The sequence below is a fragment of the Platalea leucorodia genome, assembly GCF_965183815.1.
Source record: "Platalea leucorodia genome assembly, chromosome: 1".
In the NCBI taxonomy this organism is placed as follows: domain Eukaryota; kingdom Metazoa; phylum Chordata; class Aves; order Pelecaniformes; family Threskiornithidae; genus Platalea; species Platalea leucorodia.
The window spans coordinates 41056862-41201040 of record NC_138823.1 but is presented as its reverse complement, the minus strand read 5'-3'; the positions used below and the strand labels follow the sequence as shown (position 1 = coordinate 41201040).

The 144179-nt window shown below is 39.5% G+C and overlaps 1 protein-coding gene across 3 annotated transcripts; it reads right to left on the bottom strand.

Moving 5' to 3' along the window:
• Nucleotides 1-67002: 67002 nt before the first annotated feature.
• On the bottom strand, nt 67003-134206 carry CA8 (carbonic anhydrase 8). Of its 3 annotated transcripts, none has more exons than XM_082330329.1 (9): nt 134031-134206; nt 133442-133633; nt 129414-129538; nt 109840-109935; nt 107340-107402; nt 105917-105965; nt 103182-103294; nt 96588-96760; nt 67003-67100 (listed from the first exon to the last, which is right to left on the bottom strand). In XM_082330329.1, the coding sequence occupies exons 1-8, from the start codon at nt 134107-134109 to the stop codon at nt 96626-96628; spliced, it is 852 nt and encodes a 283-aa protein (XP_082186455.1). In that variant the 5' UTR covers nt 134110-134206; the 3' UTR covers nt 67003-67100; nt 96588-96625. The 3 variants fall into 3 exon arrangements, with proteins under 3 accessions (XP_082186455.1, XP_082186454.1, XP_082186456.1); XM_082330328.1 differs by lacking the exon at nt 67003-67100 and adding an exon at nt 84810-85387; XM_082330330.1 differs by lacking the exons at nt 67003-67100; nt 109840-109935 and adding an exon at nt 84810-85387.
• Nucleotides 134207-144179: the final 9973 nt, after the last annotated feature.

Genomic DNA, 144179 nt, shown 5'->3' with positions numbered 1-144179 from the left:
TATACCATGCAACAACTGTTTAAATAAAGTCTTTTAATAAAGACCACTCAAATAACATTGCTGGAAATTGAGTATCACTGGGGCTTACTTGTTGTTCAGTGGAAATACTGCATTTTCCTTTGTTCCTAAATTTTCACTTGTAAAGTTTCTAGAATTGCTTGAAAATGCAATTAGATAGTAAAAGTGTGGCTATTGAAACATGATAAATAGTTATACTTAAGATGATGGTATATCTGTCAATATTCAGAAACTGGAATACTCACTGAGCTTGATAGTCTTAGATCACTGACTCAGCTTCCCTGTAGCAGATAAAGATAAACTGTAAGAGGAAAAAGAAGCAGCATATTTTCTTCCTTGTTTCTGGCAGTTATTTCTGTTGAATAGGTGACTTCATCTTTCCCTTACTCTGTTTGTAATTCTAGGACAATTGCCAATGACACATTTTCACAACTATTCAAAGGCATCATTCAAGACTTGTTTACACAAAAACTGCCAGAGAAAATATTCACCTGAAATACAGTTCCCCTTTCTCTGTGGTCAGTGGTACTCATCAGAAGTGCTAGGATTTTTTTTTCTGTAGCAATTAATAGGAAATTGCCACCATCCATCATTTTTTATACAACTGATATTCATATCCACTAGGGAAATATATGAAAGACAAATACCCGAATTGCTTAAGGTTGATCTCAAGGTCAGTCGAAATGATCCACAGGAAACATTTACAGGCAGCTGAAATTGCTTATAATTTGTCAGTAATCTTTTGGAGCAGTCTATTGTAGATAAGTTGTGTCTTGATAATTTGGAGTGGCCAACATGAGTTTTGATTCAAAGAGACAGGCTTTGAGTAGGTTAAATGAAAGAGAACGCGTTTATGTAATCTTAAGCCTTCCAAGGCAGGGAGATCAGTGGTAGACATCTCCCAGTGGTGCTCTCTTACGCTGTGTGGGTTGATGCACTAGTTTGATTTAATACCAGATTACAGAGCCATAACCTTGTACTTCTTTTTTGTTTACTGAAAAAAAAGCACAGTGATTTGAAAATATGTCATTTGTGTGTGTTTATAGAAGACCTGTCAATAGAGCATATTTGAAACAAATGTGTCTCAGAACCATAGCAAATCTCTAAATTAGATGTTCAACTGTTTTTAATATACATTTTGAAAATGTCACTATTTTCCCCATATGAGATGATGACCCGCCACTGTAGAAGTTTTGCATACAAGAAACAAGACACTAAGTATCACTGTAGCAGGAAAACATATTGAAAATTCAGGAACATAAACTCCTGGTAGAAAAATAAATATGTAATTTTTGTTGGGCTCCAGAGAGGAGCGATTTATGGATCAAATCACCAAGGGAGTCAAAAGAACAGTCAGAGCAAGTATTAATGTAGTGGAGCAGTCATCCAGTGTTAAGATTAAGGGAAGAGAACTAGAGGGCATTTTCATTTTTTTAATGTTAACATTTGTCAGCTATAAAGAAGGATAATATCAGATACAGTCAAAAAGATTCTATGATTTTGGACACTACACCCTCAGCACTTGGAATTAACCTTTCAAAATTCAGTCCTTTGGGGATTTTTTTTTTCTTCCACGTTTTCTTTCACCTTTATCTTTAAATGAAAACACTGTGCCTAAATACTGGAGTACTGGGTGCTTCCAAACAGCTGAAGATGGGTACATAGGGGCAGTTATAAATTAATTACTTTTTTTTAAAGTCAGGAGAAATCTCTGAAAAATGCCAGAATTCATTCAAATTCTTCTGCATAAGAAAGGCTGCATATGTTGAAGGAAATTCATCCCTGTGCAATTTTCCTGTAGTTGCTTTACAGTCTGCATCTGAGTGAATTCAGTCTGAAGAAGATGAAAAGAATGTGCTAAATTGCCCCACTTTCACAATACTTTAATTATTTTTTTATCTTGCTTATAATTTTTAAAACATCACAACCTCCTAGAAAAAACCTATATAGTTCAATTCTGAAAAAAAAGTCTATTCCTCTCCTTGCCCTGGTAGCTGTTCTCTGCACCTCTTCTAGCTTTTACCACCTTTTCTAGAAAATGGAAAATCAAAATTATATGATAGATCTGTTGCCACCAGTGCCTTGAACAGCATCACTGACAGATGTTTTTTTCTACTGGAAATACCTCCAGTACTACATGTTACAAATGCATCTGTTCTATTTATTTGATTTGTTGGTTTATGTTACATGATTTTGGCAACTGAGAAACATACTATGGTAAAGTAATTCATCCAGTCCTTCCCTCAGCCATTTCCACATGCTGACTCCCAGATGTTAGTGCTTGAAGTCTGTAAGTCCACAAACTTCCACTTCATATTACTGAGTTTTATCCCATTGCTATTATTCACATACTGGGGATCCTCTGATTCTTTCTAATACCTCTTACCGTTGCCAGCAGATTTCGTCAGCCACCTCCTATTCTTTGTGCCAAAGTCATTAGTGAAATTTTATATAACATTGCTCCCAGCACTGACCTGGTGGGGCTTCCACTACCGAGTTCCCTCTGGCCAATGTTTTCTTTTCACGAGCAGACTGTGGGCATCCTTCCTGTAGCTAGCTCCTTAGCCATCTTATGATCTTTCCACTCTGCCTGCTCCAATGTAACTAATAATTGTCCATATTGTACCACATCAAATACTTTACTGCATTGATACCACTGAGATCCTTCTGTTGGAAATATCTGCTGTTTAGAAAAGGGAAAGATGCCAGTTTAGTCTGACAAAATATATCCTTGGTAAATTTGTATTTCATTATAAACTCATCTCTACTTATTACCACATTCTTAAATGAGTCTCTTCTTCAAAATGTTATTTCCACAGCTGGAAGAAAGTAAATGCTGAGCTGAGAAACACGTGGTGAGCCAGGTCATTTTCCTTTCACTTTTAAGTACAGAATGTGTTTTATATTTTCCAATCATAGAAAGCATGATCTACACAGAAGGATAAAGAATCTAATAAAAAAAAAGTTGGTTGTGGTTTTTTTGTTTTTTTTTTACTTTTGAAATTAAGTTTGTAAAGGCTGGGTTGATTATTGTCTTACAAGTATAAGTGAAATTTCATCTCGGTGGAAGGCAGTAACTTTAATAGCTACTTACACACTCGAATGAGAAAGTAGGTAGTACTTAAACGATATGTAGGCCTTCCCCCACTACTAATGGTATGATTACATTTTTTTTGCTACTGAAATATTAGAAATTTGGCATGAAGATTAACACATCTTCCATAAATCTCGTTACTCAAAGTATGGAGGCATCATTTTTTTTCTTGTATTTCTACTGATTTCTTTTTTAATTTCCTTATTATTTAGATGTTAAATTTCACTTTATGATTATGTTTATTCTCCATTAGTATTAAATATTTCTTGATCAATTCTTTCAAAGCATGGTACCTTGTCTCAACCCAGTAACAACAAAGTTCACTTTCCCACTAAGAGCTACAACAAAGCCTACATATTACTTATCTACTACTTGTTAGGGGCTACCAAATCTGGCAGCCCAACAAATGTGAGGCTGCCACAGCTCCATGCCCCCAGGTCTAATGAGCAGCGAGGCTGCGCATGTGTTCCCAGTAGGCACAGGCACACATATCACACGTATACACCACATGCATCCATATATACATGACCAGCCACACAGATCAACACCAACAGGGGCACAGAGTACTCACATGAACACATCACCAGCGGCCTCATCCTGCATCCCTCTCCGGCTGAGTGGGATGGAGGTCCACTAGTGGCAAATATGTGTGTGTGTGTGTATGCATACATATATGTACACACGTATATATATCTCGCTACCAATCATGCCCTGACCTACAAATGCTCACCTCCCCCAGTCTCTGGCACTACGGACACACGTTCCCTCCAACCCATGGTCTGACTCCGTTTGCTGGCCCTCACACCCCTATACACACACACATGCACACACACACACACACACAAACACAGAGAGAGTAGGGAGTCACTCACCCAGGAAAATAACTTAGAAATAGAGTTTAATGACAGGGCAGACAGCGCTAATCAAGCACAGGGCACGACCAGGCAAGCGTACTGACCAGGAACCTGCTCACACCCAGCCAGGCCCTTTTTATCTCCTTACGCCTCTAGTTTCCCATGCTTGTTTCTCCCCAGACCACCTAGATCCCTCCCTTTTCCTGCCTTTAGTTCCTCTCCTAAACAACCCATAGTATGGCTTGTGCAATCCCAAAGTGCTCTTCCCCTGCATCTCCTAGTGAGTCTCATACCCCTAGGCTGTGACCCCCTCAGTCAGTAAGGTGCTCCAGAGAGCCACTCCCCTTGACTCACGATGTTGAGTGCCGTCCCTGGCCCATGGAGTGACCACTCTCCATGATAGCCCTGGTAAGTGTTGCCCCCTAACAGAGTTGAATTTTCACCTGAGCTTGTGTAGCAATATTAATCTTTGCCCTTGCAGGCAAAGTGGAAGGAATAAAAGAGCACCCTTTCAAAGGCTGTGGTCGTTTTAGGAGTAGGCAAATATTTTGCCTTACCTCTTCACATTCAGAGCATGACTGTAGCCATAAGGGACTGATCCCCAAGCCTATAAAAGATCAGGCCAAACTGGAAATGTCAATCAGAAACCAGTCTGAGGATTCCCTCCATTCCAGGCATGAAGAGCCCCGATAACCTGTTTTGACAACCTGTGCCCTTGCTTGCTGTGTCCCCCTTCAGTAGTCTACCTTTGCCAGCCTACCCCATGTCTTCTCTTTTAGAAGACATGTTATTTCCATTATGAAGATCAGCAAAAGCAGATCTCACTTGCTGGCTTAAAGAAGTAGTGCCCTCTGAATTGACCAACCCTGTAGCAGCATCTTAGTAGTAGTCCAATATCTAGGACAAAGCCTTGTGAGCTAAATTTACATATTAACTTGCAGAATTTCCAGCTGACTTCTGTGCCTGTTCCTGTGATAAGTTTGCATGGAGTTACATGCAATTGGTCCCACACACTTTTGCAGAGAATGAGTCAAATTATTACTTATGGCAGGGCCAGGGCTGAGTAAAAGGATGAACAATGGGTGAAGAGATCAGGAGGGAGTGAGAAGGATTCAAAAGACTTTGAAAAAGCTCAGGAAATCTGACAAGAAGAGAAAGATATCAGCCATTTTTTTAACCTACTTTTACATTTTATTTCAATCCATTTTAACTAGGAATTCTATTTCTTGGCAGAACAATTGGACAAAAGTAGGTCTTGTGTAAGTCTCCAGTGGTGTTATAGTGAGTTATCGCACATCTGATTCTAACTTGGATAAAATTCAGTAAAGTACTAAATAAATCAATGGTTTCTACTTCTTCCTAATAATATTGTCATGGAATCATTTTATAGTTATGATAAGGTTTCAGCAGTGCCTATCAATGATCAAATGGCAATTTCCCTGCGTAATGCAGCCAGCCATCAATGTTTAGTCTGATCCATGGCAATATATAAAAGGAGCAAGAATACCTTAGCAAATCTCACCTTGTAAGGTTTTACCATCTGCATGAAGTATCTTTAAGACTTAGTTTCTGCTTTCAAAACAGGAAAACAAGGAAAAGAAAAGTGGAGATTTGACCCAATAATTTTCTGATGAGATTTCCAGGGATGAGATTTCCAAGGTGAGAGAGAGGGTACTTCTGACATTTACCTTTAGCAAGCATCTGAACTTAGATTGTGCATGAGCATCTCTTTCCACCACTGCTGCCTTTGCCAAATAGTCAAAATCACACAGGAACTCCTGGGTAATTCTGAAGCCAGAAGCTACCACCTCAGTAGTGAGACAGAAGAGGATAAGGGATGTCTCCTGAAGATATTTCACGTTTTCACCTTGACTGTCAGCTCTAATGTGAACGCTATGCAACTGCAAGCACATGATGAGAGAGCATTCACATAATATAGCTCAAAATTCATAATTAATATCCACAATGACCTTTAGCATTTATCTAAGAACGATCACTTGTAATGCCAAATAATCCAATAATTTTGGTAGATCAGACAGCTCCTGAAAAATTCTTAAACACAACTATGAAACATTTTCAAATAAAGTAAAAACCATAAAAGCCATGACATATGAAAACATCAGGACCATGTAAAGTTTACAAAAAATTAAAATAACTTAAAATTAAAATGTAAGTATTCCTATACTTATTTTTGTCCATTTATAAGAAGCTCTTCAATTAAATGCAACTATTATAAAATTGTTCATGAGCTACAGAAAAATAATAACAGTTTCCTAAAACCCCATAACTGCTTAATATCAGCAAAATGAAAGTTGCATCTGTAGAGCAAGACTACATTCTTAATGGAGTGCTGGTAGAGATAAGGAATTAAATTATTAAATTGAGTTCACTGTTTGCCCTTGGATGAAAAGCCTAAAATAACAGGAAGATTTTCAGATTGTACTGAGAAAAAAAAAGAATTCAAATCAGTTTCATCAGCTGACACTTACGCTTGTATTATTTGCTCTTATCAAATATTGTCTTCTTTCCTGGCCTTCTTGGTGTGACTTCTGTTTGCTGTAGGTCTGAGACATCTCTTCAGATCCCCAAACCTCTTTTCACCAGTAAAAAATTAAGATCACTTTGTAAATAAACTAAACATAGATCAACCCACTGCGTTTTAGACATAAATCCCAAGTTGTGCCTTGTGTTCCTGAAGGACCCCATAAAAGGATTACTGAAGACATGCCATAGATTTCAAGGAGAAGGTAGAGATACACAGAATTATTCAAAAAAGAAAGAAAATACACTGCCTACAGTGTGAGTTTGGGTATTTATATGTAGTGCAGTGATGTCCAGGTCCAAAGCTTTGACCTTTGCAAAGCTGAAACTATTGAAAACAAAATATTCAGGAAGATGCATTGAAGATATTCTGGACCGTGAAGGCCATGGTTGGTTCCTGTGGACCTTCACAGTGCTGCCTTCCTGGCCCGATTTCACCCTGTTAAACCTTGTCCTATCATAATCATATCAGCAGCTCTGCATCCCAGTTTGAAGATAGAATTACAAGACAACACTTTTATAATCCAGTAAGCAAAATTATTCAGTGAGATATACTTGACTTACATCTAGACCACCTTTATGCTTGCATTTCTAACCCATTCAACTGAAACTGTCTTTGCTCAAGAATACTCTTTTTTTAAACTTCCACGTCAAAATTTTTCATAGCAATATGGTAACCAGCCACAGCTATCCATTCCTGAAGCACCTAAAGGGAAATCATATTTTCCTGGCGATCAGTCCTTAAGATTTGGATCTGTCTCTGACTTCGGTGTTATTGTACTTGTGCACATTTTTACATATTTTGCTAGATTTGGTCCTTGGTATGTAACCTCAGGCAAGTATCTCAGCATCTCTATGAATCAGGATTTTGATGTAAAATGAGATTAAGAGTGATTTTTCATCTCTCAAGAGGCTTGCAAGAATTGTCACTCCACACATAAAAAAGCTAAGTAGTATTAATATCAGTTAAAATGGTTAAAATGAAACACTGACACAAGAGAAAATGAAGGTAAAACTTCTCTTCTGTACTTATCTAATGCTGTTTTGTTGAATATAGAATATATTATTGGAATTAAAGTACATAACATCAGAAAGTTGAGAAAGAGACTGCACCATGAATTAAGATTATAAATTTTCCAGTGATATTTTTAGATATTTTTAGATATTTTTGTTGTGACCACAACATACTTATGATACCTAGTTAAGCCACACCTCACATTTCTCTGCTGCTGTCACAAAACTAAAAATTATTATAAATGCTTCAGTTCCAGTTCAGATGAGGTTAAAAAGAACAGAATTAGGTAAAGAAGCCTTTGTTTTGGGGAACAAAAAATAGAAGGCATACCATGTCAATGAAAATGTCCTGGTACTCTATTTGGCTGTGCAAATGACAATCCTATCCATTTAATCTCTTCCCACTCACTGTTGTCAATTACTTTGCATATATCAATCTTGACAAAACACGGTACACCTTAACATTTTATTTCTTAAGTGGTATCTGTATTTTGAGTTTTAATTGTTGCTGCACTAGCTAACATTTCTTCATATATTTGAGTTAAGACATTAATATTTCAAATCATGACACAACAGGACTCTGTTTCTGTCTTTTATAATTGGTATAGTGTTATTTCCAAACAGCGCCTTTTATATGAAACACTGTTTCATACAAACTGACAACCTGATCACTGTGATGCTGCAATATTAACTTATGTTTTGGCAGGATGACATTTCTTATAACATCCATACATTGTATTTATTTTTATTTTATTCCTAATCCAAGAAAAGTGCAGTGCTGCTCTCTTACCAGAGGAACAAATAAGGCATTTTATTGGAAGCATTCTTCCTAAAGATGCTATTTAAGAAACAATACACTGAAATTGCTCATTACCCCAAAGCATAAACGTTGGTATTAGGAAGATAATTTATAAAATGGCTAGATTTTGCCGTTTAGTAAAAATACTTATTACAATAATTAGTATAATAACATTATTTAAATGTAAACAAAGTAAAATTTACTGCTATCATTATAGACAACACTGATTTCTTTAGCTAAAGCTCACTAGAGGTAAGGTGATCACGCTGCTCAATATTGATGCTATTTTCTTTGCTGCAGTTGAATAGGTTTCTTAGCTGGTACTTGTACCAGATTTTCCTATGCTGTTAATTCTGACAATCATATCTGGAGGTCTGATTGCTCTTGATTGTAGATACATTAAAAACTCCACAGCGTGACTATCGCAGTCTACCTTGCTGAAATCAATGCAGATCATCTCCTTGTGTCCTTTTGTGGAGTACCCTCTGAGTATTAATAAAGGACTGTAAAGTAAGGCAAAAATCCCATAGATTTTAGCTTTCAAGAGAAATTGCCTTTGCCTTAAATGAAGAGTTTATTATAAAATTTTCACATGGACCTTACACATAGCTACATAGGATATTGATTTTATGTTGTCTTGAGAGTCTTAGTAGCAATCACAAAATTAGCTTGACCAAGATAAATGTGTCTCCATAGTAATTTTGTAGGCTAACAGGCTAAAATCCTGACAGCACTCAACTTCCATTAGTGCCACCCAAACCAGGACAATCTTGGATATCAGGCTACTTCATAGGATGAATAGATGGGACTACATAAGAAAAAGCAGTCTCTGCCCTTTCAGCTTACAGTTTGGGTAACAGCATTCACAATTAATCATGAAGCTGTCTTTAACTACCTGGGATGGCTGAATAAATTGAGCTATACTTCCCAGCTCTTAACACCAAACCCTTACCAACTGTGGCTCAGTAAATGAGAAAAATCTTCACTTTACTCTGATGCTCTGACCATTCACTGGTAGAGAACAGGTTTGAATTACTAAGATGAACTCTGAGACTCTCTTAATATTTGCTATTAGTTATTTTGTAAACCTTGCACGATTCCACCATCATTATTTTCCATTGTTTTTAAACAAGTAGAGAAATAATTTGCTGAGATGGTATTTAACTTCAAAAAATCTGTCCGAAAAATGACCAATGCTTAGTTCCTCCAAGCAGTCTGTGGCTTCTCTGTATCTGCTGAGACAGAAAGCAAGGTCCCCTTGTGTTGCGGCTTGCTTCCAGCCACCTACAACTGCAAATTCCCTAAAAAGAGATGCAAACACTCTAGTCCTACTGAGTGTTACGCTCTCTAATAGCAGATGCTGACAAAAGAGGCTCCACTTAAACACTGCAGTGGATTACACCACCCATCTCTTCATGAACAACTGTTGAAAAATATGCCTTAGACCCTAATAATTGTTCACTAAGCTGTCAGCTAACTCCTCCTGTGTAGCTATGAATTTTGTCTCTCTGCAGAAGAATTGAGAAGGGAAAAAAGGAGGCAATGTTAAAGGTAACAACAACAGGAAAAAGTGAAGCTGTATTATTGCTTAGCAAATAATTCACTATGAATTATTTACCTAACCTGCTTAACCTCAAATTCTGTTTGTGCAGTATCTGTAAGCAAACAAATGGGTTTTTTCTCAATCAACTACATTTGTGGCTCAAAATTGACTAACCACATTTTTGGCTACATTTTGTTTAACTGTAGATCAAACACAGGAAGTCTTCTGCAATTATTCTCTGTTTAATAACCTCTATTTGGTCAATGTTAGCTAGTCATCACTTATTAAATAAATCACATGTCATTGTCTGTTTCCCTATTACACACAACCATATTTGGTGCAAATATTTGCATGTGGAAATTTCAAATTTGTTTTTTAATTACATTTGTGTCAGTGTTTTCTCATTAGCAGGAGAGCTAATGGAAAATCAATGCAGAAGAGGTTCAAGCATGTCTGGAGCAAATCCTATTTAAAATGTGAAGGAGAACTTGTGAAGGAAAACTTGTGAAGCAAAGCTAGCAGTCTACTTCCACCTTCTATATTAGCCTGGCTGAATTTTTAAAAAATATAAGAGCAAAACAGTCAGCAAGAACCTGTAATATGATGCACAATATATTTTAGACAAACAGCAGCAAATTCCAGTCCATACTATGTTCATGAGCGTTAATGGAGAAAGCAAAAATAATGAACTTCATCCATCCATGGAGGGACACCAAGGAAGTTAAGAAATCTGAGCATGATGGGAAACACTCATGGGAGAGGACTCCTTACCTAAAGAACATCATACAAACAGACTCCATTTACACTACAAGAACTCAGCCTTAGGAAACTTTTTCTGGTTTGGAGCGCAAAGTGTTGTATGTATTTCAAACCTGTGAAACTAGTATGCTAACAGAATCGGACTATAGGCTGGAAGCCATGGCTGGAGACAGTAAGAGAGAAAGTTCTTCCACCAGTGGCAAGCAGAAACCAGGAAGATCTTAAAAGAAATTAAAAGGCATGTGAAATCAAGGCACAACATGGCAACAATGGAAAAGTTTATAAGACAGACAGATGACAAAATGCCACAAGGCCTTGTAAAGGTAAGCACTGACAGGCAGATGAGCTAGTGAGGTACCACGTGCACGAATGCAGCCAGATGGGCTTGAACAAGGAGACAGCCAAAACCAGGAGAATGTGGTGGCCCTGTATTGCTTTCTAATTCTGGTTGCTCTGGAAGAGGAAGATATCCAATTTCGCACACAACACATACACTCAAAATTATTGTCATCCTGTTAGGGGACTTGTCTACTGCATAGTGTACGTTATTTATTAGGAATAATTTGTTTCTCTTCAGTAATTATTAAAAACCCAATTTTTGCCACCAGAGGCTATACATTTGTCATATTTATATTTATTCACGCTTTACAGGGAAAATGTAATATCTTACGTAGCATTTTAGTCTTTATTGGCAATGGTTATCACACAACTATTGACATTTCCCAGGATCTAAAAAGGACAAGTCAAATCAAAGATTTTACCTGTGTCATCCTTAAAAAAAAAAAAAAAAAAAAAAAAAACAAACAGGAAAAACACCCCACCACACTTAAAATATATCATAGGTGAATTTCTGTGAAATACTGAAAACAAAATGTGTGTAAGTCTGTCTTACAGAGAATTACAGTCTGTCTTACAGAGAATTTTCCTAGAAATCAAACTGTTGGCATGAATATGCCTGTGTGAAAAGGAGCAACTTGCCTTGTTTTTTGCAATATTGCACACAGATCTGAGCCATCCTACTTGAAAGGTTTGCAAAATTTATTACCTAAAGATACTCAAAGGGTTGGAGATGCTTGAGGTGCTGAATCCCAGTGTAAGAAAAGACTTTTATGGAAAAATCATTCTGGGTGACATGGAGTGACCTCATCTCACACAGACACTGCATTTTCCATTCTGCTGAGAACTGATCATCAAGCTAAGCTAGCGGAAATAGTCAAAATATTAGCAGAGCTGAATATCATACCAGTCCTGCTGATGCCTTCCACAGGTCAGCTCAAAGCAGAGGTGAGTCATGCAACCACAAGCATTTATTCTAAAGGTTCAGCCAAGCCACAGATGATTTTCCATGGATGATTCTATGAAATACCTTTTTTTATTTCCTTAGAACTTCATTACACTTGACACATTCTAGCTGATTGTCTTGCACAGAACATAAATTGACCTTTCTACAACACAAGAAGAAAACTCAAGGAAAAGAAAAGCATGTGGAAACGTGGTGTAATTCACCCAACAAAGCATCTGGAGTAGCTGAAAGTTGTATATTGTGCCAAAGAACAGGTATAACATAGACAAGGCGGATGCTGTCATCAATTCCTTTCACTGAAGTGCTGCTGCCTCCATTTTTTGTGCTCCTTCATCTCTTCCACACAGGGTTTATACAATGATTACTCAGCATTACAACTCAACCTGTCTGATGGTTAGCAGGAATATGCATACTGTGTGAGTGCTGTGAAGCTTAGATTTACAGAGCTTGGTGAGTCAGCTGGCCCTCAGCTGGAGTCGCTGTTGGTTTAACATTATTTAGATGTATGCTTAGCAGCTTCTCCTAATGTTTCTCATAATGTATGTTTTAGCAGTTTCTCATCTGTTTCTCATAATGTGAACTAATGTGTCTGACTAAACTAATAAGGGAATGTGGAGGATGCCGAACACAATCTGCCAGCCCCCGCACTCCTCCCACACGTCACCATCCCTTCATTCAGCTTCCTTTTAAGTGGGGAAAGAAAAAGAGTTATGAGAATATTAAAAAAACAATTAAGGAAATAATCAAAGAAATGAAAACATTAGAACAAATGAGTGTGGTCCTTGCATATGTCTGATACCTGGTTATACATTTACTTAGACTCACCATCTTACGAAATTGCTACATTTAGTGACATCCATCCACTACATCTTCCATTTACAATTTGTCTTCTCTGTCTTATATGCTGAAATCAAATGTCTGTGCTCTATAGGGAGCACAGCTGGCACCAGGAGACTCTGCATGGCTATAAAGATTTCTTCAAACAGCTCTAATCACACAAGTGGTCTGCAGATTGCAAATCCTTTGGTTCATGTAGTTTCTCCCCTGTCTGCCTGTCAAACACCATGCTCATCTACTTTCCCACATCAGTAAGCTACAACATGGAAAGAAAAGGCTAAACACTGGATTACAATACCTTCCTTTTGATTCCATATTTTCTACTCAGATGTGTATCAATGGTGGAGAATTGGAAATAGCACTTCATTTTTTTCTTGAAGAGATATAGTCTGAGAACAATTTTTACAACACTGTGCTTAAGCATTCTGGTTTCAGTTGCTTGTGTTGCCTGTTTTTTCAACTTGTCAGGTGGTCAAATGGTATGTGTTGGGGGGTTGTTCAGTTGTGCAATTTTACTCAGTCAGATACCTCTTTCACTGGCTGACCAACAGCAGGAGACTGCCAAACCAACAGATGGGCTGAGCAAGATTGCTCAAGTCCAAATGTGGTTGAACATGGTGAGTTTGAAACAACCTCGTGCTTTGTAGCGTTCACAATCTGCTTCAGACTGAAAAAAAAAATCAGAAAGTCAAAATGAGAGAAAAGGAAAAATGACACAGAAGTAATTGGGAATGGGATAAAATAAAATTTGGGTGCTGTAGACAGGAAAAGAGCAAAGAAAGGAAAGAAGAAAACTTCTACCAGGAATAAACATAATGATACCTGCACTCAGATCAGCTAAGCCTTTTGGTGGGTCACCCATACCTAATATATAATAGAAACATCCTTTTAGCTAAATAAATAAAAAAAAATTGTCAATGTTTTCCTTTTAGAAATTGAATCACCCCTGGGTTATGATTAAAAGAGAAAAAAAATTAGTGAACACAGAAACCTGCCTCAAGCAGCAGCATGAGCTGCTGACAAAACTGGTCGTTTACACAGAGCTCTTCCAGAAGTGATACCATGAGTCTATAGAAAGGTTTCCAGTGGCTTCAGAGGACTTTGGATCAAGACCTTCCAAAATTTCCAAAAAGACCAAGTGCCTTTCTTACACAAACTCTGTCAAATGGTCAAGTGTACACACGCTTAACCCTGCTTGCCATATGACCACAAACAGCTCATTTACATGGATTAAGACTCATTTAATGTCACAAGGCAGTGTGGGAGAGATTTGTCCAGAGGTTGCTGCTGTAGCCACAGGACGATCAACACCAACATACTGAGTACTTGCTCAGTGCCCCATGGTCTGGGCCAGCGATGACGTGAATGCAGTGACATGATGTCTGTACCCAGGCTAGTTTAGAGTTACCTCAGCCCTGGTCAAAAGCTCCAGTCATCTCCCTGGTCAAGGCAAAGCCTCAGAGGACCTGGCAACCAGGGGTATGACCATTGTGAAAGATGATTAAGGATGGAGTTTCCTGACTCTCAGACTGCTGCTCTAAACACCAGAACAGTCTTCCCTGAGTGGATGAGGGTTTTAGGACTTTCTATAGTCACATTTGCTGTTCACAGTTGGGTAAATAAAAGAATATGAAGTTTTCTTACATTTATTAGTAAACATAAAATACGTATCAAAGGTTTTTTATGAGTATTTCTTGGTCTCTACATTGTTTTCTGGCAGCTGTGAGTTTTATTACTCTGGATCTCTTGATTAATTTTGGTCAGATTTGCAGGACATATGGTTTGTTTCCTGATGGATTCATAGTAGCTGTTTGGATAGTTAAAATTAGTCACTCATGCAGTGTTCTGAAATATTTCCTTTGTTCTAAACAGAAAAAAAGTGTAAAAATACAGTGCAAGAGGTTGTGTTTGCAGTAATTTCAGCTGGAAACAGAAGTACCTTAAATCTCATCAGAAAGCATGCTTTTGTATTATTTCCAGCTCAGTTTTGCAGACTTGAGGATTGGATAAGCTTTGGATAAGCTTATCTGAATCAAGCCAGAACTGAACTTTTTGAAGACTGCCCATCACTAATTCAGGACAGATTTGTTTTTCAATGACCACAACTTCAAGCAATGCTAACAGCTGTTTGCCCAGGCAAAGGCAGTAATATAAACTAGTATTGACTTTTATTTTTTCCACCTGTCAGAGGAGGTGCCAGGGATATGGTTGTAAGCATCTTGTAGTAGTGTGATTATAGTGCAGTAGAGTCTTACAGTGTTACCTCTATTCCTCTGGCCTTTTGTACGTCTTGTATAGAAATCTCCACAGAAGTCTTGAGGACGGTTTGGTAAGGAAGAACCCTAACTCTGGTATCTACCTAAACTTGTGCAAAAATGCCTGAACTGTGGTGTAATATGTGATTTGTCAAGTTTAAAACCCAGTGCAAACCAATGTTCCCTCTCTAAAGAAAAGTGTTAACACTCAAGATGGTATGGAAGCTAAGGTGCCCACCAACTGGAATGTCAGTCACAATCACCACTGCTGTCATCATTATCTATTGCAAATAGATTTGAATTTCTTGAAGTTGAAAGGTGATGTGTAAAATTAAATTCTGTTCAATTTCTGTATCATCAGTATTATTGTTAAGAAGAATTTTTGAAATGACCTGCTGGGGAAATGGCATATATTTACTGTAGATAAAATATGATGCAGGGTTAGAATCTGGCAATACAAATACAAAGATGAGCCTCATCTGTTGAAGCAATTAAGTCCTAAATATCTACAAAGACTGACGGCCTTAATAGCATTGTGAACACAAACTATAAAAACTAGATCAAAATTACAGAAGTGGTAGGAAAAACAGTTTTTCTCTTCCTGTCTTGGTTCACCCCTACCGTTAGCAGCAAAGTTGCCCTAATTTCTGGAGCACAAGAAATACACAGCCAATGATGTCTGGTGGCAAAGGTGAGGAGTACATCTTTGAATCAGCATGCTATAGCCTTCATTGTATCATACAAGAATTTGTACCTCTGTTCCTGCAGAGGTGTCCTTACTTCAGTGTTTGTGGGGCAAAGCTTGAGCTCACAAAGATTATTGGGTCTGTGAGACAGGAAAAGTACAGGGAAGAGAATCAATGCATTCATTCTTTGGAATGTGTGTGCTGAAAAACATGTATTACATACAGCCAACAACCAAATTCTTGTTGGGAAAGATAAGAAACGGCACTAGGATTTGCCTTTTTTTTTTTTTTTTTTTACTTTTAAAGAGTTTGCTTTTTTGTTGCAAAAGCACTGAAAATGTTCCCTTGGGAAAAGTAAGAATGACTTACTTTATATAACATAGATTTTATAGCTAAGTAATCACCTGATGTTACTCTATAGTGGCAGTAATATACTGTGGGCCCACAAAGTATTATAATGTTGTGGCAATACCAAAACAAATTTCTACCTTATTAAAGGAAACATTTTGACTTTTCAAAACAAAAATTCTATTTTCAGAATGACTTTCTACTGAGACGTTTTAAATTTCCACAGTCCATCACAGTTTGAATTAAAACCAAGCCCTGAAACGATGATCTTCTGGTGGAAGGAAATTCTTTTTTTCTGTGAAACGGAAAATCCTTAATCACCACAAGCCATCAAGCAGCTTCTGTTGCTCTGCTTAGCTTATTTTAGTTCAACAGCTCAAAAAACCATCTGCAGTCCCACTTCTCTCTTACACCAAAGAGTGGGCTGTGAAAGATCACCATAATGATGAATTTCCTGACCCGATACTTATCCTGCCTCTGTCACTGACCCCCACATGATACCCCAGCACTTCACCTTGCACTTAAAAGGGCCCTAGTCCTACAGCAAGAAGTCTGTCAAGGACTGTAATAAGTGACAATTTGGTGCATATTTTGTATTAGCTACCCTTGTAGTCAAATAGACCTTGTGTGTGCAATTATGTTTGCAGTCTTGCATAATACGGTTTTCCTTGTAATTGTCAGGTTATTAGCACAGTGTTTTAATTTTGCTTTCTCCAAATTATTTGCCTGTTTCTTAATTGGAAGTCATTAGCATATGTAAATACTCCATTTCCATGGCATTTTGCAGCATGAGCTCATTGTGTTGAATTAATTTGTTAGCTAAATAAGCCTAAATGTTAAAAGAAAATCAGTGTGTACATAGAGTGTATGAACATATATCTAAATATACAGGAAAATTGTATACAATATATTTTGTGCATTGTTTAAAATGAGTTAAATGAAGCCTGTCTACCTTTAATAGTTTCTAAATATATTTACTTTATTACGTAATTGATTACAGGAATCCTGTTCACACATACAAAGAATAATATTTCAATTGCTTGCTTTTCAACAGAATTAAATTACTTTCATATCATAACATAAATTATTATTTGGCAGCTGAAGAAGACACTTAAGAAGTCAACATTTACCAAAGGTTAACAGAGTTACCACAGATGCCTCCCATTCAGAATTGAGTGGAAAGCCACTGTAAAAATGTTCATATTTAATGGAAATTGGACTCTCTAAAGGAAACTAGAACACCAGAATGCAACACTGAACTGATCTGCAGAATAGGCATGAAAATATTAGCTGAGATGCTTGAGAAATTCATTGGTTGATCTTTGCATAAAGAAGTGCTCTAAGATCTGCAGTTGAAGAGTGTTCTGTAAATGCAAAGGATTAAGACTGTTACCAGCAAAGTATGGCTCCCGGACATCTGCGTATACAAATACTCCAGCAGATCAACGGGAACGTGATAGCATTCTTACCTAAGTAAAACAGTTTTCTATGAGATTCAACAAAAAGAAAAGAAAAGAAAATTCACTCTGTTACTATTTAACAATTTGCCTTTGTCAAAAATACTGCTTTCTGAGGGGGCTTTCCTCTAATCCTACCCTCAGAGATTGCTTAGTTGTTAACAATATCAGTGATCTAGAGGTAGTTCCTCTGTAATTTGTATACTCTGATGAAAGTTAACTGCTCTTGGTTGAGGTTTTCATTCATCTAAATTTGTTTATCTAGAATAAAAACTAACCATATAGTATTTTTTTCTTGTAAAACAGTGGTAATATGATTGTATTTACAGCTCAGCCAGCACTCCACATATGTTTTAAGGAGAGCAAGACAAGCTATTGTGTCCTGCCACACATATCTCTAACGTGCTGAGGAATGTTACCCACTGGTTTAATATGTGAATTTTTTTTCATTATATGCTTGCTGTAGGAAGTATTCCTATGCCATAACTGTTTAAAGAGCAATGGTATTTAAAAGGTCTAGCTCATAAAACTTCTGCATATATTTTGCATTAACCTTTAAAGATTTCCCCCTACCCACCTCAGTTATTCATCCTTGCTGTATTTGCCATGCAGCCCAGCTGTTTGTCAGATCTAGTCAGACAAAAGCATTGCACAATCCTCCTAATAGATTCTAAGGAAAATAAAGCAATTCAAAAGGGAAAGAAAAAAATCTTTTTGGATGATTTCCTAACAAAACTATCCAGCATCAGGATGGTGCTGGTATGTGCCAGAAAATTCACAGCAATTGTTTTGTAATAAATAGCATAGGAACTTTGCCATACCGTGATATTTCAAGGTACCAGAACCATCTACTCCCTATTTGCCAAATTTCCAGCAGTAAGGCATGGACAAAAATATTTATTTATTTATTTATTTATAGACAGGTAAATAGCACATTGTTCTATTAATTCTTGAGAAAGGGAATGAATAATTTCCACAGGTTTTTTTTATTTGTTTTTTTTTTGTTAATTCACCAGGTTACTTTTTAGTCTTTATGCTTATTAACTTATGCATTTCCCTCTCTTACATTCCTCCATTACAACTGTCTTAATTTAGAGAAGATCAAGTTTTCAAAACATCTTCAAAGCTTTTTATTCTTGGCCTTCTCTCCTCTGTAGTGTCCCTTTCTAACCTAACCAGTAACAATACCTGACTACCAGTTCTGTAGTCCTCTGCTGATGAATTACGGCTTTATTTCTCTATGCCAAATCATGTCTCTAGTCATTTACTTGAACCTCTTTGGCTATCTCTCCAACCTAAATATCCCAACATTTTCTGAAACAGACCATATTAAAATGAAATTCGTTTCCTTGCTTCACCAAAACCTAGCCTTCCCTTTCCCTTTTCTCCTATTTTGAATACGTTTATGAGCTTTGCTGCTCATCCGGCTTCATAGCTTTATGCTTGATACTTCTTTCATGCTTAGTTTCAAGCCTCGCTTCCTCTTCTATCCAGTATCTCAAAAATGTCTCTTCCTCTCTCTTTGCCTTGATGTAGAGTTGGAGTCTTTGTCCAGAATTTGCATTAATCAGGATAAGAAACCACTGATCTCTTTTTCTCTTGCTTGTACTCTACGTTCTGCATAAGACAGGTTTTTCTTACCTTTCTTAAGGTATGGAAAGGCTTCTTAAGTCATCCTTACCACAGGACAGCTTCTCCCACTTCCCTCTACCAGATGTCTGAGCCCTGCAAGTCTGAGATGTCTGAGCCTCTGTCTCATCAACTTTTCTGCTTTTCATTTGCCCAGTGAAACCCACTCCATCACTCTTTCACATCATTGATTTCTTGCTCTTTCATTTTCACCATGTCCTGATAACATTCATTCTTGCACAGGTTGAGTAGCCTCACTTCTCTATTTTCACACCTGTTTTAAAAGAGTTCCGGAGTAGGGACACATGCATTCTTATCTCAACTTTCAGGATGGGCCTGATTTGCGCTTTTCAATTTATATGGAAAGTTTTTGGAAAGAGTTGACATCCTGTATGTTTTTAAAAACATTTAAGACATTACTATTACTTGACAAGCAATTAATTATTATTTATCTTTCATTTTGGAAGCATAAGTAGCATAATATAGTTTAAACTGATGGGTATAGTATTGCATATGTAGTAGTAATATTTTAAAATTAGAAGACAAATAAGGCTCTTCATTATCATCTAGATAAGCCACAAAGCAGTAATCGCACTATGACATAGCTGTTCAATAGGAAAGAAAAAGGTTAATTTTTAGTTGTTATCAATATCAGCTTTCACTTAAACAATGCACTTCAAAATCTATAGAACTACCTTCATTTCCAAGGGGAGCTTTCTTTTTATTCCTGGATATAGTTGCATTTTGAAGATGATTTTTCTTGCATCTGCTAGCCGTCTTTCTTTTGATCATTGCAAAAGTGTGACCTTGATCAAAATGTGGAGATTGGGCAATTGTTCCAGGAATGTGTAGTTTGAACAGTTAATGTTATATTCGTCTCTGTAAAAAATCCCAAATCTTTCACACAAGTGAGGTTGCATAAGCCAAGAAATACATATCCCACTACTTTCACTTTTATGATTTTGGAAACCATTAAATAGCAAAAAAAAGAAAAAAGAACATTTGAAATGCAGCCAAGTAGTCAAGAAAAGAGAACTCTGTGTCTTTAAGCTGGGGAGAAAAATAAAACCCAATCATTCCAAATGTATTGCTTTAGTCATCTGGTTTCATTCTATTAATGACCTTTAACATCTGCAAAAATATTGTGAGAAGCTAATTTTGTTTGTACTGAGGTGGTGCAGAACAGTTTCTGGCTGTCAGTCTAGGATGTGCTATAAAATAAAATTGTCTTTCTGGGAGTCTGACAAAAACCTACTGTACAGATTCAGTTTATTTACAACAGCATGAAATGAAAAGAAAACAGAATTTTACAACACGCCAGCATTCAAAAAATGAATAATACTTACACATTTATACATATTTTAGTAATAAGTTTTCAAGATAGCCACTGAGATTAAGGGATATATTTTGTATTTTGTGGTATTCCACAAAAATTTTAACCAGGGCAAAATATTTCTCTGCAAATGTTCTTCTCTAGCATTGTAATAACCCATTACCCTGATTTTAAACAGAGCCCTCCTTAAAAACCAGAGAGTTAGTTCAGGCACAATAGGCCTTTAATTAAACAGAAAGCCTTGCACAGAAAAAATGTCTGCCTCCTGTCTTTGTATCACGGTCATAAAAAAAGTGCAGCCTGGTAGAAGGGGAGTGGTGCGAAGCTGTTTCAGCAGACGGAGAGCATTTACCTCCTCTACCTCCTTCCAGTCCAGACAAGACTCAGGGAGGAGGCAGAGGAGGGGTTGAAGAAAAATCGAAAATATCTTCACATTGCACTCTACCCAAAGAGGACAAATTGCAACAGGTACCACTGCAGACAGAGGGCTGTAACTTCGTTGGTGCCTACCCCCCCATAACCAAGCTGCACTACCCAGTTCATGGTTCTGCTTTGTCCCTCTATGCAGTGAGGATTGGAGGCTCCCAAGCAGGCTCGGCTCCTGGCCCCATGGCGTCGGCTGAAAAAGAGGTGTGAACAATTTGTTGCATGCAGAAAACTACATTTTAGCTGGCCTGGAAGTGAAATGCAAACTCACCGCAGAGGGAAACTCCTTCTGTCCTTGGAAAAAAGATAAAACTTGGGCTGGTGACTTCAAGGTGAAAAGCATTGTATCCCATTAGCAGTGTCCAGATCTACCCCATATCAAGCGTTTTATCTGAGCTAATACGATAAAAACACTATTTCTATTTGTCAGGGGAATGAAGTTCATTAAGAAAGACACTTAGATGACTACAGAAATCTTTTTTCTTACAGTTTAAAGATGACCATAAAGTAACGTCTTGATCCATTATTTTCTGTAGTGATGACTACAGTCTGAGGACACCGATGAACAATATATATCCTCTTTGTCTCTAGACCGACTAGGTTCTATTCATAGTTCCTCAAATTATCCAGAAGTAAATAATAAATTTCCTTCTGGATTCAGAGATTGACCAGAATATTAAATATTAATAAAGGCAAACAGGCATAGTAAATTGCATTGCTTGGTAAATTGTGATGACTTGGAGTGTGGTACAATCAATCAGAAACAGCACTATGCAAGGTCTCTGTTTATCAGCTGAATTATATTCATCATCTGAATTCCATGCAAAACATGAAGGAAAGAACAAGTTATGTGTTTCTCAGTGCATAATTTGGGTACACATGCCTAGGACTGTGGAGGTGCTTCCTCTACACATGACTTTGGTGAAACTTATACTGGAATCCTGAGTAGAGCTGTGTTGTCCATAAGTTTTAAAGAACACTGAAAAACTTGGTAGGGAAGCAGAAAATAACTACAAAAATTGTTTGATGCCTAGAGAAATTGTCTTGTAGTCAATGTTTTAAAAAGTCTGATTTAAAAAAAATAGTAATAATGTTGCAGTGGCCTAATTGTGGTATGTTATGTGTTTTCTGGAGAAAGAAACAGTGAGCATAAACTTCTTAATACAGAGAGAAAGGATTAGCAAGAACTAATGGCTAAAGTTTCCTGACAAAGAAATTCATATTGGAAGTTTTGTCAAAATGTGCTATATATAGATGCCTGGAACAAGAGAAATGGTAGCTTCTCCATTTTTTATGTCATCTACTCATTATCACAGAACTCTGAGAACACTATTTTTGAACTATTCCTGTAAATAACTTCACTGAAAACATTCATATAGGGATTATGTCTTTAAGACTATATTCTGCAGCTTCATATGGTCTGTATATGATATTATTCTTTGCGAGGGAAAGAAGTATGGTGTCTTGTTTACTTTGGAAAGCATAAAGGGCAGCTTCTATGCAATACTAATTGAGGCATCTTATTTTTGACCTTCCTAGATCAAAATGTCACTACTCTTTGGTGTAGCAAAATACTTTGACATATTAACACTTTGAATAAAAATGGAAGATAAGCCCCTCCTCTACCAATTAGAGAAGCAGATGCTTTCAACATCTTTGTGTTAGCCTGGCATCATTTTTTTAGGATATTGAAAATAGTGGCTCATCTAATTAGTACACAGAGCTGATTATGTAAATCACATGCATCCAATCTTTGTTCAAAACAAGTTGTGTGGACACATATAATCAACAACTTCAAGGAAAATCATGCTGATCCAAAAGGATAGATGGCTAGCACATAGGATCTAACACATACTTTTGCTATCCAAGACAACAAAAGCATAAAACACTGTGTTACATAAAAATGTTTACAAAAATCATCAGAAGTTAAAAGACGGAAACATGGAGTTAAACAAAGAAAACAGAAATATTGCTGATGCAGTCCAAGGACTGTACTGAAATAATATACAGTAAACAAAAGAGCCTAAGATTGGAAATTTATGGACCAAAATTGTTATATCAGAAATTAAGCATAATTACTGGGCAAAATAAAGAGAGAGTAGCATATTCTATTCATTGCCTTTTTGGGGAGACCTTGATTTGTCAGTAATGCCTAGGGAACAGATGAATTAAGAAGTGAAGTCTAGCATCCTTCTCATACATGCTAAACTCCACTATAACATCTTCAGTCCTCCATCATAGTTTTACACAGTAAGTCTGTCCATACTGAGCTACAGAGAACAATTCAGAGAGCATCAACACCTCTCTTGGTATCTTTGGTCCTGAAGAACCTCTACAACTTGGAACTGGGTACTCAGTTTTTTCTTTTGGCTACTGTTTAGCATAAGTCTGACTTAGCCAGCTGTTACATGTTATGGTAATAATGAGGTCTTTAAATAGCCTCAGACATGGTAATAATGAGGTCTTTAAATAGCCTCTGTTGGTACAGATTTTGTCAGGTATAAGAGCAGTTAGCAAGGATCTATGTTATTGCAATTATATTTTCAGGAGGTAAGTTTGAAAAGTTAAACTGTGAACCAGAAGCAGAGGTTTTCTTTACATTATTAGTTATTCTTTTCTACACATTTTGCATTTGTTGTTCTCACTGTGCCTTCAGGACTCTGACATCAATAAAGTAGACAAACCTTGAATGTATTTCTTTTTTCCATAAACCATCTGAAATCCTGTCAATCAAAGGATTTTCCTTCAAAAATTCTCTGCTGTTGAATGGAATGAGAATAAGGAATGCTATTAAAATAAAAGACTAAATTACTGTGCTGTATTACAAATGCTTTGTCTCTTGTTTCTTCTTTCATAGAATATTTAACTTTCCCTAAAATACTTGTAATGGTAATTGTATGTCATGGGACTAAACAGGTCAAGTTCTCTGTACTTAAAATTTGAACATTATTTGATTTAGTGTTGGTCCTATTAACATCTTTGAAGCCTATTTATTCCATTAAAATCAGTACAACAAAACATTGTAAATACAATACAGAAATCTCATCTGTTTTCTGTATGTTTGAAATCTTGGTCTTTGCTCTTTCCATCTTGTTTTAGCACGGTAGATGTTCTTCTGTTTATTCAACTTTTATGGCTGCCAAAATTAACATTTTTTTTCAGAAATTATTTTCCAGTTGGAAAGCATGCTTTTTATTTTATAGTGTTCTAGTCCAATATTGTTTCTTGAATTGCATTATGTTATCTGAGCAATTAGGAAGAAACTGTTCTATAGTTTCTGCCAGTTTGCCAAATATGTACTTGCTTTGCACATTTTCTCAGTGGTTATCTCCAGTAGTTTCCTTTTTGAAGATTCCTTCACAGACTTCTTGATAGAGTTCCCAGGACTTCAAAAAACATGTTAATGAGTCAGTGTGTAGGCTGAGGAAGACAGTGCAGCTATCATGCAGCTTCATGTAACCTTGCTGGTGGTTTTGGCAGCTCAGATCCATCCAGTTTCAGACAATCATACTGAAACACTATATGATGGGAGAGAACTGGCTACAAAAGATAACCCAGAGACAGAGGTTGGTGGGGTTGTCTTTTTAGTCATTTCCTTTGCTTTGGAAGCAACACACCTACAGTAGCCTGTTTAATGCATAGATGCTGGTTGCATGCCTATCAAAAAGCAAAGCTGGTGATTGCATTGAACATTCTCACTTCTGTAAGTGCTAAATGAAGATCTTTCTTTACATAAATTATGCATCACCTGCTTCACTAATATTAGATATTAAGACAAATGTGAACATACAAAATAGGATGAGGGAAGGCATTCTAAATTAAAACAAAAAACCAGATGGGATCAAATATCACATCATTTGAATGCTCAAGGAAGAAAATCTTTTGAAAATACAGTTTTTCTGTCCTCAAAATAGTGATCTAAACCCATGTTCATATTCATTAATGTAACTTCATTGGCTTAGCCAATTATTCATTGCATCTTGAGTATTTTGTATACTAGTGTTGAATGTGATCACGTTTTTAATAAAGGGGTGGGCTGAATGATGAGGCAGAAATCCAAACTTCTATTCCTTTGGGACCTGTCATCTCATCTTTCTAGGTATATCTCCAGAGAGGCAGCATGAAACGTATAAACATCTATTATCAATCAAAAATGCTTGCCATATGGCCCATAATGTTCCTGTCCTTAACACTGTCACTTAGTATCAAGCCAGATTTGTGGCTGCTCTGTAGCTCTGTAGGCAGAGATGTTTCTCCCCTTGTACCAGTCATCACTCATTGCTTCTGGGAAGACCCCACAGCGGCAGCAGTCATGGAGCTGCTGGCTGCTAGCCTGGCTCAGAGTGTAATCCCTGAATAGGGCTTCCCTCCCTCTTGGGTCTTGGTTGTGGAGAACTTGCCCATCCCTCTCACTCTATTTGAGGACCCACTGTCACCATGAACCATCCCTGCACTCATCTATTGTATGGGAGACACACACAACATAAAGAGGAAATCCTCCAGAATATCCAGAGGATCTTCTGCCCCAGCTTTCATTTCACTTGCATTGTGGAAACAGAGAGAATTTCTCCCTTGCTCTCAGTAAAAATGGGGGATAGCTCAAGGGACTGACCAGGAAAAGCAGACCAATTTTTGAAAAATAAATAAATAAGAAAGCTTACTAACTTGTTGTGTGAAAAGGAAAGCATAAGATTTTTCAGAGGGTTGAAAAATGCAAAAGAAAAACATGTATTAGGGTTAAATAAACTCACTTGAGATCTGTGCTGGCACTTCACCTCCCTTGTTTAGAGACACCTTTTTATTAAAGCTGCAGTTTGTAGCATAGGTAAAGCCATAGCACCTGGTATATGTGGAGTATGGTAGGTCCTTACCAACCTTTAATGGGGATTAAAAGGAGAATTAGTCATCATTTGTGTATATACTTTTTTATTAGTCCAGGAATTACAGTTTTATACGTGGCCCTGGAAAAAAAAACCACACTTTTTTTTTTCTCCTTTTGTTGTATAATTGACTCCATTAGTGGGGTTTATACCCTCCTCAGCATCACTGGGAGTGAGCCCCTGACAGAGACAGAATACAGGACGGAGAGTACTTGTAAACCTATCTGGTCAGGCTTTGCAAATGCTCACTGGAGCAACTCTCTCACCCACCCATGGCTAAACCAGTTGCCAGCTTTAAGAAAAGGAGGCAATTTTCCCACAGATTCAGATGGAAGTGACCATGGGGTTATCTTTGCTTTCCTCTATAGGGGGTGCTCCTAGGATCCTTGGGGAAATTTTACTAAAGAAAACTGTCCTTGTGGGTGCATGTAGCCCTTATTCTCTTCTGCTTTTTTCCTGAGGCACAGTAATAGTAATAACAGCTTTAGGTTTTAAGTTGCAGTCTTAAAGTTGTCTTAGGGTGGTTGAAAAATCATTTGTAACTGTTCCTATGGATCCTTTTCGACTATGTATTTACTGCTCATTCATATGATAAAGAATCCACATCCAACATCTCCCACAGTTTCTCTAAAACTAACAGATCAAACAATCCTGATTTCCTGAGAAAGCACAAACGTACAATCAGTGTGGTATGACCTTCTGGGGGGGGAAAAAGTATCACTTTGATGTGCAGATATGCAGTCCATATCGGTAGTAACATTTTAGATATATTAATGGTTTTATAAGGAAAGCCTTTGCTTTCTGGTCTGGTACAGAAACTATTTCAGGAAGATCCAGTAAGAGTTGGAGAGTTCATTCTTTTTCTTTCTGGGCAGCCACCCAATTATTCAGGCCAAAAGAAAAGAACTTGCTACACTTACAGACAAACGTCTCTGGGAAACCTGATGTTTAGATATCAGTTGCAAAGGGTTTTCCACCTTCCTCCAGAGCAGCTTATATGGAGGGGAGACATTCAAGATAAGTGGAAAATGAAATGGACCAACTCCACAATGCGAATGATTTTTATACTAAAAAGTAAGAGTTAAGTGAAAAAAAACACTATTAAATCTGCCACAAAACTTGCATTTTATGCCCTTTATAAACTGCCAAAGGGGAGAGGTGGGAAAGAGATGAAAATTTTCTTCAACCGTCTGAAAACAGCTGAGCCTGCCCACACAACCTCTACAGCCCTTCATAACCTTTCACAGATAAGCTCTTTCTTCCAGTCCCACCTCCACCCTGTAGAGAATATCACTATAAATCCACTTAGCTCAGTACAAGCCTCATACACTTTCAGCTACAATCCCTTTAAAACTCCAGAGAAGAACATGGAGAGATTTCATTTGTAGCTATGTGATCTCATGTGACTTGTGATCTTTCATAGGAATAGGATGCTAGAGGTAGTGGACCATGAGGCAGGATGATAATTTTGAAAATGTGGCCATCGTTACATTGCCCAAATAACCCACTGTCATAATTTATTTATTATTGGAAAAGAACTAGAAACTTACAAGGGCAAATTTATAATAAATGTTGAGATTTATCAAAGAATTAATTGATTTCCTTCACTGTTAAATTATCCGAAAGGCATGAAAAAAATAGCTGGGGCCTGTAATTAGTCAGAGCATCTGTCATGGCAGCTGGAGCGGCACACAAAATGGATGAGTGAAAGCATCCTCCTGCTGAATGGTATTGGGAAAGGAAAAACTAATGGGTTTTAACTAAAGGGACATGTGAAGAGCAGGACAGGATGGGCAGGAAGATTGTTCATGTCCTATTGATAATTTATGCCATAGGAAGGATTCGTATGTAGATTCGTTTAAATCTATATCTACTTTGCCTATCAGTATGATTCCTAAAGGTCCAATCCAAGATGCGTATAAATCAATAGAAGAACTGCCACAGACTTCATAGATATGAGGGCCATAATGCAATTCATAGCAACATTCATATGATAAAAAGGAGACACTTGGGTACACTGGTAATTGCTGATACTTAGCTCAAAAAGAAAAGTAGAGGCTGAGCTGAGCAATACTTTGGTCACTGATCCTAAGGATCAAACTCTTGTGAGGTTAGTCACTGCTGTTTCCCAGGACCTGAGCTCTCTTCTATTTGAATAGAGTGTAACATTACGATAATCTTTTTATAAAGCCTCTTCCCAGTCTTCCTACCCATATTTTATTAAAGAAAGTTTCTTCTTCTATCTTTACCACACCGAAAGAAAAAAAAATGTCACTTACTGTAATTTTCACTTTATCATGTGTGCATTGTTTCCTACAGGCAACTGAGTGTTCAACATTATAACATTAATAGTTTCTGACTTTTTAATTGTCTATGATACTAATTTTAAATGTAATGCTTTGATGATGAGTGTTTATTATATACAAAGTCACGCTGCTTCATTAGGGAGAGGAAAGAAAGAGCCATCTTATAAAAATCTAGTCTTTAACACACTTTCATAGAAACTTTGTTCAATTCCCAGTAGCAAACCAGTGAACAGAGATATTTGAGGGATGTATATTGGACATTTCCTGCTTCTCTGTGTTCTTCAAAGGTAAAGACACCTTTCCTGTCATCAGCATGATGAGCATAGCTCTGAGTGACAGAAATGTAGTGGATTTTAAAGCCAGGAATATTGGTGCCTATGGACTTGAGGCAGCTCCTCAAGGTTTCTGAGGATCTAAGTTTAGACTTACTGGTAGTTAGGTGTCTAAGCACCTTGATGGATTTAGCCCTTAATCATGGAGATGACGTTTGCCTGGCACAATGCAGTGTCACACAAGGATATTCAAATGAACTCCAAGGAGGATTAGGAACCAGAAGCAGAATAGCACCCTTAACGTGGCACTCCTGCATCTCTTCCAGGTATGAGTCTACGCACAGTAGTGTTAGTCTAGTAACTCTAGTAAGCTGTCCAAAGACATCCTAGATCTAGAGCAGATTCAGCCTTGAAGATGTGAAATTTGGGGCATACGGAAAAGGTACAAGCGGTTCAGAATCAATTTTCGGTGAATCAGAATCAATTCTGCACCACTGTAGGCAGGTGCATCCCCAGGGGAAGGATGTGGGAGATGCCCTTTTGTAATATGAAGAAACATTTTTGTGTCCCTGTAGTTTTATTGTTTTAAATGGCAGCTGTTTTTTTGGTGGGTTGCAGTTAGAAAAAAGCCGGGCACAGGTACTGAAATAATCATAAAGGTGTTTACGTGCCTTCAAAATCCAACTGCACACTGATTATGGAATACAGTACATGTAAATACGTGGCCCTAATTTATTAATATCTTGTGCCTGTAAAGTGGAAGCTGCTTCCATGTCCAGTAGGGTTCCCTGGGTGCCCTGTAGCAGGACATGGGCTCAGACTCTGAAGCAGATACTGATTCTTCGCAGCACCGCCTTTCTTGCACTATCTTGCTTTTCTCAAAGGTTGTTATGTCTTGGTTTGGTTGATGTTCTTCTATAATATATGTCAGAGTAAGGCCAATGGTGTTTTTGCAAATGATTAAATTAGTGGATTTCTCCCTTTATTTCAGGAATATATGTTTCCCCAGCTCTAGTTCCATTGTCCAGTATGAAATTTGTATGATCTTTTCAACCACAGAATTTTTCCACGTAAGTACTAGATGAAGGAGGACATCCTGTAAATTTTAGTTATAATACAGTTCTTTCCTATGTTCTCTAATTTTTCATATTCTGAAAATAGTCTGATAGTCTGGTGCTAAAGAAATTAATAACTTGCACTTTTATTATGCTGCCTCTGAGGCTATCTCAGAATCAATATCAAATCAACACATACAACTTAATACTAGAAACAAAATACTGCTTTTCTATGAGTTTGGAAACTCATCAGTGAAAAAAAGGATAAGCAAGTTTGCTCCTAAATTAGGTGTTACAAATATGCAAAACATACTGATTAACTAGTTAATCTAGTTTATGCACTTCAAAACCCGTGGTGAAACTGTTACATAGAAAAGAAGCAAGTAATTTGCTGTTGAAGACCTATGTCAGGACATGGAATAAATCCCAGCTGACCCAGCTGCTAGTTCTGTAGGTTAAATTAGGAGACATTTCCCTCAGATGTGCAGTGAGCACGAATAGACTTGGGTATTTTGATGTTCAGGGCTATAGTTTAACCTGGATTTGAGTTTCCAGCAAATGTAACAGGCCAAGAGATTTCACATTCAGCACTCCATTTGACCTATCTTTGATGGCAGCCAAAAGTTATGGTTGTAAAAGGACCCGCATGATAGAAATTCACAGTGCTATTCAAATTTCCCATGGACGAATATCTTCTTCACAGTTATGACAGGTGGTGTCGGTAGTCTTGACAGATGCATCAAAGATTTAATGATATGGAAGTTACACCATTGTGGTGTTCTGATGCGCTGCCTAATGAGAAATCTCTGTTGGAGCTTGAAACTAAGTGAGTCTTTAACAGGCAAAGCAACAAACAGAGAGCTTGAAAGGCAGAGTGAAAGAAACGTGTCTGCTCTCCGTTTTTACTAATAAAAGCTCTGACTCACTAGCAAAACTGTTCTAATAAAGCACTGCACAGGAGTGTCACATCTACACAGAAACCCCTGAAAACTGGATCTTCTTACAGTTAATCTCTTCTCTGGAGTGGTGGCATGATAAATTTTGGGTAGTCCTTGCATATTTTGTGCTGTGGACAAGCTCACTCCAGCCGTTTTCAAATGCCGGTTTGGATCATCCTAATGAAACTGCTTTGTTAGAAATTGCATAATGATGTGACCATGAAAATGAAGCCTTCTTACATATATGAAAGTGGAAAACCAAAACTTGAGGCTTCCCAAAATGTTAGTTCTTTTTAAAATCATTTCTATTTGTCTTTATAAGCAATTTAGAAGCAAATATTTAATTTACTAGTTTTCAAAAACACTTAATGTTTTACTGTTTTCTTGAAAAACTAATGGCAGCGCAGTATTAAACAAGTAAATTGTATCGATTAATGATCAAGCTGGTAACAATCTGAGTGTACAATCTTGAGTTTCTGTTTTGATTTTGTTTGGTTTATAAGTATTCTGTTTTGGAATAAAACCAGAAAAAGTGGTTCCCAGAAAAGAAGCCGAAGCACTCTATCCCATAAACAGAGAAAGATGAACTAATGACTTAAAATCTTTGATCTCTGTTCATTTCACAAATTAACTCTTAAACTTAGGAGGCACAAATTTATGTCTGACCACATTTACCTAAATGATTTCTCTGGAACGTACACATATCATCAGGCGAAAGTATAAGGACAAAATCCAAATAGCCCAGGCTTTGTAAATACAATGGCAAAGAGTTTTGTTTCAGATTTTTTTCCTTATTTTTATGTCTTCTTTGTATCTATAAAACACTATTACTTACAGTCCTCTGGCTAGTCCAATGGAGCTTATAGCATATGATAACCTTTGCATGGATTTTTTAATATTTATATATATACATATATTCATTACTCTCTGAGAAATCTCATGTACTGTAAGTTCTAAAGGAGACTAAAGAATTAGCTGCAGAACCTGTTAAGTTTATGTAGAAGACTACTGATATGGGTCTGTATCCAGTAAAGAGTGCCTCAGCTCAAAATTACGATCTTAAAAGCCTCAGTAAGCTACTACCTGATACCAGAGGTGCCTAATCTTTCTCTTTCATTTAAATTCCCCCAGGAACTGTGCCATCAGACCTGTCTTATGCTGAATAGCTCTGCATCTAGCATACTCTTGTTTTAGAAACTGGGGATTTCTAGAAGACTCCTGAAAGTCTTTACCCAGGAGGTATTTTCAGAGAAGCCCAAAACATCATTTCCTGATCAGTTACACTTTCAGTGCTTTCCATAGCACATGACCCACCTAACTTTTAGCCTGTCTTTCAGCATTGTTTAGCATGACTTAGGTCTGAATTCTCCCCTTGGAGCACACTCTAAGTACATAAATGTCTACCCCACCGGTCCGCTCAGGACGAAATTGTGCCCTCATTCCATGGCCCAATATCCCAATAGATATCCCAATTATGGAAAGACACTTGTTTCAGTGTGTAGGTGCATGCTGCAAGACATGGAAGACAGCATTTCCTCTGAGACAGACCCTTACAGGACAAGCCCTGCTCAAATTACAGCAAATTTGTAAGGTAACATGCTACAGATTCATCTTACTCAAGAACAGGGTTCCCCAGCAATTAGAGGTCCAGAGCATTCAGACACCATGAATGATACTCTGGCTAAAAACACTGCCATAATGCACCCAAAGCCATGCCATAGTGCTGCTTAAGTTAAAATGGGCCTACATATGAAAAAAGTCTTGGGTTATTGAGAATGGCCTTCCTTGTCACTTGTTCTTGCACAGTATAAACTCTTAAGTACTTGTTTTTCCTGATAGCTGCAACTGTGAGGAATCGTTCTGCTGATATGTAGGATTATTAGTGCTGCTGTTAGCTTATTGAAATTAAACTGCTGTTAATATGAAAGGCTTAAATATGAAACCAGTACAGGGTGACCTAAAACTAGAATAACTTCATTGTCTGGCCAAAATGATATTCCCATAAGGCCTGTCATATGTTGGCTATGGGCATGAAGAAGATAGAAAGGATTTAATATCTAGGAATTGTAGTACTAATGCTATAAAAGACAGTAGCACTGCTTTAAGAAGAGAGAGAAGATAGTTAATTTATCAAGACCCCATCTCTTCCACTGAAGGGAACAGCACCCAAGAAGAACCCAAAGGCTGACTAGCCAAAATATAAAATTACAGATCTCTGAGATGAGTACAGCAGAGGTGGACTTGCCAATATTAAACTAATGTGTCACAGGTCTGTAAGCACTTCGCTACTTTCCAAATGATGATTTACCACCTAGTTCAATAATGGAATGGATGGCTGGCAAATGGGCTGTGCTCAGTTGTGCTCACTGTCTACCAGGAACTTGGTCATAATCTCAAATGGCATTATAGCTCTGATGGTTATGCCTGCTGCCCTACCTTGCCTTTAGCATCAACAAGACCAAGTCATATACCCAGGTCACCTTATGCTATCTGACTTTAAAAAAAAAAAAAAGTCAAAAACAGATCCAAAAACAAAGGCTGATCCTAAACCAAAAAGTGACAAAGAAAAGCTAAGAGGAAAACCAGATGAAAAATCTAACATACCTTTGGAAAAGTCTTACTTAATAATGTTAGAGTATTTTAAAAATAAAGATTTTAGAGCTTTTAAATTTTGAGGAAAGATAATAAAAACATTTAGTCATTGGCAAGAGCAAAAGCTGCAAAGAACATTTCACCTCTGCTAGTTTAGAGTGACCACAATTTTAGGCTAGGGTTAGCGTAAAAATAAATAGGTTAAAGTTTAGAAATTATAGGCACAGAGGTTGATTGACAAATCAAGTTCATATGCCAGGCATCTTTGTACTAAAGCTGCTTCATACTAAGAATTAGATGTTGAAAAGAAGGGCTCTGCACCGAAGACGTATTTGCCTACCATATCTTCAGGTGTACTGGGACTTCTTTGCAATTTTGTATCTGAGGCCTGGGTAAGAGTTATTCCTAGCAGTTTAATGTAAAATTAATTTGTTTTCTGTTTCTGTTCTAAATTATGTTTATTTTTCTGATAATTTTACTTGAATTTGGCTTTGCTGTTCACTTCAACAACAATAAAAATACAAGCTTTCCCCTCTCTCCCACAAACATTGTCTTATAGTCTTTTTCCCACAGGCCCACCTGTGTCTTGACCCCAAGTTCCACCTTTGTCCAGGAAACATTGCAAATCTTTATGCTGGCTGGAGTTAACAGAATGTTTTCAACACGATGACTCAACAGAAACTGCCTTATTCATACATATTTTATGCTCTGCATAGGAGGATAACACAACAAAACAGCTCAGCTTCTATAAAAAGAGTTTGAGGACCTAATTTTCCTGTTTGTTAGTCCAGTTTTATGCCAATAGAATTTCAGTAGTGTACAACACAAATAACACCATGGTGAATCAGTCTCTGAGATTATACCCCCTGTGTGCAGATACATTAACTAGGAGCTCTTCTATTTTCAAATCTTTTCATAATCAGGATGCCTAAGACTGTAAGACACAAGATTTGTAATATTTCCAACAGCTTACACACACACACACACACACACAAATAGAGAGAAAAAAAGCTATAAAGCACCCATAGCACTGAAGCCTTAACCTTTTGAATATGTGATGTTTTTCTTTGTGGTTATGTTTTCCACAGGGATTTAAACCATATAAAAGAAGTAAGCAGCCAGTAAAAACAGAGAACTAGATCTTCAGTTAATGGGAATTATCTCTAAGAGGCAAAGCAGATATTTTTCCTCCTTTTTTAACTGAAGAACAGCTTAAGTTTTTAGGGAAGAAAATAATAGACTATCTTTCACCCCGATCCTGACAGTGATGGGGCAGAAGAGGGTAGATAACATGCATAGCTTTGTAAGAAGAAGTAACGTTCCCCTTTCTTTCAAGGTATAAATTCCACTCTTTCATTTACAAATATTTTATAGTAAAAATACTGATCATTGTGCAAGCATTAGGAGTATTAAATGTACACTATGATAATAAATCAATTAGTAAGGAAGGCACCTCTGCCTGCAGGAAGGCACTGATAGGAATCAGTGGCTGGCTCCTACCTATACCTTTCAGCTGGCACAGATATGGTAAGAGCTAGCCTAAATGTTAAAGATTTGTCTCTTGCTTCTGTTTTCCTTCATTCAATTTGCTTATTTTCTTTATTGCATGGAAGTTAATGTGTATAGAAGTGGGAAATTTTTTTTGTTTAATTTGAAATATTTTCACTTTTTGAGTGTCTGTCAGGCACAAGTGACTTACAAGAGCAAAGGCTGAGTAACAGTGAACTAGAGAAGACTAAGAAGCTAAAGGGAATGAGGTTTAGTTCTCTTTTGAAATGCATAAGGAGTGCTGAAATTCTGTTATCTCATTCTTGTGAGAGATTGCAATAGTCACCAGAAATGGTACATATATGGTAGAGCAATCAAGTGAAGCCAAAAAGTGACAACCTTCTTCCCTGGATTGAATCAAGGATAACAACTAGAAATTATAACAAGTTTTTGATGCCAGTTGTGGAATTTCCAGACATCACCTGGAAAGAAAACCTGACACAGAAAAGCAGGCAGGAGGACAGAAGGAAGGCAAGCATAGCCTAAGCTCTTGTTAAACTGAATTGGCTTGTAGAGGTTTGCAGTCTATCCATCAGCCAAACACTCAATCGTGCATCTGAATAAGGCAAAATTCTGTAGCCAAACATTTCACTGAAATGCCAAAACCAGCACTTAGCTGAAATGTATATGCAGAGGTTTTTGTTTTTCTAGTTGCATTCCAGAGTTGCAGTCCAGCTGTTCTTAAGTATACTGGGTGTATTGCCACAGAGAAGTGGTTATAAGGTAATATTTTTGAGGCAATCAGAAGAATGCTACCTCTATGAATTTTCAAATATGAAATGTAAGATACAGCAATTTTTAGCTGGCCTGAAAATGACAAGAAATGGAAATACTTTCATCAATCAGGCTTAAATGCATGTAAAAATTATTTATGATATGCTTACCAACAGATAAATTATCCTGTGGTGAAACACAGAATTTGTTTAATAGGTAAACCTTGCTTTAGTATGAAGTGGAAATATATTTTGGACTGCATCTGGTCCTTGAATGGATTCAATCATGGGAAAAAAAAAAAAAAAAAACACTTTTGGAAAAGCAATCAATTATCTGTTCCATGACAGAAAAAAATATTGTCACAATATTTAACATGATCTTGCATTAAGAAGCCTTTAATTGTACCAAAGTGAAATAATTGCCCTTAAACACAGGAGTTGTCACTGTCTAAGCAATTCTGCCATAACTTGTAAAAACACATGCATTTGGGAAACACAGGGTCAAAAAACACTCTCTGCCTGAATTCTCATTACAGCCAATTGCTCCCCCTTACTGCTATTAGCCTTTCATAATGTAAAACATTTCTTCATTTCCAACAGATAATACTTTCAGTCAAAAGGTAATTTTTGAAGTCTATTACTTGCATTCTTAGTGAAGAGTACAATGTAGCATTTTGTTCTAATATGCCATTGAAATTGTTTGAGTAGACACACCATGGAATCAAATACAAAATGTCAAAATGGTTTCCATTAACTATGCACATTTGCACTGCTTCAGTTAATGGGCATGCTTTTGTTCTTCTCCTTCATCTTTGCATCTATAAGATGAAATGATTCAGTTAATGTAACTGAAAAGTACATTGAAAAGGTAGAGCAAATTACAAAAGCATCAAACCACAATTCCACCCACGTACTTTATTTTATAATGAAGTTTAATAATGACTAAAATTGTCTTCAGATTTAAACATCAGTCATTTCTGCAATTGTGGTTAATGTGAAAAATCTCACCCACAGTAATGTTTTAGGAAAACATGGTAGAAATTGTACATTATATTTTATATTGAGGTGTCATAATGAAATCTTAACTAGATATCATTGAAATATATAGTATGTTAAAAGTAATTTGCCACTATGGGCAGGACTGAAACAGGGACTATGTCCCCATCAGCATGATAACAGGTGAGGGAAGTTCTTCTTATATTATAAAACCGCTATTGTGCTTCACCACCATTATGGTGAGAGAGTCTCCGATACTAGGTATCATCTAAAATACTGTTATAATGCCTAAATTACTTGTTTTGTAGTGATAGTGTCATAAAATAGAGAGTGTTTTATGAGAGCGAACATCAATGAGAATATTATTTTCTCAGAAGGACACAAAATGGATTCATCTTCATTTGGAACACAGAATTCTCTTACAGCAATAAGATATTTTTGAATGATTGTCTTTCCTACCCTTGCCTTGTGGGGCTGAGATATGCCACCAAACCCTTAGACCTTGAGCGGGCCATGTTTAGGAGCAGGATACCTAAGGGAGGTCACTGGGCTTCCTCTTGCACCCAGGCAAGTGTTTCAGCAGCACCAACTGGCTTTGTGATTATATAGGTTCCTGCTGTAAAGAGCAAAACAGGAGAGGAGAAATATTCTCACACAGCTCTGTGCCTGGTTCAAAGAGGGCTAAACATTGTCCTTCCCTGGCTGAATGAATTTTTAGACGTTGAAATTTAATTTGGGTCAAAGTTGGATTAACTGCCATGGAAACTGTATTTAAGCCACTCTTAAAAGAAAAAAAAAAAAAAAAAAGAAAAAAAGAAACCCTATGTTCTGCATATTCAGGTTCTCTTAGTGCCTGAATGAATGAGCTCTCCTGATAATTAAATTTAAAGCCAGCCCTGCGCGGCACCTCTCTCTAAGGGCCTGTGTGGTGAGGAGAGGCAGCCCAGGCACAGGGCTGGGAGGGAGAGATGGCTGCCGATGCTGCCCCTGCCCCGGCAGCTGCCTGCCCCTGCTTCCTCGCCCCTTCCTCACCCACTGACAAGTTAAAGCCTACATTTGTTAGGTTTTTGGTTTTCTCCTCGACATTAAATTTTCTGGCAGTGGTCACCAGATGGCAGTATTATATCATCAACCCCTTTCCCCACGGACCCCTTAAATCACAGAGCAAAAAAAAAAATGGGTTCAAGTGGCCCATGGCTGGTGCCACTGAGCAATGGTTGAGGCTGCCCCTGTGGCTTGCTAGCACTGGGCTCAGAAAGAGCATCCTGGCATGTCCTTCTGTCCTCCTAAGGCAAAAAAAATCTTAAAAGAGATGCCGTATGGCCTAGCCTGCAATTCCTAAAGTCAGGACTTTCCGCTGAAAATGCTTCCTACACACGGTGAAGGCTATTTCTTTGGGGAATGAAAAAAAAAAAAAGCTGTGTGTTTGTGGTGTTATATAAATTCAGATACAGTTAGTCTGACAGCTGAGCTAGAGAAGAGTCAGGTTTTTTCCAAGACTGATCAATTGCCGCTTCCACTAAATCTGATGGGCAATGTGCTGCTAAATATCAGAAAGAGACTAAATAATTTATTCTAGCTTGATTTATTTACAGTATATATTACTTCTGCAGAACATAACTTTTTATAGACCCCTGTACACCTGAATTGTGGATGACCTAAGGAACCAAACACTTGATTATCTTGCCAGCTGTCTGCTCAGACTCAGTCCCAATGCTCTTCAAGTCCAAGTTTCTTATAATGGACTTTTTTCTTTTCCAGTAGTCTGTATGGTTAACTTCCTCAATAAATTAAAATGTACATAGTTTAGATGTCCATAAACACTGGGTGAGTCACACACGCTTTCTGGGATGATGCAGTATCCTCTGGGGCCACGTTGCAGCACAAAATATGTGCTCTCCACTGTTAGACACGTGGCCACAACCTGCAGTTAGTCTGTAAACCCTCCTTTTCTGCCTCTGCTTCAGTGAAGTTGCAAAAGTCCGTAAGCAGAAATAACACCAAAGTTCTTTCTATATGTGACAAATACACATCAGATTTAAGGTCCTCTGTTCATTCACTTGAATGTCAGTTTTAATGGAAATGTCTAAGACTGCAAAAGCAAAGTAAAAAGACAAGCAGTCCGATGGCCTGCAATCCTCCTTATGTGATTACTGCAACGCTATCCCTATGCAGATATAAGATGATCATCTGCTGCCAGCGATACTGGACCATAGCATGGTATCACCAATACTGACATTAATGCTTCTTTTTTGTAGGTCTGTGTCTTCTTCAGACAATGATCAAAAAATGACAAGACCATCATTCCCAACACATCAGGCATCATATGCTTCCTAAACCTGGTGGACATAAGCTGCAAAGATGGATAGGCATTACCTAAATTATCTGCAATACTTTGGCACATGAATCCTGTTCTCACAGGTAATCCATTAAAATATCATTTTTCCCTCTGCACAGAGGAATGTGACATGGCAGAAAGCACCGTGCTCTTTAATTATCTGGATTAATTCTCCAAGCTATGGACTAGTTCTGTTAAGTCACACCCACAAGGTTTTATGTGTGCCCACAGGCACAGCAAATAAGACACTGCTAGTTACTCAGTTTTCACTGTATCCTGGAAAAATTCCTTGCCACTGAAGTCTATGGGTCACAGCTATTGCACTCAGGTCATTGGTTTTGTATACTGCTACAATAACTAAAGATACTCTATTCAGGGCTTAGCACCACATGAGGAAAACTGGCCTGGGTTGCTATCAGCTCCTCCTGCTCCCCCCATAGAGTTTGCCTCAGTTAGAAAGGTGTTATTCCATAAAATAAGGGGAAACAATTTGTTTTTCTAAGAAGTTCAAAGGTCAGGAGGGAAAATTCAAATGCAAAACCTCTTATTGCCAGCTCATCACTAGATGCAAACTACTGCTAGGTACTGGTGAGAGAAGAAATAATGAATGAAAGTAACCCTGTTTGGGGGATTGGTACATCAGGTGCCAGTTACTGAACTACAGGACAGACCAAGATTCAGTTATGCCATACCCTCTACACAAAAAATTGGGTCATCATTTTCCACAGATATGTTTTGAGCAAAGTCTAATCTATCAGATATTACTAATAAAAGACTCTGACATTTGCCCTTATCTAACTCAGTATCACAACATAGCTGATATCATCACATTAGAAGTAGGGTAGCATTGATTGCCATTAATGCCCCTGGGTCATACCATTTATTATTTACTTATTGAGCAGATCTATACAGAACAAGAAACTTGTCTTTGTCCCAAAGAGCTTGGTATATGTTCCACGGGAAAAGCAAGTAGTAGATCTAGATGTTATTAAAACCTGTTCCCTGCTACAACATGAAACAATTAAGAAGAGCTGGATTCAGACTAAAGGTACTGCTGGCTTACTCCTTTAACACAGCGACACTCAGGAGCCTTTGCAGGGTTTTTCCTGGTATACTTACTAGAGCTTTACCTTCTTGTCTTCAAAGTAGAATAAGAAAGACACAGAAAAAGAGAGACAAGTGTGGTGGGGTTTCCCTCTTGGATGCTGACCAACAACTGAAGCTGAGAGGGAGTTGTACCAGTGCACTCTCCCATTGGAACCGGCTGATTTGTTTTAATGGATGAATGACAGTTCTGCTAGATAGTGTAAGAGATGAGTGTTTTAAGAGGGCCATGAGCAGAGAAAAGGTAATATTTTCATGCATAAGGCTGAGAAGGAACTCCTTTATTAGTGGTCAGCAAGAAAAAAAAGTGCACAAAAGGGAGAATAGAAATGCATAGATAGAGCTTTATGTGAAGATGGAGACAGAGAAGCAGAGAAACTGGAGGCACAGGGACACAGCAGTGCAGCACTGGAAAAGAGCGCTACACTTTCTGCAATGAATGGGAGCCAGTGGGAAGACTTGAAGAGGAGAGTGGCTTCGTGATGGAGGATGGATGCATCAGAAAAAAATTCCCTTCTTTCCTTTTGTTACATCTATTCAGTTAAGTAAGAGTTTTGTGCCTTTAGTTGTGCTATAAGATAGTCTGTGGAACCTCTGTCACACCATATGCTTACAGAAGATCCACAGAGGTTTTTTATGGTTTTGGAAGCTATTTGCCAACACAAATTTTTGCAGTGGTTTGTAAAGGCAGCTCAGCATAAGGAGCAAGGATCCTTCTGTATCTAAGGGCAGTACGTTGCAAAGGTGAGTAGGAAGCTCTCATCTAACACACCACACATGCAGGCACAATCCTCCTTTAGGAGCCCAGACAGATTTTACACTCGTGCGTGCTTCTTAGCCTTCAAAGATTGGGCATAGAAATCAGTTACAGTGCAGAAAGGGATCTATTTTAAACATATGTCAATCAATCCCATTTGCTGTTTGGAGTCTGTACATGGATTTTCGTGTTATTTCTTGGCTGTTAAAGTTGGTGCCAGTGTGAAGGCATTTGTTTTTCTAACACAATCTTCTATATGCGTGAAAGAGGACTTCAAAAGTGGAACAAAGCTCCTGTTGTCGGAACAAAATCATAACTTTGCTGAGGACGTAGCTGAGGATGACAGACATCAGTTGCTAAAAGGTACCACTGTTACTCCCCTATATTAAATAAAAATCAAATTTGGAGAATTACCATCCTATTAAGCTATTTTTAAATGGAAATTAGATGACATCTGCAAAGGTAGGTGGTTTTTTTTCTGGGTTTTTCCCTGACACTTTCACTGAAAATGAAGCACGCAAAAAAAAACCAATACAACAACCTCCCCCCTCCCCCCCCCCAAAAAAAAACAACCAAAAAAAACCCCCACCACACAGTGTGCAAAGTGACTCTTCATTTTTGCTTAGATGGTTAGGTGACATACCCAAGACCTGCTGACATCCAACACACTAAGCAAACATTTTTCTTCTGGGTTGTGGTGCTGGTGATTGTCAAAATAATATTTGAATAGTGAAAAATGTGACAGGATGTGTAATGTGCCAAATGAACGTTAAAGAAAGATTAATAAGCCTGGAAATAGCACTCCAGTCTTTTTTAATGCAACCTAATTACATTGCCATAATAACCCATATGACATTTAGAAGAACTGTAAATCTAGGGGATGCTGATACTTTTTTTTTCTCCTTTTTAGCTTTTCCTGAACTCTTTAAAACATGAATGTTATTCTCTACAATTTGCCTTTGCTTCTCATGTCTCTGGAGCAATCCTCCTATCAGACTAGTTTTCCTCATGATTGGCAAGTAAAGGTTTTTTCTCAAGTTACTTTAAAGTGCCACTAATGATATATTAGAGAAAGATTCTTCCCAAGTAAGAAATACGACTGGAGAGCATAAGAGATGTCATTGTCAAATGGCTACAGCTACATTCACATCCACTCCTCAGCAGACTTGGTAGGTGTTTAATGAAGAATATCTACTAAGAGTACCCCTACATCAACTTCTAGAGACCACGAAAAAAAATATAGAGCATCTGACTCAGAGTTTGCAAGCCTGGCTGGTTAAAGACAAGATCTTTTGATAATTTTTTTTTGTCTGTAAATGAGAATTTAAGTAGTTGTTATGTCCCTTGCTGTACTACTATTAGCCATCCAATGCATGAATCTGGCTGAACATAATCATAAAGTAGAGACAAAGCCTTGAACGGGTGAGGGGAAGGGGCAAAAAACAAATTACACCAATGTAGTGCAGTCAAACAGAAACACAAATGGGCATCTTTCTTACAATACAGATTTTGTGAAATGGTGGAAATACTCCTATCATTTATGATTTCCTGAAGAATGGACACCTATTTATAAATGAATGGCTCTGTAATAACTCGGTGACACCTTCATAAATCTCACCAATGTAGAGCAGTGTGTGACACATCTGATGAGAAATGTGTTTACTCCTTTCGGATTAAAAATAGAAAAACACAATAGAACAAGTTCATTGGCAGGTTCAGGTGGCCACTTAGTATATAATAGAATCAGGAAATGAAAGTGCCCTGTGGCACACCACTAGCACCCCTTTTTAGAAGACATCAGCAAGCGTGTTACTGTGGCTTGGTTTTTTTTTTTTTTTTTCTTTTTCAGCATTTAAATACCAGCAACTGTACCTCTTTACAATCAACTAAATATTTATTCAATTCTTCTGCTTGTTATTTCTTCATTAACAGGGTTTTCCCTGCTGCGCAGCAGAATATGTGAGTAACTTTGCAAATGTCAGAAGCACTCAATTTGGATCAACTGGAGGAAGTGATAACAAGACTCATAATCAAGTGGAAGTACAATAGTGGCACATTTCAAGCTGCGAAATAATAGATCGATTCAGAAGACTCCTTCTCATGGGATAATACCCCCATTTGTTCTTATTTTGAGATTTGCTTTTATTCACCATCTCAATTGAACAATGTATTTTTCTTTTAGCATACTCTTTGGAGGCAGTAATTTAAATTATATTAGACCACTAATTGTTGTTTTATAAAAGAAATGTTATATTTTTAATAAAGACAAGCTCAAGCTAATATAAGGAGGGTTTAAAAAACTTTGGATTAAGTTCTGAGGGTCTCACACTTTTTACATGTCTGTGTTCTAGTGGCAGGGAGTTTTAACAGCGTAGTGAAAAGTATTGAGAGCCCTCTTTGACAAGAGCACTGCTGAAAACTATTCTGGCAGCAAGGAAGGATCACACAACCAAGCTAAACAGGGCTTTTATGAAAACTGGGCTTTTAAATTTGAAATGACACAATTTTTACTGTACACTACAATATATAAAAGCGTTGCAACTGCATAATTTAGTAAGAAAATCTAGAATATTTTCCTTTTGTCTGCTGAATCTCTGGATTTCTAGTCTGTGGCAACAATAAAATGTCATTAGATTAATTTCATTGATACTGTTTACAGTTCTCTCTAGATCCTCTTGCAGTGCAATGACAGGTTAATATTAAAGTCTGGTTCCATTATTTTTCAAAGAGATTAACTGTAGAATATTGTCTCAAAATTACAACTCAGAGGTCTTTCTCCATTTCCTGTTTGCTAATCAGTTTGTGGCTTCTGAGTCATTCTTTCATTTCCAAACTGAAATGAATTAGATGTCTTCTATTGTTCTTTCTCAATGGGAAAAAAAATGTATATCAAATTTATTAAACATGATGGTCTTTATCCAGTAAGCCATTTTGCAGAACTCTCTAGGTTTCAGCATGATTATTCATGTGATTAGAGGCTACAAGATTGGGTCTCTCTTTGGCTGATGTATATTTTTATTCTCTTTGACCAAGGAGATGCTTTAACATAATTTCCAGTTAAAAACCTTTCTTATGGGATAAATCAGCCCTCTCAGCTTTAGATACCTACTGTATCCCACACAGTTGACCGGATTCCCTCAGATCTGATGAAGGGAAGGGAACAGGCTTCTTCGGGCAGCAGTTTGGCACAGCAAGGTCAGATTCAGATTCAGAGTCACACTTTAAGAGGAAGATTTTCCTTTCTCCCAGTTTGGTAGCTGATTTAGGTACCTGAGTGATGGGAAGAAACCTCCCTTCATTTCAATATATCACTAGATATTGAATCCTCAGCTAATGTAAATTGACATTGTTTTCTTGAAGGCATTGATGCTATGCTGATTTAAACCAGGGAAGAGCTGGCCTTACAAAGTTTCACTGTGCACCTACACCTCCATGTGGCTGAGCTTTCCAACCTTCATTTTCTTTTTAGAGTAATGGATATTCATGAATGTCCTGTCATATGGGGTTCTTGAGTTGAAGGAAAATTGGTTTATTTGTCTGGAATTGGGCCATGTAGGACAAAATAACTGTCTATAGACAGCTCAACAGACAAGTCTTAGACATAAAGCTATATCTAAATCTCTTCCCTTGTGCCACCCTGGAACAGGTACATTCCCAAACCACACAGGGAGAGGAGCTGGACCTTTTAACACACTCCTGTCTCAGTTGCCTGGTCCCCGAGATCATTCTTTCAGAGTCAGGGATCCACATCCTAATCTGCACTGAGCTTCCCTTGGCTCTTTCCATGCCAGGGAAATCACTGAGACCAATGATTTAGTAGGATTTGAAAAGGATCGTGCATTTATACTGGCAGTAAGTGTGCTTTAAATTCAGTTAAACAGGATTTGTTTTAAGTTAGAGAGGGATATAAACCTTACTGCTTCTGAGATCAGCAAATTTGTAGCTGCTGGAGCTAGAAAGAACTGTTTTCCTCTGGACAGGGACACTGTGCTCCTGCCATGTGGGGAGCCTGTGCCTTCCTGCTAGTGTTGGTATCTGCTGAAGACAATACCGGCAGCTCGGTGAAGGGACTTGGTTCAAATTTTACCTCAAAATAGGACAGCTATATGGCAAAGAGCATATCACATCAGATTTTGGCAGTAATCAGTGTGACTCAGAAGAGCCAAGAATCCTGGGACCAAACATCAGTGCCCATCCTGCACAGCTGAAGTGCTTCACCATACAAAAATTTCAAGGAAAATTGCACATATCGGTTCCTGACCTGAAAGTAGTTCCTTCTGATTGCTTCCCTGAGTCTACCTACAGATTATTCTGTTAACATTAACCTGGATGTATGATCTGCAGCATGGCTAAGGGATGAAGGTAATATTTCATGCTCTGAACATTTATCTTCCAGATGCTTGTGATACAAAATAGCTAGCAACCACATAAAAGGTGGCTAGAGAAAGAAAGGATAAATTGCAGTTATTAATTTAAGAAAAAAAAACCTAAACACAATACATAAAAATTCATGTTCACTGCTCCTCCATCAAGTTCATTAACAGTCTCCTACAGGGATAAGCCAATTTCCTCCAGGACTGTCATCTGAAGGACAGAAGAATAAGGATTTTTTTTTTCTATGCTGCCTGAGAAAATTTTGAAGTGTTAAGATCTCCAGTTCCTTCAGATCAACATGACATGAAAGCAGTAAAAGCAGCAGATGACCATGCTTCTCAGTGCATCTTGGTGCTGAAGAATGTTTTTTTAATCTTTCTGTCCTAATCTCCTCTTCTTGAAACTTTGGGCCAGAGTCTTCTAGGATGTCACAGAAGAAAGCCAATTTCTTGTGGAGAATGGTGAATTATAAGCAGATTTTGTGGTTTCTGCTCTGGGCTATTGTGATTGTTTTAGTACCTGTTATTTTTTAAAAAATTACAAATAATATTATTCAGACTCTACCTGTTGAAACAGAGTATGTGCTTTTGCTGCCCAAGAGACTGGAAGTATAGTCTACAAATATTAAAAATCCCCAGACAACATTATTCTCACCACTTTGGTATAATAGAAAGTAAATTATTTTTAAGATAAGTGGCCTGGATGTAGAGCCTTGCTTTTATCATTTTTCCTGTATGGTGTGATGGCATGGTCACACTCTACTAAATATAGACCTTATATGAAGGGGAAAACCAATCTTTGTGTTTTCACTGATCTGCAATAGCCCATCCACCATCGAACTCTCTATTTCCTTTGAATGTGATGATTTTATTATGCAGAAATCTAGCACTACTCTGGACTGGCTAAACCATAAAAAGTGAATGTTTCTAAAATTGCTTTAGAATACATTTATTTTCAATTTCTATAAAAATGTTACAGTAAAAGTGTGGGGTGGATATATATATAAAATTTCTAACAATCAATGCTGATATAAACCTCATGGTTTATATTACAGACACACAAATCATACGTTCAAAAAAACAGGCTTTCAAAGCAAGCCCTCAGTAGTTAGGAAATGTCAGAATTAAGGCTGCCATCGTAAGGTTGTGTGCACATTTTTCTATTATTGTCTTTAATTATACAATTACAAAATAGTTTCTCACTCACTACCTGCCTCATTCAGCATGCAAAATGGTGTTAAGAACAACCTGACCAATATTCTACTTTTTCCTTATTGTTCAGTCTGCAACCTCAGGCCATATTTGTTGCTAAAATGTAGGCTTAGAGATGGAAAAATGAATTTTTCTTTTTTGTGACACTCATCACTTCCACAGCTGAGTGACAAATAAATATTAATTAATTGATTTTCACAACATCTTTATGAGCTGAAGAGTGGCATGAATATTATTTTATAGCCAGAGTGCCTGAACACATATGTGAAAACAAATATTTCCACTGATTAGCAGGCAGAATTTGAGACACAGGAAGATCAGACCCCTCAAAGCACTTAACGTCATGTAGCAGTTTACATAATTCTATTGACTTTAGCTGAAGTTGTGAGTTCCTAGTACTTTTCTAAATCAGATTCCCTGGTACTGCAGTAACAATTAGTGATGAGCTATGAAAACTCCAATTTGATGTGATCCTCTTCTCTTTAAGAAAAGGATTTGAGCCCACAAACAGGGAGCAGGGTATGGAAACTGTGCTGGTGTCTAACAACCATACGTTGGCTGCAATTACACTGCTGATGCTATGCAGTTCAAAGGCAGGAGGAGGTTTGTAGATAGCTGCCTGCATGAAGCATGAACACACAAGCCAAGGAACTGTAGGAAAGTGTTCTCCAGGCTGTATTCAAGGGACTTTGGCCTTATTTGTTTCAGTATTTTCTTGAGGTTCCTATTGTAGGTCACCAAACAACTGCAACCGGCGAAAATAAGTTCTGCCAGGGCTGCCCTTTTACACAGCATTGCTCCGCTCCCAAACTCTTTCTGGACTTGTACTGAGAATTGGAGGGAACTGCAGGAGATGAAAAGGGCAAAACAGCATGTAATAGATGTCACAATACTTATTCAAAAAGGAATTTTTAATTAAAGTTGCACAGCGAACCTTAATTTTCCAGTTTCTTCATTTCTGAATGTTGAATGTAAATGATGAATGTAAATGTTGCCAGACGAGGTGACACCAAAGGTGAGCCTAGCCCCATGTCTCCATTGGGGAGTGTGTGTAGAGAGTGAGCCAACCTCCATCAATAGCTGACTTACTTCTTATTCTAGAGGTTACAGCTCGTCATGTGTATTAGCCAACAGTGGATCTAGCCTGCATGAATTTCTCTGATCCCCTTCTAAACTAATTTTAAAAAGTATACCTTTTGTGCATGAAAAGTATACCTTTCGTGTCTTTCAAAGTCTGCTTTGACAATTTCATTTGGTGGCGTTACCTGTAGTATGAGAAGAGTTGTTTGCTATTGATCTTCTCTATTCTACAAATCTCTCTCATATTCTTTGTCACCTTTTGTTCCAAATTCAGATTATTTTTTTATTTGCTCTGTAGCTATATGAAAGACAATGCACATCTCTGTTTATTTTTGTTGTCTTTGTCTGGATCCTTGGTAATTCTATTATACTTTTTTCTTTTGCTGTGGCATGCCCAGTACCACAAGCTCCTTTTCTTAAATTTAGAATAATGAAATCTTGAAATATTAATAGATCATTAATATACACTGAGACATGATTATGCATTCTGTTAGGCTCCTAATTATTTTCCTAATTATTCTTCAAATTCTAGTTACATTTATAGACACTGCTGAACTCTGAGCTGTTGTTCTGAAGAATAGTTTGCGGCGACTTCAAGATGTCTTTCCTGAATGATGGTAACTAAAGTGAAGGCCACCATACATTAAAAGATGTAGGCTATTTCTTTTCCTAAGCTTTATATTCCACTTTATAACATTTAATTTCATCTACCTTTTTATAATCTACTTATAAGTTTGAGTTCCTTGACAATTCTCACAATCAGCTTTAGATTATCCCAAATAATTCTGTATCATTTTCAGATTTTGCCTCCTTATCATTCAAGTGGTATCCATTTATGAATATATTGAATGACACATTTTTTATATATAGAATATGTTTGAGCTCCCTTCTTTCTGAAAACCAACTACCGACTCCTACCATCTGTTTCTTATGTTTTATCTAATTCTTAATCCACCATGGGACATTTTCTTTTATCCCATGACAGCTTAGTGTCTTTCAGTGATTTTCCAATGAGCCGTTCTCAAACGTTTTTTGAAAATGCCTGTATATTACATCACCTGAAGCATACAGTCAGTGGCTCCTCTAAAGATGTCTAACTGATATGTGAGTCATGACTTCTCTACGCAAAGGCTATGTTGGCTTTTCCCTAGTATATCAGATTTTGCTATTTTATTACTCAGTTTGTTCTTAGAGAATGGAATCTTCCTACAAATTTGCTCTTATATAATTTATCAGTTTGTAATTGTCTGAGTTAATCTAGAAAATCTTATAAAATATTGGTGTCATGTTTGCCACTTTCCATTCTTCAGGTAACACAATTTGTTTAAATGACAGATTATTATTCACAGTTAATAGTTCAGCAGTCGCTTATTTCAGGTGCTTAAGAATTCCTGAGCGAAACAATCCTGTGGGCTTATACTCTGGAAAAGAATAGTTCTGGGGTAGGAATCTCTCTGACCTCTTCTGGAATAAATGTTGACACAAAGAATTAATTTTGAGACTTTTTTTTCTCCAATACCATCACCTTAGTGAATGCTCCTTTTACAGCTTGATCGACTATTGGATCCACATATTTTCTTGAAGTCTTTTTGTTCCCATTTTCGGAGAAAAAAATGTTTTAATTTTGTTATCTTATTGGATTTCCTCCTGTGTGTGACCTCTTGGGTTTTTTTAAAAGAAGAAACTGGAGGAAATTTTGTCCTGTGGCAACAAATGACAGAGCTGGAGAACTTTGGAGGTTTTAGCAGAGAGCAGATAGCAGCAGTGTAGTTCTTGCAGGTCAGCTATGGAGCCCTGAGATAACAGTTTGCCATTGTATTGTCATTTTTACTAGCAGCAGAACAATAGCGAGACTCAGGAAACTTGTGTTCACCCAGCAGTGTGCATATTGGGCAAAGAATATTCTTCCCATTCCTCCCTTCTTTGGCCTCTTCTTTGACCTTGACCTTTGATCCTTATGTCAGCTCATTTGACCTGTTTCGGTTGGCTTTTTCCAAGAATTGCAACCTGAAGTCAACATTCAAGATGTAAAATATCAGCCCATACAAGCTGGCAAATTTAGAAGTCACTGAAAACAGATCTTTATAATGGAACGCATGAAACTGGCATAGTAAGGGACAATACTACTAGTTCTGCCTAAAATTGCTACTGTTAAAGAAACCCATTTCTAATTACACACTTTCAGGAGCATTAATGGGGGGGACCACAGGATGTCAATGGTGCTATGAGATTATAGCTTCCAAATTGTAACTGATTCTAAATACAAATTATTTCATCCAAGCAAAAAACATGTCAAAATTCAACATCTTTGCACTATCACTCCACAAGCATTTTCCAAAAAAGGCTCATTTAACTTCCTTTCTACCACTCCCTCTTTCTCCCTCTCGCTGAGCTTTACAGGAGCTTCACACTGGAAATCACTCCCCAACTACTTATTCATATGAATTCTATGCTGTGTGCTATGAACGCTTGCCAGGGATCTTGGGGAAAGGATTGGTGCTTTCAGAGTCCTAACTTTCAGGGAGGTCCTCTGCAAAACCGTGAAACTAATCTGAACCTTACACTTAGTTCAAGTTTCATTCTCTGACCTTGCACTGCAGATCCTATGAATAGAACATTGTCCTCTCTGTGCAGTCTCAATAACTGGACATTTTCTGGGTCTGTGGATTTGTACAATGAGATATCTACTCCAATCTGTGTGCATAATGCTCCAATGCCTGCCAGGAATGGCTACAATATTGACGCCTTTCAATGTAGATCACATCATTCACAGAGCAGAGTTCAATAAAATGATACTGTAGTTAACAAGTTTTATAACACAAAGTTACTTTAAAACATGGAACTAATCAGAAGGAAGCCTGTTTATGCATGTCACAGTTACATTGAATTGTCAATAAATAAACAAAGATTTGCTTCACCTATTGTCATGTATATCAAGTAAGTCATTAATCTAAACTAATGAAGCTTAAGATATATGACAGGCTGTTTTTATGGAGCTCTTTCTTAATGATATGTTTGCTTTTCAGTACAACACCAAGAGAGCCCATTATCTAGAAAGCAGCACATTATAGCCAAAAGGCCTTGAATCTGCTGCTTCTCTCTTTGTTCCTGGCTCACAATAAGTAGCACTTACACTTACATTTTCATAGAGCTCTCCTGGATGAATAGCATTACTCAGAAATGAATAAAAAAAATCCAGATAAGAATTGCAACAGGAAAATAATGTGTCCATTGCTTGATCTCTAGCTAGTTGGTTATTTTGTTAGATAGCTAGTTAGTTAGTTTTGATCTGGCCTGGAAGACAAAAACGAAGTCTGGATTCAAACAGTTTCATATGCATGTTGCTTTTAAATTTATGAGAGTATCGATTTGCAAAGCTTTAAGTGATTGCTTGCTGTTGACATGAACCTACCTTTGTTATGAGGCAGCACAGAATAAACCCATTAAAAGTGTTTCAGAGAAAGCAAACAAATTCTTATGCTTTCCTGCAAATTTCCAAGAGTAAGATTACTGGCTTTTCTCCATGTTTGATATTACAGAACAGAAAAATGAAATGGCAATCTGTTTTTCATTTCCTTCTGAAAATGGTCAGAATTAATACAGGAAGACCAACTATTAACAGATCAGCTTCATTTCCTATTGTACCAGTGCTCAGACATAAGCATCTAGTGCCATTTTAGATGCCCCAGGGTATGAGACACATAGCCAGGACAAGCAGCTGTGACACCGCTGTGAAGAGAGACCTGTACTTGCACAGCACCTGGAGACCAGATGACATCTAGAGCATCTTAGATGGCATTAGACACCCTTGTTTTGGCTCCTGAATCAGGCACAAGATGCTTTCCACATTCCTGTTTTTGAGTAAAGGTGTTTCCAGAGGTAGATGCTAAATCTTGATGGGAAGGGAACAAAATCTCCCTTCAAAATCTTCATATTTCTCTTGGTAGTCTGTATCAGAAATTAATTACTTCACTGTTAAAAATGATTGCCTTTTTTCTAATTTCACTTTAACTCTTTTAACTCTTAGCCATTATATTTTGCAGTGCTTTGCCAGAGTAAGGACCCTGATTGTCTTTCTGTTCCCCTGACAGTACTGAAACGTTTGAGTGTTTAGTGCTCACATCACTCTGGGACCACTGAATGTCATTTCATACAAAAGAAAATCTTGTCAAGTGTTGGAGAAGATGCTCTTTTCACATAAAATATAAGTTTGTATTGACGTTACAACTTCCATTGAGCCAGGCTGCACAAAGGTGGTGTGACCATTTGGGGAATACGTATGTGTAAGTATATATATCCCATTTTTATGTTGTGAGTTCTTTTCTAGTTGTAACCTTTCATTCTGGCTTTGAGTCTTCATTTTATAGCAAGAACATGACACCTTCTGGAGTCACCGTTCCTGGTGAGCTCTGAAGTGACTATGCCCAGCTGATCGTTGTTGACTTTGAAGAGGTCTGTATTCAGATGATAACAGAAAACTGAAGTATGAAATACTTTAGTGGGATTTCATCAAAACATTAAAAAAAAAAAAAAAAAAAAAGCCAAACAAAAGTACAATGCAAAACTCTCAAATGCAAACTTTCCAAGTCAGTGGAAACCAATAAACTGCCACATGCAAGCTGATCAGGCTAAAAAGACTGAGAGCTGAAATGGCCAATATAACTCAGATCAAAACCAAGACTTCTGTGGGTGACAAAACTCTGCATTAATGACTGAGTTCAGGAGTTTGATGGCTTTCTATGTGTGTAACTTTCCTCTTCTTGTTCTACTGCGTATTTTGTGTGTGTGCACATCCATATAAGAAGTTACTTAGCTGAGCTTAGTTCCTTGCTTTGTTGACACAATCAAGGTCACCAGAAAAATTGGTTCCCCCAGCCAAGTGAATGGGGAAGGTAAAGGCAGGAGAGAGGCTAAGCAGTTAGTCTAATAGCTAGGGCAATTCTTGCAATATCTAGACAGCTGGATTATGGTCTTCTAAAAATGCCTCCAAATAGTATCAGGCACGGCATTAACATCTGAGAGATCCAGAATTTAAGAGTCATTACACAGACCTAGGAGACTTAGATGATCATGGACTCAGGGTTTTGAATATGTCCTTAGAGACTCTTTGCACTATGGAGGCCAGGAGGAAACAGACTAAAGGAAACAAGAAGAGGGAAAAATTAAGTGAAAAAATTAAAATAAGGTGTTTGACTCCTAGCTGTCAAAAGAAGAATACCTAATGATCTCGTGTGGTTTTGGAACTTCCAGGAGGGTACAACCAATAAGAAATTAGTTGTTCAGAGCCTGTTTCTTTTATGTCTATAAAATCATATGTCTTGAACAGTTGCTGATATTACCAAACTATTCCACTGACATCAGTGGCATTTTGATTTAAGGTGTCAAAACAAGGTGTTTCAGAAAGTCAAAACCTGGAAGGAAATATCTTGCATATTACCTGAAGCAAAGTTTCAAACAGACATGCACAAATTTTTTCCATCAGAACAATTTTCTGAAGGAACATGCAGTTTTTGTAAATTAATATGTTCCATAGGGATATTTCAATTAGATTTTATGTCTTTCAATTCCATTGAGAATTGTTTCAGATTGCTTTGCCCAGATTGAAATATTTCATTGAACTGAGGAACTTCAAATATTTAATTTGAAAAACTTCTTAAAATTGGCCAGATTTCTTTGCAACATTGGAACCCTCTTGTTCCTAAGGACTGGCCTCCGCAGAACTATTTTTTCCATAAGACAGTATGACAAAGCTGACAAAGATGGGCAATATCTCAGTGACATAATGTTGAGTGCATCACGCTAAATCTAGTACCTCTACAAAACTTGAGACGTTCTGGTCAGCTTGAAATTTTGACCATCCATGACTTTTACGGACTTAGGCCACTGTCTGACAAAGACTAAAGTATGCAGTTAACATCAAGTGTGGATGCATCCCATTACATTCGGTTGCATATGCATTACACAGGTGCAGCTGAATGGATATGTATGTTTGGATGTTAAGGCTTTAGCGCCTTGAGTAATAGCACTCTTTTAGCAACCTCTTTCAGTCTAATGTAAATATGATGGCAATCAAACACTGAGAATATCGTAGATTTTCAGGCCTGAAGCAAAAATTCAAAAGAAGCTATTCTATACACTGGAAATATGTTATTATAGGAATTAGATGATATCCAAGGATCATTGTTCAGTACTTATTTTTCAAGAAATATCACTTTCCAGATGCTAAGCCTGCACAGGCATTTACCATTGTTAGGAAACCTTTCGTTACAAAACCTCCCTGCCCTTCAAACTATTGTCTAAAATACCTCATATTTTTCTTTTCCTGTTTTGGACCATAGAGAATTCTTTGCACTGGATCCTTAGCTTCTATGAACAGAAATAAAACATTATTTCAAGTGTCTCACTAAGTAGAGAATCTAGTCTTCAGAACTGCTGTAGGACTAATTCAAAGTAACGGAGATTTTCATTTAGTATAAGCCATCTGAACACACCACCCTAGCATAAAATGGTTCTGTGAATCACTATAGCCAATCTGTCTGAGGTTTGTTCTCATTCGTAAATACTTTGTCACTGATGTAATGCATGCCGTTGTCAAATTCCCTTATGTATAAAGTATAAATATTGGCAGTTGTTCAGTATGAATGGATACGTGATAGATATTAAAGAAAGAAAGCTCTGGAGAGAAAGTGGTTTTTTTTCAAAGCTCTGCTATAACTTTGCAATAAGAGGGGTATTTTTTACTTTTTTCCTTTATTTTCTGGGATTAAAAAAGAATCTGTTCTGTTTACTGCATAGCCATTTACATGATGGCTTTGGATTTTCAAGAAGACGAAAAGTCTGTTTCCATTAGCACTAAAACCAAAGAGAGGCTTTCACCCTAGAAATGTCAGGCACCATTACTTTCTGTAGAGTCTGAAAGCACTGCATCTGTTGATGTCAGAAATGGGCAATATGTCTATCCATAGAAGAGCAATGAGGCCTGTGAAAAGAATTTGTGAAAAGCCAGGCAAAATTGTTTTCATAGACGGCAAGTATCAGCACTGGTAAGAAAATACCAAATTTCCCTTCCTTACAGAAGAAATACATGACTAAAAGAAGGCACTTGAGCCGAGTTATTTATTTTGGGGGAAAGAAAAGTAAATGCTTTGTATGACTGAGGCAATGTGATTTCCAAAGTTTGTAACACACTTCAGAAGCAATAGATGAACACAATATTGGCATGTGATATTCCACTTTAAGCAGCACTTCAAATAACTAGTGTTGACTTGAGCTAAATTTTTTGTTGATGATGTATACTCCAAAATGCATTTTTTCAGAAAGATATTATGCTTAAGAGATAGATGTTAAACTTAAATGTATATGAGAAAGTACCAAATGAATAAAATACCAGAATTGTTAGCATGTGAAATTAACCATACAAATTTTTTACCATTTAAACAATTCTCATTCATATAACAGACTTGCCTTAACTTGGGTAGAGGTATTAATGTATCTAAGGCTTTGCAAAAGTATTCTACATGCATTTTCAACTTGTATTCAACCACAAATCTATGCATGCATCCTTTTGTTCTCTTTCATCTGGACTGGACACTCAGAAGTAGCTGTTATGTACTTCACTTTTTCACTGAGAGCATATTCTTCTCAATAGTCAGATGCCTTACATGCATGAGTTTTTATAGATTCTGTGTCTGAAAATAGGCCAATGTAGAATAATCAGGTCAAAGATTATGTGGTCCAGCAACATAGATCCTCAGATCTGCCTTGATATTTAAACATGTTTTAAAACATAGTCTGTACCAACATAATAGCATTTTCATGTATTTGGGTTTGTGCTGGTTTTGGCTGGGATAGAGTTAATTTTCTTCACAATAGCTAGTATGGGCCTGTATTTTGGATTTGTGCTGAAAACAGCCTTGATAATACAGGGATGTTTTCCTTGTTGCTGAGCAGCGCTTACACAGAGTCAAGGCCTTTTCTGCTTCTCACCCCACCCCACCAGTGAGTAGGCTGGGCGTGCACAAGAAGCTGGGAGGGGACACAGCCAGGACAGCTGACCCCAACAGACCAAAGGGCTATTCCATACCATATGATGTCATGCTCAGCATAGAAAGCTGAGGTAAGAATAAGGAAGGGGGGGACGTTTGGAGTGATGGCCTTTGTCTTCCCAAGTGGCCATTACATGTGATGGAGCCCTGCTTTCCTGGAGATGGCTGAACACCTGCCTGCCGATGGGAAGTAGTGAATGAATTCCTTCTTTACTTTGCTGGTGTGCATGGCTTTTGCTTTACCTATTAAACTGTCTTATCTCAACCCACGAGTTTTCTCACTTTTACTTTTCTGATTCTCTCCCCCATCCCACCAGGGGTGAGTGAGCGAGTGGTTGTGTGCTGCTTAGTTGCTGGCTAGGGTTAAACCATGACAGGGTTAAAAACATTAAAAACCCACAGATGTACATGGAAAGGCTGATATTTTTCACAGCTATTAATTATTATTATAAATTTATTTTATGCAGCAAACTAAACTGGCAGTGATTTTAGGTATATACCCATATCTGTTGCAAGTACATCTGATGACTGTAATTGCCACCGTGGCCATGAGTCATATCAAAAAGGGATTTTTTTCAAAGCTGTGAAATTCATTCTCTTCAACTGAATTATAGATACTTCATTTTAAATATAGGCTTTGCTTGGAAAATTCTTGTAACACAGCTCTGACCACCCACTCAATAGTTTTTATTAGTTTTGAGCTTAAAATAAATATAGTAAAATGAAATTCAGAAATTAGTAAAATGAAAGGGTAATGCTGAAAGACAAGACGCCCCTGAGAGTTCAAATAAAGACCTAACTTAATCATTTTTTGCAGTCATTAAAGATAGTATGATATGGGACACAAGACCACAGCCCTGGTAATCAGATTGTTGAGACGAAGAGCTAAAATACCATTATCAAGTGTGCAAAGGACTTTCTGGATTGTGCCAGGAACATTCCTCGATTGTCCTATAAGCTCTTAGCATTTCTCTTTATAGTCTATTGGGGAGAGAGTATCAGATTATGTAGATATTGGACCCACTGCCTGTATAGTAAAAGTTGCATTTACTTCAAAAGGCCTGAATTTCACTCACTGTGTCTAAAACCACTAGTAAAAGCTATTCAGGACCTTGGGTAAATATTGCTTAAAATTATGGAACCTCTCAGTAGGGTCATTTAAAAAAAACATGTCACGAATTCACAAGTGCACTGTGTTGAAAGTATTATGGTAATTGAACTGTCATCATAGTGTTGTCAGTGTGCATCTGTGTCTAATTGAAAATACATTTCATTGCAGTTTTAGCCATAAACAGCATGTGAAAAGCCATTCTTGGAGGACTGGGGGATGGGTTCTGCAGCTTTTGGTACTTTTTTTGGTGTGGGTGTGAGCTGTAACCAGGAACACCGGAAACGAGAAATCAGAAGAATTAAATGAGTAAAATTAGCCATATACTTCTGAATTTCAAGAAACTTTGGGTTTAGCTGAATCTTAAATTGATTTTCCTGTCACCAATACTAGCATTGATCTGAGCAGGAGAAATTTATTAACAATTTTCCATTGTAGATCATTTTAAAAGAGTTATGTACTTTAGGCCTGAATACCACATGCAATAATTCATAGCAGAGCAATCCATATGCTACACATCTCTGTTAATCTGTCAAGTGAAAATGCTAAACCAGGAGCAGATGAGAAGAATAGATTTATTGTGACAACATATTTTGGATTCCTTCTTTGCTTTTCTCACCTAAAAACTTCTGCATGCTAGATATTATTCTTAAGTAAATACTTATTCGTGACTTTATGTCCTTTCCTGGCAAGAATTTGTCTGCTCTCACCAAACTCTCAGCAGAGATTGCCCAAATCACCACTTCAATATTCATTACAGGTCATCCTATAAGTAATGCAATATTTATTGCTAGCTCTAAAGAAACAGAAATTAATTGAGTAGGTGGTAAATATAAACATAAGTCTGCAGGGGAATAGATCGGAAAGTATGGTGCATATTGCCTTAAACTCTTGTTACAAATTAAAGTTACAGAAAGCTGAGATACTAGCATAAGAAAATTTTGGCTCACTCAGACAGCCAAAAATTGCTTAACTTTTAAATCTGAATAAAATCATAAGTATTGATGGTTTTGCATCAGTGACTCTATCTGGTAGAAGTCAGAAGGGCACACATGCAAGTGAGTCTCAGCCTTCTAACTTGAGGACCTAACCAGAGCATGGGTTGTTGGCAGTCCATGTGCCCTTTTCTCCATCTTTGCTGACTTAGCTGAATTTAGGACACAGGTTCACACACTCCTCCATGAGCCTGCAAACAGCCCTGGTTTCCCCAGATTAAGCACAAACCATGTGAATGTCAAACCCCTATTCATGATCACAAGACATAGGCACTGTAGTCAAAAATCCTATATTAGGGAGAACCTTTCTGGTTGTAATATGGAAAAAAAAACCCCAAACCATTATTATTTTAACATCAGGCAGCTTCCTGTTGTCATGTAAAGCTAATCTTGTTATAGCTGATGTGAAACAAAAAAGTCCTCCTTGCAGCAGTTAGCCAAGAAGTCTTCTCTTGCCTATCAGAAACCTGTGGAATCCCGCGCTTCATTCTCTCATGTTACCAATGTTTGGCTTATTCATTTCCGTTAAATAAAAGAGTTTTGCTTATTATTTTCAGCTTAGTCTCTGGTTAAGGAGATAGGCATCCTAACTGAAGAGACGGACAGGGTCTTCAATGCCACTCTTTCTCAATTGCATGTAACCGAGCAATGAAATGCACAAGGCACATGTTGACCATTTTGAATTATCACTCAGCATTCTCTAAGCCACCCAATTATCATGTACTAATATGCCTTATTAAGACTAATTGCAGTTGCTGCGATGACTTTTAGACATACCTTCACTCTTCCATCCATCCAGAGAGTGAAATTATACTTCCGCGATTACCACTTAGTTCCTTATCAGTCAGTCATGACTGTGGGCTTTATTAATGCAAAATAATTCTCTCATCCTCTTGTCTCCTGACATCACTTTCCCCTCCGGTTTAATGGTGTAAAGCAGTGAAGAAGTAGTATAGACATAGCGTGTGTCTGATAATCATGGTAGCTACCAGGCAGCCAGATCATCAGACCTTTCACAGAAGGAAATAGAATTACTGATAGAATTACTGATATGAGGAGGCTGATATCAGATGAAGATGCTTTGTCTAGGAGAATCAAAATGAGCTTTTACAGGTTAAGAAGAAAGATAGCTGACTAAAATATACACTAGAGAGCATCCATAAGCCTGCTGAGGAATATAAATAAACAACAAACAAATAATGAAACCAGATGTCAAGATTTATACATAAATTGTTAGCAGCTCTATGAAGCCTACATATGTGGTATTGGAATATTGCTGTATTTCCACCCCACCATCTATTTCCTTGACATTTTTTTCAGATAGACAAAACCCTTTTTCTAACTCTTGGCAAGGAAGGCATACTTAAATGTTTGCTGTAACTAGACAGAGATATTTCTGGATAAAAATAAGACAACAGAATACTAAATTCCATATTTAAGCACTCAGAAATTAGAAAATTCTGAAATGAAGGCTACTACTTCAGTAGTGGTCCTAAATCCATTAATTACAATTAACCACTTAAGTACAAAATATTCAATTTAAAAACATTGGGTTTAATGTGCATGATGTACACACACGTTATAAGTAAAATATCTGTTCTGCTATCCAACCAAATTTTAAGATTCCGAAAGAGTTTGGTATAGAGAACAACTATATTTTTATAAATGTTACAACTTTGATATTTTCATGGATATTTCAGAATCAAGGTCCTTTAGTAAGCATGTTATATCTTGCACTACTTTATTCATCCTCCATTTTTATGACATGCAGCTTTAAGTACTATAATGGTATAAAGTACGTGGTGCAAAATGGTGCAAAATTATTTTAGTGTGGCCAAGATTTTTACTTAACATAAAAAATGTAATATGGTCTACCAGGCAGGTTTTTCTCTATAAGTTCTTTGGAAACCTATTACTGAAGAGACTAACAAATGATCTAATAGTTGCTAAAGTTTCTTAAGAAAAGCTTGGTGTCTCCATACCTGTGCAGAAAAGAGTATAAACAACTGCAGAGTTAATACAGGTAAATGGCATGCATGCTTAAGCTTTGCTTATGGTAAAGACTCAGAATTTAGTAATATAGCGTATTCTAAAAAGTCAGAGCTATCCTTGTTTCAACTCTCTACAGCATTTGTTACAAAGAAGTAATGGTGTAGTTGTTCTGGATTAGGGATTCATGAAGGGACAGCTGCTCTAGTATCTCAGCTACAGCATACATACTCACTCCAACCGGGCTGCAAAGCAGTAGCAGAACGTCACTGAGTAGCTCAGGACGAAGCATTTCTGGAAGAGCCTATAGCTAAACAAGGACAGTACCACTGACTGGTGATTACTGTTTATGCAGAAAGCTAAACCAATGCCTGTGTTAAACTGCACAGAGAATGGAAAGTGGAAGATTTCAATCTAATCTAACTCAATGCAGAAAGAATGCTGAAAACATGAGTGGGTGAAACTAAAAATTAAAGAGAAAATTAAAAGAACATAATGCTAATTGATATTTAACTTCTGAATTCAACGTACAGCAGCTGTAAAAAAGGTGACAAGTTGTCATCTTGTACTGAAAGTACTAGGTATTGTATGTGGCAAGATTTTGGTAGCAGGGGGACTGCAGGGGTGGCTTCTGTCAGAAGACACCAGGAGCTACCCCCACGTTAGACAGAGTCAGTACCAGCCAGCTCCAAGATGGACCCACCACTGCTCAAAGCTGAGCCCATCAGAGATGCTGGTGGTGCCTCTGATAACATATAACCTCTGATATGCCTCTGATATGCCACTGATACAAGTGATGTTCTCCAGGGCTCAGTGTTGGGGCCGGTCCTGTTCAACATCTTCATTGATGATCTGGGTGAGGGGATCGAGTGCATCCTCAGTAAGTTTGCAGATGACACCAAGTTGGATGGAAGTGTCGATCTACTGGAGGATAGGAAGGCCCTGCAGAGGGACCTGGACAGGCTGGATCATTGGGCCAGGGCCAACAGCATGAGGTTCAACAAAGCTAAGTGCCAGGTCCTGCACTTGGGTCACAACCACCCCATGCAATGCTACAGGCTGGGGGAGGAGTGGCTGGAGAGCTGCCTGGCAGAAAAGGACCTGGGGGTATTGGTTGACAGCCGCCTGAACATGAGCCAGCAGTGTGCTCAGGTGGCCAAGAGGGCCAATGGCATCCTGGCCTGTATCAGGAATAGTGTGGCCAGCAGGAGCAGGGAGGTGATAGTGCCCCTGTACTCAGCACTGGTGAGGCCGCACCTCGAGTACTGTGTTCAGTTTTGGGCCCCTCACTACAAGAAGGACATGGAGGTGCTGGAGCGTGTCCAGAGGAGGGCAAGGAAGCTGGTGAAGGGTCTAGAGCACAAGTCTTACAAGGACCGGCTGAGGGAGCTGGGGTTGTTTAGTCAGGAGAAGAGGAGGCTGAGGGGAGACCTTATTGCTCTCTACAACCACCTGAAACGAGGTTGTAGCGAGGTGGGGGTTGGTCTCTTCTGCCAAGTAACGAGTGATAGGACGAGAGGAAACGGCCTCAAGCTGCACCAGGGGAAGTTTAGGTTGGATATTAGGAAAAACTTCTTCACCGAAAGGGTGGTCAAGCATTGGAAGAGGCTGCCCAGGGAAGTGGTTGAGTCTCCATCCCTGGAGGTATTTAAGGAACGGATAGATGTGGTGCTTGAGGACATGGTTTAGTGGTGGACTTGGCAGTGTTAGGTTAACGGTTGGACTCGATGATCTTAAGGGTCCTTTCCAACCTTGATGCTTCTATGATTCTATGATTCTATAATATATTTAAGAAAGGGTAAAAAGCACTGTATGGCAGCTGTGAGACAGGAGTGAGAATATGTGATTGAAACAACTCTGCAGACACCAAGGTTAGTGAAGAAGGAGAGGAAGGAGGTACTCAAGGTATCAGAGCAGACATTCCTGTGCAGCCCTTGGTGAAGACCATGGTGACGCAAGTTGTCCCCCTGCAGCCCATGGAGGACCACAGACCATGGTGACCCCCACGGAGAACCCCACACTAAGGCATGTGGATGTGCCCTAAAGGAAGATGCAGCCCATGGAGAGCCCATGCCAAAGCAGGCTCCTGGCAGAAACTGTGGCCTGTGAAAAGGAGCCCACACAGGAGCAGGTTTTCTGGCAGGACCTGTTACTCTGTGGGGGACCCACGCTGGAACAGTCCATTCCTGAAAGACTGTACCCTGTGGAAAGGACTGATGCTGGAGCAGTTCTTGAATGACAGCAGCCCATGAGATGGACCCACATTGGAGCAGTTGGTGAAGAACTGTATCCCATTGGTGAAGGACTGTATCCCATGGGAGGGACCCCACACTGGAACAGGGAAAGAGCGTGAAGAGGAAGGAGCAGCAGAGAAGACGAGTTATGAACCGACTGCAGCCCCCATTCTCCATCCTCCTGTGCTGCTCAGGGGGGGAAGAGGTAGAAGAGTTGGGAATGAAGTTGAGCCTGGGAGGATGGTGGGGGAAGAAGGGGGGCACAGGGAGAAGGTAGATTTAGTTTTGGTTTTATTTCTCACTATCCTACTCTGTTATTAATTGGCAATAAATCAAATTCTTTCCCCAAGTCAAGTATGTTTTGCCCAAGACAGTAAATGGGGAGTGATCTCCCTGTCCTTATCTCAGCCCATGGGCTTTTTCATTGTATTTTCTCCCCCTGTCCTGCTGAGGAGGAGGAAGTGATTGAGCAGCTTGGTTGGTACCTGGCAGCCAGCCAAGGTCAACCCACAAGTATATGCAAAATATTAATTAGCTCTCACTCTGAGAAGCCATTTTTGTGATACTCTAGAGAAATATGGATATGAATTGAGAGTAAGGGGATTCTAAAAAAACTAGCTCAGCTTCTATGCATGAGTAGAATGACAGGAGTCTTCAGAGGAAAACATGAGGTGGCATTAGTGAAGTACGTATCCCACTAAATGTTACTATGAAATACAACTTGATGAGCCGCTTGTGATTGCTCAATAAACCAAATAGGAGACTACTATTTAAGTGAAAAGGGAACACATAAGAAGAATGTATAAACTTATTGTATAAACTTATAGGTCTGATGAATAAACAAATAATCTGTTGTGACACCAATTAGGTGCTGTTAATGTACTTAAGACAAAATTGGAAATATATTTTGGAATCCATTCACTTAAAGGGTGTTATTAATTAGTTTGTGCTTAGGAATGGTTTGCTTTAATTTGTTGGGAAGAAATTTTAATCAAACATTTTTATTTACTTTTTGCGAGAAACTTTTCTGCCAACAAAAAAAAACCAAGAAAACCCAGAAGTCCCTCTTTATTTTCTTTTTCACACTAGCTGTCACATATGTAGGAAGGTAATAAATAGGTAAAGAACTGGTCAGGTTATACACCTAAGCACAAATAGGCAACTCTGAAAGGATGACACATTGTCTAGAAATGATCTTGGTGGAAGTAACAAATCTGAAATCTTCTGTAAAGGTTCTGCAAATGACACAAATAAGCTTCAGTAAGTAAAAAAACTACCTCCTACATTCAGATTGGATCTGTTCTTCCTTCTGAGGAGGTCAATAAATATCTACTGCTTTCAGAGCCCAAGGGAAACTATTTCCTCTAATGAAGAAGCAGAACTCTCCTCTCACACATGTGTACAAGCAGGCATCCATATGTTTCAGTAAGCCAAAGTTATGAGAAGTCTTGGTTATTTGTCATCTCACAGAAGTCACTCGGTCCCCCAGCACCCAAGGTCCACAGATACCAAATGCAGACAATGATGCTCGTCCTCGCATCTCACTACTATGAGGGCAGATGCATAAGTAACCATGAGGCTTTTAGTTCTTGCAGTGAATCAGGCCAAAGGTACCAGGCTGTTATTCCCAGTTCCTGCTTTTTGGCTTTTTTTCTCACTTGACAGATAGCAAAATACCAAACCCAGCCTGCACAGCAACGCTAAAGGTGTGTTAGGTGCCCGGGGCTCATCTCCTGCAGGGAACACCTGCAGGTGCTCTGTCTGCCAAGGGTAACAAGCAGTGCCATCAGCTCCACATGCCCCATCACTGTATGGAAACACGTGCCAGCTCCTCAGAGAGCCACAAACCCAGGGATCAGTAGATTGCTGCCCAAAATGAAAGGGCAACAGATTGTCACTAAAAGGAAAACAGGTCAACAGATCTAACTAACCCTGATAATCTTCCTTCTAATTTGGTGAGTTTCACTAACAGATTTCCTTTACCTTTTTTTCCGGATGATATCACACACAAAGAACCCATTTATGTTTGTACACTCAAGCTAATGAGATCACCTAAAAAGATCACCTCCAGTCCCAGCTTGGAGGAATCAGCTGAGGAGATCTGCGTCGGCTCACAGGGTCTCGGGCTACAGCAGGAGACAAATGATAGCAGGGTAAGTAAACACCCCTTAGGAAAGGTTTAGGTATAGCTGATCCTGCTGAGGAGGTGGGCAGATGAAGTCTGGAGGTTATTTTTAGCCGTGTTTTCTAAGATTTTGGGAAATATAGTGATAACATCCATTTCTCGCTAACAATGGATATTTGGGCTGTAGAAAGGCAGTGAACAGCCTGAAAGTGAAGATATTATCACTAGTGAATGATATGCCTACTGAAAATCCAATCTGTAGACAGCCTGTAACTCTAACTTTTCTTAGTGAACATTTTTATTTAATTTTAGCTATATTTTATTTTTAAAACTCAATTCACTCACAGTTAAGTAGCTCACATTCTAGGTTTGTACATAGTTCGTCTGGTAAATGCGGGAGAGATGCTGGCAGCAAGCACCCACCTTCAATGTTTTGATTAGTTCTGCTTGGCTTCTATCATCAGTTGACTGAATGTACGATTGTGCACATTAAACAGAGTAATGTCTTTATGGTGACTTGGCAATTATTTAACCATTACATTGCACCCCAAACTCCATCTTTCCCATATAAATAAAACAAATCCATCATTATCCATCCAAAGTAAGACGGAATTATTATCAGACACATATAATTCATAGAAAGACATAATATCGCACTTTTAATATGCTTCAAGTTGAACTTGCAAATGCACATCCTGCTGTGGAAAGAACTCCACACAGACATTTTATGCTGGTTTTCAGGAGGTATTACTGTTCAGAAGTACTTAAAGTCTGTTGGATCTGTAGATATTCTAAGTCTCTAAGTCAGGCCCCACTTACTGTTATATCAGTAAAGGAAAGGAGAGGATGAATTCTCTAACTTTCCCTGCAAAGCTTGCAGAGCTATTCAGTTATTTGTAAAATGTTGGGGTTTTTTTCAAGTGGTGGATAGACTAGTTCCTCAAGATCGCAGGGTGGAGGGAGACAGGCCATGACTTGTGGTATGTCACAGCAATCAGAACATGACTTTTAGTGTTCCTCAGTGCTGAAATAATGCAAAAAAAAAAAAAAAAAAAAAAAAAAAGTGGGTAGAATGTAATATTTTTATGACATGTACCAATCCACAGCAGGAAGGGATGGAGTTGGACTACATGACCTTTAAAGGTCCCTTCCAACCCAAACCAGTTTGTGATTCTTTGATTTCTGAAGTATCTTCCTAATTTTTCTGAACTCCTTTGCAGATAAACCCTCAGCTTGAGCCTTGTAGGTGTGCTGGTTCTAGGACACCAGGAACACAGGGATAGTGACACTGTGTCACTGAGGCACCTGGTTTGTACCTGAGCTGCACTGCTTGTCTCTGAGCTCTCTGATCACTAAAGGAAGAGAGGGAGGAAGCCTTTCCAAAACCAGGAGATTAATTTGGTGTCTAGGGAGACTGACATCTTAAAGTTGATGAATAAGTAAGGTAGTTTGTTTGGTCCTGTATCTGTCTTACTTTCTTTCATGTTTGCTTGCATTCTCAGGCCATAATTAAAGCATTGGTTGAAATAACTTGGGGTTTCATAGAGTGCTGGTCCAAATGGAGAAACTATTTCCCATGAGCTATGTTGACTGTTCATTCAAAAGGACTGAGTGTTGAAAGGACTATTCATTCTCTACATCAGGTTAAACTTATCTGGTCCATCTTTCATCTGCCTGAGTTTATTAGGATTTCATAATAACTGAAAAAAGAGTTTATTAAATTAATTTTATTAGAATTGGCAACAAAAGTGTTTAAAACTTTCTTACCCTTCCTTTTGAACCATTCTGTCAAAATAAAAAAGATCAGTACTACAAAAATGTGCCCATAATGTTTTAATAATCTGTTAAAAGACAGTGTTCTTCAAAAAATCTTTGAAGCAGCTATAGCACCTACTGCTACCCAATTACTTTGTGTAGGTGGGCTCCTAGGCTGTGCACAGGCTTGTTGAAGACAAGCAGACGGTGCCTGTGCTTTGCAATTCTCCTTGTGTGTATTTGCCTGCAGGACTGGGACTGTGTCTCATGTCTTTGAGAAATGCAACTGTTCTAAGGTATATATCCAGTTTACCACTGTTGCTTTAAAACTTCAGAATCTGGCAGCAATATGAAAAAAATATTTCACTCTTTGTCAGTGTTTGTTTCAATGCTTTTTTGGAGATGTGGCAGCAATTTGCAATCAGACAGCTCAGTGCAGTTGGAAATATTTAATTTCCAGAAAGTGGAAGTTCTGGGCTCCTGTGGAGTCCTAAAGCCTGAAGTTAATATATCGGCCCCAACCTTGCTTTAATTTAAGTCATTGGCAAAATTCCCATTGACTTCAAGTGAAGCAGGACTGGCCCAGTTTCAAAGAAGGAGTATTATTATGTTTAACATTTGAAATCCACAAACATAAGGAGCAGACAACATTATCGTGATTGAGCATTTTATTTTCAAATGCATTTGACAGTATATTCAAACAAAGAAATGTGGCTTATCTTTTAAACTTTCAACTTGCTGGGTTGAGCAAAATGGGAGCTGCTTTCAATTAAATAATGCAATGAAAAGTATCGGGACAGAATTGCATTTGGCAGAAGAAAATACTGTATTTATCTCATTGTAATCCAGTCACTGGTTTATGGCTGCAGAGTCCTCAAGCAAATATCATAAATCCACATGATGTACTTGCGTGTTCTAGCATATTTTGCATTCAAGTCTGAGAGTTAGCTGAAAGATGTGTTAAAACTCATGTAACCAGGCAGCTTCCTGTCAGCCACTCATCTGAGAAGCCTCAGAAGTGTTAGTGATTACAGCGAGGTTTTGGATGAAGCTACGCACCAGAAATTGGCTCCAGATATGTCCACTACAGAGGAGAAGACCACATGAAGTACAACTGAAATTTCCCACAAGCAGCTAACCAAAAACACTTTGGAGGTTTCTGACATTACAAGTGTGAGAGAAATTCAGTTTTAGGGGCATGTAGGTAAACCCCAGACCTAAAAGTGTTGCCAGGATGAAAGGCTGCTCTAACCAACTCTGTCTGGCACCGTTTACCTGAGTGATGGAGTTTCTTAGGCATTGTCTTACCTATTGTAGCCTGTGGGGTGTTGCCTACTCTTCAGCTGCGCAAGTGACAACACCTCATTGTGGACACTGTGCTAATGAAAGGGCAAAAGAGACATGTGCCAGATGCTCCTGAGGACAGTGAATTGGATCCTATTTTGGGTGTAGATACAGTTCAGCAGGAGAGAGGAGGGGGATGCAGGCTTCCCCAGCCCTGCTTGAAGACTCCTCTGGAGGTTGTGCTGCTTTGAGGCTCAGGTGGGTGTGGGACTGCGGGCTGGGTCCATGGTGGCAGCAAACAGCAATGACTTCATCGCAAGGAATGGCTGGACTAGACCAGATGTGCCTGGCTCTCCTGTGTCTTCATAAACAGGGATGTCAGCAGCAGTCTCTTCACCTCTGGTGTCTGCTTACCCAGTGTTTCTGGCTGTAATGGACTTGCTTGGGGTACAGCTGGTCACAGAGTCCAGAGGATACCTTCCCTGCTATGCCAGAGTGTTGGGATCTGTGCATGAATGAGAATGGATATGGTCAGGCTCTAACAACAGAAAAATACTAATATTTGAACTGTGCTCTTCATCTGTGCCTTAGATGTTGATTGAGTTTTTCTTGCTCAGTTGTGTATACATATGTATAAGACTCCTATAGTGTGTTTGAGTTCCTTTTGTATTATTCAAATAAAGGAAACAGAGAAGATTCAAAGACAGTCAAGAGTAGGGATGTTATATCCTAACTTCTCAGAGCTAAGGGATTTCCAAGAACGTACAATGAGAATCTTCCGATGACAGCTTGTGAACTGCGTGGGCCAAAGTGTGAGCAGGGACTTGTGCTCCAAATTCCCTCTCTATCTGCTCTTGCAGAGACAGAGGGTGAAGAGTGACTTCCCACTTTCAGAGGAAGTGATCAAGGCACATGATGTGTTACAGGTCTGACAGGAGCTCTGTCAGTCATGGACAGATACTTAACACTGCCCATGAGAGACAAGAGTATGAAAAATTACCCGGAAAAAGTAACAAAAATGTTCATTTTATAACTGGCTGCTCAATAAACAAATTTCTTGCAACATTCAAGCTTCCTACCACTTGCATGCTGAGTTCAAATTGACAGGATTAAGTGGCTAGTGATAGTACCAATAACCAAAAAAGTGTTTGATTGGTTAAAAAATGAACCTTAGTACACTCCCAGCTGAAAGAACCTGATTGTATTTGCAATATGGAAGATGAATCTGTTCATCCACTGCTTCCTACTACAGCAATTGCAGATGTTGTGAGCACTGTAACTGAAGGAAAATTATTCTGCTAATTTTTATACTGACAAGCCCATTCAAATAAACGATAACTGCAATTTACCATATATCCAGAATAACTCTTCTCTGCAGACTTTGGCATAGACCAGTAAGTCTTTCCTTAATCCATCTGATTTCATGTTTGTTTATCATAATACAGAGAGGACATGTACTGAGTAAACAGGTTGGTTTAGAAAGTTAATAACTCCTCAGTTATTAGATGAGACTTTGTGCCTAAACAAACACAGAGACATAAATGAGTTAACTAGTCATAGTCAGTTCTAGGAAGGAATCACAACCGCATAACTCAGTTTATCCATGGAAGATAAAACTCCTGTAAAAAGTCATTTTTATTTCATGGTGCAATGACAAATAATTTATTTTAAAATATATTTTTAAAGGCTTGATTCTATTCCACTGAATGGGGTGGTTTGCCACTGAACCAGACACTGAATCATCGGAGTCAGACCATTAATGAAGTCTGAAAACAATTAATGCAGAAAGTGTATTCCTGAATATTTTGCTATATTATACACTTTCAGAATGTACCTTTTGAAGTATATCTGTGACTTCCTAGAAATATCCAGTGTCTGTAATAAGGGGAAAAAATGCTGGGAGGAAATTGATTAGTTTTTTCAGTTAAAAATGTATACTTTCTTGTTGATACAGGATGTAACCACTAACAAATCTTTGACATTTTCCTTTGAGAAGATTACAGATCTTTCTCTAAAACACCAATTTTAAATGCTGTCTTGTTATCTACAGTTGATGCTCTTACCATTCCTTTTTATAGCAACCATTTTGCAAATGGCTTTTGAGTCAGTGCCTCAGTCTAGTAGCCATTGTCTCTTTGAACACTCTTTATTCTGCCCAATGCCTAAATTGCTGACTATCCCAGATCTAGAAGATGAATTACTGCAATGAAAAATATTCAACCATCAAAATGGCTGCTGTCTTTGCAAGAAACTGCATTAAAGACTAGAAGTGGCCTAGCTTAGATATTCCCAGTACTAGCAATGTATTAAAGAAATCAGAAATGCATTTACCATTTAACATGTTAAAGATTCAAGAGCTGTTGGGATAAATGCGTCAGAAAATACAGCACTTAACTTCCTTGCCTCTCTCTATGTATTCTCTTTTTCATGAACTGTTGTTTACACTGAAATTTCCTGTCTCTGTACAGAAGTTATGCCACCTCTGCTGGTAAATCTGGCTATTAATCTGTTTATGATGTGTTGATCCAGCAAAAATGTGCTTGGTACATCCTCTGGTGGCAACACTTGGAAACATCAGTTGTGTGTGCAAAGAACTGACTCTCCAGTTTCTGTCTTCGTGTATTAGAGCCGCCTTTTCCCTGCTTAGGCAGAGGAGACCTGGTGGGCAAAAGCATCCAGAAGGAGCCATTGGGGAGCAGAAGACCACCTCCATCCCAGGCTGGGCTGCCCTGGGATGGGCTGCCAGCCACAGGGTTGTCCAACGCACAAGTTCAGAGGGCTGATGGCATGATCACACCACAGCTCTCCATTTGCACCCCTCCATGCCATCTTGCCACCTCAAACTATTAACATTTTATGGAACAGATGCAAAGTTGTGTAAGTCTTGGTTGTGGTTCATTTTCCCCAGCGTGCCCTGCACGCCTGAGGAAATCGCAACAGCCCTTTGTGAAGTGCTGGCACTCAGGGCAGGCACAGGTGGCAAAACCCCACACCAGGGAGGGAGGTAATATAGATGAGAACATACTCCCGGCTCTCTGTATCTAATGCAAATGGGACTAATTAAGGGTTATTGAAGCAGTTTTCCACTAGGATGGATGAGCCTGACTGAGCAGATGGTGGCTGCCTGGACATTGAGAAGCAGCACCATGAGGTCCTCTCACCTCTCCCTGCTTCTTCTTCCCAGGCAGCCCAGGCACTGCTCCTCCTCACCACTGGAAGCCAGCAAGCAGGACGGTGTCACTTATGGACTAATAATGTGCACAAGGAACGAAGAAAGAAATATGAAATAGGTGTGAAATTATATTAATTTAAAATTGGCTAGCACGTGATCATTTGAGGAGCATGAGTAAATAGCTCCTTTTCTGATCAAGAGGTTTTCTGTTTTACCCAAAACATAGTTATTTGCTTTTCTTCTTTTCTACCCATTTAACTTCAGGAGATGGGCAACATACATACAAAATGTTTTACTGTACTACTTTTCACTCTAGCAGTGAAGGGGGATTAGTTACTACTTAATCAGCTGCTTTCTTCCCAAGACACATTGACAAGGCCCATGAAATTAAGCCATGCAGATTTCTCAGTCTCAGAGAGCGGATCGTGCTGAGGGTGAATTTCTGTCCTCAGGGGTAAGCCCCGGGAGGGAGGCAGAGACAACCAGAAAGAGGGGCATCAGGAACCACCGGATGGTGGTGCCAGGTGGGATCAGTAGCATGTGGTCATCACTTGCACCGCAGTCTTCAGGTGGGATGGTGGCTTCTCTGTACCACAGAGATTACAGACTAAACAAAATGAAGAAAAGTGCCCAGTGCAGAAAATAATGGAGTTGGGCACCAGGCTTTCTTCAGAGGAGAGGACTGTTGGCAGATGAGAACACAGCCTTGAGGTGGGTAATGGTGTGTTAGGAACAGGACAAATTTCTGGGTCTCTGCCTGAGGGTGCTGCCAGGCCTGTCCCCGTTCCCAGGGCAGTGCCTGATGCTGGGACAGGGGCTGCCCCAGTGCCCCTGGCTGCTCCACTGAGGTGGTGGGACAGGACGGGATGCCAGGCCCTGCCCTGCCACACCGGGGAGCCTCCTGGTCCTCCCCAGTCCTCATGGTGCCCTGCTGCACTACCATGTCCATACTCTGAAGGACCCAAGAGGGATGGGGCCAAGGTAGGGGGACACAGTCACTGAAGCTGCGTGTGGTTAGCCCAGAGGAAAAGCTTTCTAAGGAGACAGGGAAGGCTCACATGGGAAGCTCTCTAAAGCAGGTTAGACAAATACCCATCAGCTACCCTTGCCTCAGTGCTGGGATAGAACTAGACAGTGCGGCTCAACATCCTTGTGTTTTCACAGCAGCAACAACAGGCTCGTATACAGCAAGGGGAGACCTCCTCTCAGAGCAAATGCTCCTGTCCAAGCCTGCTTGAAGGTGCCCCTTTGAACTTCACCCAAGTAGGGTCCATGGGAGGGAGAGCGAATCATTATTTTGGCTATCCCTTTACAGCCTTCCTTCAGTGATTCAGGAAGGATCAAGCACTTTCATGAAGTCCTTCCAGCAGTGAAACTTCAGACCTTCAAAAGGCCCATCAGGGCCACTGTGGTGGCTCTGCCCTTCTCTCCCAAAGCAGAGGTGATCTGACTGCAGGTACCATTGAGCCCATCCACTTCCATCCACACCAGCAATCCCTTTTTCAAGAGACTGACTACATGGCTGGGCAGAACCAAAGCCATTTTGTAGTAACTTGCTGTGAGCAATCAATAAGTAGTGCCTGCAACCCTAAGATTTAATTATTTATTTGAGTATTTAGGTATTTGAACAAATATTTATTCAAACTGCATTATTAGAATGGCAACCTATTAGACACTCTGGGTTCTAGTGAATGTCTTACTACAGCTCTTGCAAAAAGAAGACTCATGCAAGTCTATAACAAACCTGATAAGCAGACAATAAATAGCTTCCAGGCCATCTACTACTGCTTAGAGATAATTTGCCTGAGGTACTATGTAAAAGACAGGTCCTGAATAGAGCTTTGAAGAAGTGAAGCATTTGGACCATCCTTACTGATTCTCCAGTACCTGGAAAACAGGATATAAAGAGATATTTCTTGTTTAAAAACACATATCCCGGAGATCTGTGAGTCAGAAAAAGAGAACAGACCCATTCGTCCTACAGCCAGAGCTGAGGTATACAAATGAGCAGGGATAACTTTTATGTCATGAAGTTCAGAGTTCGGCGTCAGTTCTGGCTTTCCCCTGGCAGAGCTAAAGGAGCTATTCCTTAGGTTGCTCTTTTATGCAGTCTCTGGGGCTGGTGGTGCTCTCTTAGACTGCGTCTCCATCTTGTGTCTGGCTGAGGCATGAGCCCTGGATGTGCCAAGCCTGCTAACCCTTTTCAAGAGTGGTCTGCCTCCAATGGCCAAATGCAGATCTCAGCTGGCAAGCAGCAGGCAATGGAGTTACCCATTGTGGCAACCATCAGCCACAGCTGTCTCTGAGCCATGGCTGGTGCCTTACCCTAAGCTACAGGCACTGGGCCAGATGTGGGAGGCAGCACTGGCAGCCTCCATCTCCCAGCGAGGCTGATGATGGCAGCCACACCACTCGGCTTGTAGCATGGAAAAGGCAGAGGAGTGCTCTCACAGACGGGTTGAGCACGGGCAGCTGCTGATGCCTGCCTCTTCCTGATAAGACCACTGCTTGCCTAAGCTCCTCTTTCTATTCTGCTGGTGGCTATTTGGCTGCCAGCATCAGGGGAGAGGAGGGCTGCTGAGCTGAGCCAAGCAGCACACGCACTCTCTGCCCCATGTCTGCTGGCAGAAGGGAACAGGCAGTACTGTCTCCTGGCAAGGTCCAAATGAACGACTTCGCCTCCTCAGTTCATAGGAGAGTGCCTGCACTCCTGTCTCCTAGAAAGCAGTTTCCCAGAAGGGAAAGAGCAGCAGAGCCCTCTCCTACCATGCTCCAGGGGTGAGTTGCAAGTAGCAACTGAAAGGCAGCTGGGAGCAATGTCCTAGGGCAAGTGTGTCTCACCAGCCTCTCCCTATAGCACAGTATGGATCAATGTGTTGGGCTAAATATCCTCTGAAAGGAGGGGGCTCAGGGAGTGCCAAGACTCAGGTTAAGGATGGCTGTTTCTAAGCTAGGAGGTTTGCCAAGGTGCAGAATGAGAGAGGAGTGACTTGAGATACAAATCCCAGACACACTCTGCCTAAATGATGTGTTGACTGTATTGGCCAAACAACATTGTATTACTGGATGTTTCACGTATTTTCTATCATGTGGCCTTGATATTAAAGAATGACAGGAGGTTATTGAACACAATGTGGATTAATGAAGGAAATTCTTCTGTCTGGGTCATTCAGGGATCAGGTGAAATTACCCAAAGGATTCTTTCTGGTCTTAATATCAGGAAGTTTATTACTTTGCTGACATTGGTGTTACTGAGACTGTAGTTAGACAAGATGGTAAACCTGTTTTAAGATGCTTATTACAAGATCAAAAACCCTGTGGCCATATGACACAAAACACTAAAACAACTTCAGTCTGTCAGTTCAAATTTGTTCCAAATATTTTGAATTCTTAGTACAACTTCAATCTGTCTTGACAGATCAGTTTTTAGCTCATCCTGCCCACTCTAATTTTATGCCGAATACACATCATCTGTTTACCCATAGTTGGGATAAAGCCTGGCATATATCCATACCCTGTACTCTGGCTAATTCATCAGAAATATGCCCATGCCTCATTCAGATCAGATTTGTACCACGGGATGATCCAGGAGCACACAGATCTTACGCTGTGGAAGCACAGCCCGCGTGCGCCTTGTTGACAGAAATGGTATGTGACAGAAACAGTCTAGGAAGAAAGTAGAAAATATAAAAGCTGGAGGAAAGTTGATGAGCAAAGAAGGATGAGATCTGACTTAAAAAGAAAAAAAGAAAAAAAAAAGCACATGAAACAAAAGATGTGAAAACCATGCACAAGACCGCATGTAATTTAAATACAGTTACACACAGTACCAAATGTAAAGCACTGAGAATACAGATTGAAGGTAATTCAAGACTAGGCAGAAGGTCAATGCAAGCTTCTCGACTTGATGAAGGAAACATTGGGTGAAAATCTGTGGTCTATTTTATGAAGACCAGGCCAAATAGAGTGAACCTTTCCGCTTTAATGTTGGTTGATCATAAGTAATTGCAAGTCACTTTAGTGAAGCAGGCTGGATTGCACATAGGAACTTGAATATCTTTTTACTACAGCTCTGAATGTAAGGCTGTAGAGCTGGGAACAAACAGGAAGAATGGACCAATAAAATGGGAGGACTCTATCTGGAGGAGATGAAGAAAATCTCATTAAAATCTAATGAAAGACAATTTAAGAGACTAAGAAGATAAAAAATACCACATGATCTCATTAAATTAGTAATTGAAAAACTCTCGAGAACAGATTTAGGCTTGACAGATTTCTAACTCCTTTCCTTCCTCTAGCCAAATGTCCTCCTCTTACAGGTGCAACTGCTTTGTTTTGGGCAACAACAGCTCTACCCCTGCATGTAGACATCCATCACAGCTAAAATGCCAGCTGGAATTCATTGCTGGGAAGGAGAGCATGTAATCATTTTTTTCTCTCCTTCTCCTGGTTGCTAGGGAAAGAGACAGGCATAAGGAAAGTGAGGGGAACAGGGGTATCTCATCACCTGGTCTCTTGTTGCTTAATGAGCTTGCCAAAATTGAAGATATTTGGGTTCTTCCTTCTTAGAAATTGGTGGGAAAGCAGCATTATTAAAAAACTGTAAAAGCGATCTCATCTATATGTGGCTAGATGTCTTTCTATATGAAAAGATTACCAAAGTAATACCAGATTGCTCTTTCTAACTGGCTAATCAGCAAGAAGAGGTGTGTATTTGAGATCACAAAGTCTCTCCTGTTTAGACACAGTAATGTAACCACAGATTATCACTCTCTTCATTTACAGGACAAGTACCAGATACTTTCTCAAAGAGCATTCCTTTTTTTTCTCTCTCTCTTTGAGAAACAAAACCAATTACTTAACAAAACAAAGGTAGAATGCAGGTTGGTCTAGAAAGGAGCTGGAAGCTAAATGAAAAGAGAAATTTAGCTGATATAACAAAAGTCCTACAGAGTATGACTAAAACTGGTTAAAATTTGAAATCTCAATAATTTAGGGTATTCTGACATAATTAAAATTTCATTCTCATTCAGAAAAATACTAGAAATGTCAAAAAGGGCACTTTCTTTCCTTGCGGTTGAAACAAAGACCCATCTTCCAAGAGCTTCACTGTCTCCTTACTTTTGAGATCCCAATATTATGCACATTATGGGTTCTTCTCTCAGGACAAATCATCCACCCAAAATAATTTCAGGGTCTTTGTGAATTAGAAAAAAGGTGTTACTGTGCAGAAATGCAATGAACAACACAGTTCAGCACTCACATAAATGGTCATGGATTCCACTCTAATTCAAAAAGAAGTGGCAATGGCAACCTACTGGTCCACTTCTTAAAAATGGGAAAAAATGTCCTTGTAACTCTGTCCTTCAGCTTCACAAATTTGACGCTCACTGTTGTGGACAGTGAAAGAAAGTTTCTGCAGCTCATAACTGCAAGACACCAATCATATCTTCCTTCTCTGCACTTAGCAAACGAAAAGGGTGTGAAATGAGCTTGTTAGCCTTTTAGAGATTAAAAACAAAGTTAATTGTGATGGAACACTAACCACAATTATGGTAATCAACTCTAAAATGAGAATGAATCCTTAGTATTAGATTCAATTTTTGTTAATGAGAAACTGGATTTAAGAACTGTTACTTGATTAACTAACCAAGAGATGTAAAGAAGCAGGGAAAGCCTGAACATAATACACCACTCAAATCCTTTTGGGAAAGGGTAAATACTATAATATCAAGTAGCACACAAAAAGCAGCTGTGCTCTGCAGCCACCCACTATTAAATGCATTTGGGGAAGAACCCACACCAGCAAGGGAAGGCGTCTGATCAGGAGAAGCAAGATGAGGTTGTATCTTGGAGCAAGCAAACAAACGCAACATGATACAGGTGTCAAGAGGCCTTGGAGGGAGGAGGCAGAGTACAAATTTAAGGGTTACAGGACACAGTAAACAGTCCATTAATCTGCCTCTATAGTGATGCTCATTTGAGGTACTGCAGGTACTGCCTCTGCATAAAGCAGTTATTTTCACAAATCTTCACAAACTTCACTTGTTCCCAGACTGTGAACACAGATAACAAGGACCTTTGAAGCTGGGTGTCTGCACTCAATCAATACTCACTTTCCAGGTGGTGCCAAAGGCCTTGAAAGCAGAGGATTTTTTTTCCCCCATCCTGTTGTTGGCATTTCAGCACAGCGAGCACCTAGGAAGGGCTGTCCACCATTGTGCCTTGGGGAAATCCTATCAGAAAAGTGTTTATGCCAAGCAGGTATGTAAACATCTGCCCATGCAGTGCACACTTAGGCTGGGCTGCCCTATTGTTCAGGAAAGATATGCGCATTGCTTTAATGTAATAAATTATTACCTTATTTTATTATTACGAAGGAAGGCCTTGGGGACTATACCTGGGCTCAGAGTCTCACAGCTCTCAGCTTTGTATTTCCCAACAGCACCAATTGCATTAAAATCAAACAGATGAGCTCCATTTTACAAGTAAGAAGCAGCGAAAACTAGTGGGACTCCTGAAGAGCTGGAGGCAAACCAGCACCAGGACCCATGGTGCTCCTCAAAGCCACTGGTGGCCCTGCTGCCGCAAGCCCCAACGCCACAAAGATCTCTGATACAACTGCAGTGAAGCCAGGAGAGCGGTGCCCTGAGCCACGGGTGCACCGAGCACCCACTGGGGCCGGAGGACTGACTTCGTCGCCACTCTTACTCCCTGTGACATAGCTATCGCAGCCTGACTTCCCACTGTCTTTGTTGCGGGTTCCTGCTGCTTCGTGGTGCCACATGACCTGCTTAATTGGAATTCATGACGACTTATGTAGTGGAAATTTGGATTTGACTTCCAGCATTTATTTGTGAATTTTATCTGAGTAGATGTGATCTTGACAGATGGCTTAATCTATAGTTTTCTTTCCATTTTTAATAGAAACCAGCCTCAATTTTCATACATGTACTTTTTCTTGCGGAGTATGTCTTTGCCCACAGATCCCTCCTTGAACAAGGCGCATAGGTCAGAAAAAACAGATGCCAAATTATGATGCAGAGAGAGACATACACAGATACGAATTTTCTTTGCCTTTTATGCTGGGGAACAAACCCTGCCTGAAGCTCTATAGTATGCAGACATCTAGTGGCTGGATAATAAAGTGCAATTAAACATCTTTACAGGACACCTGTAAAAATTTTGCACAGTCACATCACCATCTGAAGGCCACATACCTGGAGTCCTGTTGAAAACAGATTCTTTGGCTTTGCAAGTCCCTTTTTCATTCATTACAGCCCTAATCATGGGTCTTTTGAGATGCTCTGGCCTCGTGTGTTTCTAGGATTTACTGGGGGGGGCAAAACAGAAAACGCCAAGAAATCAGGAAGGTTCAAAATGCTACAGCACATCTGCTAAATCACAGCCTATAATTTCACACTGAGACTCATGCACTTGATAATCATTACCGGCTTCCCTGCCAAGAGCACACAGCTCTCAGGGTTTTTTGTGTTTGTTCTTGATTTGTCTCTTGAGCAAACATCTCCTTATCTATGTGAAATACTACATGTTTCTAAGCCATGAATAAATCTTTCTGCTACCTTTGGCTTGCACTTTTTTCTTCTTGCTCAGCCACACATATGATTACATAACTAAAGAGACCAAGTTTTTTCCTAATTATGATTCAAGATAATAAATTAATTCCCAGCTGACCTACAGTGCTTCTAAAAAAATCTGGTCTTTTCACAACATGAGGTTAAACACACATTTTCCAGAATCGCTTTATACCTGCTGCTTAAAATACTGCTGAGGTAGGGTATCATATACAGTTGTATGTGTTTCACTGACTTATCATAGCTTTCATCTGTTTCATGCTCACCACTGTCAGATGTTTACATGGGAGGCACTTCAGAAAGCAGTGTTTGTAGTGTATATTTGTATTAAAGCCTAAGGGATGTATGGAGTTTATGTCTATGTAAGATCAAGATGGTTTTGTCTTCATCTCAGACACAAACATCACCTTAAATAATAAGCATGAGTTGCATATGCACTTGAAGCTCCAGCCTTCTCCAGTGCTTCACTTTTAAAAAGAAAGAATGGAGTTTGTATTACGACCTTATTTCTTTATTATCTTCTAGGGGTGGGAGGATAGCCCAACACAGAGAATGCAGTGAACAGTCAGGGTTTGCAGTAAGGGTTGATGTGTGCTGCCCTAGGAGGAGCCGCCAGTTCCCTGGCACTGGTGAGAGAGCAGCAGACTCGGGAACAAGGCTTGCTAGACATGGTTTCTAATCACTGATTTGGGAGATGACTGTGAGTTAGCTGGTTTTACCCAGTCCAGAATGGATCACTTCTAACACAATCAAGTTGAGATGGAAATAGAGAAGGAATATTTCCAACCACATCCCTGCTAGAGAAAAAGACACTTAAGGAAGTTTGTTTATGCTGGTTTTGCTTCATGCTATCTTTATGCTTTCTTTTTTCTTTGTTATTCAAGGATTTAATAGATCATTGTGTACTTTATAGGGCAAGTTATTTTCAAGTTTATCTAATATTCTCAGGCCCCATCTTCAGTTGTTTGCCTGATAACTGGAGAGGAGAAGGGTCTCTTTGGATCAACGTGAGGTCAGGCTCTGGGGAAGACCAAGCAGAAATGAAGAGCTGCTACTGCCTCTGTATACAGCGTGGTAAGAACACCGGTGACAAGGATATGAAGATACTGGACAGAAGGGTCACAAAAAAATGACCCAGCAATGAAAAACAAACCTTGCAACAGAAGTCATCATCTCAGCAATTTTATCAGGGAGAAGACTGAAGAGGTGACCTGACTACTGAGACAATGCTGGGTTTTTAACTTTGCAGATAAGGTCATAACAAGTTCTCCTGGACAAGGACCACATGTGCTGCAGGGCAATATGAAGAGTCTCTCTCTAAAATGGCTGACTGTCGAGTCTTTTTCTTATTCCTGGCATCATATGGATAGTCAGTCTATGATCAGAGAGAAATACCCCTCAGGTGATACAGGGGAGAAGACATTTGCAAAGTGAGTGTAAAGATAAGTTCATTAATACACCTGAAGCATTCAAACAAATACTGTAAGAGAAAAAGCCCCATGAGAAAATGGATGATTATGTCTTCAGAGGAAGTCTTGAACAGCGTTCAGGATAAAGGACAAGAAACTGGACAATGAATAATGGGGAAAAGAGAAGGGAATAGGACTTTAACACATGTTCACTAGGCAAAGGGAAAAATATCCAATCATACAAATACCAACAGTATATATACAGTGCTGGTGAACTGGTGCTAGGCACACAGTCTTCATACTGGAATTTCTTAGCTTTAATTAGAAGTTCTAAAATTCACTTTAAATTGCCCTTGTTTTAAAAATAATTTTTCTATGTATAGCATTCTAAAGATGTGAATAGACACACAGATGTGTGCTTACAATGACAGTTACAGTTTCATAAATAAATGTGCACATAAACACTTCCAAACACGTCCTGCGTGGTCCAGCCTCAGGAGATGTAGTGGGTGGTTCTCCAGCTGCCTGACATTTCAGCAGGCAGCACTGGTATATAAAGGAAGAACACACCTCAAAGTTTGACTCCATGGCTGATGATGCCACCCTGAAACCCACCCAAGGAGGAAAAGGCAGGCCAAAATTTGTCCTCTTTCCAGAGCCCTCAACCCTCAGAGCGGGTTTTCTTCTTTTCCTCTGCAGCCATCATTCACCATGGGGTTCCCCCATTTCTACAGGGAAGGAAGCTTCTCTTCATTCTCACTGGAGCTGATGTGACAACCATGAAAGGATTAATTTGCACAAGGCCACTACTGCACCAGTGCTGTGCCTACCAGTCAAACTCAATGAAGGCGAGTCTGAGAGTAAAGCAGCTGCACCCTGGCAGGTTCTGGAGAACACTGATGTGTATGGCTTCTTGTGAAGCTGCCTGTGCATGGATCTCCCCCTCCTCGTTGCTTCTGCAGTCTCAGCAAAATTCAGCTGAAATTTCTCAGTATTTTTTTTACTTTATGTTGCCCTGTTGTTAAGCACTTTTAACTCTTCAGCAACTGTAGCCTTTGATTACCCTCTGGGATTCAGGAACACCAATGAATCAGCCTTTAGGATACAGACAGGGATGCTGGCCAGGGACCACCCTTACTTCCTCTTAGACTCAGTGTCCAAGTTCACGCCTGTTTCTATACACAGCTACCATACAATGCTTGCCACTGTCATGTCTGGGATCAGGCCTATCCTTTAACCCACATCAATTTATGCCTGGTCACCTCACAGGTGTATTTTGGGAACAGACTTAGTATTCATTATTGCTCCACCCATGCCTTGATTTTCAAGCAAAGGAAATGTGGGAGCCAGGGCAGAAGGCAGCCGTGGGGAAGCATGTTGCTGTTTAAGAGGCTCCTCTGATCTGAACAGGCAGGAGCCCAGGATCACAGCCCAGGGTGCAAAGCGCATCGCACCATAGTCTGAAGTCAAGCTAAGAGCTTAAAGCCTCAAAGTTTTCCTGGGAGCTCCAGAAAACTACAGCGGAACCCAAAGAACACGTCACCTGCAGAGGGAAGGTCATCGACAGCAGACATCCTGCCCCAACTTGCCTGCCTTCTCCCAAGAGCTGGATTTCTTCTCATTCCCAATACCTTCCTAAAGTTTACCAGAGTGCTGCAGAGCCAGATTTTGCCTCATGAGGCACATAGCTGCTTTTGAGTATTATGTTATTAATTTCTTGATCAACAAGTGTGTAACTGCTCAACACCTCTTGGAAATTTACAATTCACATTTCTAATAAACCTTTAAAATTATGTGGAGCATCACACACATTAATACTTACCTTTAAAAATACTTCTAGTGCAGATAGATAGCAACCTGATTCAGAGGAATTTTAGCAGCTGTAGGCTAGAAGAGGAAATTATTAATTTAGGGCCTTACACTACCCTCAGAACACCTTCATCAGTTTTTATGATTTCTTAAAAATGTTAATACAAAGGCAGGCATGTGAAACTAATTGGAGAGTAGCAGAGCCTCGCCACACTCAATAAAACCTCTCATGGATGCAGCAGAACTGAAGTAATACAGAGAGAGCCCTTCCTGCAAATTCCTCCCTGCGGATTCCTCCCGAAACCAGAAAGACTGATTTAACTTTTCCCAACACACCACGAATGTGGGTTGACCAGTCTGTAATTAGAATGGGTGTGTTTTGTGAATGAATTTGTTGTTATAATTAGATCTGGTTCTAAAGACAAAATACAGTTATAAGTATTTTTACCAGTGGGGTGTTTTTCTCTTTCAAAGCCAAGCCCGGAAAAAAAAAGTCTGACAAATGTTCAGACAAATTTTCTAACCTCAATTCCTCAGTAGTCGTATTTATACGACCAGAAGTTCACTGCACAAGGCAATGCAGGAAAGAACAGCAAACACAGGAAGGGAGCACAGGAAAGGGAAATAATGGACTTCAGGTTTTTGGTGGAGACATTACATCATTTGCTTTGCAATGTATCTGTATTTCACAACCAGAATAATATCAGCCAGCTCCAAGATAAGGAACACGTTTATTTAGAGAATAAATCTGGTTCAGATTTCATCATAATGTCAATATTTGCCGTATTAATACTACAGTTCCTCTTAGTTAATACTCAGTAGTTAATAATATGCTGTGCGCAAAGGGAAAAGATCTTCCCAATGAGCTGTGCATACGACCTGGGAATTGCCAGGTTCGGAACATGGTTCACTCCGCTTTTGGGGAGTTCCTTCATTGCTGGGTGCAAGGAGATAGGAATAGGTCTTCAACTGCCAGAAACCAGTTGACTTCCACCTTGAAGGGCTTTGTTTTGGGTTTTTTTTTTCAAGATTTTAGTACCAAGGCTGACAACTAGGACAAATTATCAGGCTCCTGTCAAAAACTGTGGACAGTCCAGCCTAGCCATTGGAGGCCATTGCAGCAGACTTTATACAGAGACTCCTCCCCGCCCTACGGCAAGATGTGGAGCGGTGGGAGGCCAGGCTCTGGTGCCCAGTGTGTTGGGCTTGGGCTCTGGCTGCAGCTGCTTGGGGAATCATTGCTGGAGGTAGAGGGGCAGCAGCCAGTGAAGCTGCCACGTGGACATTATGGAAGTGCTGGGGACATGGCAGATGGAATGCATGGCTTTGGCCAGCACTGAAATCTTGAGCCCCTTGACTAGATAATGGGGTTATACTTCATTAAATTTTGGCAGGAGGTGGAGAGGGATTTCCTTAAACATAACCCTAAGAAATACAAGTTTCTATAGGGCCAAGGAGCAATTTGCCAATTGCTACTCTGCTAAGCCCAAAATAAACAGATGACTTCATGGTGGGCTGCTTGCTGTACATTTTCTACACATTCATTGCAATGCATGCTGTCAAGGGCAGCTGTGTGTCTCCCGAAAGGAAGCACATGTTTCTGCAGTACCCACAGTTATGAACACGTAAGTAGTCAGCAGTATCTACTCCCCTGACCCAGCTCACGTGTGGTGTGTGGGTTTGTCCTATTGTTTCTGCTGTCCCTAATACACACATAACTAGCTAGAACTTAAACTGGCCACCACCATTAAAGATAACAAAAAATGTTTTTACAAATATATCAGCGACAAAAGGAGGGCCAGGGAGAATCTCCCTCCTTTGTTGGATGCGAAGGGAAACATTGCCACGAAGGATGAGAAGGCTGATGTACTTAATGCCTTCTTTGCCTCAGTCTTTAATAGTCAGACTGGTCATCCTAGGGGTTTTCAGGCCCCTGAGCTGGGAAATGGAGATAGGATGCAGAATGAAGCCCCAGTTGTCGAAGAGGTGGCAGTCACCGACTTGCTCCTCCACCTGGAGGCTCACAAGTCCATGGGGCCAGGTGGGATCCACCCAAGGATACTGAGGGAGCTGGCAGAGAAGCTTGCCAAGCCACTCTCCATCATTTATCAGCAGTCCTGGTCAACCAGGGAGGTCCCAGATGACTGGAAGGTAGCAAACATGATGCCCCTCTACAAGAAGAGTCAGAAGGAGGATCCGGGGAACTACAGGCCTGTCAGCCTGACCTCGGTGCCGGGAAAGGTCATGGAGCAGATCATCTTGAGTGCCATTACGCAGCATGTGCGGGACAACTCGGGGATCAGGCCCAGCCAGCATGGGTTTATGAAAGGGAGATCCTGCTTCACTAACCTGGTCTCCTTCTATGACAAGGTGACCCGCTCAGTGGATGAGGGGAAGGCTGTGGATGTTGTCTACTTGGACTTTAGTAAGGCCTTTGACACAGTCTCCCACCGCATTCTCCTGGAGAAGCTGGCTGCTCATGGCTTGGATAAGTTAAAAACTGGCTGGATGGCCGAGCCCAGAGAGTGGTGGTGAACGGAGTCAAATCCAGTTGGCGGCCGGTCACGAGTGGTGTTCCCCAGGGCTCAGTGTTGGGGCCAGTCCTGTTCAACATCTTCATTGATGATCTGGGTGAGGGGATCGAGTGCATCCTCAGTAAGTTTGCAGATGACACCAAGTTGGATGGAAGTGTCGATCTGCTGGAGGATAGGAAGGCCCTGCAGAGGGACCTGGACAGGCTGGATCATTGGGCCGGGGCCAACTGCATGAGATTCAACAAGGCTCAGTGCCGGGTCCTGCACTTGGGTCACAACAACCCCATGCAATGCTACAGGCTTGGGGAGGAGTGGCTGAGACCTGCCCAGCGAAAAGGACCTGGGGGTGTTGGTTGACAGCCGCCTGAACATGAGCCAGCAGTGTGCTCAGGTGGCCAAGAGGGCCAATGGCATCCTGGCCTGTATCAGGAATAGTGTGGCCAGCAGGAGCAGGGAGGTGATAGTGCCCCTGTCCTCGGCACTGGTGAGGCCTCACCTCGAGTACTGTGTTCAGTTTTGGGCCCCTCACTACAAGAAGGACACTGAGGTGCTGGAGTGTGTCCAGAGGAGGGCAACAAAGTTGGTGAAGGGTCTAGAGCACAAGTCTTACGAGGAGCAGCTGAGGGAACTGGGGCTGTTTAGTCTGGAGAAGAGGAGGCTGAGGGGAGACCTTACTGCTCTCTACAACCACCTGAAACGAGGTTGTAGCGAGGTGGGGGTCAGTCTCTTCTGCCAAGTAACGAGTGATAGGACGAGAGGAAACGGCCTCAAGCTGCACCAGGGGAAGTTTAGGTTGGATATTAGGAAAAACTTATTCACTGAAAGGGCAGTCAGGGAACAGGCTGCCCAGGTTGAGTCCCCATCCCTGGAGGTATTTAAAAGATGGGTAGACGTGGTGCTTGAGGACATGGTTTAGTGGTGGACTTGGCAGTGTTAGGTTAACGGTTGGACTCGATGATCTTAAGGGTCTTTTCCAACCTTAATGATTCTATGATTCTATGACAAATGACTCAGAGTATTCATAACTCATTATTCAGCAGCAGCTCTCCCCATAGCCCTTGAAGAGATGAAGCACGCCTTCTGACACTGCATTTACCATCGCCTGGTGATGACTTTTTGTGATTGATGACTCACTGATCTGCTCCAGGGGAGTAACCTCCCCTTTGTGAACCGTCAGTTTGTATCTCCATTGTGCCCTTGCCTGGAGCCTGCCATCTGCGCCTGGGGCATTCTTCCACTCACATAGGTCTCTGCATAAACGGGCCCTCCTCATGCTAGTAAAGTGGACCTCACTGATAGCTACGATGATCAAAGCTACTGCCCACCACGTTATTGACTCTGTCTTTCAGATGTTTTGAAGGAATAAGACGCTATGACTAGCTGGCTTAGACTACTGTTCCCTTATCTGTTCTGTCAGACGTGTCATGTGTGGCCCAGCGTGGCAATCCCCATGCTGTGCAGTGAGCTCAGGACACGCAGAGCAGACCCCCAGACCACCATCCTCAGCAATGTACAGAAACAAACAGAACTGTCATAATTCACAGGAGAACAAAGGCCGATCATTTTCTGCCTGAATTGAACATTTCTTTGCAAATTTCCATGACTGACCAAATAGAAAACAATCCAGACGATTCTGTTTATTGTTACATCGGTTAATTTTCCTTATTTCAAAATTGTCCTTTATTTCAGTAAGGTTCCTAGTAATGCAAAAGTCATTCAGCTTTATTCAGATTAACCATGGTAAGGTTTAGCAGAGAAGCATTCCTTTCTGCCCCAAAATTAATTCTGAATCTGTATAATACTCTCTGTGAACAATGTTTTTCTTAGCTTTATAGAATGCACCTCCCCTCTACACAAAAGATGATTACTGACAGCACAAGAGATGATACAGAATAAAATTAAATCTAACATTCAAAACAATAATGAGTATTTCTACATATTAACATTCATACCAAGCTTAAAATTAGTACTATTTGGATCACAGACCACTATTGAATGCTATGGCAAAGGAATTATCTAAGCAATGGTAATTACCATTTAAAAATAGTTAACAGTGCGAACTGGAAGATTTAATGTGTTTTCTTCTTTTAATGTACAGCCCCATTCCCAGAATTTCACTGGACCATGCGGACAGACCAACTGTCAAAGCTGTCTATCAAGGCTGAATTAGATGAAGACAAACAATATGGGCTTTGTGGTTCAACTGAAGCAGCAGCTTCAAAAGTTTCCATTTCTCATCCGAGGGCACTGTGGGAGCATTGTCTTCCCCCTCTCTGAAAAGAGAATGGAACAATTATATTACTGAAATTCCTCCGCAGTGGGTCTGAAAGACTGTTTATGTCCAGCCAGGGAGACAGGGAAAACTAAAAGCAGGGATTTCATGACAGCAGGTGGGGGCAGTTTCAGGGTATATACTTCAGTGACATAATGGTCCTGATTCTTCTCTTTTAGGGCAAAGGCAGAGCTGGAAGATTTACTAGCAGTGGAGGAAATGGCAATAAAAATGCAACGTTAAATGCAGTGGTAAAATTATTAACTTGAAACAAAGCTTTACAATTGGCTTTCTGAATCAATCAGGTAATTGATTCTAATGTGAAGAGCATGGCGGTAAACTAGAAAGGAAAATACACTAGTCACAGAGAGTTTTTTACCATTTACCATTTTAGGGGGCCTATCAAGTGAAGTGCTGCGTACACAGCTCTCATGGGAGTCAGGTGGGCTCAGGAGATAGAAAGCAATCACGCAATTTCTCCCTCCTAATAGCAGTAATATTCATTAGCAGCAGAGATAAATCAATACTTGGTTTCATGGAAACACATGCTCATGTGCTTCAGCATAACTGTAGGAAATCAGCTGCCCAGGTTGCCCCAGTGCTCTCAGGTCCGAAGTGGGAGGTATGACAGTGCCAAATCATTTAATCCTGTTGTACTAATAATCTCATTTTTTCCTGAGATTGTTTTAGTGCCTACTTTAGCTCAGTACGTACACACAAAAAATCTGTAAGTGCTTGGGTGCAAATGGGTCACCTGGGGCTACAATTGCTTGCAGGGTCAACACATCTCGAGAGAGTTCCCAGTCTTTCTTAAAAAGGGCGTGTAGAGGCTGTCAGGCACCAGCAGTGCAGTTAAGAAGTCAGTGTCTACCCACGAGACAATCTGTGCCATGATTTCCATGTGCTCCCTGGTTATCATCCAATACCCCCAAAAGTCATGGTGTCTGGCAGCAGGACTATTTGCTGGTCAACTTGAAGAACTTTCTACCAGCTGCCTTCTAAGGGAGGCCGTAAGCTTTTCAGAGAGCAGTCGGTTTTAGTCACAGAGCAGCTGGTTTCAGGCACAGTTACACTTTATGTAATAACACAGAGGATTCCCCGTTCTTCCTGGGGTTTGGTATAAAGGTGTAACATAAAAAAACCACGTAATAATAACACGTTGTTCTCTGTATTTGGAAAAACTCTTGGCATGTTTTTCAGTGGGCTGTGGATATAAGGATGCAGGGACCAACCCCCTCCCTGAAGTGAACAGAAAGGTTCCTCTTACATGGACAGAAGATACTGGATCAGGGAATTAGACTGAAAAATCTGAGCAAGTAAACTCAAAAGAAACCCAAAACTTTGTGTTCTTAAGGTTCCATGTAGGCAAATTAAGGCTGTGACACAGTGACACTTTCTCAATCTCAATTAGTGCTAAACTAATTAACAAAACTGTTTTATACACTGCAGTGAGTAGTATCTCTCTTCTTTCTTGGATAATCCCTAGTGTGATGTAAGGGTGATTGAGTATCTAATTACTCCTTAATTGAATGCACATTTTGTACATTTTTCACTAGTTCAAGCTTAATGCTTTTGGTCCAAAAATCAAAGTCAGTGAAATTAAGTTGAACTGGGATTTGGCAGCTATTGTATTAATGGATTACTTTTGGAAAGGAGCCTAATTACAAGCCAGTCTGAAGATTTCAGTTGTGTTTGTTATAGAAATACTTAACGTATTATCTGACAAAAGACTGATTCTCTTACTCTTCTGAATAGTTTTTGGAAATGTAATATTTGAGCTAAAATTGTACAAATGGGCATGTGTATTATAATCAGAAAATTGCTTGTTTACAGATTATATTTCTGCCTCTGAAATTTCCTTTGCTTGGGTTGAGTCCTATATATAGAGAGACTCCAACTACTTCTGGTGGAGTCCTCTATAGATCAGGCAACCATTCCCAAAGAAAAGCTTTCAGGATCAGTGCCATGAATTGTATATATATAAAGCGTATAATACCTGGAAAATCTGGGAGCTATTACCACAATACCCATGGTTTAAAAAAAAAGAAATATTAACAAGGTCAATCAAAATTCAGAAATCATCTTCGTAATGTAAAAAAAATCATTGTTTCCAGCAACATTTATTTCTAATTCTTTCATATAATAACTTTATGTACTTAGATTCTTCATGGAGAATAAACTTTCTTGTACAAAACTGGGATAAATGCAAGACTAACTTTATCTCAGAAATAAGGAGCAGTGGCAGGAGCAAAGATAGGGCCAAGCTGTTATCTTTTTAAGAACCAAAGGTCCCAATGTTCCCATAGTAATAGACAGAACATATTTAAAAGAGAAGATATAAGAAAATTTCAGTGAAAAGGATTATTTTTCAAAGTCTTCCAAAAGTGTTGAGAAAGTGCAAATAAATGGACTATGGAGAAATGAAATAGGATGGCCAAGATAATATGCCTTTCTACCTGATAGGGAGGAAATAAGATGCCCCACTGCAGCAGCTTTAGGTCAAGATCACTACACGAGATCAAAAACTTTCTTCTGCTACTTAAAAGTAGTCAATCTGCTTTCTGGAGAGCTTTTCCACCTCTTTTGTCTTACCATATTCCTTACCATTATTGTCTCTATTTTTTTCCTTATAGAAGCATCTTGCCTTCTCCTCCTTAACACTAGGTTAGACCAAAATGTTTAAGAGTTTAAAAAAAAAAAAAGCAAAACCCACTTTAACACTGACTACATATTGCCATTATCCTATACCTTCCTAAAAACAGCACCTGAAAGTTCGGTCAAGCATGGATTCAGAGTGTCTCAGAAAAGAAAGAGAACTGACTACCGTGTGAATCCTTATCTTTCCTGAAACACTTTGCATTCCTTCCATGAAAGGGTCACAACTTATTGAGTCTACATCTAGTTCTGTGGGGATTTAACAACATCTACCTAACTAAAGTGTACCTTTGTTTCTCTTGTGCTCTGGGGATGCATAAAAATCTTTTAAAAATTACACTAAGTTTTGCTTTGTAGCACTGCTCTGTCATAAACTGTGGCATTAGTCATAAAACATTGCTAACAACAGTCACTGCTGGTATTCTCTTCCTTCAGTGACAATTCTCAGTTGCAAAAACATTTTCAGTAACCCAAGTAACTTGGTCAGTTTTGTTTGCTATTTATTTTCAAAACATTGCTGTCTGCTTAGCAAAAGTTTGCTTGCATACTTTCATTGATTGTTTTCATCCATATGAAATAATTAGAATTACAAATTCCAGTAAGAGTAAGGACCTGTGACTACCTGGATCTTCAGTTTCAATGGAGTAATAATGTTCTGCTTAAAACTCCCCGTATGATTTCATCTAGGTCAAACAGAATGCACTCCCACTGCCTAACATGTATAACATCACTGAAGGAGGAATGCATACTGTAGGCTTTCTTCTCCGTCCGTGGTCAGACACATGTACCTGTATGTCCTTAAAATATCCTTGACATTTGAGAGCTGTTACATTACTATATTTCACACGTACTAATCTGGAGTCTCTATATTTTAAAAAGCAGGTGTAGTTTTATCAAAGATGATTTAAGCTTCCTAACGTTTTCCCTCACCACTAAGTCGCAGCATTTTCCCCATAAGTGAAAATAACATGGCAGAGTTTCAGCATGTGTTCAGACTCTAGCTTTTGTGTTGAAATTGCCAATAAACATGCTGTGAGGGTGTTTTTTATGACAGGCACTCCCGGCTACATTATCACTTCCAAAGTAGCAGTGTACAAACCATACATGGGTTATGGTATGCCGCTGGAAATGATACTCTCAAAATGCTTTTCATAAAAAAGCTGATGAAAACAGTGCATTGTGGATAGCAAAGACTGTGTGATGCTGACAGAGAACCACAGGTCAAGAAATTTGGGAGCCCTTGTCAGCATGAAGTATCTTATTTGAAGCATAAGCAGGGGTCTGATTCCTAGGCTACCTTATAATTTTTTTAGCTTTGAAAAGGAAGCACAGTATCTTGTTTCTTCTTTGCTTCTTCTTTACGTGCTAAGGGATTTCGACTGCTTTCCTTTCCTCCACCAATATTTGTGTATTTCTAAGAAGAGCTCAGTAAAGGATTGAACAAGGACAATTCCAATATGGTATTTATTCTGGAAACAGATACAACTCAAAATGGTTTTCTTCCTCATTTAGGGCTTGATCACTCCCTATACTGATGCTCTGGCCTGGACACAGCATAAATTCCTACTACAGCAATGAGCAGTCTACAACTCCTGGGCTGCCTGTGGCTACCAAATCCCTAAATTGTGGCTCCTGTGTCAGAGGTATGCCACACAAGCAACAAAAGTGTTTTGCTACTCACTAATTTGAATCCTCAGCAGTGGGAAAATAAGTCAGGCTGCCATTACAGGCTTCACTTACAATCTCAGTGCATACCCCATTCCCTGCTATTACAACAAACTAGTGGGAAGCAACCTGAAAAGGCACCATCTTTCAGCCATTTCTGAAGCTCTTGGTCCCTTGAACGCTCCAAAAGTTTTGGTATGTTCCTGGTAGGTCTCCGATTATGGTGTGCGGCTCACAAGCCAAAGGTGTTTGGCCCTCTGTCCTATAGTCACGCGCTCATGTAAGCACAGTCTCAAGTACTCTGAAGTGGCAGCAGAGTGTTGGGCACTATACATAAGCTCTTAAAAAGAGGAGAACAATAGTTAGTTTTGTTGATAACATGAAGTTGAGTTTCGTTGATAACATGAAGTTGAGTTTCTTTCAAAGTCTGAAACTTGGCTGCTGAAAGCTCACTCCAGCTTTGGATCTACGCAACAGGAAAGCATAAAATCCCCAAGTGTTGGAACTTCCGCAGAGAAACTTGTTTGTGAACTTCAGGAACTACAAAGGCTACTAGTAAACTGAGAGTGAAGACACATATTGATTGGTAATGTAAACCTCCATCCAAATGCAAAGTTCACTGAGATCTGCTTAGGCAAAGAAATACAGACCATAGTATCGTGCCACTCTTACCTCCATTTCTCAAAGGCAAGGCACAGCTCCAGAGCTCATTCTGTATTTGAATGTCCCTTCATATTCTATAACCTACTGTTACCATAGAATGTGCAATGTCACAAAGAGGGGAGTGCACCGCTACCTGTTTAATACTAACTCATTCCCACTGACAACATTGATCCCCTGTCCAATGTCCTATGGAAAGGGCAGCATAGTTTTACTGCCACAAGAGCAGCTCAGCAGCTTCAAAAGGAAGTAATTTGCACTATCTCCTCACTAAACACACCAGATACAGTCACCACATTGCCCTCTCTCCTTACTCTGAAACTAATGCTGTGCAAGTTCTGCTTGTCTGCTCAGACCTCTCAATATCATGCAGTCTCTACAGTATCAGGCATGCAGTCTCTGTTCCTCCCACCCTAAATTATTCCTTCCTGTTCCTCAGGCCTAGCACAACCTTGGTATTTTAATGATGTCATTTATTTTTTTCTTTCTAATCTTGAATGTACAACTAGGAAAATGGTAATTATATTAAGAATGGGTTTTAATCCAAATTAATTTCTGCTATCATAATTGACAGAACATTGGATAAACTTGCAACTACTGACAATCTGAGGTCTACCAAAGATGTTATGTGTGTGTATGAATGTGTACATGCATTCGTGTATATAAAAACAGATGCTTTTTCAGGAGTTTCTGAATCAGTCACAAAAAAAAAATGTTCAGGAGCACTGGAGTAATGTAGATAGGTAGACGGAGTAGGTATAAACCATCATCACACTTGGAAGACAATTCTTCATTTACAGATACAAAATAAATTGTGTCTGGGATGTGCACTTTTGAGACAACACACTGAAGACCAAATTCTTTAGTTTATTGGTTATGCTCAGTGGAGAGTAAATTAAAGCTTACCACTTTCAAAAGAAAATATTCTTTCAATATAACTTTAACAAGTTATTTTTTAGAACAAGGTCTTACTGTCTTCTATTAAAAGAATCTCATTGATGTCAATGACTTCTATACCAGGCACTTATTTGACCTCCTCTTAGTAAATGGGAGCAACGCCATTTAACTATTCTATGCATGGAATCATGCTTATACACCCTGATTTATAAAGGAATGAAGATATGTAGGCATGCCATACTGAATTCAGTATTATTATCAATTCAAGTTGATATTCAAGTGTTTGAAATCAGACATCTTGCTCATTCACAGATAAAGTTGTTCCACTGATGTAATAGAGAAGAAAGGTATGTCTATCAAATCAGTTACATGTAAAGCAACAAGGATTAAAGAGAGGGTAATAAATCCATTGGAAAGCACAAATGATCCTGTCTTCAGTGAAGAATACCCTACTGAAAAAGTACTTATCCATTAGGCAAAGTGGCAAGCCCCAAAATAAAATAGCCTGCTGGTATACTCACAATTCACATGTTTAAAAATAGTGCGTCAGGACACAAATTGCCAAAAAACTAGCCTTTAATAAAACGGAAGATTTAAGGTTTTTCTTATTTGATTTCTAGGACTGGTAGCATTTGATGTCCCCATTGTTAAGCTTTGCTGTATGACAATAAGAATTACAAATCTTTTTCCAAGATAACCTGAGATTATCGAGAAATACCCTGGTGCCCATAGCAAGGGCTCTGAGTCAAGTATGAAGTATCAGAAAAACTAGTGGTAACACTGAGGAAGTCACAATGTTATCCTTTCTCTCTTTTCTTTCAGAAAAGGATCTGGGCGTCCTGGTAAACAACAAGTTGAACATGAGCCAGTAATGCACCCATGCAACAAAGAAGGCCAACAGCCTGCTGGGCTGCACTAGGAAGAGTGTTGCCAGCAGGTGGAGGGAGATGATCCTTCACTTCTACTCAGCACTGATGAAACATCTGGAGTACTGGGTCCAGTTCTGGGTTCCCCAATTCAAAAGAAACATGGGCATACTGGACTGAGTCCAGCAACAGGCCACAAAGATGATTAAGGCATTGAAGCACCTGTCATAGAAGGATAGGCTGAGAGACCTGGGACTGTTTAGCCTCAAGAAGAGAGGTTTCAAGAGGGATCTTATCAATGTGTATAAATACTTTATGAGAAGAAGTATAGAAGATGGTACCAGACTCTTCAGTGGTATCCAGTGAAAGGAGAAGAGGCAATGGATATAAACTGAAATACAGGAAATTTCATTTACAATGAAGAAAAAACTCTTTCCCTGCAAGGGTGGTCAAACACAGGTACAGGTTGCTCAGAGAGGTTGTGGAGTCTTCATCCTTACGATATTCAAAACCCAGCTGGACATGGCCCTGAGCAACACGTTGTAGTTAACGCTGCTTTGAGCAGAGGACTGGACTAGCAGATCTCCAGAGGCACCTTCCAACCACAACTATTCTGTGATTCTATTGTTCTTCGCTGCCTAAAACAACTCAATTTTTTCACTTTCCATGTCTGAAACCAAAGCTGTACTGAGCTTTCCCTCCAAATTCCTTAACACCTGACTGGTTCTATCACTACTGGATATGACTTAAAGAGGTTAGAAATAAGAAAAAAAATGGCTTTTTCAAAGGAAACATATGTGAAAACTTTGGCAACTGCAGGAGAAACGGGATGTAAAGGCTGTTCTCTAAGGGATATATTTAAAAAACACCCACATAACAGAGTCCAAAGACTCATTAACCCCTATAGAAGAGAGATGTATTTCTAGCAGAAAAGTAGAGTCAAAAGAGGCCAACTAGATAGCAACGAACTTATTCTAAAGGCCAGTGGGTTAAAGAGAGCAGTGAAGCTACAAAGTTCTACCTGTTTTGTCCTCCTGAAGGCTCCCTTTAGAGCCTACACAAGCTTTGTTCTAGAACTGGAAGGGGATATTTTGAGATCTGGGCTTTCCCATGATAGAGAAACATTTAAAAAAAAAAAAATCAGTTCTTTACCTGAGATTACACACCATGATATATCATGTTTGTGTCACCGCTGCCTTCAATTCAAGAAACTACCACAAATTACATCAAAGATCAACACATGCCGTTTGATCATAAGCCACAAAGGGTTCAGTTCTGTCAAGGTTTCAATCAAGGCTGAAGAGCAGACGTCCTGAAGATCTGTGGCATGCATAGAGCCTGCATTCTGATTCAGCCAAAACTAATTAGACCTTTCAAGCAACTTCTTTCGGCACCTGTGTATACAAGATGTATGGAAACATTTGTTTCCTCCTTTCCCTGACAGAGTGACGAGGTCATGGAAAACTAATGTTTCTCAAGGTTCTTCAAGTGGCTGCACCACACTGGCTTGGAATAAAAGAAAATATTGAAAACTTCACTGACAGGAGTTCCAGCAGCCTTGACAGAGGGGCGCTGTGTCAGAAAAGAAGTCCACCAGTGTGTTTGTAATTGTAATATTCGAGACATACCAGAGCTTTAAAATAAAAGGTAATCTCCTCTTTGAAAGGAAGAAATGCTCCCTCTTGGATCACTGTGTAGATGCCAACCTGCAAACTATTACCTCCCCATCTGCTACTGAGTCTTCACAGCAATATTCAGCCAATGTCAGCAGTCTCGGCCTAAGGACCATTACCGCTTCCTATGAATGAGGGAAGGTGTCTTATCTGAGGATGTCTGAGGTCTGTTCCTCAACACCTTCCTCCTGGAGAGAACTATGTGAGATCACTACAAAGCAGGTAGGATTGTTTTCTTCCCTTTCTCCCTCTTTGCATAGAAGAAAGGTGATGAAAGCCACACAATTTCTTTTTATGCTTCATATATCTAGTTTCCAGCTCCCCAGAGACAAACTCAATAGGAAGAATATATTCTGAACCCTCGATTGGTTCAGTGCTATTTGGACCGATGCATCCAAAACTAAAAAGAAGACCTGGCCAAATGAATTTCTGATAAATAATTCAATTAGGTGTAGAGAGCCAAGTGCCATTTCTTGTGTGGGCTACACCATGCCAGGAGTCACAGTTCTTTCTCAGTGCGTGAGAGTCCATAATTAGCATAGCCCTACAGTGAGGACTATCATTTTACATTAAAAATACATCATTTGGGAATTAAAACTACAGATTATTTTGTGAAGCATGGCTAAGATAAATCTTATTATTTAAAACAAATCTTTGTAAGTATTGACAAACGTAATAAAATTTCAAACATGAAAGCAAAAGGGAAATTTTTACATTTCAATTCCAGCATTGTAGAAGAAACTCTTTCATGCTTAAAATTCAAACTCAGCATGTCAAGTAATTTCACTGTTACAGACTTGAATTACCTGCACTGGCCTGAGGGCATTATTCACTCTCTGAGAAAAATTGTACTTTAATATTGCTACAATTTTCCCAAGTAATTTTTATGCAGAAGCCGGGATGAATTTGAAACATCCATTTCAAGATTAAAGTGACAACATTTGGTGACTGCAGAGAACCATGCAATTGAGAATTGGCCTTGGAAAACAGCATTAATAAAAGGACCAATGTTTTGCTTTCTTCGCTTAACTTCTGTGATGCAGATATTAAATAGGGTTATAAAATACAAATAAACCCTTACTTTAAAAATGTTTAGATGCATACACTATATTGAATGCTTATGCTACATGGAAAGATCATGAAATTGTTGGCCGCTGTCCCAGCCCATTTAATAATTTCTGTCACATGCAGGAGGAAAGATAATCTTCCCACTCAGTTTTAATGGATCAGTTTTTGGAAGCACTGAATTAGTAATCTCTGTTAGGGGTTATCTGCTGCCTGATCATTTGTTAACTTCATATGAAGTTGGGGGCTGGACCTAGAGCATGCTCTGAAGAGGCTTATCTCCACAACAGAGCCTGAAGTGAACTAAGGAGTTCCATCATTGACCTAGATAGGGCAAGAATTTGATGTACAAATAAATGTCCTTACCCAAAAGTGTGTATCAAAAGCCTTTCAGCAGCATGCTTCCAGGTGAAACTGTGGATGAACTGGTTCTCTTGTGAGCATATGGCTTTGAAGAAATGTGCAGATGGAAAAACTGGTGCTTTTATATAATGGATTCTACCAGTAAAATAGGGCAATGGGAAGTACCCAATGTTTTTATTATTTAAATAAAGTTTACTGTAGGATAGTAGATGAAACATTTTACTATGCTATAAAGTAGTAGGACTTATTAAAGAAAGCAAGTGAACAGATTCTTTCTTCTCTTGAAGACTTCCCAGATTAGCTGTCTTACTATTTGTAGCAAGGTGGGGACACTTCATTGCAAATTCAACCATAAATGGTGGTGTCTTGACTCACTACTTTCAAGGTAACTAGTTGTCTTGATAGCAAATTTTCTTTAAAAATCTCATTACCAGGTTTTTCATTACAGTAAAACATTGATTAACTATGTATAATGACATTTAGGAGTAACTGTCGAGCATTGAGGGAATTTATCTTGTAACTGATAGAGGCTAGGGGAATATGACATGGGAGGTTTTAACAGCTGAAGTGGGGATAATGCAGGTTCACATGTGTATTAGCTCTTATGCACTGAATCCAACGTCATCCTTAAATTCTTGCTCTGTGAGCCAATGAAGGCTGAAAACATCACTGAGGACAAGAAGAAGTAACTACTTTGATGAATGAAATATGAAAAATTAGCCATGACAGAAGTTAATTAGTTTCCTCTTGTATCTGCACTGGTTTTGCACAAGATTCAGTCTTGTTGGGAAAGAACAGCATTGTAAAGCAGGGAGATGGGATCCAAAAAAAAAGGCCTCCTTTGAGAATTAGAGGCCTCCTTCCAGAACTACTACCCTGGTTTTTAACAGACAACACTAGAAAGATTCACCAATGACTCGTCTTCTAAAAATACAGTAAGAAATCAACCAGTGAACATCAGTAAGTGGGGAAATCTACCACATAACCTAGGCATACTGTGCTGTTGCTCACTGCAGTAGAAGAAATTTAAAGCTACAAGAAGTAACTGTGATCTAACTGTGCATGATCCACTGCCTACTGAAGCCATTACAAAAATTTCAGTTCACTAAATCGTGTACTAGATTCCAGCCACTAAAGAACCTAATAGTAACCAAACTATTCCAGTCACTAAAGAACCAATAGGAACCAAACTATTACACCACAGGATAAAATAAAACACTACAGTGTCAAAACTTACAATTGTGACAATATATCATAACATTAGCTGAAATGAACTCAGTGCGTGTTCTCCTTTAGCTCAATCTCCCCTATGAAAATTATTTCAATGTTTTGATTTTTCTGCTAAGCTTTTACTTACCTGAATAAAGATTTATTTTTGTTGTTCTTCCTCTTCTGCTACTGAAATGCAGCCCTTATGACTCTGTCGCTAAGTGGCTGAGTTGGTCTGAAGTTATCTCCTAGGATTCCATCACAGCCTTCTAGAAGTTCTGCACCTTTAACATGTGTCCTCAGTCTACGAAATTCCTCTATCTGAAAGGCAGAAAAACAGACATGAAGAAGCTGAGATACATTATTCACTGCGGGACTAATGAACACAATCAGCCTTGCCCAGCCACTTCTGCAGCCTTGAAACTTGGAGTGCTCAGGTACCATGTACTGAGGTCAATACACATCATTAATAACATTTAAAAATAGCTGTCAAAACATTTAACATATAGAGAAAAATAACAACTTTTATGCAGATGGTTTGGCAAACTTATCCTTTGCTTTTTTGTAACTTCTTTTGGGATCTATAACCTTCTTAGCCATTGTAGATTACATGCTATGAATCAATCTCACAGTTGTGACATGAGAGTAATCATTCTGGTCTTCTTCAAAGAAAGAAGTGCATTTCAGGAATAACTTGGTTGACTATAAATTGTTTTGAATTTTTTCCAGTGATTTACTTATTGCCTGAAATTGTTGCTTCATTTAAATAAAAACTATTCTCTAAACCAGAAAAATCCTGAACAGACTCAGCTTTAGAGGAAGTCTGTTGACTTTTTATATGGAAAAATATGGTTTTTCACATCTAAACAAAATCCCACTTCAAAATTTCTGTAGATTTAGGTGCTAAGCATACTTAGAAAATCAAATACAGTCAAAAATCAATATAAAACATTTCAATTGATCCAAAACAAATATGTTTCTGGTTTATAGACTCTTTTTAATTTTTCCAAATCTAATCTGGCGTAGGGAAGAATGTGAGCAGCTTCTATCTCCATCCCTGGTATCAGCATCAAGCTCTGTGTGACAAAAAACTAAGAAAATCAATGCATATCTCAACAACCTGATACCTTATTGCTGAACAGTGCTGTTTTTAAGAGTCTGGTATTTAAAATAAGTAGTTACAACTACTAAAAAAAATTGTGTTAGTTTTTGCTTTGGCATATTGACAAGCTATCTTAGCTGGACACAGCAAATCTACTTGAAGGCTGACTCCCCTAGTCTGAGCCTCTGTACTTGTACTGACGCTGTGATGCCTCACTATCCAGCTCAGCTGTAACTTGAAACTGAAGCTACACAGAAAGCAAAATGGAGCCTGAAGTACTTAATCATTTTATCATCTAAGAAATTATACAGAGTGAATTTCTCCATGGAAAACACCCTATGGGGGATTACAGGGAGAATGCAAGTGTGATTCCAGAATTAAAAGAAATGAGGTACTAAACAGCAGGTAATGGCATTTTTATTCTTATATTGCCTGCAGAGAATGCTTTCTTACTGAAACCTTGAAGACAACTGCCTTCATTGTTGTTTTCCACTCTACAGCAGAACTGATACAGACTTATTTACTTGATTTAGAGGCTAACTCTGCTCTGCTGTATTTTCTTCAAAAAACAGCAAGCTTAGAAATCAACACTCAGCTTCTTGCAGCCGAGATATAAGGCAACAGCTTAGACTGAAAAGATGAAAAGCAGAACAAACTGTAAATCTCCTTGAAGGTGCTTTTAGAGCAGAAGTCTGTTTTGGAAGATTTTTTTTTTTTGTTTGCTTATTTAAAGCAAACTGAAAACAAACCCACTACAGGCTTGGAACTGAGAAAGTCTTCAGGAGTCAAGTGCTGGTAAATCGCTGAATGGGTTTTGTAAAGGTACCCTCTTTCACTATCTGAATCAACCCCAGAAAGTCTGAAATAATTGTCGTTTAGGAAGGAGCATTTTACAAGAATGCGGCTTTTGTTTGATCTTTTGAGAATGAGAGACTTCAAACAAACACAGATGAAGGAGAGGGAAGAGCAGACTCTCTGCAAAGCTGGCATTTGCGAGCTGTCTCCTGCAGTAACTACAAATGCTCTGCCCCAATCCCCACAGTGAAATTTTTCTCCGGGAGGTACTCCTCACAAAGCAGCTTCCAGTTTCTTCAGTCAGGAAAGCAGGACTGACCTGATCCCTGTGCCTGCTCTTGAGTCTTCAGAGAAGGCAAGAATTGCAGCCCTACTCTGAGGGGGAATCGCTTCTGAGCCCACCAGCCTCCTTGTTCAGTTTTTCATATCATGGTTCAGACCCCTGTGACAGAGACCCTCTATATACATGGTGCTCTGCCTCACTCTTGAGAAGTCATTGTCAGAACAGGACACTAGCTGTGCTGACGTTACCTTTTGTATTAAATTTCCATGTGATAAGGCAATAATATATGTCCCCCACTTATTCTGCTTCCTCTAATATGGAACCATTTACTATCTCCTCCCAACGCCTCACAAGTCATTGCTGTGAAGTACACCCTGCAGGACTGCTGAGGAAATAATAGATATTTTAGAGGCGTATGGCTAAGCACCCTTGGATATTCACACACTTTCAGCAGGAATAGCCATTTATTAAAGTTTTTCTCATGCCCAGAAGACACTAAGGATGATCCAGGCCTGTTCACACCAAAATTCAGGATCCAATTCTAATCAGTCAAAGGGTAAATACATAACATTAGCATGTTTACTGAGTAAAAACAAAGTTAGTTTGTATTTTATAGCATTTTGCAAGAACGTTTTTACCACTTCCCTGTATTCAGATGCTGAATACTGCTTTCTTCTGTTTCACTTAAAAATTTGCTGAAGACTAGAACACACAAAACAAAGAATTTGCATGTTTTCTCTACAAACATTTCTTCTATATGAGGAATAGAAGCATTATCCTTCTGTTTGAAAATTTCACATGCCTCCATGACACCTTCCAAGACGTGTTTCCCAGTGAACAGAATACTGTGAACCTCTCAGAGTGCTTTAATTCACAAACTACATAAATTTTGCACAATTCCCACTCCAGCTCCATATGCTCATTATTATTTCTGTCCTTTAGGAGGTCTTGATTTTGAATGAGGTAGACAAAAGGACCAGAGACCTCACCATTCAATACAAAACCAGTTAACTCTGACGAGTACAGAATAATGACGGCTCCTTGCTGCATCATTGTTTAAAATCCCTGCTCTGAGTGGCTTAGACAATGTACTTATTCTGGGCTTCAGTGAACCACAAAGCACATTATTCACAAATGTCCAATTTCTAAAAAAATATAGTGGAGAGAAGCACGAGCAAGTCTTTTTCAATTATTTCCTGCTCTTTACTGACCTAATAGGAGGGAGTTTTCTATTTTCTCCCATTGCATTTCAGCAGTGTACATGCATGGCCGAGGTGTCTCACAAAAGCAGTCAACACAGTTCTTTCTGGGCTGTGTATTTCAACATAAGACAAGTGAGGATGATAAAAACCACAAAAGGAGGGCAGGAACATGCAAAAAGAGCACTGCAGGGTGCAGCTTTCAAGACAAGCTCCTTTCCACTGAGGTCAGTAATAAAACTCCCAAGAACCAGATTTGCAAAGCCCAGGGGAAAAGAGTTGCCTGCACACTTTATCCAGACCCCACAGAACCATCCGTGAAGGAAACGGCTCTCTGATGAAGTGAAGCCTCATGTCAAAGAAAATTACTTCCAGTGAGGAAACAGCATTGGACTCCAGGGAAGCAACCCTCACGCTGCAGTCCTGGCTTGCTCTTTTGCTATTCATATAACCAACACACTCAGATCCCAGCTGCTGAAGTGAGGTGCATATGGAGATGCATCTCCTTTCACTTAACATTGACTTAGATCAGTTGCAAGTCAAATTTATCAGCTGAACTTTACTATCTTTAAATGTCTTCAGGAGAAAAAGCAAAAAGTTCCTTACTTTGCAATGGTCAGCCTATTATGCCTATGCCAAAATAGTTACTTCTCCATCTTTTCAAAATAAGCTAATATGAAAATATATAGATGTGGCCATGAACTAGAACTGCAATTTTATTCATTTTTTCCCCTTATGACCCACAGTTCGTTAAGCTAATCAATATTGCTATGTTAATTACAGAAAATGAGAATGTGAATGAGTATCTTGTTTCCAATATATTAACTAGCTTCATCAGAGGAAGGCAATGAAACCTATTCCATATCAGACTGTGTCATTCTTTATTGTTACTTGTTATTGATACTCAGAAGTTGGTTATTTTATGGCCTGAAAAATGAAAATACAAAGCCTTGAATTTGTCTCTTACTGACTATAACCACAGATGCTACTAGTATTTATATAAATTGTTTGAAGTTTCATAAGCTGTGTTCATTAGTATCCCACAGAAGAAAGTTCTACAAGTTAATGACACATGTAAAAATAATGTATTTAAATGCATTAGAAATGTATTTTCACTGATATCTATGCTTTAATACTACAAGCAGGCTTCATAAATTTAAATGCCTTTACCAGCCTTCCATGGACGATTCAGAATGGTATATGCTATAATACATCCTCTTATTTCCCATAGGCAAAAGCCCTTGCATTTTTAATCTCTCCTTAAACAGAATCTCTCATAGGCACTCATGCCCACAATCACAAAAGAGGCCAGATACTTAATCGCAGCCAAAATGCTAATTACAAGTTAAAATCTTGGATGTCTAGACAATAGGAAAATATTCTGGCACGCCCAAAATCTTATTTTGGGCATCCTGGAGAACTCTCAGTCCCTTTTGACTTTAGAAACCCTTACTTGTCCCCGTATTTATTTTCAATTTACATCTGAGAGCAGTATCAGATGCAAGTAAAATTTTTATCCCACCTTGGCAAAAGTCCTTCATGTTGTTAGTAAGTCCCTTCTGCACAACCTTGACTTTAATGCTACTGCATTCATAACTAGCAGCGACGATTTTTTTTCTAACTGATGTTGATCTACAGCGAGTACAAAGTATTGTGGATCATCTTGGCATAAGTCCGCTCCAATCTCTCACTCTGCTCCAGTGCCACATCTCACCTGCATACTGTGCCAGCGGCAGGTAAAAAGTCCCTCCATGACTTGTACGCCTTTCATCACTGCAATGTTCTTGTTGGATTGGGTTTATACCAATCAAAGTAATGTAGCAACACAAACCAGCTGCCCCTCACCTAAAGGCCATGGTTATAAATCACACTCTTTTCCCCAGGAACTGTGGGGTACCCTTTCCCTCAGGCACAATATTCTCTTCTGGAGACTTATCCCCTTCACACCACGTTCCAACATCTTGTTCCGTTGTGGTAAATGAGCACATAATAATATTAACTGAAGTTGCATTTCTCTGCTCAATTCCTCTTTCATTCACCCCCTTGCTGTCTCCCATCACATGTGGATGGCTTGAACTGTGCCCTCCTCTGTGCATTGACTGGATTAAAAGGGACTACAGACTACAAAATCTGCAACTAGCATGAAATAAAATATCATACAATGTCTTGGTAATAGCTATGGTCTTTATTACATGGTCTTTATACTTCTTACTAAGTCCTCTTATTTATCTGTATCTTATCTGGACAATCAGCTGCCAAGTTACAAAATGCACTCTGTCTTTAAAAGTTATTCTGAATCTAATAATGCCAACAGAGTTCTGTTTCCATTTACTCAGTAGTAAGCAGCCATAAGACTTATCCTTTCGTAAGGAAATAAATACCAGATTCATGACGGGATACATTTAAGTTGCAGCTATCATACAAATAAGCTTACTGGGAGCTATTGCTTTTATCCTATGATTAAAACTAGAATTCAGTTTTCATATGAAAAGAAACACTGCCAATTTCAAATTGTTAAAAATTGTTAAAATATTGTACTGGGATTCCTAGCAAAATTTTAGATTATTAAAGCTGAAATAATTTAAATGTGAATTTATCACCTTTTATACCTTTTTCTCTTCTGTTCGCACATGCTTCAGAGCAGGCAATGAAAATTAATGCATTCAGCTTCAGGGATTCTAGATAGTTTCCCTTAAACTAAATCCTCATTCCTCCAGTTGGGATTCACAGACCGTGGGAGAATATTCATCAGGAATTTTCATTGTTTTTACTGGGATTATTTGTAGACAGAGTTGGAATGTTTTCTATAGAAAGGCTCACATGACTGTTAGACATAATTTTAAAAAAACCCAACTTTAAAATACATACATGTGAAATCAAATTCAAATAAGTAGTTTCCATTTGACATTTATTACAAAACAGAATTAAAAAAAGAGCAAGGGAAGTTAAATGTAGTTCAATGCAATATAGCTAGCCTGTACTATGTTAACATTTTTCATTCTCCAGGACATAGTGTTTCCCTGTGCTTTTTTGTTCTTTTAACATCAAAAAGCAGTGATATTTGAAAGCTTACAATTACAAAGAATTGAATTTCGTTTGCCCATTGACTTCTTTCTTTCTTTTTCTTTCACTTAAATAAAGAACTATTTTAAATGCAGATGATAAATGATAACAAGGTTTTTCATCTCTGACCTTTGCAATGCTTTCAGTGACTCAAAAGGCTTAACCTTTACTTGAAAAGCCATGTACTGATCTAATGGGATCTTCAAGGAGAACAGATATAATGCCCTGATATATATATTTGCACGCTATAACCTTTAGCTCATAACCATATTCCAAGGTCACTTTAAGCACAGCTGTTACCTGCACTTGGGACACAGTCAAAGGATAGCGAAATAATATCCAGGTGACACCTTCACTGCAGGGTGGAATGGTTAGAGAGCCCTCATACACCCAGTAGTCACGCAGTAGAGGATCTGAAATTAGAAGAAATGTGGAATTTTAATGACATTAAGGAAGATAATTGTGCCTTTCCAATTATGACTGCTTATGATAGCCATGGGCTTGCTCATATGATTAAGTTAGTACGCAGTAAGTTAAGGTATGAATTTATATCCTGCCAAGCACGGTCCACTACTTTCTCATGTGAACATACATGAGCTTCTGGTCATTATACCACAGTAACTTCCCCTTGCAGATGAGTATTTTAAAGATGAAAATACTACTTTATACATGTGAAAAATAACATGTGAACAACTCCTTAAACTAACACAGCAATTACATAATATGGTGGGAAATAACTCCTGTTAGTGTCAAAAGCTACAAGAGACATCCCATTTCGAAGGCAGAAGGGCTGCAGTGATCAAATTTTAACTGACTTCTACATTTAGGATATGTCTCAAGGATTAATTTATTTCATTTAAAAAAAAAAAAAATCAGTGAAAACAGCTCAAGCCAAACTTTTCAGTTCACGGTTCTGGTGACCTTTTTTGAGATGCACTGGTGTCTCCTAGCTTTGGAAAAGTGAGTTGAATTTCACAGGGAAAAAAATCAAGGTTTATTTAAGAATAAACTTATTTTAATAAGTTTATAAACTTATTAATAGGTTTATAAATAACTGTTAGAATAAACAGTTGTCTCTCAAGAAAACGTACAATGGTTTGTCCAGAGTTTTAACTCTACATGCATGTTTAATTTTAATTATTTTAATTCCCCAGAGATTCCAGCCACACCGCACTTCGTGAGACTACACAGGGCTGCCCTTTGCTGCTGTAGGCCATACTCACAAATGACACAGCTTAAGAAGTACGTATAGGAAACTGCCTCACTGTAAAAGAGGGAACAAGAAACAAACCTTGAGAGGAACTGGAGACAAAGGCTGGTCAATCATGTCATGGAGAGCTAGGGGGAAGGTTGTGACTAGCTTGACAAGGACAGGATGGGAGGCTGGAAAATGGAATAAACTTGCTTGGTTGATCTAACTTGTTACTGCCATTTCACTACTAGCTCAGAGGAATATAAGTAGAATTAAATCTTGCTAATGAAGCCCGTGATTGTCAGTGAATGGATTTTGTTTTGTTGGTGTAATTTTCTTTCTCAGTTAGGGAATTACATAGCAAATTCATTGGAAGCAAGTTGCATTGTCAAACACTCAAAAGTTAAGAACTGCAAGAATTAATTCAGCCCATCCTGTGCATGCATTGTGACACCGTCTTGTTACGTGATCATGTATGTCTTTTCTAGAGAACCTTTCATCATTTACTTGCAAAGATGGATGATTTTCTTTCGAAAAGCATCTAATAACATTTGGATTTCTCAGTACAATATGTGGCCCTTGGTCTTCTTTTTCCCATCCTGCTTGTTAGAAGGACCACATTTTCTCATTTTTCATATTTCTAATGCACTCATTTCTTCAGTGTCTGAGTGCTTCACAAACATGAATTAATTTATCCTTCCAACACCCCAGTGTGGTAAGGAAGGACAGATTACCCCCACACTTTAAAGCTGGGGAACTGAGGCACAGAGAAGTTAAGATCAAATGCATCTATTCATTTGAGGTGTTCAATATGAGATGCTTAGAACCTGATTTCTCAGAGTAGTTAACTTTCTATAGGACTTAATGCAGTCAGAGCACTGCTCCCATTGACTTCAGTTGGAGGTGTAAGCACTCAGCACTTCTGCAAATCAGACCCCATGATCTCAAGTCGGGCACCTAGAAAATGAGGAACACATAGTTAGAGATGACTTATGAAAATTTTGGCTTATGTGACTTGATCAGCATCAAACAGGAACTGTGAGGCAGGGGTCCTGTAAAAAATAACTTATGGTCACACAATTAAAAGATGTTTTATAATGCATATGCATGAAGGGGCACAGGCAGCCTTAATTCCTGCAATTCCTAATTGCTGAGCACTTGACTTTGCAACCTAAACAATATTCTTTTGATATAATGAATATAGTTTAATGTAAACCTGGATTACTTTGGAAAATTAAAGATCTTGCCGCTATGACATGGAATGTAGCTCAGAAGGATTCCTTGCAGAAACATTCATCTTGTAGAAATGTGTTTTTTAAAACGTCACATTTCTTTCAAGACAAGGTAGAGGAAGTGGTTGTTTCCTACTATTACTCTTTAACTTTTAGCTATATGAATTTGAATTTGCCTCCCATTGTCACTACTCCTTGTATGCTATACAACTGTCATTGTATTATGGCATTGTCTTTTGATGCTGCCGAAAAGCTATCTTGGTAAGTGGGTAACCTTACACTTCCCATTTTATGCTGAAGTAGAGAAAGGAGTATACATAACTCCCCCTCTAGGCGGGATGATAAATCATCAAGAAAGCTAGCCACAGCGTTGCCAGCAGTGCATGGACCACAGTATCACATCCCACTCACACGATGAGGGTGCAGATTTATCGTAAGTTCTAAAGGGAATTCATCCCTATCCCTGTTAGCACCACCAGGTGCAAAATGCATTACCACCTTATGGGACACACTCTCAGGCTTGCAGTTAGGCTATGCTTTAGATCAAGATTGTCTCAGCCTCTGCAATTAGCTAGTAATTCACCCACACAAAAGTAAGCAAAGGCACCTACCTGGCAATAAAGAGTTGGGATTAAAACAGGGTATTGTTTTGGACTTTCCCTGAAAAAATGAATACAAATCAATCTCATCTCTAGTTTCTTATTAAAATGATGATGAATGGAGAGGTAAAACACACTGTGTGTTCTTATAACATTAAGCCTTGAATTCCTGTGCAAAGCAACCTCATTAATAGCCCCCATTTAATAATCATTGCATTTGTCCTTGCAGCTACACAAACACGTTTTTTTATTCTATTTTATATTTTACTTCTAAGGTTATCTCAGCAATTTGTTAACTTTCTGCCTTTAGCACCTGGGCTCCTTCCAGGTCCTAGCCTTGAAATTCTCTACATGAAATTCAGGGGTTCCATACAATATGAGTTTAAAAAACAAGGGCCAAATTGAGCTTTTCCTTGACCAACATGGGTAACACTTAATAAAATAAAGCTGGTTCCACATATTTAATGCAAGAAAATTTTATGCATGCCAAAAGTATGTTTGATGCTGACCCTCTGAAAGTCATTAGTATAACACGCTTACAATGACAAGGCCTTTCATGACCTTCCTCTACTTGGCTGTCCTTTCAGTAATGAAACTACAGAGTTCCATATACTATTGTTTTCTCTGACACCTTCATAAACAATGAGTTTGTAATATTAAACACCATGACTGAAGTTTACCATATACTATTTGACTAAAATAAGATTTTCAGTTCCCTTCTAATAACAGCTTCTAATTTTTCTACACTTCAGCATCCACTGAAGTGAATGGCTAATCTCTCCAGACCAATACAGAACGTCTCATTAACACATCTCAAAATCCTTTAAAATCAAAGGTAAGTATGATTATTTCTATGTTACAGACAGAGACCATGAAGCGGAGAGATGGAAGTAACTTGCCCAAGGTCATTTAAGATAGCATCAACATTCTGGAGAACACTCATATCTCCTCAGTCCTGCTAGGCTTATTAGCTGTCCTTCAGGATCCCCACACGTAATCCACCTGACAAGATGGCATTGTGTTTTTGCTGATTTCCCACTGCAAGTTAATACAGGTGCTCAGTTCATCTATTCTTTTCCTCTACAAATTAAAACCAGATAAGTTTCGAGATGCTGCTGCTGCTGGTGTTCAATAAGCATGTTGCAGTGCTTGCATTCACACTGACTTCATGATAATCACTGAAAAGGTAGTACTTGCAATCAGTTACTGGTATAGAAGATCAAACCTTCTGGCCATCAGAAAAGGAAGTAACTATAAGGACTGTATATTATCTGAAAGTACTGTAAAACGCTGAGCTTCTGATGCAGGCCAACAAACTATGGCTTTCACACGTGCCTTTACTACAGACGCATCTGAAACCCTCCACTTGGCTTCAGTGTTTCATATATACCCTTTACTCTCTCAAAAGGAAGCATTTCTTCAGACAATGCCTTACCTTGTATTGGATGTCCTGGAGAATTTCAGTTACAGCCTTTAGGCCTACATGCTCTTTTCCTATCTGAAATACAGGAAGCAAAGATGAGTTTCAGTATTTTGCTATTTCTGAAACTGTGAGGCAAGACAGAGGTCAACCAGAACAGTAAGTTCTGGAGTTGTTTTCAGTTAAGCTACACAACCTTGTGTTAACCAAATACACTGATACATAGCAACTCCAAACAATTAAATCACAATAAAGTCACCAGCCAAAAGTAAACAAGGTGTAAATAACTTTAAAGCACAGACAGAAACACACAGAACATTAGAAAGAGTCACAGTTAAGTCTGGTAAGTTTTGACTAACCCCATTTTGCAGCATATACTCCATGTGGACTCAAAATCATGCAGCATTATGGCATATAAATGCCAAGGATACAGTTTGTCCTTACCAGTTTTTGTCGGAAACGTACACAGAAAGGAACAGAGTGAACAAACACGACAGACACTTTCTGAATTTGTTCGCACAGCATTGCAAATCTGGCCCAAGGTATCTCTGAAGCTTGGGAGAGTTTTTTCCTGCCTGCAGAGTGCAGAATGGTAGATCCCCTCCCTCACGGCATCTCTGGGATCCTGCTCCAGGCAGCCTGCAGTGCTGCCTTTACCTAACATCTTTAAGGCACAGAAGTTGCAGCTTTCAAAAGACACCTGTTCTTGAAATAAGATATTCTTATTTTGCATGAACATTGTTCACCCTGTACGCTGATTTCAGCTGCTTCTGATCTAAATCACCCATCCTAGGACCCTAGCTTTTACCTTCAGAACAATATTGGCAAAAGAGGAAGACTCGGAACAGCCTTCCACTTGATTTCTTTGCCAACATGTGCACGTATGAGGTGAGGAATGAAGCGGGCATGAGTGAGAACGGGACAGCTGGACCCTGAAAAATTATATCACTTTTTGTTTCTCTTGGAATAGAATGCCACAGTAGTCACTGGAAGGAAACAATTGAATGTCAACAATAGGTAGTTTGTCATTTCTAGGAATTTAAGAGGATTTTCTTTTGCTTCAGAATGGGATTTCCATTCAAAACCTTTGAAGTAGGTAAAAGATATTGAAATCACTTCAAAGATGTTGTTTCTAAACTAATAATCACCAAGGGCTGTCACTTAAATCAGTGAAAATATTTTCATTGACCTTAAAATTATGTGTTCGAGAACTGTGGTGCAAAACTTTTATATTTCCATGCCTTTAACAGGAAAAATGTTAACCAAATTTCCTCTCCCCGTTCCTTTAATAAACAGCATAAATACTATTTTTCCTTGGTCGGTTGTAATTATATGATGCCTTTCTTGGCTAATGAAAAAGCCCTTTGGAATGCTTAAAAACTCTAATGAACGTGAGAGACGGAAAACGTATCATTGAAGTTTCAGATTTATTTAAGAACTTATATATAACTTTCTAACTAACTCAAAGGTTACCTCTGCTGGAATTAGAAGGTGACTTACATAAGCAATTATCACACAGCCCTCTAGGATACAAAACTGAAGACTTTCTAACTTCCATTTTTAGCAGCTCTATCTAAGTGTTGGAGCTGTAACCAATGTACCTTTAAATTCAAACAGAGGTAAAGCTCAAAGGCATTCAAAAACTCGTTATGGAATACGACAAATTAATAATATCACTGTGAAAGAAAATCCATTTGATCTAAGCACGAAATCTAAACCTCTTCCTCCAAGCCCATTTAAATAAAAGTTTGCCATTTCTCATGAGGAGGATGAGAATCTGGTGCTTGAGGACTAAAACTGAAAATCTGTATAGAGCGCAGCCCTTGAAAAACTTTCAACAGCAATTTGATTATGGGGCTGACTTCCCAGCTTGCATTACACCTTCTCCCCAGCAAGGCTTTAAGCCTCCTTGTCGCAGGCTTTTCTGAGGGTCTGTGGCAAGACTCTTTACACTGTCTGTCTGGCATCTCTGAAGAAATGATATGACTTCACCTAATATTTGTCCTGTGTGAAGAAACACACTTGTCACCGTGTTCAGAAAACACAATCCTACTACCAGTTTTCAGCTGTGCCAATGGGTTAGTAGGGTTTTTTTTCCCCTCTTTCCTCCTCTCCTCTGTATATTTCCTCAATCCCTGAACAGCAGGCCTGTCCAGGAATGGAGAAAAACACATTACAGAGGTAGTGAAGCACCTGTACCTCCTGACAGCCCTCATTCTGCCCTCAGAGGAATGGAGAGTGGATGTCTGCTTATAGCCACAGTCACAGAGAGAAATGGCCAACTATGTATTATCCCTTCTTTAACTAACATACTTTCAATATCCTGCTTAAACAAGAATTACTATTTGAGCACATACACAGAAGGTATGACTAAAAATATCTTTTGAATAGAATACCAGCAGTCATACATTGTTTAATTTTATGAAATCATTAAAAATGAAAGAAAATGGAAAGGAACTTATTTTCCTCAGACAAATGACAGTGCATGATAACAAGTGCAACACAGGAAACTTACCTGCACAAACAAAGCAATAATAGCTATGCCGTGCTTCTTCCCTACTGCCTCATCAATGCTGCTGTACAGTGTGGAGTTCCAGTGCATTAGATGAAGCTAAAACAAAGCAGTGCAAATAGACCAATAGAGAAATATGTTTTGTAATAAAAAAACACCAGCAGTTAACGTCAATTTACAAAGCCTCAGCACATGTGTGTGCATGTGTGAATATACATATGTGCATGCCTGTGGCTGTGCATGTATATATAAGTGGATTCCTATTATAAACATCAGGAATCCCAAGGAAAAAAAAAAGGTCAGCTGCAGAGAAAGTGATGTATAGCCAGTTATTCAAATATCTACAACCGAGGTGTGAATAACTATGCTAATGATGATTTACCAATTCCCTCGCTTTGAACACTGAAATAACGTCAGCTAATGAAACCCACCAGTGTTGCCTCTCAGCCAGCCAGCTCCCTTCCGAGGCAGGAGTATGGTTATGGACACAGGCTGTCCAAACACACGTTTGACCAGCTGACTGTACCATGTTAATGTCACTTGTCTCACATATCACCTCCCAAGATGAGTCACTCAAATGTCAGTAGTAAAAGTAGGAGAAGTGATTTCAGGAAAGGTTAAACATAGAGAAAGTCAAGCAGAGAAAAATGGCTGGAAGATCACCTTAGGGACAGCAGTGAAAGGGATGCTAAGGAGTAAAACACGAGCCCTCAACTGCCTTCTTCTGCAAGGTAACAGGGCTTGTAGGAGTTAATCCATGAATACATGTCAAGCAGCAGGCACTGGATGGTAAACACGAAGTCTGTTTTGGTGAGGTGTCACAGCGTGACTCGGGAAGTGGTGGTTGAGAAAAGTGCTGGCAGACAGACTAGCAGGCGGTTGGAAAGGGAGGAAGGAAGGGAGGGGAAGGAGGAGGGTGGGAAGGGGATGGGGGGAAGAGGGGCAAGAGAAACATGCTGGAAAACAGACCAACAATTGGAAAGAGAGAAAGAAAGAGAGAGAAAGGGTGGGAGGAGAGAGGGAAGGAAGGAAGGAAGAAAGGAAGGGTGGAAGGAAGGGTGGAAGGAAGGAAGGGTGGAAGGAAGGAAGGGTGGAAGGAAGGGTGGAAGGAAGGGTGGAAGGAAGGGTGGAAGGAAGGAAGGAAGGAAGGGTGGAAGGGAGGAAGGAAGGAAGGAAGGGACAGCACTATCTTACTGAGAGGTAATATTCATTGCAAACACAAGGCTTTCCAGCACTAATGCTAAAATGTAATAACTGTGGCTGGATCTGATAACATTGCAGAGCTTCAACATCCTAAGCATAGCTGCTTTGAAGTTTATCTGCCAACAACTTTAGCACATTCCACATAGATCAAACAGCTAAAAAAATACAAACTCTGAGATTTAATTCCTGTTGTAAAATCGTGATCAATGTTTTGCTCAGTCGTGTCTAAGAAGTTAAAATGTCACCCTGTTATCTAACATTGTTTCTACCTTCAGCAAAATTAGTTTTTAAAACAGATAGTGTGTCTTCCTATTTTGTGTTTCATTTCTGCACACTAACGGCCTCCGTGAAATGCTTATTGCCCCTTACACAGCAGGAGTTCACTCAGGCATCTCAGCATTTCAGAAGACCAGTTCCTCAAGCGATCACTCTCCCCTTATTTAATCTCCGATGAGAATTTTGGGCACTTCTCTTGATGATTGTCATTTCAAAAGTCAACAGAAAATTTTAAATGAACATATTATAAATCGAATTAAATTCCAAATTATCATGCAAATAATTCTATTCATGCTGATCAAAGGCATCTGCCGCAGTAAAAACACTAAACCATTTTCTTAAAAAATACAATAATTTATTTGCACATGAGAACACTAATACAAATGTACTTGCCCACGGCTACAAAACTTCCAGACAATGCTCCCTGTTAGAACTAAGCTATCTTGCTATCGCTGATAGATTTACTTGCTGCCTTGTATTTTATCATCATCTGTAAAAAGCCTTGTTACACATTTGATTTGCCTTTGGCTTTTAAAGTAACAAAACCACAGGATCAAATAATGAGATTTAGTCTCCAACGCGTACTTTAGCAGACAGAGAATGAGCACCACCCAAGATGATAAAGCATTGCATTTTCCGAGACGAGCGAGGAGTTTGCATCAGCTATCCACAAGAGGGGGCTCACGGAGTCCCACGATCCTCACCAAAATCCTGACGTTCAGAAGGAAAAGCGAAAGAATGAGGTTGGGGTGACTGCAGTCGGGATGGCAACGTCCTTGGTGCGGCGAAAGCAGCGCTGCGTGGCACCGCGACTCGGTTGGGTGGAAATGTCAAAGCAAGCTTGTCCTTTGGTGGCTGGAACAATAGCGCTGAGGGCAATTGCCAAATGTAAAGAGACCGACTTTGACTGTGTCAACAGGCGGGTCTTGGCTAAAGCTGCCGTGGCATTCAGCGTGTTACGCTCCTTTGGAGGTGAAGTCTAACCTGACGTTTGTCTGCATTCTGACAACAGTGGGTTTTTTTCTGAAGATTTGAAAGGAAAATGCTGAGCCCCAGCAAGAGAAAAATGAGCAAGCACCTCACACTGTACCAGCAATGACCGCAGTTTATCCAGAAACAGACTGTTGTCCTGTCTTAGGCAGCAGGCTCATCAGGGCAGAGACTTTCCTACAATAAGGCTATATATCAGCTAGAAAAATTACACCAAAACCTCTGTGTAATACTATAAAACATTAAGAGGTCTAGAATTAGTCTGTGCAGCAGCATGAACACCCTGATAGGAAGACGGGCTGCAAAATAATACTTAGCTGCTGCATGAAAGGGGGACCACAGTGCAGAAAGCCCTGCAGCTGGAACTGCTTTCCAAGGAACATACCTACTGGCCAGCACCTGTTCCCACATCTCCAGGGAACATGGGAAGAGCAAGTTAAGTATTAGCTACACATTTTAAGAGTATCTTTAGGTCTCTGCAACCCCGCCAGGCCTCCTTCCTTTCCACCAGCTCAACAGAGGTCAGGATGGTCTACTAAAAAAAAAAAATAACACAAAGACAAAAAAGGGATATACTTAAGGCTAATGTAGACACCCCTAGACTAGGTTCAGGTTTAGTAATCAACGTTACTAAAGGTACTGAAATAGGCAATCAGCACTTTCTGGTCCAAAGGTTTCTGTAACTTTGAGGTTCTGCTCAAGAATGCCTAAAATACACAGTAGGCTCCTTGGAACAAGAATTGTCATTTTGTACTGGGTTGCTAAAGCCCAAGGTAGAACGGACTTCTGGTCTGTGTTTAAGATGCTGCTGTGTTACTTTCTTAGAGGTGGCGATAATTACGGGGAATTAGTAATCTATTTTTTACACAGCAGATTGTAAATTTGCTGTTATAAACACTGTGGTGCCAAATAGTATCAGCAGTTTCATAAATGGATTAGACACTTAGACAATTAGACAAACTATGGACAAGTCCAAAAAGAGACACTAAAGAGAACAGGTAGAGATGCTGCCTCTAGCACTCCTAGTCCTATGACGGTAGATGAGTGCGGAGTACAACAAAAAGCGGTCACAATCACGTGCTCTCCCTATACAGCATCCCTTACTGACACTGCAAGAGACACAGTACTGGATGGACCACTGGCCTGATCCAGCAGCGCATTTATTATGTTCCCATGTTCTGAATCAAGGTGATATTTGGAATACCTATTCACAGAAAAGATTCTGTCATTAGGGATTTACAAACTGTAATTAGACAAGCAATCTAATGGAAAATAATAATTAATACCGTAATATTTCCTAACAACAGGCCAACAGGCCTCACTTCTTTTGCTCTACCTCTGATGAACCCATGCATGCACATTTAAATAAATAAACAGATGTCAACATGCACTTAAAGAAATGGAAGTCAAATCAAATGAATTCTTCTGCAAAGCAGGAAAAACACATCTCAGATGGGAGCTGGGTAAGTAAATGAAAAAGTGATTCGGAAAGGGAAATACTAGCAAGGAAGTAGAAAGGCCTGAGTGTTCATAGCAAAGTATTGCTTTCAAATCGTGGTTTATCCTGTTTGTTCCTGTGGTTCTCTGGAGCCTTTTGTTTGTTCTTTTTTTATTTGTAATATGACATCAGATGAAAACATCAGATAACAGTTAAAAAAAAAGATGGCAAAAAGTCTACAAACATTACAAAATTTGAACTCCAGAGAGTACAGTTCACAAACAACATGGCCTGTAACTCTTGTTAATATTTATGGGGATCAGATGCGCACAGAGGAAAGACGCAAGTACTTTTATAAATCTTGAAACTGTCAATATAATATAATGCCCATGCACACTGGCAACTTCATACCCATGCATCTGTATCTTACAAGTAGCAATAGCCAGAGAGGCTCATTAGATTAACGCTCTGTATTTTGGCAACCTTCAGTTTTACGTTGATTTGAGACAGCTATATAAAAAGTGCCTACTCACAAGGGGTGCCAGCCTCTGATACGAACATAACCATGTGGGTTTTTTTAAATTATCAGCTGCAGTGTATTGGCAGCTTACCATTGTATGGTTTTCATTCAGACTACAAACAAGCTGTACATGTCAGCACGGCAGGAGAGGCTCTGCTCAACTTGTTAGCTAATGTTTCGATACTCAGTAGTTACGATGTTTCTATACAATCAAAATGAGTCAGCTATACTGGTACCGGTTATTGGTGGCTGGCTCGGCGTGCCAGACAGTATATTTTTACAAAATAATCAGAAAGCTGTGAGAAACTCCTTAGCGCTCAAAAAATACATTTTTCTCTTGGATAAAAACATAATTTGGAGCCTTTTAACATTGCAGCTGTAAATCAAAGAATTGTAGCAGTGACTTCCTTAAAATCAGATAAACTGAAAACTCATGAAGGCAAATAATAATAAAGGAAAATGATAATAAAGTGCTGATAAAGTTGATTTGTTCTGTGAACAGCTGGAGAGACTCTCCTTCACAGGAAAGATTAAGAAATTATTCCAGGTAGCAGAGCAAATCTACAGAAGGATTATTCTGTATGGAACAAATTGAGAATCTTCTCAATTTTCATCCAGTCTCTACTCAACCAAATACTACTGATCTCAGTCCTAATGTCCTTGCTTAAGAAAAGCTGACACTGACATTAACAAGAGGCCTGTCTCAAATCAAGACTTTCTCAAAATTGAGTAAGGACCTGAGATTCTGCCTTTAAAATCAATAAACAAATGAAAACCCAACACTTAAATCCATTCCTTTCTCTACCACAGAAATATCTTTTATGTCAATACGAAGAGAAAAAGCCTGGGATGGCAGATTTTCACACAGAATCAGAGGCCCTGGGATGACAGATTCTGGCAGGAATCAGAGTCACTGTATGTGAAATAGCACATTTATCAGTTCTGGAAGAGAGTTTCTCTCAATAAAAAACAGAGTTACAAAAAATACATAAATTTTCCCCCTGTCTGGGGCACCGGCTGCCCTGTGGAAATCTGCAGGTTTCTAAGCTCACTGAGAACAAAAATGAACTTTTAAGCTCCGTTGCTGACCTTACTTTATTCCCAGCTTACACATAAAAACATATAATGATGGGATAATTTATGCTGGAAGTGGCCTCTGAAGTTCAGCCGCCTCCTTCTCCCATTCACAGCAGCATCAACTTCAAAGTTAGCTACTAATTCAAAATCAGATCAGGTTGCTCAGGGCCTTGTCTGACTAAGTTTTGCAAATCTCCAACGATGGGGATCCCATAACCTCTCTGGGTAACCTGTTCTGTCTTTGACCTCCCCCATAGTGAAGAATTTTTTCTTTGTACCTAATCAGAATCTCTCTTGTTGCAACCTGTGTCCCTTGCCTCTCGCCCTGTCACACTCCCCAGGAGTCTCTGTTCAGGAGCCCAGGCAAGAATTGCCCATGAACGCCAGTGATGCCTCTTGATAGACTCCTGAATAGGCACCTCTTTCTCAGACCCTCACAGTCATCTGCCTATGTGAATGACCACATTTCACCAAAGCTTACTTTCACCTAAGCTTACCTGATTCTTGCAATGTCAGGAAAGTTGCTACTAGCTCTGTCCCTTACCTCGACATGCTGGTATGCATCTGTCACCCAAGCACCAGACCAAACATGAGATAGGCTCCATCCTTATAAGAAAATACACTCTGAAATAAGTCACAGCTCATCTTTTGTTATGACATATCTGATTAATGGTAAGAGGAGAAGAAGGACTCTGCTCCAATGTTTCTGCACTCTTATATGATCTTAATATGACAAATTTGCTATAAACCTGCACAATCTCGAATGACTTGTTACCATAAAAAGGAGCCCATATACTATCACTGCTTTCTTTAGGAATACTTATTGCTAAACTACTGAAACCCTAATTTTTTGTCGGGATCCCTGTAAAACACTGTTCAATGTGCAGGGCTTCCACTGGCTAAGCCAGGCAGTTTGGAACAAAGCTCCAAGCCCTCACCCCACTGGAGTCAACAGGGAACGTGCCAACAGCAAAACAACTCCTGACCTCCCCGGCACCAGAACTGGGCCCTACAGGGGACTTACGCCTGATAAAACCACCAGCAGCCGAGGCAGCAGGAGGCAACATGAAACACCTGGGTGTAGGTCCTGCCTCAACCTAATTGGCAACCATAGCCCACATTGCAAAAGGTTGTGACATGGGGGATTCTTCTGTTCAACATGCTTCTGTTTGTGCTCTACATACAGTAGAAGACCATCATTTTTAAATAATTCCTCTTCAGATCTGCACGTTAAATTATTAAAACATCAGATTGTGACACTATCATCACTAGGCTTGCTTGAATCCATGCTGCTGTTGCAATCGCCCATTGTACTTTTTCCGCTCTCTACACTCTTACTCTTTACTAAGGAGCTAATTATTATAAAAGCTTCTTTCTTCAATGCATGCAGCATCATGTGTAAATTAATCTTCTTGAAAACTTTGTTGCTTGGTCAGAACTAGGTTATACAGCTATTTTTTGTTAGCTGTGCAACTAGCAATTACAAGCTCCAGAAAAGTCTGCTTAGTCTAGTAATATTACAGGACAAGAAGGCATCTAAGGATGAGAGATATGTTATTGCTCTCATATCTTTCCAAATCTTATTTCAATTCATATAGGCTGTACCTCAGAAGACTAATAGTTAGGTGAATACTGCATCACCACATCTTAACCAGAGTTGTATCTAAAACATGTCAGTTTGGAAATTTTGAGCGTATTGCTTTTTGTCATATTTCTGTCACTGCTGAGAAAGAGAGTAGAGCTGAAACTCTGTTTAGATTCCACAAAAATGCCATCTCAGGGATGAATCTATATCCCTAAGGTAAATTAAAGCAGCTTTAGAGCTGCTCTGCTAAAGATTGTAGAGCTAAGAACTGCTCTCCTGGACTCACCCAAGTTTGTTAGAGATCAGTATATTCCAGTTTCATTCACAACATGCCATAAAAGCTGAGGAGGGAACAGCACAAATGGGTAACTCTGGCTACCTAACTAGGGCCAGCATAAAGTCTTTTTCCTGGTTTGAGAGGGATGAAATGAAGCTGAGGATTTCAGCTAATAATAATGGAAGGCAACACAGCCCAGTCATACAATAATGATGTGTAATTTCAACGACGCAAATATTGCGTAAACAACATCACAGGAGGACAAAATGTGGAAAAATTGTGTCTTGCTATTATACATGTGCACAAGAATTTATGAGTTGATACTTGACTTGGCACTGAATTGTTTCAGGAAGCAATTGACTAAGCTGCTGGCAGTGACCATAACATAGAGTAATTAAGTTCCAAATCCTCACAAGGGGACCGAACCAAGGATATGACCAGGGCACACAGCTTCAAGAAAAGTGATTAAAAAAATAGAAAGTTAGTTATTAACAGCCTGAAGGAGAGGTTTAGGAAATTAAAGTTAATGGAATTGATACCGAGGCTGTTTGAAAATGTCTTAGGAGAAACCAGAGTACGTGTACATACTCCATGCCACAAAAAAAGAAACAAAAACCCATAAAGTAACAAAGCCTGCATGGTTAAACATTACAGTTCGGTCAAGGTAAATATGCTTCCTTTGAAAATGCAAATGCAAATAGAAGCAAATGACTAGATCATGAACTCTGGGCAAAATCAAAAAGAAGAAGAGGACAAGGAAGTAGCCAAGGGAGTTACGTTATTAATCAGTGTACTTGGTTTATGCTTGTAGACTTGTATTTTTCAATGCTTCTATTGTGGGTAGGTGCCAAAATGCCACTGAATTTCAGTAGAAATGAAATCATCTTTAAAATTTCATACATAGATCATTGTCATTAAAAAATGACATAAAGGGCCTATCTTTCCCTATCTTTGAAAGAAACGCTAATTTCAGCACTAAGAGAGACAAGCTGAAAGCAGTGCCAAGAAATGCAGATGACAACACTGTTAGCGTTAAAAACCTCCTGATTAATATAATGTGGGAGAAGGGAAAGCACAGCTTCTGCTGAACTTCAGCTTGTTACAATTTATTGAAAATGTTAAAGATCTAGCAGGTCTAGGCTGTGGGTTAACTGTCAGGCTCCAAGTACATAGAGAACAATATGACATTCCCTGAACAAAGAAGTCTGTAATCTAAAATCAGAGAAATTAGGTGCAAACAAAACAAGCTGGAGCAGAGTACAAGGCATCCTGGAGATACTGTTTACACAACTTTGCAGTCACAGTGTGAGATACTATATGTCTCAGGTCAAAAGCTAAATTCACGGCCAAAGCATGCAGAACAAATGCTTGACTGGGACACCAGGGTAGTCCAGAACCCTTGCTGACTGGTGCTCTCCTCTCCGTGAACATCTTTTAAAGAGGGCGGAACTGGAACACGGCTGTAAATAAAATTATTTTAGTTGGATCATAAAAGGAAGGGTTGCAAAGACACCTTCCAAAAATCTGTTCTCTTTCCAAAAAGACAGCCAAGCAACAGCAAAAGTAGTCTAGGCAATTGTATGGCATATCTTCAGGTGTGCCACTGAACAGGTAAGGAATAGTGGGACTACTGAATTAGTTGAATTAGTTGCAGCATCTCAGGAAACACTCGTGCAGTTGCTGTAGCAAATTGCTTGTGCTAAAGAAGTATGTACATTGGTAAGCCATAGTGAAAAATAATAATAAAAACATTGCAACATCTAATATTAACCAGGGATACCTGTTCCCTTTGCACAGTCTGATCACATGCAGTAGCCTCATTACATATAAGACAAAGAACTGTTGGTCCACTGAAGAAATGAAATTAACAGTAGGAAGTACTGATATATATGGAGAGATTCAAAAGACTACAGCTACTAACAGTAAGCTAAAAAGAAAAGTAATGGGAACCATAAAATATCCAACTGAGTGTTCTTCTTTCTGTTCTGGCAAAAGAAGCTAGAAGGCTAAAAAAAGAAAATTAATTTAAACTTAATAACAAAGGGAAAAATGGGTCTTGTGTCCCTCTTCTAACCAGAGATAGACTAACTCTTCAGAGAAGGGCTTCATTTCCACTGTATACAAGGTTAGGAAACAGGAGGGGGACACAAAGCCAAACACCACTGCAGTTCTCTCAGCACTCTCAGGGAGGTAAGATGGGCATAAACTATCTTCATGGTTAATGCAACCACAACGCCAATGTCTTTGCCTGTCTTAGTTTTTGTGAAGGACACCAATTCGTAGAAAGCTTTGCAAACCCTACCTAGACTTCTTTTGTCCAGGCCTTGAACAGAAGATCAAAATATCTCATTTGCTCACAGAGGCTGCTGACATGTGACATTAGCTTACCCATTTCTTAGGAAAACCATTGGCAAAACATCGAAGGGAAGGAAATACAAGGGAAACTGAGGATGCTGTAATTTGTAATTTGTGTGTATTTATGTTTTCTTCCAATTTGAAAGCACAAGCACTGCTTATTTCTACTGGCACACACTGGAGATGAAATGAAAACAGGAATTAATCAAAACTGAACATTTTTCCTACCATAATGAAATTATACACTTCCAGAAAAGGAATGAAAATGACAAAATACCCTCAATTCCAGATTGCTGACTTTCAGTATCAACCCTATCAGTAAGAAAATGAAAAGCTACACAGCTATTACTGTCAGATTCATAGGTCAAGCTCTTCACTGTGCCAAGTTTCTGCTCAGTGTGTGAAGCAAGGAGCACCACGGAGCAGGTTATTGTTCCCTGATACAACGTCTGGCCCCAGCAAAAATGTAGGCTGAAGTGCCCTGGGTCTGCCCTTACCTGTGCTAACAGAAACAAATATATATTCAAGCCTTTGTTCTTCCTTCCCTTGAACTATGAAGGCCAGAAAGGAAAAAGCAAGGATTTTAGTGCAGGACCCTCCATCCTGCTTTTACTCTGGATTCTTGCCAAACTGAGTGGGTGTATGTGTGTGTTTGCACATGCTTTTATAGCTCCACAGTTAGAAAGAGCGAAGCCTGGAAAAAGGACTGGCCCTCGATGAATAGTTAATGATATTACAGGCTAGCAATGCCACCAAGAAGACAGAAAACACAAAGTGCTATGGGTTAAGCATTTAATTCTGGAAGTGTTACTCATATGACTAAGCATTTAATATAACCATGTCCAGTTCCACAAAGTGTTGGCTGCAATCTGTTGCCCTGGATTTAAAACCAGACTGCTCATATGTGGAAGGATTTGCATCACTGATTTAACTTTCAACAAAAGATTCTCTAATGAAGGTAGAATAAAAAACACTCCTTCCCTGCTAATTTATTAAGTTTTAGTAATAACTGATTTGAATCCCACAATTCTCTGTGTTTCAAAGCTAAAGAGAGGAGAATCTGCAGCTGCATGTTATCTTCTTAAGTCATAATCTTGACTGTTCTCCAGTGAGCAGTCACCCTTCCATACTACACTCCTCTAGGAAACTCAAGTCAGGGTTTTTTTTTCTGTAATGTTGGCTAAGGTTCCATTGAAATAATAAACTTTGTTATGCGTCTCCGACTGTTTTCTCTTGAATTGCAAGCTTACAGATTGCATAATGGTGTCATACTTTTCTGCTCTCGTGTAGTTCCATAAACTCCCCAAATTTTGCAACCCAGTCCAGTTCATTATGTGGCTTAATGCTGGCACAGTGAGAAGGCAGGAATGACCAGTGAGACTACCTCATTGGCAACAGTGTGGTCTATGGACTAGGGCATAAGATAGCCCTGTAGTTAAATTGCTGAACTAGTATTTACAACCTTAATTAGATATTTTGGTACTACAGTGTCTGCAAGTCTTACTACAATTCAAGCATCTAGGAATCCTGTCAGTTCTCTGTCTGTTCTGAAAAGGCATCATGTATGACCATAGCTAAATAATTTAATCCCTTTGAGCTTGTTTTCTACCAGTTCATTGACAATAGCAGAACTTGTCTCCCTCACACTGATGTTTTAAGGATTACATTATTTGTGCTTGCGAAGCACTCAGGCATGACAGCAAATACTTGTGGAAGCCTTCAAAGGTTTTCGGCTCTTAGATGATCTGTAAGCTTTAACCTTTAAAATGGACAGAGCCATGTCTGCACCATTAGCACAAAGAACACAGAATTTGGGGTTCAGCATCAGAAAGCTATTATCTCCCTCTTATTCACTCATGCACTGGGGCCAGCCTAGGAACTGGTCCTGAAACAAGCATATGATGTGGAAAGGGAGGAAATAAGGAATCTCTGTTCCCAGCTTATTCCACAAATGACAGATCTTAGACAGAAAAACAGGCCTAGTGGTTAAGGCAAAGTGCCAAGGAAAACCAAACAGGAAAACCAAGGTACCAGGAAACTGAGGCAAGATGCGAGCAGAGTGCCAGCAACGATCACGGCAGAAATTAGAAAATGATGTACAACTGAAGCAAATCACATCAAGGGCACACAACCAAGAAAAACGTCAAGGAAGAGACCTGAGCAGCCATCTTGTTGTGCTCAAACTTGGGCTTAAATCCTCTTCAGAAGTCCCATCTTCTAAGTGGCTACACAAGCTCTTCTACCACAGCAGAGTGAAAACATAAATAGCCATCTTGTTAGAGTTGGAAATGGGATTTGCAGTAAGGGATGTCACGATAGCAGCATCTATATCCATGAGTGCAAGCACTGTCACCAAGACACTTTTGTGAGAAAGCAGAGTAAGGAGAAAGTAAAGCTATAATTCTGCTCAAGGAGTGGAAAAGATTGACATCTTTTAAAAAAGTATCAGAGGCTATATTGTTTCCACCGCAGGCAGGGATTGCTAAGAGCTATTTTATTCAAGGTTACTTGCCTGCCTCCGTGAGGATGCAGTGCCACCAAACCTGTTAGTACAGGCTGCGACTGAATGTTGCGTCTTAGCCCAGCACAACTGCAAGAAAATTTGGTGCAAAATGTCTATTACAGGCAAAACGCAAAGACTGTCCTCAACTCCTGGCAGAACTGAATCAATAAGCTGAGGGAAGATGGAACAGGGAGCCCAAAGAAGGGCTCCCCTCTTGAGTCAGTCCTCATTTTCTTCTCCTTCTCATTTCCTTCACCCAGCTTCTCTCCACTTGTGACATTTCTGCTTAGAAGAGTTTTTCCTATTCTGCTCAGTCTTTTGTAGTTTGGACCATTTATTTCTTAAAAGAATACTGAAATTCTCCATCCTGGTAGAAGTTCTAAATCACACACTATCATCACAACTGCCACCTCAAAAGAGTTTTAGGTGCATATGAGCCACGAAGCTTCTCCACACATGACTGGCTGTAAATAAGACAACTCTTAAAAGAGAGAAAAAAAGAATAAAGAAGCTTCAGTATAGACTGTTAATGCCACTCTTCTTTGACCTGGTGTCTGGCAGCTTATATGTCTTCCACAATCCAATAAAAAAATTGCAGATTTTGCACAGAAGGGAAATCACAGTTGCTACCTCTGAAGCTGTGTACGGTTCTTCCACAGAGTTTAACTGATCATTTCTCAGGCACTAGCCAAGCTAAAAGCATATTTGTGCTAGCACATCAGCCCATTTTTGCACTTGCTTTTTTCATGAATCCACAATACAAAGCACATAGATGTATTCCCTAAAAAATTCAAACTATATGTGACTGAGCAAAATAAGGGCCAATCCAAGCTCATAGTGACAAATTACCTAGAAACAAAGTATACTTCAGAGACTGCATGTGCCTATTTAGGTCGAATTAACCCTCAACCACAATAAAAATATAGTACTAAAAGAGCTTAGCAACTAGCAATCTCAAGAGTCATAAGCTGCTCATGTATGCATTTACAATGATGGCAATTTTGTTTTTATCTTGTTGGTGGTTTTCTGTTTCCCAGTATACTGGGAGGGGACAGAGACCTCCCAGCTTTGTAGCACTACAAAATAACCCAAACAGAAGTCACATCAATTAGGGGACCGCAGAGTGTATGGTACATAGAAAAACGCAGAAAAATACTTAAACACCTGCACATATAGGGCTAGGATCCCACATAATACAATTCACTGACAGCCCTAGAATTGGTGCCAGGACCAATTTTGCCCATGGAGTGCTGTGTAAAGCTAAGTATTGTTGTTATGTTTGTAAATGGTATCTACATAATGTGTAAAAGATTGTTTCTGTATAAATCATTGCAGATTTGGAAAACAAAACTGAAAACATCTGCCTAGACATTGGCCTGATTTTCCTGTGTTTTTCCACAATTCTGTCCTCAAAAATTAGATAATGTCTAATGGGGATATCAGCTTTAAACTATTATTAATCTGTTATTCATAACCTGTCAAGGATATAGCTATTACATGAACGTCATCATTTTCTTATAATACACAGTGTTTTAATCACAGCTCACAGTAGTCACCTGCAATTATTCCAAAATTTAGAAAATCATCCAAACCTTTGAGTAACAAGTTAATTTTCCACCAGAAAATTTGGACAATTTCTGAGCAGAGTTCCAGACCTCAGCACGAAGCTACATAAACCTTTCTGGAATCTGTTCGTTTTGCCTCCTGTTAAATTCATGACTGTCTAAGCAAGATATTCTTCATTCATAGGTCTTGTGCTGCCAAAGAGAGCGGAATGAATTAATTTTTTTTCACAAGCAGGTAATCAATGCCATCAGCTAAGGCAACAGGGTTTACTCCTTGGTTTAAAACCTTTTCTGTTAGGGTTTATGACTGGGATCATAGTCCCATTAAAGCTACTGGCAAAAATCCACAGATATCAGAACTGAGCTCACATATTAGAAACTACCATCATTATGGATTAAATCCTACTTGCCGTTCACACCTACCCAGTCCCATTGCAGTTTGTAAGTCTCTGCGTAAAGAGGGAGAGACATGCTTGCATGCACACTGTCTCCCAGGCCTTCTATTACAATTACAAATACTCTGGTTTATTTTTTTAACCCAAATAATTTGCTAACGAGCTAATAAGAAACTGATTAAAACAGATGGCAAGATTAAATAATGTTGGCAAAAATATTAAAAGTTGGCAAAGAATACATTTCTGTGTTGAAAGCATGACACCTCCTCTCAAGAAAGGGGATGCATAGTGTGCAGGTATCTGATTTCAGAGCCAGGCATGGAGAAATCCCCACACCGAAGACTGTAAAGACTTGAGTAGATAAGTGTAATGTTAACAGCCTAACCTCAAGCCCTAAAGCTGTAACTCTGTTGGATGAGATCCTTAGGCAAGCACCATTTCACGTGAACAAAGGAAAACTTAATGGTTTAAATCAGATCGAGGGTAGGATATGTTTTTTGCATTATATTTAACTTCATTACAGCAGGTATTTCATTAACTCTGAAAGAGTCTACAGAATGAATTAGTCCGCTCTTCATTACACAACAGAAAGGAACATCTTTTTATCCTGTACAGAACTGATTCTAGTCCTTCAGGCAACTGGATTTTCTTCCGTTTACTCAAAAACTGTAGGACAGACAATAATACAGTTTTTAATCTTCCTGCACATCTTGGAAACAATTTTTAAATGATTTTCTGCCAATCCTCTTCTACTGAGACCTTTCACATGGTTCACAGCTAATATAATCCTACATTTTAAAGAGGATGGATTACAGAGAATTATCCTCCTGGTCATATTACAAGTGGTGAAAGGAACCTTTTTATTTTCTGAGATACAGTTTTATTTCAGAGCAGCAGCCTGGAAACAACTGTTCCCTTATGGTCAGATTGTGCCTTTGGTCACACCACCACTTGAGTAACTAAGAGGAAGAGACACCTTTAAGGCATAATTTTCCCTGTTTCCCTTCGCTTCAGAAGCAATGAAAACTTTTTTTTTTTTTTTTTTTCCATAAAACAGCATTGATGCCATCATATAGTTCACTTTCTCCTGCTGTCTTTCTTGTCTTTTTTGACTGTAAATTGATTCAGCCTGACGCTATAGTATGCTGTGTTTATACAGAGATTGGGTACAGTGGGACTCCATTTTTAGCTGCCCCTATTTTAACTTTGTTAATAACAAAAATAAATAGCGGTAATTTGCTATTCCTGTCCCCCTGTCTCCCTCTTATACATCAAAAGTAAGGGAGAGAGTCAGAGCTTCGTTAGTTCTTCATTTGTTCTTCCTACTTCTCCAATCCATACTCTTGGCATGAAGGAGAGGAATAAAGATGTCAAGTAGTTCCTTTCTTTCTTACACCTAAATAATGTTCAGGTAACTCACATGCAGGTATAAGTGTGGATTTTGCTGCTCTGTGGAAACGTGTACTGTAAAGCACAATCTAATCTTTGGTACCTTGTTCCATTTGCTGGCAAGAAACAGTCTCTCAATGTCAAGACAATTACTAAATATTTAGCTCAAGCGGTGGCCAAAGTAAATTTGGCCAAAAGGCAAAATGCACTGTTTATGTGCAGTAGAAGTACTTGGTGAGAAAGATTTCTGGAGAAAGTTGCACAAATGCCTCCTTCCAATTACTGGCCAAAAGGCAAGAATGGCCTTCATGCTCTTGTTTTCATGGAATAGAGAGAGGATTATTGTACTGATACGTACAGCCCTCTGCTTTTCTTTTGTTTAGAAAGATGTGTTACAGTATTTACCTTTGACAACTATTTATTTTTTTGTCCTGCTTTCCTGACTGACTGCAAACACAGATGTTTCAGTGAAAATGGTAACGCTGGCGTATTACTGTCAACATTCTGGTTTCTTCAGTCAAGGAAGGCAGAAAACACATCTTTGCTGAACTTCATATAATAATAAAAATAACAATGAACTCAGCCTCCAAGCCACAGGAACAACGTTTTTCGACAGTGTGAATTATTTCAAGAAGCTGTTCCAAAGGTTACATAAGCTTAGTAGTCTAACCCATTTCACCATGAACCTATATATCCTAACCATGGGGAAACGCCCCAGCTGTCTAGTAAGAAATAATAGATTTTTGCACTAAGAGACACAGGGTATTACGCAACTAATACAGGATATTGCCTAATTTCTACAAAAGCAGTTATGGTATCAAAGGTGAAGAGACTAAGGAAGTAACTGAAGAGTGCTCTTCCAAACTTTGAAAAATAACACTCTTTTTTAAAGTCATCCTTTACAAAGAAAGATCATTACACCGATAATCTGAAGCTGTTCCACAACTATTATTTGGTTCAATGTAATAAAATAAAGCCTTACAGTCTTCAGTCCTAAAAAAACAGATTCCTGCCCCAGTCAATAAATAGTCTCAGCTAGTCATCTCAGATAGGTCTCTTCAAACTCAAAGTTGGTTTCTGTAGAACTGCTTGGGTTTTATAATAGTGTAATGGAGTACATGATCTGGGCCTAGTTTGTTGTGTTGTTAATGTACCAACTTAAACCAAGCACTTATGTTTTCACACTATTGCTTATCCCCTTGACTTGACTTCCTCCCACAAAGAGAGGAGAATTTAAAATCCTTATCATTTGCTTTGTAAATCGTTTCTAGTTTCTTAGGAAAACTTCCTACTAGATTTGCTCCACTAGCAGAAGATCCAAACTTGTGCACTTGGTGCTCAACATATTTCTAGGCATGCATTTCTGCACAAACTGCCAGCTTGTTTTGTATTTAGTACAGGATGAAAGCATAAACTACACCAGACTGCTTGTATATAGCCAAAATAGGCACCCATCGCTGTTTGTGTTCAGTAACTAACAAACTCGGTGAAAATCACGCCCAATATGTGTTCAGAATATGGTGATTTCCAACAACTGTATAAACCAATGCTAATGTTAAAAGTTACAAAAATAAAATTTCCTGGTCCCTTGATTGTTCTCCACAAAAAAAATTAGATGGGGCAACCCCTGGAATGGAAACAGAAAATCTTCCATTCTGGAGTCTCAGGTCTACTACTTCCTAAACATTTATAGTGGTCACAATCACCTGTTTTATTATTGCTCAAGTATAATATTTGATTTGGACAATTTAAGATTTAATATAGCAGCTCTTTGTGCATATAGCAGAGGGAAATGCAGCTCATCTGTCAAACAAACTGCCCTGTGCTTTCTTGCAACATGGGGCTGAAGATGATGAACTTCATGGATGAAGATGATGATTGCATCAGCCAATGCACCTGTGTGCAACTGACCTTGGATATGACAAGCTATGCTGTCATTTTCTGCCAGAATTCATCTGCGTAAGGATCTGTTTGCAAAATTAAACATCCACACTGTACTTAAAGTGTATTATGTGCCAATTTTTTTCTGCTACAGAATTTTTGTATCAGTAATTATTTGTTGGAGATCAGAGTCTAGCTGAAAGCTGCTTAGATGCAAGAGACAGGATAACACCGGATTGCTCACCTCCAGGTGATATTCTTCAACTGTGCCAGAATTCTGTTTGTGCAGCTGCCGTGCTGCTTTTAAAGTAGGTGAAGAATGAAATCCCTTCATGACTGATTAAGTTTGTTGTTTTGCATCTCTGGGTCAAGTATATTTTTCTCTGGACTGATTTGGAGTAGAGAACTCTGGGGTTTCTGCAGATTATCAACAGACTGTTCCCACATACCAAGATTATTTGCAAAGTGATCCTTAATAAACAAGGAGACAGGAGACCCTGATAGACTCCCAAGTACAGTTCTCAACATAGTTCAGGTCAATATTTCTTGATCACCACATGCTAAATCAGCCTTGAGGAAAAGCACTAAGCAGAGCTGTTTGTTTCATAATGAACAAGCTGCTTCCTGCCTCAGGGAAACACTGCAGTATCCTGTAGGTCTTACTGCCTGTATAAATCATGTTGTATACATTATGCCAGCTAACCAGGATGCAGAGGTGATTCCTCTGCTTTCCCTTTGGTTGGTGAGCCTTCCCCATCCAAGTAATTCTCCTGCATTGCCAGGATCTGCCTGAACTCAACCTGCAAAGAGGATCTATGTGTAGATATGGCACTTAGGGACATGGCTTAGCGGTGGACTTGGCAGTGTTGTTAGGTTTACGGTTGGACTCAATGTTCTTAAAGGTCTTTTCCAACCTAAATGATTCTATGATTCTATGATCTGCCTCAACTGAACCTGCAAAGCCCCTATGAGTGACTTCATGTATGGGGTTTTTTGATGGACCAGTGCAAAATAGCAAACAGCAGAGACCAAAATCTGACCCACAACTCTTAAAAGAAGTACCTGAACAACCCTAAGAATTAGATTGACGGTGTAAGTAAGTCCACAAGCTTTTTACACTTAGCTCTGCAGTAGTTGCTCTAATACTTTTTGTATCCTTTTCCATAAAGGGGTTCTATTCCAGTAATCTGGCACTCATGAATGTAGTGCTACAATAACAAATTTCCTAGCACTGAACAAGACAAAAAGGAAATAGAGTTTCAGGCGTGCGAGGGATGATGATAGATTAATAAGGCAAAAATAACTCAAAGAACTCTGAAAAAATTTTGAGTTTCTCTAAAACCAACAGTGCACAACAAATGAAAGAAAAGATGCAAAGTTGAAGTCCCCAAACATTAGGGTTGGTATCTGTTAAAACTAGTCTTGCAGCCCAGGTTCTAAAGGATACTCCAAGCCACTCCTTGACAAGTGTAAGCAATGGGACAGTGAAGTAATATGAAAGTCTGCTGGAGGGCAGGAGAAATGAGTCCCAGCATTTGGGTTTTCTAGGAGTCCAAACTGACACCCCATGAACAGCCGAAGTTTTTCAGACTGCATTATCACTTCACTTGTGTTTCAAAATTTTGTAATTTGTTGAGATATTACAGAACATACCCAAGAATATCACATAATCTTCAATTTTCAGGTATGTAAAGCTATTTCATGAACAAATTGCTCTACACTTACTCCAAATTTACCTACGTTGCTATTATTCACCATGGAAATATTTCCAGTGGCTAGTTCTCCCCATCTATAGCTATTAGTCAAGGTGACATAGGAAGTGTTGAAACGGTAGATCTTGTTAGAACACTAATATTATTAAGACAGAAGTTAATAATTCTGCAGGTTAACTTTATGACCAATTAATCATACAATGTGATGAGTGCTGGAGGCATTCTATTCCAGATGCATATCCAAATTTACCTGCACTAAAGCACACCTCAGCAAGATACCTTTGTGGTTGAAATATAAAGCAATAAAATGCTGAGCTAAAAGAAACTCTCTTTTGAACTACCAGGAATTCAGGCTATGAAATAAAATCTTTTGCATTTGGTGGGTGTTATGCAATGCAGTGTCACTCTTACCTCCATGGGAAAGGCCTTAAAATTAACCGTGTGTTCAGAACCACGCTGGTTTTCTCTCCCCCAGTGAAATCGAACATCGTGTAGTTCAAACTCATGTCCTCGAGGTAGTGGCCCCCCTATTAACACTGGGAAAGAAGACAAATGGTAAGGAACTTGGTTCTTGAAGCAGACAATCCACTGAATATATTCTCCAAATACAATGGGGAGATTGTTGCAAGCTTCTTTATTATCAGTGATACTAGAGAGGGGAAGAGTAAAGTTGACAGACTTGACATCTTTACTTTTGAAGTACCGAGCAAATACAGAACATGAATGCAGGCAGTTAGGAACAATAGTGAAATTGCTGTCAGGCTGCACTCTTCGTTTTATAAGGCAGAACAGCTGGTCATAACACAAAATAAAAACATTGTACCTTTATCAGTCAGAAGAGTGAGTACGTTTATTGCTCTTATCAAGACAGTATATGTACGCTCTAAACAGATGGTGGGGGTTCTGAATTGAACTGGTAACTGCCTCCAACTTGTTCGAATGCTTAATCTCCATCATCTATATTTGCTATGAGTCACAGAAACTGACAGAAAACTTTTGATTGCCAGTATTTTGCCAGGTAAAGGTGTTCAGTCATACACCACCTGCCAGGCTTCTGAGGTACAAAATGCCTCCATATCCAAATATAATCAAACCTACACAGTGGAGCACCAACATACCTCATCCACTTAAAAACAGCTTCTAGGCAGCCATGGCTTTTTTTTTACTTCTGTTTTTTAAACATCTGGAATTTCTTAAAAGCATCTGCGCACGATTGCAACATACACACAAAAAAAATTATATAGTAGCTCAATACTTTTGCATTAATAGACACTTCCACCATAAGTTGTAAAAGCAAGCAATTGTACCTTGTGAGGCCAAATCTACTTTGGAATTAAACAATGAAAACATTTCGCCCAGGGGTTTCTGAATCTGCTTCAGATCAAATATTACTCCACAAGTTGTAGGTAACTTTCCACTGAAATCATTGAATATTGGCTTCTAGGCAGGGCTGGATTTTACTTAAGGGCATTCACAGTCTTCCCCAGAATCCATTAAATTCTAGCTTACATTTCATAGACTTTGAATGAATCTTTTACCACCTCTGACAACTGATAAGGATTATTCAATTGCATAACCTACAGCTTTAGGGAATGAAAGTTCCATAATATAAAGTTATTTTGACACACAAACTAAACAGCCTTAGTTTGGAGCACAAGACATAGTGTAATATTAAAAGATAATTTAGCAATTGAGTCATATTGCAACTGTACAAACAGAAAAACAAAAGTACAGAACTATAAAAAAAACTGAAAGAAAACTGATCAGTTATGGTTTTCATAAGCAATTACATTGGAGAAAAAAGTAAAATATTCCAATTAATCCTCCTTTAATAATTCTTCATAACTAATCTAACAGCCATTAGGTTTTCTAAAATGAAATGTCCTAAATGTAGTTACAGATTCAGATTTGCTTCTTAAACTTGCTTTATCTATATTCTATCTATACCTATACCCTATGGGGAAAAATCTACAAATCTGGTGAACATAGAAGTATTTAGGGAAATCTGGACAAACAGAAAGAAACACGATACTCAATTAGTGCTATTTCTTAGGAAAATGGAGCATTTTCTCTGTTTTAAAATATTGCTCCTAAAGAAAGTGTAACTAGAACAAATGTTCTCTATATGATGTAGTTCTGGATCTCCAGGAGTTTCAAAGAGTTTATTTCTGATGCTTAAGTTATAACATTGATCCCATGATAAAAGTACTTCAATGCATGGAGCATGTTTATCTTTGCCTTTCATCAAATCTTGATCCTTGTCAATGCATGAAACATGTTTAACTTTGCTTTGCCTTTCAGCAATTTTTGATCCTCATTAGAAAATTATTCGGAAAACATGATTCACTGTGCAATCCACTTCTGGCTTAAGACAAGTCCCTCTGTTAGTAGGATAACCTCTAAAGCATTTTTCAATATACAATTCCATTACACAGTTGGTCATGCTTCTTCCACCTAATGCATAACACATGTACGATGACCAAACTGGAAGCAGCCGGTGAAAATGTTTGCAATTAAATAATGAGAAGGATTTGGGAATTCCAGATGCACTGCATGTCCTGAATTAAAGGATAAAATCAATCACCAGTAATGACAAATTGATTTTTAAGACATATCTTAATCAGTTTACTTTTTTCCACAAAGAAGTTTTTCTTTGACTGTTAACATTACAGTAGATGAGGACCTCTTGCACATTAATTGGACAGAGTTTCAAAAGCATTTAGTGCTCAACAGTTCCCATTAAAATAATCTGGCTAAATGGATTTGTCATCAGAGATCCCCTGTGAGGAAAAGAAGCTGCAGGAGTTTCCGCAATCCCTGAAAATTGGCCAGAATACTAGGTCAAACCCAGCTTATTAACTCTTTTCTCCTCTTGGTAGGGATAACAAACGTTGTCTTCCCTCTCCAAAAAATGGAAAAATTATCCCCAGTTTACAAATGAAGAATGGGAAATTATGTAACATGAAATCTAAGGAAAAAGGGAAACTAAAACAGGATTTCCTAAATCATAATTCCATACCTCAGTCATAAACTTTTATTTTATTTCACATTTTCTTATATTTCAAAACTCATCAGTCTGGCATCACACTGCATTCAAGTTTGAAAAGAAGTCTTTCCTTCTCCTAAGTCTCCAATGGTTTTGCACGTGCATTTAGGTGTGCTGGTCCCACCTTATTAATTATTGCTACTAAGTTGCAAAGTGCCCTTGGGAAAGGTAGAGTTGAAGGAGATGCGTTTTGGCATGCAAGTGATGACGTCATTTGCCATCACTCTCGCTTCCTCCACAGGAGAGTTCAAGAACCTTCCTGATCCTGCAGAGAGAACCTTACTTCTTGGGAAAAGAGCTCTGCTTCTGTTGAAGGCAGTAAAACTGACTGGAAGTACAAAATTTCTATTCTATTGCAAATCTGCAAAATTCCATGGAAAGAAATGTTCTGTGTTGCAATAATACATGGAAAGGAAATTATAAAGGAAAGTATCACTATTAAAAAAACAAACCCTTCTTTTTTATAAAATTCATTGTAGAACTGAACTGACTGTCTCACTGTCAGCACAGCTGTAGCTCCCAGGACTACTGGGATCTCAGAAGGAAACAAAAGTTGGAATGTCTCATGGTTTGACAATGTTCAGCTGTTTAAATGCCCCCAAAAGGCTGTTACTAGCTAAGATTGGTTAGAATGACTTGGATGCTCTTCCAAACACATGGTAAGAACTACCACAGTGCTGGAAAGCACAATGGACTTTTTTCTCCCTATTTTCTTGGCAGTTGTCTCCTTCATACAGGATAGTTTCATACCAGACGAAAGGTCTGAATGATATACTGCAATTTCACTTAAGCTGGAATTGTTTCTTTTATTATGTGCTTCTAATTCTTATTTGATGAATGACACCAAAAAACCCTTTAAGAAATGAGGACTGCTTTGCTACCTGCTCTTCATCAATATTGTAAGCATGTATAACCGGAGTATCTACCTTAAGCTGCCCAGTTCTGTAGTTAGTATTCAGAACGCACTCAAACTAATGGAAAAAGCTCTTTTAACTTAAGTGGTCTTCCGACCAAGGACAAATTTCGCCAGCTGTACAAAATAGTTTGGCATCACACTGTCTTAGCAATAGTCTGGACAGCTTCTGAATGCAGGCAGCTGTTAATGCCAGTGAATTAGCTGATACCACCACAAGAGGAAATTCTGGACGTGCTCTGAAGCAATCTGACTGACCATCCAGTTTGGCGTTGAAACTCGCAGCTCCCATTGCAAAGCTTGCTCCTTTTCCTACTGAAGTCAACAGCAACACTCTTACCGGCCGCGGTCCGTGCCGAACGAGCACAGCCGCTCGCTGCTGGGAGCAGTTGCTCTTCCTATGCTCCGGCATACACGTACAGCCAGCCTTAAGGCAGCACAAGCTTTAGCGGGGAAAGCAAAGGCCGTGTTTCAGCGTACCTGATTTTGACTTCAGGGCAATCTGAATTGAATGCCCGTCGTTGACCACTTCACAGTCACGACACACCACGTAGTTTGGCGACAAACGCACTTCCAGGAGCGAGGGGTCATATTTAGCTTCTCTCGAGTTCAAGTTAATAGGCGACTGGTACTCCCCGTTAGCATCAGGAAAAACCAGCCCCCACTCCACTCCTGAGGGACAAGGGAGAGCCGTTACGGGGAGACCCGGCACCCTGCGCCGCACGGCGGCTCCCGGGCCGGCCAGACCCTCCCCGCCCGCACCGACCGCCTCGCTGCTGCCCGCCGCCGCGGAAGGGGGGGCTCCTCCGCCGCACCTCGGCCCGCCGGCCCCGGCGACCGCTGCCGGCGGCTCCGCGGCCGCCGCCGCCCCGCGCCGCTCTCCCGCCGGCGGTGCCCGACCTGCCGCCCGCTGCGGGCCGCCGCTTCCCCGCTCCGCGCGGCTCGGGACGGCCGGGGGGCGATTTTCCCTCCGCTCCGCCGCTGAAATCCTCCCACCGCCGCCGCCTCCTCCTCCTCCCCCGGCCGCGGCGAAAGTTTCTCCCCGCCGGAGCCGCCGCCCGCTCCTCACCTTCCTCGTAGCCCCACTCCGGAGCCTCCTCCCGGCGCGGGAAGGGCTCGGCGCCCTCGTTCAGGCTCCTGTCAGCCATGGGCGGGCGCCCTGCGAGCGGCCCCGGCTCCCGTCGGCCGGGCGGGGTGTGTGTGTGGGTGTGAGCGTGAGTGTGTGTGGGTGTGTGGGTGTGAGCGTGAGTGTGTGTGTGAGTGTGAGTGAGTGTGTGTGAGTGCGTGTGTGTGTGAAGGGGCGAGGCGGGCTGGCGGCGCTCCGCGCCGTGCCTCGGCCCTCCCTCCGCCCTCCCGCCCCCGCCGGCGGCTGTCGTCGTGTGGCGGGGCAGGGGCCGGGGGTGCGGGGCGAGGGGTAAGGTGGCAGCCGGCGGAGCGGGGAGAGGCGGCCGCAGCCCAGGCTGGCGTCCCCCGTGGGCCGCCGCTCCCCTGTCCTCCCTGCGTCTTCCTCGCCTTCCCCTGCAGGCTGCTCCCCTCGCCTGGCTGGGCGGGCGGGCGGCGTCCCCGCAGCTCCCGCTGCCCCCGGGCTGGGCACAGGCGGTCTGTGCGCCCGGGGAGAGCAACTTCGAGGAGGGGAAGAGCAAAGCCCTGCCCCTGGGGAGGAATAACCCAGGCACTGGTACAAGTTGGGGGCCACCAGGCTGGAAAGCAGCTTGGCAGAAAAGGACCTGTGGGTCCTGGTGGGCACCAGGTTGGACATGAGCCAGCGATGTGCCCTTGCTGCAAAGGTGGTGAATGATACTTTGGGCTGCATTAGGCAAAGCAATGCCAGCAGGTGGAGGGAGGTGATCCTGCCCCTCTGCTCAGCGCTGGTGAGGCCACACCTGGGTGCTGGGTCCAGGTCTGGGCTCCCCAGTACAAGACAGACGTGGGCATACTGGAGAGAGTCCAGCGAAGGGTCACGAAAATGGTTAAGGGACTGGAGCACCTCTCCTGTGAGGAAAAGCTGAGAGAGCTGGGACTCTTCATCCTGGAGAAGAGCAGGCTCAGGGGGATCTCATCCATGTGTACAAATACCTGAAGGGAAGATGCAAAGAGGATGGATGCAGGCTCTTTTCTGCGGTGCCCAGTGACGGGACCAGAGGCAACGGGCACAAACTGAAACACAGGAGGTTCCCTCTGAACATCAGGAAACACTTTCTACTAACAGTCACTAAGCCCTGGCACAGGTTGCCCAAGGAGGGTGTGGAGTCTCCATCTCTGGAGATACTCATCTGAACACAGTCCTGGGGAACTTGCTCTGGGTGGCTCTGCTTGGTCACCTCCAGAAGTCCCTTCCAATCTCAGCCATTCCGTGAGTCTGTGGCTCCTCCTCACCCCACAGCACTGTGCCCCTCCAATGGAGGGATGGGGGCCCTCAGTGAGGATAAGGGAGCCACTGAATAAGCCAGGGAGCGCAGCAATGTCCTTTCTGTTGTGCAGGAGGGTTGAGGCCTCCATAGTCTTTACAGTGACCGCTTCATTTAGGCCACACCCAGGAGCGTGGCTTCAACTCCTCCTGCAGAATATACAGCATGTAGCATTTGAGGAAAGTCTCTCCCCAACATGAGGATGCCTCAATACAAGGATATGAAAGGACTCTTCCTTCTCCTTTGCCAACAGCCATGTGTGGACCTAGAGAACATTCATTCTGTCAAGGGGAAAAAGGACAGAGGGGACCTCTCTAATAGAGATCTCCCCTGGGCACTGGGCCAAACACTTGCATCAGTGACAGCAAGGGGGCTTGGGACCCAGCGCTGACAGCCTGCAATCCCTGACAGCGACCAGGGAAGGTAGCAGAGGCAGTCAAATGGAGTTGCTACAATCATAACTGGAAGTGCCCTTTGCTTACCATCCTTGGCCATTTAAAGCCAGTGGCCAGCCCTCCGTGCATTCTGATATCCCAAAAGGATAACATCCTGATCCTGTGCTGTTGATCCACGAGGTTTGATCTAGGTGTGGACCTCATTGTGCTTCAGTGTTCCCCAGCTCAGCAGTAGTACCTGTGATTCCTGTGCAGGGCTGACATACGAGCAGAAATTATCATCAGTGTGAAAGTGAGATGGAAGGAGAAGGACTGAGCTGGAACTTCATTAATGAAACAGGAGAGTGCTGGTTCATGAGCTGTGTGCAAGGTGAAAAGAAAATAGGACAAAAGAAGTAGAATGTACTGGATTGGGGTTGTTTCAAGATCAGAACAGCAACACAAGTTTTCTTCTCAGGATCATTGGTTACTATCTTCACTATTGATGGCTGAACGGAATATATACCACCCAAACAAACCACAACCATGGTGCAGCTTATTGAGGCAAAAAAGCAAATAGATATTTTATCCTCATATAGTGAGCACCTGACAGCAGTACAAACAGAAAACTCGGATTTTTTAACATGAATTTTAGTCACATGAGATACCATGTTGTATATGCATACCCAACTCCCATACCGAACTGGCTTTATTGGTTGTTAAATTTTATCCCCTAATCACTTCTTAAATGCACACTAGTTGTTTCTATTAACGTCAGTCCCTTTGAATCATTGCTCAACCACATGGGGAAAAAACAAACATTCCCCTAAATCATCACTGATTCTGCTCCATCTGACTGGAAATTCATTTTGCTCTTCAAACAGTCTCACATTTTGAAAAAAAAACAGTCCTAGGAGGCTGGGTTCATTCCCTTGCTCCTTGAAACACAGTACTTCATTCATGCCCTCTATTAAGTCCTTTCCTGCAGTAGCTTTCCTGTGGGATGTCTGTTCTAGAATTTCACACTTATGAGGGGCACCATTATCAGATCGGCGAGTTCCTGTTTTGCAATAAATACTTTTCATGGCTTTCCATATTTTTCATGGCTTCCACTCATAACTGAACTTAAGAACTAAGCTACTTATATTTGTCGCCCTTCCTTTTAACCTTTCCATTCTTTCCATGTCTCTCTGCAAAATTAGGCACAGCAGGTGAAGCCTTACTGAATAGTTGGCATTTCTTTATTCCCATATGTCTGCTGGGTTGTTTTCTGTGGAAATATCCTATTTCTTCCATAGTATCTGCCAGGCATGGCATGATCTAATCAGCAGATTAGATTCCACTGAAGATTCCTACGACTTTCTTAATGGTGAAGTGTGTCAGTAACAAAGAGTTCAAGGGTATGTCTCCACAATGAAGTGGAGCACGGGACAGAGCCCTCGCTTTTAACTCCAACCACAAACGCGGGTATTGACCTGCCCAACGTCTGCACAAGCTAACTCATTCATTTATGGACCCAGCTTCAAGTGAAAGGATTGAGACAATCAGATGGAGATAGTGACATGATCTAAGCCTTGTTCAAGATCAGTGGCATTTGGTCTCCTTTAATGATGTAGGCGCTCTTGAAAGTGTTATGCTCTGTCAGTCCATTTTTGTTCCTATGTATAGTATATTGACAGTGCCCTATGCACTGCCCTTTGCCACGTATTGATCAACTGTGCAATCATCTAGAAAAACTCACTGCTGGAGTGTTATGTTACCTGACACAGTCGTCCCAAGGCATCCACTTCCACTTTAGAGTTCTTTCCTCTTTAATTAAGTGTGCTCTTTGTGGGGATCATATGGTTTACGCCAGCCCTCTGTGTTCCATCTCTCTCTTAAACTGACCTTATATCAATCTTCAGAAGCTTTATTATTACTAGACATCTAAAGTTTAAGTTTGTGTAGAAGATCCCAATAGTTGACTTTACTATGAAAAGATGTTAAATATATAACTATAATACACATAAACCCAGTCTTTATTCTGTAAAATGCATTGCTTGTGGTGTTTGCTACATTGGCTGAGCATACTAAAAAATCTGTAGGGAGGCATAGATATGGCCCTCAAGCTAGTACCAAATGGATGGGCGAAAAGCAGAAGCCCAGCCAACGTGACCTTCATAAGTGACCCGGCACCTCACCAGCAGAAGCAGGAGCAGGGCACCTCTCTTCTGAATCCCGATTCAGCCTTTGATTCTGTGGAACATGCTGACTTCTTGTTTGACTGGGATTAATGATCACACCCTTTGATGATACCAGGAAAAAGAAGCTCAGGCACAGATGAAGGACTTAACAGTTCCTCTTTGAACTCAGAGGACAGTAGTTCAGAAACAGCGGAGTCTCTGGCATTCCCTTTTGTCAAATGAGAAACGGCATTTTGAAACATATTTGGTACAATGCTTAATCCTAGTAAGATTGCAAACAACTATACTTGTATGTGCTATATCTAGATGTACTTATTATTGTTTGTTATACAGTTACTGATTTTTTTCAAATGACAATATACCTTCCCTAAACACCTTAAAATGTATATACTGGGAAAACCAGGCCTGAACCAAAGTTCTGCATCCAAACACTGTGAAATGCGTATGTGTAAATTGTCATTAATGACTATCAACATTTTTTTTAAGAGGTTACATTTCAACAACTGTACTTATTGCTTTCACCACTCCAAAAGGGATAGTCCAATGCAGAGAACTGTACACGTTGTTACAAAATCGGTAGGAAAAAGAAAAGCAGAATTACATACAAGTTGTTTTAAACTACGCATTCCTACCTGCAGGATTCTTTGCAGACCACAGAACTGACAGTTATTTCTCTGATTTGAGGGATGAGAAATTAAGACTGTGAGATGATCATATTTCCTTTATGATTCACTTTTTTCTTTATTACCTTGCTGCCAGCATAGAGTAGTTAAGGGCATGCAGGACTTAATATTATGATAAGGAAAGAAATGTTCTGTGTGATATTACAGTATTCCAGTTGGGGCAATTTAGAGTCCATTTATGCCTCTCTAAACCAGATCTCAGTTCTTGCCAAGGTGTCCTGAAAGAAAAGGCAATGTCCGTACAGCAGCATAGGCCACTGAAGGGATCAGGAGCATCTAGCTTTTTCACTGAATAGGGCTTCCTATTTTGCTTCCTGCATTGGACTACGAGGTTGGCCAGCAATCATCTCTCATGCAGTCTTGTTTCTATCTTTATTTCTTGCCAGGTTACCCTCTCAAATAAGTTTGATTCTTTTCCAAACTTAGAATTGTAAGCAGAAAGTTTCTGCATTTGACCATTAAAGCACAAGCTTATATAGAACAAAATTGAAAATCTCTCTGCACATTTTAAAAGGAACTAGTTCATTACAAGGAATAATATTCCAGTATTCCTGGAATGATATTAATTGCCTATCATTTGTTTCTGCAGCTGAAGTAATGCGTTACAAAAAGGAAAAGGGTGGTCGGGTAGTATAAATAGTCCAAGATTAAAAGGTAAAGAGAGACCGTTTTCAATAAAGGGACCATTTATAGCAAAGAGAAACCATTTACAGTGAAAGATTCCGTATGTTTGCAAGTCAGGTTTACACTGGCAAATGCTGTCCTGCAAACACTGCAAAATATGTCATCTGGATTCCAATTTCCCCTTACATCCACACCAAAGGGTGGTTTCAGTGGCCTTGTGTGTTTTATTGTCTGTATGTCTCTAAATCTGTGCTTCTTGGCTTCGCCAGCTAATAGGATAGCAGGCTGGTCCTGCGCACACTTCACACATTTCACTTTACAATATACATGTTTTTGGGGGGAATTAAAAGTTCAACACATTGATCTGAAAGTGTGCACACAAGTTTTTCTACAGCACAAGTATAAAACTCTTACATGCAAAATTGCATCTCTAAGAGTGCACAAGAGATGTAGGGAAACAGGGAACAGGTTAATATTTCTAAATCAATGGGCATAATTGGCATGTATTCTCCCAGTGTTCAAATGTGTAAAACAGGACTATTATGGCTGCCCATGAGAATTCACACACACAGCTAAAGGACACTAAAACTACTACAGGATAGTTTCAAGTTCTTTAAAGAAAACTCAAGGAGTAGGAAGCCATTTCTAAGCACTAAAAAATACCACAGTCAAAAGGGAAGCGAAGAAATGATAAAAAATACACTGTGATTAAGGGCACACAAAAAAAAATAGAGAATAACCTAGTGTAGTCTCCTGGAGTTTTTCTTTTCCATAACAGGGTCTAGCCCTGGAAAAAAATCTGTAAAGAATTATAAAAAGTGGCGGAGACAACAGAAATTGCTGATGAAGTAAAATAAGTACAAAAGCAAAGTGAAATCCTGCAGACAATAGAAGAGTAGAAGGGAAGTGATATTTTTTTTCCCCTAGTAGGCTAAAAGGAAAAGAGAGATAAAGCATGAAATAGGATGTCTCTGAAACACAGAATGCAAATGATAATCAAGGGCCCTGACATGGCAAAACTTCTATGTAAATAGTTCTTTATTTCTTTAGGAAGGAAGCAGAACTAAAGATACACCCAGACCCAAATTCAAGAAAGAAGATGGGAAGCTCAGAGGAAAAATCTGCAATAAGGAGATGATAAATATTTATTTACATAACTGTAATAATTTCAGATCTTTAACATTTGATGAGATTCCTGAAGGATTATGAGTTTCATCTAATACCTATTGAAATGAAGTGGCTCTTTGTCAGCGGAACTGATAGATGTTAAATCCGCTACTTGCAAATTAAATGTTTAAAAAAGAAGCACTGAATCAGAGAAAGACATAACATCTTCTACTGTTTAAAATAAAAGGAGAGAATGAGCTAAATAATGTGCCTGAGCCATTTTTCACTAGACGAGCACAAGCAGGTGTTGGCTTACAGGTGTTGGCCTTTCATCTGGGAAGCTCGTGAGAAAGGGGAAGCACTGATCAGGATCAAGCGGCAAGGGAATAACAACATATTTAAGTCTGTAAAATGATGGCGAAAGGAGAGTCAGTTCTTCATTCATTCAACTAAGTTTTGCTTATCAATGTGTCAACATCCACAGATGACAAAATGCTCACGTGACCCGTTCTGGTAAAGCTATGAAATCATACATTCAGAGCGCGATCTGGCTTCCTATATCATGAGCTATTACGTTTCACACAGTTATTCATGTATTAAGTTAATTATTTGGCTACCAATAAATAATAACTTGCATTTTGCCACAACACATTTTCCAGAAATGCATAACCTGAAGACATCAGGAAATGAAGAATTCATTACTTTGACAGTTTGTTCCAGTGGTTAATCTCCTTCAGTGTTAACTAATGGGTACCCAATTCTAATTTGAATTTATCTGGCTTTAACTTCCAGCCACTGCTTCACATCATGCTTGCTTGTCTTGATGGAAGAGCCTTTATTGCTCTGTGTTTTCTCTCTAATATACTCACCCACTTTAGTCTCGTCGCCTCTGTGTGGTCTAAAGAAGAGGAGCTCATTAACACTTACTAGAGGGTTAAGACCAGGATATCTTGGTTTTAGCTTTTTTCTGCACATTTTCCTGTTTTCCACATTAGAAATACAGACACCAGAATTCTCCTGTGTAGCTCTTGTTTTCACCTCTGTGTTTTCATTCATTTCTTTTTTATCTGCACATTGACGATTCACATTAGTCTTTTTTTGCCGTTGAATCAGACATTGGAGCTCTTGTTCTGCTGCTGTTTAGTACAAACATTAAATCCTCTTTCTGAGTCAGGGTATCCAGGAGCCAGTCTACAGAATGTGGACACAGCCTGCATTATCATTTTACATTTAGTTGACCTAAAATGCCATTCATTTGAATGAGTCCTAGTGTTCATTTTTAATCAGAATCTTGTACACTAGTAAATCATATGCCTCATAAAAATCTGTAATCTCATTATATATTTGTTTGACAAGACATACTTCCAGTAAAACTATTGTCACTAGCATTAATTATATTCCTCTCCATCAAGCTTTTATGACTGTAATCCCATATCAATGTTTTTTGTATTTTTCCTGGAATGGTTGTCAGGCTAACCAGATAGTAATTACCTAGATTATCTCATTTCTCTCTTTTTCCTTTAATATTTACACAATATTAAAATTCTTTAAGCCTTGTAACATTTTCCTGGATTTGTTAAAAATTTACAGAAGATCTGTTCAGCCAGTTCTTGTGGAACTCTAGGGTGTAAGTACATAGATTTAAATCAGATTTTGAAATTCTGTTTTATTATATTGTGTAATACCACTTATTAATAAACTGAAAAATTCTTTACCCACACATGATATAAGCAGATCAGACTCCTCTCCAAACATTGAACCCCCAAAATATTTATGAATAGTTAGCATCATTAACAAATGCACAGTCTCAGCCAGTAATTGACTTTGGGTTTCTTTTCTTACTAATGTAGTTAGAAAATTGTTACTTATTTGTGTGAAACCTAGTTATGGATTTTTCCCTGAAGTGTTCATCAATATTTTTATAGTCTGCAATTTCTACTTCATATCAATATTTGTTTATTCCTTTTTCCACTTATTACAGGTTTTATTTCTAATTATTTTTTCTATTCACCACTGAATCAGCACCAGATTCTAAGTACAGCTGCTCTTTTTTTTTCAGTTGCAGAGTTGTGACGCTGTCACAGTTCATGGCAATTAAAGAGCTCCCTATTTTCGTTCAATTTTTTCTACCTTTTTCCTCTCAAGTCATGTCACTTGTAATCTTAGCGACAGAAAACAAACCGTATGATTTCAAAGTATATGCAGCAGGAAGCAAAAGGTATGGAAAGCAGTTTGCAGTTTCAAAGTCCAGTGGTCAACTGCAGATAATAATTATGAAGGAGCAAGTATTTAAAGGGAGGCCAGGCAGTAAATGACAGAGGACAGTGTGAGATAACACTGTAATGCTGCTAGAAAGACTCTTAGCTCACATCCTCAGTTTTGCAATTCAAAATGGTTCAACTGGAACCTAGGAACAGGAGATGTTTCCGTGCAGATTTAGATTTTACCGTTCATTAATCATGTTTCAGCGTAAATAACTAGGAAGCAACTGATTTTGTTCTCATTTAAATGTTTGGAGTAGGAACACTGAACACTGATTTCTTGAATTAGTATTCTCCCAGGATGATAATATCATAAAAAATAATGTAGTAATACCTGCCTTAGATTAATGCGTTGTAAAAAGAATCACTGAAGGGATTTATCTTTGTACCCCCAACCTCAAAATCTGAGATCTTACATGGACACAGAAATGTTCATATTCAGAATTGCAAAGGGACTGCTAACTTTCCAAGCCACTGAACAACTTCAAACAGCTGCCATTAAAAATAAAAACCTTTTCACGTACTGAGTATGAAATCCTTGCCCAAAACGGCCCAGATTTCCATGCAGTAAGTTATCCAATGGCTCTAATATTTTATCAATATGTCCTGCAATACATCCGTATACAGCAGTTTTATATAAAAAAGGGGAAAAAAAGGCATCAGAGAAGACTTCTTCAATAAAAAGAAGAGTTTGATATAAGACTTTTTTGTTTTTTCCTGTAAGATTTTGTATTTCACGTTCTCCACCTTCCTCTTTAAGAACCTGCAAACAGACATTTTCTGGTTTACACTGAAACACGGGAGCCTTAAATATCTCTTCAGCTGCTTCCTAATGTTTGTTCCACAGGAAGGGAGTTAGTTCGTAGCGTAGCGTGCTTTGTTGTATCGGCATCAGCAAAGCAGATAAGCTCAGCCTCTCTTCATCTGGAAAAGGGGCAGAGGAAGAGCACCAGGAGACAGTGCAGTACTTAAGGATTATTGTGAAGGTTTCAGGGAATAAGACAACTGTCAGGTAAGCAGAAAAGGTCCTCTGCTATTTATGTTCCTGTGCTGCTTCCCAAACTGCTCAACTGTGTGTAAGCACTTTCTCTGAAACAGCTTATTTTTGGCTCCCAGCTGTGGGTCGGTATTTCTCATAGCAAACTGAAATTCTCGTAAATTCTATTATTATTATTCCTGCTTAGCACTTAAAATCTCATTTTGTTACTGAAAAGTTCTGTCTTGGGTATGTTAACATACATTCGAGTGCCGAGTATTCCCTCCTGCAGAAGATGGCCCATCTCCGGCAGTTTTACCTGACACGCTTGGGCTGGCGTCATATTGAAGGAGCCAGCAGGGCTTTTTTCTGAAAATCTGACATTCTGTGAGATTTGGCTACCTATACACTTTGATTAAACAACAGTTTGTTCCAGAGAGACCTTATCATATGAAAGGGCAGGCTCCTCATGAGTCCCCGTGCATTTTTGCCTTTGGCAGATTCCTCCTTGGAATTCAGGGAGACAGAAGATACTTTTCAGGTTGAAAGACATCATTTATAGTTTCTTGGGACTTTTCCTGGACTGTCTACATTAGCAAGAA

Excerpts from the sequence above, each read along its gene's own strand:
- CA8 (XM_082330329.1), bottom strand. The coding sequence starts at position 134,109 with ATGGCTGACAGGAGCCTGAACGAGGGCGCCGAGCCCTTCCCGCGCCGG. Across the intron at positions 133,634-134,030 it reads GGAGTGGGGCTACGAGGAAG|GAGTGGAGTGGGGGCTGGTT; the intron begins GTGAGGAGCGGG and ends CTTGTCCCTCAG. Across the intron at positions 107,403-109,839 it reads TTATTGCTTTGTTTGTGCAG|ATAGGAAAAGAGCATGTAGG; the intron begins GTAAGTTTCCTG and ends CCTGTATTTCAG.